This window comes from Dasypus novemcinctus, chromosome 24 (assembly GCF_030445035.2).
Source record: "Dasypus novemcinctus isolate mDasNov1 chromosome 24, mDasNov1.1.hap2, whole genome shotgun sequence".
Lineage (NCBI taxonomy): Eukaryota > Metazoa > Chordata > Mammalia > Cingulata > Dasypodidae > Dasypus > Dasypus novemcinctus.
Genome location: NC_080696.1, coordinates 8,837,371 through 8,981,549, shown reverse-complemented (window position 1 = coordinate 8,981,549; position 144,179 = coordinate 8,837,371). Strand labels below are relative to the sequence as shown.

Below are 144,179 nucleotides of genomic sequence, written 5' to 3'. Positions count from 1 at the left end.
GAGTTGTCCATGCCATCTAAATTATGGTAAGTGCCAAATGATTTAATTCCAAGTTCCTGAGGCTTCTTGAGCATTTATATTCTTCTGAAATGTTCAGTATGATCATGTAGCTTTTTAGGGATATTTTTCACCTTAGGATTAGGGTTATTAGAATACATTATTTTTCACCAAAGCTAATTTATCCATACCAGTTGGTTTTCCAGGCTTCTTTCTATCTGCAGTTCTTTGGTTCTGGGTGTTTATTTCATGTTGACTGCAATAAGCTGCTTCTTCATAAAGTGGAAGTACAAAAGACTACATAAACTACTGATCATCTATATAAATCTTTATGTTTCTGCTTTACCATGAAATAAATATCACTAACTTGGAATCCAAAGGCCTTTCCAACAAACATTAAATAGTTCATTTCTAAGTTTTGTGAAATCTATTTAAATGACTCAAATGGAAATCTGGTGGAAATAATAAAAAAGGATCAAATATTTAGGATGATGTCTATGATTAAGATGTAGGCTTCCCCTCTCCACGCTTTCTCCTACTATTTTTTAATGGGATGGTGCTGTTAAGGTGATGGTGGCCAGGATCTGGTAACTGGGAGGAGACTGTGATGCTTTTCACAATATCCTAAGGAGGTAAGTATGATTACCTTCATTTTATTGAAGATAAAACTAAGTCCCAGTGCTCATTCATCAACATCATCACCACATGGTTAGTAAGCAGCAGTGAAGATTCAAACATACCTCCTCATCCTAGAGCTGCTCCATTACAAAGCCAGTTGACCACAAAAGACTCCTGAGGATTTATGGCAACGAGCCCTGTACTGGCTTTTGAATCTTACAGAACCCCAGAACATTTCAAAATCTGCTCCTTCACATAGCAATTTCATACCGTGTATCCCTCTGCAGAACCTCTGCCCATAACCATTGTTTTTATTGATTAGGTCTTCCCATTGTCTGGGAAGAGGAGTTGTGTTGTAATAAACTAGAAATGAGAAATGAACTCTTGATCAAAGCAAAATGAAACACTTGAGGGAATGAACAGTACATTGGGCTTCCTGAGAGACCAAATGGGCCCCTTTGCTCAAGCCTTAAATGTACTAAGCACAGGGAAGCGCATGTGGCTCAAGCAGCTGGGCTCCCACCTACCATACAGGAGGTCCAGGGTTCGACGGCCAGGGCCTCTTGGTGAAGGCAAGCTGGGCTGTGTGGCAAGCTGGTCCATGCGGAGTGCCACCCTGCACAGGAGAGCTGCTGCAGCAAGATGACGCAACAAAAAGAGACACAGAGGAGAGGCAATAAGAGACTTAGCAGACCAGGGAGCTGAGGTGGCACAAGAGAATGATGGCCTCTCACCCACTCCGGAAGGTCCCAGGATCCTGGGGCCACCTAATGAGAATACAAGCAGACACTGAAGAACACACAGCGAATGGACACCGAGAAGACAATGGGCGGAGGGGGATAAATAAATACATCTTTTTAAAAAAGTGCTAGGTACAGAAGAGAGACCCACGAAGTTGTACAATGGGAACTACTCATGGACAAGATAGAAGAATGTTGCTCCCCAAAGTCGACATCGCTTCTTGTAGACCATCTGTGCGGGTCTGTCTTAGAAGAAAGGTGACTTATTAATATGGTTGAATCTTTCTGGAGCTCGGCTTTCTCATTTGTAGATTAGGAGTGATAATGCATATCTCATCCCTCGGGGTTGTGAAGGTCAAAGGAAATGCAGCCGCTGCCGTAGACTGACTCACTATTCCCTCTACCATGTGGGCAGATCCATAATGCCCTCCCAAGGTGCTTCTCGGAGCCTCCCCTGCGGCTGCACACTGTGACCGCACCAGCCTAATTATCATTTCCCTCCTCCGGGTAGGTTTTTTCTCGTCAGCAGATGGGGGACGGCAGGTCCTCACCAAGGTCACCCCAAGAGGGTAAGTGTCCGTCTCCTGGGACTCCCCGCCCCGTTTGGTCCAACTGCGTTCTGGCTCAAGTCACGTTAGTGGTTTCAAGAATGTATATAATTTGCACTTTTCTCCTCCTTAGTTTATCTATTTCTCGGCAAGTTCCTGGTGACCTGAATCCATTCCCCTGAATTCATTGACTCCATTCATTTCATTTCCACAACTGACCTCAGTATCTTTCCCACCCTTGACACAATAAACTCCCAAACAGATCGACAGTCCCTTCCAAGTGAAAGGCCACGAATAAACATGAGCCCCTTCTCAGCACGCTTTTGCTATTGTTAGCCCTGCGTGCTCATTTCAGACTTCGAACACAGCAAGGGCGATCTGCTCTTCCTGAGACCACTCTTTACCGTTCTTGGCTTTCTTGTCTCCAGGGTTTTGCTCCTGTGCTACCTACCCCCCTTCCCACTGAAATTAAATCCCAACAACCCCGATGCTGACGCTGCTCAGTAAACACTGCCTTAATCTCTCAAAGCTGGAGTCATTAGTCACTGGCATTTAATGTTTGTAGAAATCATTTATTCATTTATTCAGGAGCTGCTTTGCAATAGTACTCCGCTTGCCCTCTTGATAACTTATTTATTTTTCATACTGTTGGGTTTCATGTTAATGCCATTTCTTTCAGCCTGGAATTTTAACTCTTGGAGAACAAGAACTGTCGATTGTCTTTTTCAGCAATCACAACCCACTCAGTCTAATGTGTTAAGTGTTAATTTAGGAGGACCTCACTAAATGATTTCTTTGTTGCTGTAGTTTGAAACACCTGTACTAAAATGCTTCCTCCATTTTGCCTAAAGAAATTAAATTGAGCTGGTACTTCTTTAACTGTTTCCAACTCTTTCACTCCAATCATTTTGAAAAGAATTAATTTTTATCGTTTTAATTGAAAAGGAGACTTAACAGAGCAGGATTATTATGGGGGTAGCAGTGATTTTAGAGGTACATTGCAGAACTTCTCTAAGTGGAGAAGAATAATCTCCAGTGTGCCAGGCACGCTTCCCGTGTGTCATGCCCTGTGCTAACTATTTCCTGTGTATCATTTACTTCATCCTTACAATAAACCCATTAGGTAAGTGTGGTTATCATTATCTACTTGTAGAAATTGGGAGAGTGGAACACACAGTGAGTGGCTTGTTCAAGGTCAGAGACCTGGTTTCTTGATTCCAAAGCCCAGTGCCCTTACTTATTTTGTCCTGTTCCATCCACGGTCTGTGAAGCCTCATAAGCTAAGCCTAACCCGCTTGGCATGGGCCAGCGTGGGAAGGGAAAGTTACCAGACACCTCTTAGGTTCATCTGCGAATCACCTTGGCGCTACCTCTTACCCCATCCACTGCTAGCGACCAGCTCAGAACACACCTTGACCAGCTGTGGGCAGGTGCAGCTCACTTGGACCAGCGATGGCCCTGTTGTGGAAATTCTCTTGAGCACTGCTCAGTACCTACCCATGTGCTTCCCTGATGTGGGGGCTGAGGTGGTGGTGGACCCGTAACCCACCGGGGATGGAAGCTGATGGGTGGGTAGATACTTCCCTCCAGTAAGGCTCTGCAGAAAGCCTTGCTGCCTGGCAGAGGCTCACTCAGGAAAGCCTTCCTGTTGAGTCTGCTGCCCTTTCTTCACTCCTGCTCCTTGGGATTACTTCCCAAACAAACTGCCTGCATTATTCCAGGCTTGGCTGTCAGAGGAAACCAGGCTAAGACAAAATATTATTAACCTCAACCAGGGGACAATGTCACAATGAGAGCATGGCACAAGAGTAAATGGGGTTCTAATGGAATTTAGTGCTCTTGCACAATGCTGATTTGTATTGAAACAAATCAAAATTGTTTCGCATCATAGAGTTGTTTGAAGGGAATGACCTTAAACTAATAACATCCAAAATGAAGAATGGCACTCAAGTGGACAACTTTACATCAGTGGAGAGTGTTCATTAGAATATATAGAAAAATTAGCATGAAGAGATTTCAGAGTAGATTAGATACCATTTTATGTGTGTTTAAAAGTGTATTTTATCTTATTACTTGGGGATTTAGAATAAAATTCTTTGATTAGGGATTATCTGTCTAAAGAGGTAAGTGGCCCATCATAGCGATGTTTACATCTCCACCACTTGGGGTGTGTGCGTTGAATGAAAAGAATCTTTTTAAAAACATTTTTATAATTTTTTTTAAATTAGAGAGGTTAGGGAAGCGGCTGTGGCTCAATCAGTTGGGCTCCCGTCTACCAAATGGGAGGCCCTGGGTTCACGTCCCGGGGCCTCCTTGAGAAAGCAGGCTCGCCCACACGCCGCAGAGAGCTGCCCAGCCTGCAAGCGCTGTGGAGAGCTCACCGAGCAAGGTAACGCAACAACAACAAAAAGAGGGAGACAAGTAAGGGGAAAAAAAAGAGCACAGCGGCTTGGTCACAGTTTTAACTGTGTAATCACTCCTGAAATTCATGGCACGTAGCCGGCATCGTGGCTTATTAATGGAAACCATCTTTAGTCACAAAGCAAATTCCTGTTTTCTACTCCTGAGCAAGTACCTGCTTTTTGCTCCCTAATGAGCTCCTGATTTTCTTCTCCCCCTTATCTAAAACTAATGAAACACACACCAGTGGCGAGGCTGGGACCAAGGATACTCCACGGAGCACAATTACAGTGGGCAAAGGGCAGAGCAGCAGGTCTGAGCGCCCCCTCCTCCCCTGCTCTGAAGCCCTCGTGGCAGACCCCAGCCTGCAGCTGGACTCGGCCAGGTGTCCCTGTCCCCCAGTAGAAGCCCTGCCCCCTTTGTTCGGAGAGGCAGATTTGAGACTGGTCTTCTGACTTTCCCTCGCTCAATCAATTTTTTTCCCTGGTGGGATCAGTCTTGGGGTGGACTTCAATTCTCTGTGCTGGGGGAGTGGGTGTAGCTCAGTTGGTTGAGGGCCTGTTTCCCGTGTAAAGGGTCCCGGGTTCAATTCCCGGTGCCTCAAAAAAAAAAAAAATTCTCTGTGCTGGCGAAGACACCAGAAAAACCACAGCCTTCCCCTTCACTATCACAGATGACTCTATCCTTAACTGATAATATCTTCAAAGGCCTGTGTAGGGATCACGCCTGCAGGAATGCGGATAAAGACGTGAACATGCCTTTAGTGGGTGACAGGATTCTCCCAGCACTCTCCACGGAGGACATGAGCTCTAGGTTTCCAGGTAGCAGCTCTTCTTCTTTTAATCTGGATAATGAAGGTAGACATGCAGGATTGTGTCCTTCCGCTGCCTCGCTGGCTCATTCATAGATTGTGATCGTCCCCTGGGCTGCGGTGGAATGCCCGTCTGTGAGCAAAGGAGTTCTGGTCAATGAAACAAACTTCCTGTTTGGGAAAAAAATACACGAAAGGGATTTTTCTCAAACTTGCTTCCTATATTATCTTTTTTTAATATTTCATTTTCTTGAATGTTTATTAGGAGCTATCGATTATCTTCCAGGGAGTACACCTGGCAACTAGACAAATGAGCAGAAAGCAATAATAAGAGCGCATTTTGTAAAACAGTTTATTCGGGAGTGATGTGGCTCGAGCAGCTGAGTGTCCACCTCCCACATGGGAGTTCCTGGGTTGGGTCTCCTGTGCCTCCTGAATAAACGAAAAAAGCAAACAAGCAAAAACAAATGATAAGGGAAGCGGATTTGGCTCAATTGATAGAGCATCTGCCTACCATATGGGACATGCAGGGTTCAAACCCAGGGCCTCCTGACCCATGTGGTGAGCTGGCCCACGTGCAGTGCTGATGCGAGTAGGGGAGCCCCATGCAAAAGGAGTGCACCCTGTAAGGAAAGCCGCCCCACATGAAAAAAGTGCAGCCCACCCAGGAGTGGCGCTGCACACATGGAGAGCTGATGCAACAAGATGATGCAACAAAAAGAGACAAAGATGCCTGGTGCTGCTGACAAGAATGCAAGCGGACATAGAAGAACACACAGTGAATGGACACAGAGAGCAGACAACAATGGGGGGGGGGAGGAGGGGAGGAGGGGAGAGGAAAAAAAGATTACATCTTTATTCAAAAAAATGATAAAACCAACTCAGGGTAGCCAATGGGCTCAGTGGTTGAGTGCCAGCTTCCCACATATGAGGTCCTGGGTTCAATCCCAAGCCCCCCGATGCCTCAAGGAAAAAAAATTATTCATTTGTGTACATTTGTTTTTATGGATTTGAATTTGTATACTTTTTATTGTAATATTCTTTGGTTTTTTGAACTGTATAAATTCCCTATCAATATAAACTTAAAATAACCAAACATATAATTTTGTGCTAAACTATTGTTTGCATGGTATAAATAAAATCTATCAGTATTTAATGATATTCTGCAAAAAGCATTTTGGCTTCCAGGTATTCTGTCACTAGAAAAATCTGAGGCCTATTGGGTTAGTAGCAATCAGCAAGCAGAGAGAAGCTCTGAAATGCCAGAAAAAGCATAAAGTGAGAAATCAAATCCTATATATCTGATAATTTGATGCTTATAGATGAATCAGAAAACATCTGTACATTTCAACATGTCAGTATTGAATCACAGGTGTATTTAACTTGGAAAATAGAGATAAACAGACCGACAGACCGACAGGAGGGAAAACAACCGCTAAAGTATGAGGGTGAGCCCACGGTCGGCGTGGATCTTTGCTCACTCAACCTCCTCTGTTCCTGGATGCCTCGTGTGTGTGTGTGTGTGTGTGTGTGTATCTATGGGGTAGCTGATTTGGATATAATTCTTGTGTTTAAAGATACACAGTTATTCATGCAACATGTTCCCTGATACCAAGCCAACGACTCACACTGCCCTTTAACCAGGCAGAGTTCCAACTCTGGAGGAAAAATTGGTTGTGTTACCCTGGAAAAAGATACAGACCTTCTTTTAGGGGTAATTGCAGGGGTTTTTCAGAAGCAAATTGACTCTGAAATTTCTGTCTCATATAGAGACTAAATTTAAAAAGGAGAAGAGAGAAAGAGAGACTATGAAAAATGCTAAAGCTCCAATGTAGAGAAGCAATTCCCAAGGAACTAATACCATTAATAACATCTGCCCCCCAAATTAATGGAGTTACCATAGCAACATAACATAAAACAAAAAGACAAGTTAAATAACACAAACATTGGAAGAGAAAGATAAATATTCATTCATTAGTCTATTAATTACCCAAATATTTATTCAGTACCACGTGTGTTCCAAGCACTGCAATAGGTGGGGTGCCCCGCCTCCAAGAATAGCTCTCAATGATATTCCCATCCTTGTGTCGCCCCTCCCACATGGTACCAGGGTGCATCTTTGTGACCAGTAGAATATGGAAGAGGTGGTCTGTCATTTTGAAGATTACAAGAAATATATAAATATCTATCTATATATATATCACAAAAACGCTATTTCCAAAGAAAGATCTGTATAATTTAATATTATATATTTATACCAATGTCTACCTTCTGCTAATGTCTATCAATATACAGTAAATTAGAAAATTGTGCTTATATTGACATTTCTATTCTACACTAACCAGTTCATGTAATTAATGTAATTAACTGACTTCTTTAAGTGTTTTTACAAATTTACAAGAAAATGCCCTTGGGGCATAAATAGGTTTTGTGTCTTTTTCAGGAACAGCAAACACCATCTTTGATGCCTGAGCAGCTTTAGCGGGAGCCCCCACTTCAATAAAGAACCTGCCAGGGAAAGAAGTGTCACTGGAGACAGAAGCTGGCGCATCTGGACGACTGCTGGGAATTGAATCCTGTCCCCCACAAAGGACAGTTTGAATCTCATTGCGGTGGCTGTGAACCCATTTGTCGATAGGATCTTTTGTTACTGTTAGTGGAAGGGGGGCCCAGTTGAGTCGGGGGGGCCTTAATCAGTGAGCCTGGAGGCCCTATGGAGAGGGGAAATGCAGCTGCAGTCAGTGAGGCCACAAGCCAGGGAGCGCCACGGGAAGGAGTCAGGCTGGAAGCGGGAGAGCAGACGGAGCAAGAGAGAGGCTGCGTGAAAGGCCCCGCCGTTGCCAGGACGTGCCCACCCGGGACGAACTCGACCCGCCAACACCCGCCGCGGCCGCTCCCCCGGCCTCCAGGACGCGAGACAGCACGCGTGCGCTGCTCCAGGCCACCTGCCGTGTGGCTTCTGCACAGCAGCCTCGGCAACCCAAGGCAGTGACTCCCAAGCGATCGAAGGGTCCTTAGCTTGAGCAGAAAACCCCTCCTGATCTCACCCCCAAAGCACCATGCCGCAGCGCTGCTTCTAAGGCAGCGCGCCCACGGCCGCACGGCCTCCCAGGTCCACAGGCTGGAGGAACAGAGTGTGGACTAGACTGGACTTACTGGTGTTCTGCTGGGGAACTACTGCGATTAGTAAGGGAAGAAACTGTAGTAGTGATGTGGAGAGGGTGGCCACGGTGGCTGCTGAGGGTCGGGAGAGGGAAGAAGAGATATGGTGTGGGGGCATTTTCAGGATTTGGAGTTGTCCTGCGTGGTGCTGCAGGGACGGATGCTGGACGTTGTGTGTCCTGCCGTGGCCCACTGGGGGGACTGGGGGAGAGTGTGGACTACACTGTGGACCACTGTCCATGTGCTGCAGCGGTGCTCCAGAATGTATTCACCAGGTGCAGTGGATGTGCCGCGATGACCGAAGAGGTTGTCGATGTGGGAGGGGTGGGGTATATGGGGACCTCATATTTTTTTTATGTAACATTTAAAAGAAAAGAAAAAAGAAAAAAAGTTTTTAAAAAAGTTTAAATTTTGTGTATTATATACTATATATGGTGCTGCCTTCAAACTGATTTTAAAATAGTTCCACATGGTCCCCTACCCCCTGGCAGCCCCTCCAACCTGTTCTCTTCATCTCATTTTGATTCACCTTTTATCACATGGGTTTTAGAAAATGCAGTTTGGGGATAATGGCATGCTGTACAGGTATGTTACACCTCTTTGCGGCCTAATAATATTAAGTGTTATTCTCTTTTTTCCTTCTAAAAATAGCTGCCTAATGTCATGAAGGGCTAGAGTTGGGGAAAATACCCTGAATCCGGCTTTTCTGCTTTTTCAATCAGTTGAACAAAATTCTGCTTTTCCTGCGTTTTCACAAAATAAATCTTTTTGATCAACTGAAAGACTTTCCCCCTCTTGCACCAATGGCATTTGTTGTTTATATTTGCACAAGTTTGCATATGTAGTGGATCATTACCTAAATTATCATAAGTTAGCCATCTGTTTAGGTCAATGTAGAGACCACAGACTGACTCCCTCCTGAATGAATCAGCTGCTTGCTTTCCCCATGTCAGAAATTCTGCCACTGAAAATATACTGCTTTAGATTTGAATATCTTTAGTCTACGAGAAAGGCATAACACAAATGTCCCTGCAAAGGGCAACACCATCTTTTATGATTACCTAATACCTTAATGGGGATTAATTAAAATCTAGCTTTAAAAATAATATTATGGGGGAAGAGGCTGTGGTTCAATCAGTTGGACTCCCCTCTACAACATGGGAGGCCTTGGGTTCGTGTCCCGGGGCCTCCCTGTGAAGGCAGGTTTGCCCACAAGAGCTGTGGAGTGCCAGCTCAGCAAGGTGACACAACAAAAAGGGAGACAAGCAAAAACACAGAGGAGTGCACAGCAAATGGCCACAGAGAGCAGACAACAAGCAAGCCACAAGGGGAGAGGATAATATTATGGGAAGCAGATGTGGTTCAAGCAGTTGGGTGCCTGCCTACCACATGGGAAGTCCCAGGTTCTGTTCAGTGCCTCCTAAAGAAGATGAGCAAGACGGTGAGCTGATGCAATGGGCTAGTGCAGCAAGCTGATGCAATGAAGAGACACAATGAGAACACACAATGAGAGATGCAACAAACAGGGAGTGGAGGTGGCTCAAGCGATTGGGCACTTCCCTCCTATATCGGAGGTCCTGGGGTTAAGTTCCCAATACCTCCTAAAAAGAAGACAAGCACACAACAAACAGACACAGAGCAAATAGCGAGTGCAAACAACGAGGGGGTCGGGGAAGAAATAAATAAATAAACTAAATCTAAAAAGAAAAAGTACTATTATAAGATTGGGACCACAGAAAGTAGGAAAGAAAACAAAGGAATTCTGGAAAAGGAAGAGAGGAGGTATGCTGGTTTGAACTATGTTCCAAAGGATGGACAGACACACCCACACCCACACACACGCACACTGATACTTCTTTCCTGAGTGCCCTTGGCCTTTAGTATGTTTCAGTTTCCAGGGCAACAGCCCTGCTTCCCAGCCCCAACAGATGGGGGGATGATCTATCAGTGGACAGTGTGAGTCCCTGAAACCTCCCCACAAAGCCCATCCTAGGCTTCCTGGCAGCATGTAGCCCAGGCACTGTCTGGTTTTACTCTCTTTCAAGTGGAAGGAGGTTATACCCAGCACAACTGTCCCAACCAGTCAACAGCTAGATAGGCGGACAGGGCCTATTTGGGGATGTCACCTACAGACTTGCAGAAAGTATAAAAACTAAACAATGGCAAGCAAAGATGGAGACTTTGGGTTGGAGATCATTTCCAGTGCCACCCTGCCAGCAGGGACAATCCATAGGGGTATGAAAAAAATAAAATTCCAGGACCTCATGTCTTTGAAGTTGGGCAGGAGTTTAGAGATGAAGCTTTAGGTTTTGAGTTGGGATACCTCAGGATGTAAAGGGGAAGGGACAAAGAGAAGGATGGAGAGATACATGGAGACAAACGTCATTTGCTTTGCAATTTTGCTCATGACCAGCTTTGAGGTCATAGTTACAAAGCTTTCTCCATTGAAAACAATTGGCTTATAACTAAGTTTCTGTGTGTCCTGTGCTTCTTTTTTTAGAACTCTGTAAGGCTCTACATGTTCCCAGCTTATGTCCTTGGAAGAAGCTGAGTGCTGTAAGCACCTTAGGCGACATCATCGTTCTAGACTCAACAGGGCCAGACCTAATTCTCAGCCAGATGTGTGGCTGCTAATCAGGAAACGTTCCTGAATGAAGTGGCCTGATCATAAAGAAGAAGAGAATCTAGAGGACCAGGCTCCCATAACTTGTTCTTATGCTAGGAGGGGTGTTGCTGAAAGTCGAGTGCAAATCTTTAACAAGAAACCTGGATTGGTTTTTGTGGTGGTTTGTTTTTAAAATTTTTACAGAAACTATCAGTGTATAAAGTACATTTCCCCACCCCTCATACTTTACCTGATTTATCTCTTTTCTGAGTTTGGAATTCTTTATGAGGTTCCATGGCATTGAAGGTAAGCCTATAACATGGGATAATTTTTAAGCTCCTTATATTAGCAGAACAAACATAAATAAACATTCTTGTACATTTAATTTTTCTTTAGTTTTGCCACACATTTAAAATAGAATTAAGACTAGGCTGAAAGTCATATTCTATGGCTTATAATTCAGAATAGAAACCTGAATTTTCTTATTAGTCAGTCACCATCAGTGTTTGGAAAATATTACAGAAATGAGTAGGGATTGAAAATGAATCAAAGTAACCTAACTGGTAGGTTTTCTTCTCTTCAGTTCCCAAACATTTTGGACAAATGATACTTTACAATTTATTTTACTTTTCCAAAGTACTATAAGTGGAAATGGTTCACCTGCCATTTTTACCTTAAGAGTTATAATTATGTCCAAATTTGTAAAACCCCTTGAGTAATTAAGAATAAGCATAAGACATTTCTTTTCCACTAAAAAATACTATTGGCTGAAATTTCATTAAGAATATAAACTTCAGCATGCATTTTATTGCTAATGATCTATAATTCTGTGAATTAGACTTGTAAAACTGAGCAGAATGAAAATGGTTATTGACAGATGAGGAATGGTTAGCAGTTCAGGCAGATATTTTGCTGTATTAGTCAGCCAAAGGGGTGCTGATGCAAAATACCAGAAATCTGTTGGCTTTTATAAAGGGTATTTATTTGGGGTAGAAGGCCACAGTTCCCAGGCCATGAAGCGTAAGTTACTTCCCTCACTAAAGTCTGTTGCCATGTGTTGGAGCAAGATGGCTGCTGACGTCTGCCAGGGTCCAGGCTTCCTGGGCTCCTCTCTTCCTGGGGCTCATTTCTCTCCAGGCTCAGCTCTCTGCTCTCTCCACAAAGCCAGCTGTAGACTATCAGGCAGCTGGCTCATCTCCCTTCCCAGGGCCTCTGCTGTGTCCAGTTGAGCCAAGAGATAGGACAAGTGAAAACAATCTGAGCATAATAAAGAAACCATGCATGCCTTGGACAGAGAAACATTGACTCTAAATGCTACGGTGTAGCTTAACTTCTGGGATAATAGAGAGCACACAGCATGTGTTTCTAATTCTGATAAGATGTGTGCAGGATAACACTCTTGCATCATCGAATGCTCTCTGGCAACATCTGTCTCAAGACGCAGGTGTTTAACCCACTGGGAGTTGTCAGCACATTTCTCTGATGTTACTTTTACTTTCATACCTGGAAAGGAAACAGAATTAAATCAGTGTAAGCTAAGTCCATTCATTAAATATACTTTCCCCAAAGCAATGCTCAGGGGAATTTGGGCCAGCCAACTCTTCTGTCCCCCTTTGGCTCACATCCACGACTGCACGTGCTTTCAGGACATATTTTTGAATGACCGACAACTTAGTTCATGCCAAAAAGAAATGGAGTTTCTTTCATATTAGACTAGACGACGTCATGCCAAGCTGAAATATATTTAGTTTCATTTTGGATTCATGGGTATTTTTTTTTCCTACTGTGTGATACTTGAAAGTCAAACTGAATGTCAGAGTTGAAAACATCATGCAGCTCATAAGTAGGTCCCTTGGGTGTCCTTGGAGATGTACACGGTAGAGCTTCTCGACTGAGGTAGGGAGCGGGGAATTCAGGCAGGCTGCTTCCAGCTGCCCGCTGCTAGTCACACTCCAATGGCGTCATTCACTTTCTCGTGTCCTGTCAAACTCAAGTAAGACTAACTTCCAGGGAGCTCCTAGAAGCTTAACTATAGTCAATGTATAAAAGTATTAAAGGAGACTTTTTTTTAGAAAACATAAACTCATGACTCTCATGCAAATATAAAATGGACACACAGCAATGATTTTAACTCATTAATTACTAAGGGAACCAATAAGATGTTACAATAGTTCCAAGGAGACTCCAAAGAGCAGACCCATGTATATAGGCTACTAGGAATGCTGATATGAATTTGAATTTGCATAATTGGTATAAAAATGACTTCTTTCACAGAGGAAGAGGAAAATCGATTAAACCCCCACCAAATGCGTTGGCAGGTTTATGGGTGAGAATAATTTGCATTCCTAGCAATTATCTACAATTTACAGAGCTATGTAGCTCAGACAAAATGAAAGGTGTAGAGGTCCCCATAGAATTTGATAATTTGGAAGGATGTGCTAGATAATGCCTAGTTTTCCACTGAAAACACCCAGTAATTTTTTGGTGTATTTTAGTCTTCCACAGTTTTTCCCTATAAAAGAAAACCAGACCAAAACAACATTTGTATCTCTAGGGTTAAGCAAAGCAAAGCAGTCAATAGCATTCTCCTCCTACATCTGTTTACCAAACACTATTGAAATAGAATAACAGATGGACTGAGCAGAAAACGTTTGAAAACTGGAGAAGTCAAATGAAGGAAAAGTAAGCTTTAAAATACTCTTTGCTAAATCGTTGCCTTTGCTGCATATTACTTTGTGTTCTACATTTTGGAAAATTTTACGAGAAAAATACTGTTTTTGTGACTTGGATAGACTGAGCTGTCTTAAGTTATCCTGTGTTCACTTTTCAGCTCTTTGAACGTGGATCTTGGAACCTTGAATCACACGCTTTCAAGAATTAATATGAAATTCTTGTGGCAAGGTTGAGGAAACATGCTAAAAGAAACCTATGCAGTGCTTTTATTTGCTCACTTTTTATTTTAAAGATATCAATGATGGACATGTGCCAACCTTATAAATGTGCTTCCGAGTGCTCAGGTGAGCTCTTTCCATAGTTGGTCTAAATATTTATGCAAACGCATCACAGGTATTCTTGGTTTGTGAGCAGCTTTATTGAAGCATAGTTGACATACGATAAAGTTCAACCATTTAAAGTGTATAATCACAAGTATTTGTGTGCACACAAATATGTGGGGAGCTGCCCAGTACTTTTTTTTAAAAAGATTTATTTTTTATTTATCCTCACTGCCGCACCTCCCCACCCCCGCATTCCCCCCACTGTCTACTCCGTGTCCATTCGCTGTATGATCTTCTGTGTCTGCTTGTATTCTCATCAGGCGGTGCTGGGAACCAATACTGGGACCCTCCAGAGTAGGAGAGAGGTGATTACTCTCTTGCGCCACTTCAGCTACGTCTTCTTATTTTCTCTCCTCTGTGTGTCTTGTTGCGTCATCTTGCTGTCCCAGCTCTCCACGTTAGCTGGCACTCCTGCATGGGGCAGCTCTCCCATGCAGGGCGGCATTCCCACATGGGGCGGCACTCCTGCATGGGGGTGGTATATGTGCAGGGTGGCATTTCCACGTGGGCTTGCATTTCCGTGTGGGCCGGCACTCCATTTGGGCCAGCTTGCTTTGTGGGCCAGCTTGGCCTCACCAGGAGACCCTGGGCATCGAACCCTGGACCTCCTATATGGTAGATGGGAGCCCAATTTGTTGAGCCACATCCGTTTCCCCAGTACTTTAAATAGAGATTAATTATAATCTCTATGATAATGCTACAAGATTTATGTCACTGGCACTTACAGGTGAGGCACTGAGGTGCAGAAATGATAAATAACTTTCTCTCCAGGAGGGAAAAAAAAACCTATAAAAATGAAACACATTTAACTTCAACAGGCACGCACGTGCAAGAAAATCGACCACAAAATAGCTAAAAGGCTAAAATAATAATAATAAGTACAAAGGAGGTGCTGATTTACAGTCTGAAGATTTGGGTTTGCTGCAGGTGACATTATGCTTCCAGGGTGTCCTGGCTCACTAGTTCCAGGCTAGGAAATCAGAAATACAAAGGTCTGGGAAGATTTCCGTCTCTGTCATTCTTTCATAATTTCATAGTAGGAGAGTTTCCAGGGAGGGAATTGAGGGTGGGGCTGGGAAGTCAGGAGGAAGTAATGCAAGGCACCAAGAGAACTGCTCCAGTGACGTGTCTTTATTTATAACAGCCTTTTAGGCAAGTCACATGTGCTAAGCCCTGCAGAAGCACCAGCTATTTGTTGGGGAAAAGTCCTCTGGGAATGCGCCCTTTGTTGGGAGAAAATGGCTCTATAAAGTAATGATGAAAACCCTGTCCTTTGCTCTGCCACCCACTTCTCTCTCTTTGCAACTGCAGAATAAAGTATCTCCTCCACCAAAGCCTCAGCCTGCAGCAAAAAGAGATGAGATGGAGCAGCGGCCCCAACGTCTTCGATTCTGCAGCCTTGCAAAGCACCAGGAGAGCCTCCGTTGACCTGAGGGAGGGCAGAAGGCTAATGGAACATTCTCCCTTTGCAACTTATTTCCTTCAAGGACTCAAGCCAGAGCCAGATAAGTTTGCATTCAGTTTTTGGAGGGGAAACCAAAAATTAATTAATTAAGCTCATCTGACAGTCTGTAAAGAGTGTACTCTTGGCTTTTGGAATGCTTGCTTTGATTTCTCTGGGAGGAATTGGATTGGAACTGCAGAGCAGAAAGAAGTGCTTTGCTTTCCCACCCATGCACTCAAACCAGTGATTTAAATTCTGGTCTCTAGAGAGAGCAGACCTCACAAAGGGAAATTGTGTCCAGGTCGTCTAGCCAATGAAAATGTTACCTTGATCCTGCTAAACCCAGCCGCTACCCCTGTTTCTCTTTCCCTGTGTCACCAAATTTCATGAAAGCAAAATTGTTGTACTACATCACCACGTAAAACAGAACACTTGAATGATGCTACTCTTCTGAAGGTCACCAAGGATGTCAAAATCCAACAAGAACTTTTCAGTCATGATGGTTGGCACCACAAGGCACCACCTACTGGCCTCTCCTTCCACTCTGGACCCTTGTATTTCCTTGCCTTTGTGGACAAGGTGCTGGACTTTCCTTTCTCTTTCCTGTGTGTCCAGGCCCTTCCTGCAGGGGGTTCCCCAACCTTCTTTCTTCCGACCTCCCACGCTCTATATTCTTTCTCTCAACCAGCAGCCATTTCCATGGTTTCACCCATCAGCCCTCTTGTGGCTGGCATTTCAGCTGCAGTTCTGAATGAAGAGTTGACCTTGAGGCTTCACCAGTGGAGGAAGCAGAAGTAGAAACTGAGAAGGAGCTTGCTTTCTGACGGCTGGTGGAGCTGCCCCATGGGTTCTGCCCTGCCTCCCTCCTCTTACTTCTTACATAGGCTAAACCCCATGTGCTTAAGCCATTGCTATTTTGGATTTTCTGTTACATGCAGTGGAACCTAATTTCAAATGTTAACAGTGTGCATAATAATGCCTAGTTGATGAAGTCAGTTGATAACACTTACATGACTTGATATATGTCATCTGCTTAGCTCACTGCCAGACATAGCCTATGTGGTCAAAATATTATAGATATTAGTATAAAATTCATTCCTGCATGCCCAATTTCATGATACACAGCCTCAACCATGTTCAAAACAAATCTCCCCCCAAAACAGCTCTTCCTCCTAATTTTCTTATTCTTTGATTTGTGAGTAATCTATTATTAATCAAAGCTTTGATCTTCTTAACATTGAGTTACTTGCTAAATCCTATTGATCTAATCCTTCAAAGATTTTTGAAGGTCTCTCCTTGTTTTTATTTCCCCCCTTTAAACCTCCTAGTTGAAACTTTCATGACCACCTACCGTAATTGTTAACTCAGTTGTTTCCCTGCATTCTATCTTCCTACACTAAGTCATTCTATGGAAACCTTAAGATGAGTCTTCCAAAAGTACTGTGCTGATCTTGTTGCTCATCTACTTAAAGGTAGATAACACACTCCGTAGCCTGGAAATGTCACCTGATCTTCGGATCTTTGTCTCCATCTCCCTCTATCCTATTCAGCCTAGATACTTTGATTTGTCTTTTGGTGTCCTGATTCTGCTGCTTGGCTCACGCTGTTCCACTCACCCAGAATGTCCTCTCTCTGCTCTCCTTCCTACCTTTCAATATCTTATTTAACTTTCAAAGCTTCATAGACATACTATCACTCCAGGAAGTCCCCCTCCTAAAACAGCCACTCTTTCCCCTTTCCTCATCTCTCTCTTATGGAACCCATGCTCTACCATTTGCTATAGCAGGGATTCTCAAATTTGAGCCAGCATCAGACTCGCCTGGAAGGACTGTTAGAATGCAGATTGCTGGGTCCCTCTCCCGGAGATTTGATTCAGAAGGTCTAGGGTGGGGGCTGAGAATCTGCATTTTCAACAGGGTACCAGGTGATGCTGATGCTGCAGGTGTGACTTCGCACTTTGAGAACTGCTTTATGGTCATTTGGATCTTCTTCTCCTTTTCCACTGTAAACTTCTTGAGATCAGACAATATGGTTAATTTTAATCTTTATATTCCCTGTAGCTTCTGGCACACAGTAGATAATTAATAAGTATTTGTGCACATTTCTGACAACAAGAGGCCAAATTTCTGCCTTCAAACTTGGCACTAATCCTTGGGAGCTATGTTCAATTATTGGTTTCCATCAACCAGAAGAAACACATTAAACACTTTTGCTAAAGACGTAGCCAAATGCTTCCTGGTCTTTGCTGTGGCTCTTGAGCTGGGGAAGCAAGGCCACAGCATATACACAAAGGAATATTAGGGCATGAATTCAGGTTAAACAGTTGTTGAATGGTTCTACCAAATGAACTGGAAAATTAAGTATGAAGGCTGCCATGGTAAGGCTACAGATTTCAGATCTGTGATTGTACCTGGAGAGAAGCATGCTTGAATTCCTCCCTCTTGTGCTTTTACTGCTTCAGAGGCAAGTCATTCTGAACCCAAGTTGTGCTTATAATTACCCTTATTATTATTCTCAGAATGTTCCCTAGAACCAACACGATTTTTAGGAGAGAAATTGAGTTGCAGCTTTTCTTGGTTAGGAAATGTGGACAACTGGGTATTCTGGCAAATACATGTCCTGTTTTCCTCCTGTGAGCAGAAGACAGACTGGTGGTTTTGGTCCACCTAAGCATCCAGTCATCAATACGGTGTATTTCTTCCAGGTATTGTGTGGTGGTTTGGAGCTGTAGGTACCCCCAACACACATGTGAAGAGGTTACTCAGTTAAGTGTGGCCTACCTCGATCAGGATGGGTCTTAATCCTATTGCCTTTATTAGTGGTATGAAATTCAGACACAGAGAGAAAATGCCAGAAAAGGAGCAGCCAGAGGCTGAAATCAATGAAACGGGGAGGAGAAGGGCAAGGCCAGGAGAGGCAGCCATATGCATTGCCATGGGCTAAGCCAAGGACCAAGGGCACCGGCAGGCAGCCCCAGGAGGCCAAGTCTTCAGGGAGTGAGCATCACCTTGAAGGTGACTCGGTTTGGACTTTCTCTTAGCCTCAAAACCATGAGCTAATAAATTCCCACTGTTTAAGTTGACCCATTATATGGTATTTATTTGAACAGGAAAGCCAACAGGGTGAGAGGAAAACTTGCACCTGGAAAGTATTTTGGAAATTACAAGAAATAAAGAACGAGTCTGCCAAAGAAACGAGAACACCATAGCCATCTGCCCGAAGAACTTTGCCCTTAGTTGTTAACTATTTCATGGCATACTTCTCATGAAATAAATTCTCTCTTTTTCAAAAAGATTTATTTATTTTTAGAATTCATTTCTCTTCCCTTCCCCCCTGCCCCCATTGTCTGCTTTCTGTGTCCATTCGCTGTGTGTTCTTCTGTGTCCGCTTGCATTCCTGTCAGTGGCACCAGGAATCTGTGTCTCTTTTTGTTGCGTCATCTTGCTGCATCAGCTCTCCGTGTGTGCGGTGCCACTCCTGGGCAGGCTGCACTTTTTTCATGTGGGGTGGCTCTCCTTGCAGGGCATACTATTTGTGCATGGGGCTCCCCTACGTGGGGAACACCCCTGCGTGGCACACCCCTGCATGGCACAGCATCAGTACTGCGCATGGGCCAGCTCATCACATGGGTCAGGAGGCCCTGGGTTTGAACCCTAGACCTCCCATATGGTAGGCGGACACCCTATCTGTTGGGCCAAATTCTCTTCCCTAATGAAATAAATGCTGCAGAAATAAGGAAGGCTATAAGGGCTATATGAGCATTTTTTTTTTTTTAGGGAGGCAATTCATTTTACCCAGATGGGACATTTAAAAAGTCATATCCATGCATCGCCATTTTTCAGCAGTGGCACAGATGGTAGCTTTTCATACACAGCACTGTCAGTGTAGACAGTGCGTCCAGCTGTCTGCCACCCCAACCCCCATTACAATTCCAAGCTTACATGTAAGAGGAAATGTTGGTTGAGTTATTGCAGAGAACTTTGGGAACCTGTGCTGCCTGGGGCCCTGACATTACTATTTTAATAATGTTGCCTTCTTGAAGGAAGCAGATGGGATTGCCAGACCATGACTTTTATCTACCGTTCTTGAGTAAAGAGCCCCAAGGCTTCCAGCCCCTTCCCAGAAAAAGGCCACAGATCTGTAGTGATGGAGAGAAGCCTGAAACATCTGCAGGCCTTATGGCAAAAGCCCTTGCTTGTTTAAACATCCTGTTTCCTTGCTTTTATATTTCTAGAAATTAGAGATGCTTGTCTCTTCTTGTTCCAAAAAACTTAAAATTATGATTGGATATCATCAAGGACTTGCATTTTCTGTCCTGAGTAAAACAATAAAAATTTAAAAAAACCCAAAACCCCACAAAAAAGGGCAGAAACTCTACCAGCACCCCTTGCCCTGCCCCTGCCTCTCGGCTTCCCTGGTGACAGTAGCAGAAGCTCTGCTTCCTCTTGGGCATTTCCTCTGTCACCTTCTAGGTAGCCTACCAGCTCCAGTTGGGGACTCCCACTCAGGCAAAATTCCAGGCAATTAATAATTTATAATTTCATTTGAGGGGAACTAAAGGGCGAGTGAACTCATTGGCCAATCTGCCTCATGTTGGCCTGCCATTTCTTTTTCACTGAGATAAAACAAATCAGAACATTGGTCGGAGCAGAGAAGACCTACTTTTGGCAGCCCTAAGACATTTCAGGATCTAATATTTATTTATTACTTTAATTCTTGGCTTTCTGAGTTGACTGGTTTAGCTGATGGCGACAGGCCCTTGTCATTTTCAACATTCCACCAGCAGGTTCCCTCTGTGACTTCCTGTCCCTGACTGTTGATATAGGGCTTCCAGTCCTTCAGAAAGCCCTGGGCTCCCAATTCCTCAGGCTGCCTTGAATCCAGACCCTTTGCCGTGTGACTCTGCTGCTTCCCCCACCAAGAAGTGGAATCTAGTTCCCTCCCCTTTGATCCTGATTTCACCCATGCTCCGTGCGGCTTGCTTGTTGGCAGTTGTGATTCACGCGGAAGCTTGAAGAAGCGCTAACTCTCTCTGTGTGTGCTTTGTGTCTCGGTCCTTGACATGAGCATGTGCCCAGGTTATCCTGCTGGGGAAGAGGCCCACGGGGCATGGCTGAACTGCTCCATTTGTCCTAGGTAAGGACAGTCTATGTCAATCGACAGCCAACGGACGGGTGCCCAGGCCAAATCTTCACCTTCCTATCCATTGCCAGATTCTGGTTTTTCTTCCCATGTGATTCTCAAAATTGTCCACTTTTCTGCACCTGCCTGGCACCACCCTTGTCCAAACACACCAAATTTCACTTGGATTTCTGTGGTGGTCCCAGATGGCGTGCCTGGCTTCCCTCACCCCTGCTTGTAAACCCCGTCTCGCACAGCAGCCAGATCAGACAAATCAGATCCTGCTGAAGTTAATTCCCTGGATAAACCCTTGGTGGGCTCTCTTGGCTCATAGGATAAAATCCAAAGGCGTCAGTTCTCATCTTGCACACCAGGTTCCCTCACCTCAAGTAAGATGGCTTCCCTTCCTCTTACAAGATTCTTTTCTAGTTTTTCTAGTTTTCACTGGCTTCCTCTTTGTTCTCCAACAAGTCCCCTTCCCCTCTTACAGTCTTGGTCAATGCTGTCACCTCTGCCCCTTCCGCAGCTCAGCAACTCACTGGCTCTTTGCCCTTCCATCGCTGCTTACACCTCACCTCCTTGGAAGACCTCCTGTGACTTCACTTAATAGGCCCCTCCCCAGTTACAGTCCTACCATCTAGTTGATTTCTTTTATAACATTAATCACATTCAGTAATTACCCTATTTACTTATTAATTCACTTCTTTTTGGGCTGCCTTCCTACTAGAATTTAAGCTTCTCCTAGAAAAGATCTTGAAATTTTTTTACAGCTATTTCCAGAATCTGGCCTGAGCGTAGTATATGTTCAATGCTGTGTATGTGTAGATGTGTGCAGCTGTAACTAGAGGACTCATTACATATACACAATGTATATAAAATATATAATATGCATATATCATATTGATAAACATGTCCTAAGTACTTACATATATATGCTAATGCATCCTTCATTTTTAGCCTCACACACAAATGTAATGTGTATGTGGGACACACACACATAATATATATGTAATATATGTGTGTAAAAAGAATCCTTCATTTTAACCTGATTCACACATACATATATACAGTTTACTCTTTAGAATCTTGCATTATATAAAAACATAAACTGAACATCTTTTTATAACACGTCTACGTACAAACCTACTTTCTTCTTAAGGTTGCGTAGCATTCCTTTGTAAGCATACATCACTGCTTATTTACTGACAAGAAAACTGAGTCTGAGGAAGATTAAGTATCATTAATAATAGTTTGCCCAAGTCAGCCAATACCAGACTTGATGTCTGAGCCCCAGCAGTGGGGGCAGCTGAGTCTAACCCGTCTCTCACGACATTGATGGGTCAGGAAATTCATTTGTCACTGCTGGGTTCAGTTTCTTTTGCACTGTGTTGTATTTCTTTGCCTGCAGCTTGCTGTGGGAGATCCTCTCTCCAATCAACCAATCTCCCAACAAGCTGAAAAAGGTCGTCTATAGCAGTGCCAGTGAAAATCCCTCGGGGGGCTTGCTAAACCAGCGCGGCCACACCGCCCGGGGTTCTGATTTGGCAGCTCTGGGCAGGGCCTGAGATTCTGCATTTCCCACAAGTTCTCAGCTGATGCCACCGGTCCACAGAGCACCCTTGGAATATGTGAAGTGCACTGTAAATGCTAACTCCGGAGAGTGTACGTTTTGAGTCTTTATTGAGTCCTTACTGTATACCAGCTATGGGGATGGGCATCACTGAGGCAACTAAGAAGCACAACATGGGGCCCTACCATAAAAACTTGAGAATTTAGTCGGTGAAAAAACAAGTGTCACAAAAACATTAAGTGCAAGGAAGAGTGAGGTAAGCGTGAAAGGAATACTCTTTAATTAGAAATCAGTTCTGGAGAAATGAACACTCTTAAGAACAGACTATCTAGTTTTGGGGATCTACTTATTAAAAATCGATTTTGTTGATAAAACCTTTTTCTCTCCTTTTAGACTGTGCAGAACTAGAGTTCTCCCGGCACTGATTGGCTCCTGGTTGGAAACTCTACTTGCTGATCTAGTTTCTGAGCTAAGACTGTCCCAAGAGCCACATCCCCAGAAAGCAAGTCTCCCTGGGGCAGAACCTGAGAGGGGGCTTCTCATGGCAGGTGTTTATTCAAGCAGAGCTTCTTAACCAGGGGTCCATGAACTTGAACTGAAATTCTAAAAAAAGCATTATTCTTGTGGAGATATGTTGGTCCAGGTGTGGTGTACCTATTATATAACACACCGCACAGTATGGACTTAGTAAGGGGCCTGTGGTTTTCACCTGATTGGCAAAGGAGTCCTTGGAACACAAAAAGGCTAAGAAACCCTGCTTTAGGAAGTACTCACAGAAGAGATCTGAAATGGAGTGGGGGAACTGGGGGGCTGAGGAAGGCACTGGACGAGGGGGTGGTCTCAGCATGACCGCCAGGAACTCAGGAGCTTGAGAAGCATCTAGGGTTGCCCCACCTTGAGGCAAGGGACTAGCATTGAGGACCCAACACCTTCAGTCATGGATGAGGGGCTTGCCCTGGGATAGGGCAGCAAACCCTCCTGGGCTAGGGTCCCCACTAGCCCTGGGGTTGTCGTGATTTCACCAGCCACAGGGCGCCTCTGCTCTTGAAGGAAGCAGACTTCCTCCACTTCCACCCTGATTCCCACAAGCTCTGTTAGACTTGCCCCTCTTGTTTCTCTTTCATTTGGCAGGCATTTCTCGCACACATTTGCCGAGCACTGTTTGTGAGGTCGTTTCAGGGCCTCCATCTCTGTTTCAAAGCCCACAGCTAAGTCCTCTGATGACGGTCTGAACCGGTGGCTCCAGGGAGCGCGCGCTTCGTTTTCTCCTGCCCTCTGCACTGCAGCCGTGGGATGGCCCGGCAGTGGAAGTCTGACCACATCACTGCCCCCTAAAGCCCCCCCAGGGTGCCCTACTGCCCTCAGAGCAAAGCCCCAGTTCCCTGCCCTGGCCCGTAAGCCACCCCTGTCAGCCTACCTCGTCCCGCACCCTTAAGAAGGAGGATCGCCGACAGGGGAGCTCGCCGGGCCGTTCGCGTGTCTAGGTCTTAGGTGGCTGTGGTGGGCTGAAGAGGGGCCACTAGGCCCCAATTCCTGGGACCCGTTAAAGAAAAGAGTCCTTTGCCGATGTGAGCAGGTTAAGCTCTTGAGATGGGCAGTGGATTAGTCAGTCAAAGGGGTGCCGATGCAAAATGCCAGACATCGATTGGCTTTTATAAAGGGTCTTTATTTGGGGTAGGAGCTTACACCAGGCCATAAAGTGTAAGTTACTTCCCTCACCAAAGTCATTGCCACGTGCTGGAGCAAGACGGCTGCCGACGTCTGCCAGGGCTCAGGCTTCCTGGGCTCCTCTCTTACCAGGGCTTGTGTCTCTCCAGGCTCAGCTGCTCTGCTCTCTCCACAAGGCCAGCTGTGAACTATCGGGCAAACAGCTCATCTCCTTCCCAGGGCCTCTGCCGTGTCTAATGGAGCCTTCTCTCCTTCCTCGCATTCCTGCTTCTCTGTGTGTTTGCTTTCTGGGGCTCCAGGATCAAAACTCTAACTCTGCGGCTGTTTAGTTATCACTGAGGTGGCCCAATCCAAGTCCTGATCACAACTCAGCCAAGCAAAGGTGAAACCTCTGCATCCAATACAATCTAATACGCCCAGAGGAACACACCAGTTCAGACTGATCCAAAACCTATTCTGGAATTTGTAAATAATATCAAACTGCTACACCTGGGCCACCCCCTCTTCTCTTAACATGGAACACACACTTCCTGTTTCTCCAGTTCACATGCCGCCTCTTCCAGGTAGTGCCTGGATTGCCTCTCCCACCACCTGCAGGATCTGGGCTGGGTGGACAAGCCCTCCTCCCCCGCTTCCGCCTCCCATAAGTCTTGAACAAACCTCTATCATTTTTGCTCCATTCTGTGCATGTGACTGTTCCTAGGGCAATCTTGTTAAATTGTAGATCCCCAAGTGTCTTGTTCATTTTGGTATTTTCTGGGCTTGACATAGTCCTGGGCACAAAGTGGCACCTCAGGATAAAAAATAAATAAATAAATAAAAAATAAATAAATAAAAAGATTTATTTTTTATTTATTTCTCCCCCCCCCCTTTGTCTGTCTGCTCTCTGAGTACATTCACTGTGTGATCTTCTGTGTCCGCTTCTATTCTTGGCAGTGGCACCCACAATCTGTGTCTCTCTTTGTTGCATCATCTTGCTGCGTCAGCTCTGTGTGTGTGCGGTGCCACTCCTGGGTAGGCTGCACTTTTTTCGTGCTGGGTGGCTCTCCTTGCAGGGCGCACTCCTTGCGCGTGGGGCTCCCCTACACAGGGGACACCCCTGCGTGGCACGGCACTCCTTGCGTGCATCAGCACTGTGAATGGGCCAGCTCATCACATAGGTCAGAAGGCCCGGGGTTTGAATCTTGGACCTCCCCTGTGGTAGGCGGATGCCCTATCCGTTGGGCCACATCTGCTTCCCGGTATTTGTTTCTTGCCATGAAGGGGAGGTAGCTGTTGCAGCTCAGTGGCTAAAGCAGAGATTTGAGGGCCAGCAAGGCCTCATGTCACCAGCCACAAACAGCTGCACACATGTGCGTGGCAACTCCCCTGGCTGGCCCAGCTGTGTGCTGGCTGGCTCCCGTTGGCTGGCCCTGGCTGCCCCCCTTGACCCTGGCTGTCCCCCTTGACCCTGGCTGCCCCCCATTGACCTTGGCTGTCCCCCTTGACTCTGGCTGCCCCCCTTGACCCTGGCTGTCAAGCCTCCAGCCCAACCTCCTCTAAGCACTGGAAGGCTGAGGCCTGGGGCTCTCCATCTGCCTGTGGGTTTGCAGAGCCCGCATTTATTTTCTGATCCGCTCTTTTAATATTCTGTTCCTCTCTGCACTCCTCCTGGCTCCCAAACAACAGTGACTCACAACCTCCAGTACTGTTCCTCTGTTTTCATTATTTTTAGGAGCCGCATGATTCCCCTCATTATCGCTTGTGGGCTAGACCAGGAGTGGGCCAGCAATGTTCTCCTTCTCAGGGCTGAGCTGGGGCGCAGATCATGGGACATTCCAGTAAACTGGGGTCACAGTTGTGCTCTAGTAATTTAGGTTCTCTGAGGATGTGTCAGGTGAACACGGAACATGAAAATTAAGGGTCGGGCTGCAGTCAAGGGCTGGTGCTAGAGTCTTTTTAATCCTTCCTCTACAAGTTAGCCCTCCAACCCAGGCTTCCTGGCCAACATTTGCACTCAAATTCAGTAGCCCTTCCTAAGACCTGGCAGCTTTCTGTTAGTCTGAAAGGAAGATCATTATTTTGTCTTCTTTTTAAAAAAATACTAACCTTTGTCTTTAGGGCAGTGTCCATTTTATAGAAACATTACACAGAAAATTATATAGAGTTCCCATATACTAGCCCTCCCCCCTCCCCACACATAGTTTCCCGTTACTAACGTCTTGCATTAGCGTGGTGCATGTCCAGCAATTGAAGAGCCTACACTGATCTAATATTAGTAACTTGAAGTCCACGGTTGACTGTCAGAAAGACACAACCTTGAGGGTTGGAGTTCCACCCCGTGGACGGTGCCCAGAGCATGTGTGCCACCCAGCAGGCCCCCCGGCCTGGGGAGACACACCCACTCCGTGGTTTGCGGGAGTCAGGGTTGCCAGCAGAGGCACAGCTCGCTCAGCACCGGTGGAACGAGGCACCACGTCCTGCTCACGTAGAGAAGAGGCCCAGGAAAGCCTCATGGTGACCTCGGCTCCCAGGGTCTCATGAGGGCCTGTGCTGTAGTGGGACCCGCTCCCGCCCTGCCAGGGACAGCTCCACCACTGGGGTGCGATCCGGATGCCAGAAGACATGCCCACCAGAGCGGACACCTTCACGAATGCTGGGCCAGGAAGAGAAGGCGCGCACTGGCAGGCCCCATCTCCTAGGACTCTGTGCTTGGATCTCACACCTGGTCCTGAGTGCAGGATGTACTTGTGGGTCCCTGGGAAAGATGGCAGGCTGGGTGAGGACTGTACCCACCACGTTGCCACTAGGGTTCACTCTGTGTACACGGTTCTAAGGGTTTTGTCTTTCTTTTTCAACAATAATTGCAAGATGGATATACATCTACACACACACACATACACATACATACATAACATATTTTCTACCCTTTATGCTATTTAGAAGCCACTGTGGTATTCACACCATGGGACCCAGACTTGGGAGGATTTAGTCATTCATTCGCAAAGTGGCTGAATCCCGAATGGCTGAGGGGCAGGGGAGCAGCAGCTGAGCTTCTCCAGCCAGCCCAGGCTAGACAGAAGCCCCGTTCACCCCCAGACGCCCCTGCGAGCGCAGGGGAGGCCAGAAGAACAGTTCAGCTGGGTCTGGCCAAGAATGGCTGGCCCCAGCAGACGTGTGAGGTGGTCATTTTTTTTTTTTTTTTAAAGATTTATTTATTTATTTAATTCCCCCCCCCCTCCCCTGGTTGTCTGTTTTTCTGTGTCTTTTTTTTTTTTTGCTGCGTCTTGTTTCTTTGTCCGCTTCTGTTGTCGTCAGCGGCACGGGAAGTGTGGGCGGCGCCATTCCTGGGCAGGCTGCTCTTTCTTTTCATGCTGGGCGGCTTTCCTCACGGGCGCACTCCTTGCACGTGGGGCTCCCCCACGCGGGGGACACCCTTGCGTGGCACAGCACTCCTTGCGCGCATCAGCACTGCGCATGGCCAGCTCCACACGGGTCAAGGAGGCCCGGGGTTTGAACTGCGGACCTCCCATATGGTAGACGGACGCCCTAACCACTGGGCCAAAGTCCATTTCCCTGAGGTGGTCATTTTTATCGCTCTGTGTCACTGAGCTTGTGTGGTTGTTATGCAGCAGCTGGAACTGATAAAACTTAACTGTCATGGAAGAGACAAATAGGAAGGCAAGTTTTTTGAAGCCACATGATAAGTTTCCCACTTGGGGAATGTGCAGGGGCTCTGGGCAGGGAAAGAAGGGAGGGCTGAGCTCTGCCGTGGAGGTCAGGGAAGGTGAAGACTTGGCGATGTTGGAATAAAGTCCCAGGCAGATGTCTGCCAGGGCGGGTAGGAGGCCTGGGCGGGGAACTGCAGGCACCCTCGTAAACCAGGGGGCAGCAGGTGGTGGACCTGCATCGTTGGCGGTCACTGGATCACGTGTCCTGGTAAGGAATTTAGACTTTACGTTAAAGGTAGGCGTTGAAGGATTTTAAGAAGACCCATCAGACTGGAGCTTTAAAAGCTCACCCTGGGAGAGATGTGGAGGACGGGGCGGCTCCAAGGCAGGAACTGGGAGGCCAGGCCCAAGTCTGTGTTTTTCTAGTTATGGGTGTGGGAAAGGTGGGGCCGAGAGAGAGATCTTAGGAGGTGGTGTGGACAAGACTGATTCATTGAGGGGCTGACACCTGGCCTCAGGGCCCCCCCATTGAGGAGACCGGTAGGGGGCGATGGTGAAAAGTTCTTCGAGGGTGGCGATGAGTTTGGGTTCCCCTGGGCCAGCTAGATGGAGGTGTTTAGTAGGCAGCTGAAATTTGTTTGGGGCTTCCAGAGAGGAGCCTGCAGCAGACAGCGTGTTTTGTATCATCCACATGGAAGTACCAGCTGAGGCTTATGGACAAGCAAATCCAACTGAGAACCTTAGGAAAACACCAAAACCCAAAACGTGGGCAGAGGAAGAGAAAACTAAAGGAGAGTGAGAAGAAGCAATGAGAGTCAAAGACAGGAGAAGGTGGCTCCACAAAACCAAAGAGGGAGCGCTGGAGTTAAACACGAGCAGAATCAAATATCCCAGGGGCCAGTGGGCTGAGGAGCTGAGGCGTTAAAGGAGTTAAAAGTTTTGGGGTTTTTTTGTACCCAGGAATCATGAGGAATTTCTTGGTGACCAAAAAATTATGGGATCAGGAGGTAAGAGGGGTGAGAGATGCGTTGCCGGCTGTAGATGAGAACATCGAGGTTGAGGAAGTAGAGGTGAGCAATGGTCATCACTGGGTGGTAGTGCCGTCCATGTGCTCTTGGCTTACCTCTGACTTTACCCTTTGCTTCAGCTCACTTCTTGCAGGCAGCATCTTGCCTCCAGCAAGTGTTTTGGATTTCCATTTCTGTTCCAGGGCTCTCCAGTGGTGTGGGCTCCAGTGAACGCTTGCTGAACAATGGTGCATGCAAGCGTGGGATTAACATGCCTCAGAGCAGCCCTCCACCTCTGGGCATGCTGGGGGGGTGACAGTTCTGAGAGGCTCTATAAGCTTCTCATGGCACCCACAGAATCGAGCCTCATTGCGCCCAGGGGTGACCTAGACAGCACAGGCTTAGAGTGGCTTCTCTTCCTTCCCAGACCCCGCAGGCCTGCTCCTGGGATCATATCCCAGGCAAGGGCTTGACCCACGTCCATAACTTAGGCTTTGCTTTAAGGAGAATCTAAGCTAAGAAGTGTCTGCAGACATAGGAGACTGAGGATGGCTATATGGACGGCAATAGTTAGCACTGCACCCTCTTCCCAGCTTTGGTGGCCGTGTTTATGTCACATGACCTAGCCCTCTTTGTCCACAGATAATTGAACAGGTGACAGAACCCAGCCAGTCCAAACAGCCTGGTCAGCCCCCTCTGCCGCTGCCTGTGGTGAAAACGGGAGAGAAGCTAACTGGGAATTCGACTACGTAATACCTAGAGAAGGAGGTGGTCAGCAGGAAGAGTGGACGCTGAGCGAGGCGGACGCGGGAGTGGGGAAAGCACGTTGGTCACATGCGAGCCAAGGCTGTGGGGGAGGGAAACAGGGAGCCCACCAGAGAAGGGTGAACACAAAGACAGATGAGAGTGGAGCTGGCACGTAGCCCGTGAGCGAGAGAAGAGCTCCTTTCCCCCACGACCCCCTGCTGCCAGTTCCAGTCGGAGGACAGGCCCTCCTGAGCCCCGAGTGCCTCACCACGGCCGCCTCTGGAGGGCCAGCGCCACCTGAGGAAAAGGCCTGTGGGGAGCGAGGGGGCGGAGGGGGGCCAAAGGAGGACCCCACCTCAAGGCCTGCCTTGATGTCTGGTCAGATGCGGAGGGCCTCACACGTGCCAACCCCGGGTTCTCCTTGCGCTCTGCTCTGCGGGCCAGACTCCCCCGGCCGCCTCACGGAAGGGCCGAGGCGCGGGGCCTCCTCACGCAGGAGGGCGGCCTCCACGCCCCTGCCAGCCCGCGGACTCGTTCACCTGCGCCAGTCACGCCCTCCCCGGCCCCTCATCTGCCCCCACAGCCCCTCCCTGTCACTCTTTATTTTTTTAAATACAAGAATGCTTTTTAAAAAAAATTATTTATTCCCTTCCACCTTGTTTTGCACTGGCTGCATCCATTCGCTGTGCTCTCTGGGCCTCTGCTTGTCTTCTCGTCTTCTCTTCAGGAGGCACCGGGAACCGATCCTGGGACCTCCAATGTGGGAGAGAGGCGCTCAATCGCTTGAGCCACCTCAGCTCCCTGGTTGTGTCTCTCATTGTCTCCCCTCTTTGTCTCTTTTTTGTGGCACCAGCTCTCCCCGTGGGCCAGCTCGCCTTCACCAGGAGGCCCCAGGAAACGAACCCGGGACCTCCCCTAAGGGAGACGGGAGCCCAATCGTTTGAGCCACACCCGCTTCACCTGCTCCTGCTCGGCCCAGGAACGGCTGCCTGGGCCGCGGGGCGTGTGGGGTCCTCCTTGCCCCTGGCCTGTGAGTGTGTGGGACTAAGAAATGGCCGCCTGGTACCGGGGGTCATGTGTCCAGCCATCCCCAAACCCCAGGGCGGCCCCCTCCCTCACCCACGGTGAAGAGGGGAAAGGGGGTATCGACACTGTGGCTCATTCCAAGCCAGGGCTCTGCCTCTTCCACCCTCTTCTGGGTGCTGGCAGGTCGACCTGTGGGGCCATGCCCTCGTGTCCGGCTCCCCTCCCCAGCTCCTGGTTGGGTTCAACAAAGGGGAGCCAGAGGCAAGGCAGGAGATGCGAGGGCAGCTCCTCAGCTCCTCTCTGCTCCATCCCCCCACAGGCCCTGCCCCTTAGGCGGCCTCTCCCTGTGATGTAACTACCCTCGCTGGGTTCAGGGGCTGGCCCCTTCCCATGCCTCTTTGGGACTAGAGACGGGAAAGCTTCTGCCCTCTCTGCTTTGCTAGTCCCAGTGTGCTGCACTCTCCCCCTTGGTGTCCCTAACTTATGTGCGCCTTCACAAGTAGCCGGTTATGCTGTTCTTCTTGCACAACTCAGTCTCTCCAGGAACCTGACTGGTGTTGGAAGGCAGTTCAACACAGGAGGGGAGGGACAGTTTTGAAACTGGAAGGACAGGCGAAGGAAGGAATGCTTGTCTGATCTTTGCAGGCATTGCTCTATTACGAGAGGCACCGTTCACGTTGGGATGGAATTGTGCAACGGATGCCCTGGCTATAACTTCAATTTTTCTCTTAAAGCACAAGGTGAATTGCTGAGAGAGAAGGGAAAGGGTGGGGCAGGAGGCTAGTGAGAGGGGTATGTGTGCAGAGAGAAGCGGAGAGGTTCCTTGAACTTCTTGTCGAGGTATAACGTATGTACAAAAAAGTGCATGCATACCATTTTATATAGCTCAGTGAATTTTCACACACTGAACACACCATGCAAATGGCACCCGGATCAAGAATGGTAGGGATGTCTAGACAGAAGAACTGCTAGTAACCCTCGCAGGTGGGCAGGCTCCTTGAATATTAAGGTTCCTAAATGGAAGTTCAGAAGGCCATTGTCATGATCAGATCCACAGGCCTTTTAGTGGAGAGGTACGAAAGCTCCAGCCCCTAGGCAAGTCCATTTGGCCTACTTTGGAGTTTTGCCTCTAATAACAGAGGAGAGTTTGGATTTAGGCCTCTAGGGCTTTTTATCTCCACAGCCCCTGAAAGTTTAAAAACACACACCATTAGCGCTTGCCTCATCTTTCCTAAACTGGCGGTTGTCATGGTTCCTTTAAAGAAGTAAGACAGCGCGTGGGAAACCAGCAGTCACCTCCCATCCCCTCCTCCCCCGGCTCCAGGCTACATCCTGTGTATACTTAGGCTGTCTCTGACATGCATAATTTCTGTTTCATCTCTGAGTAATCAGTCTTTTTTATTCCCTTAGCAAAGAGAACACTATATTTTAGTACAGAAAAGACTGGGCAGAAGGGAAAAGTAAAAGACCCACCCCTCCAAAACATTTTTTTCCCCCAATGTAAATTCCCACAGAATAACAGCAAATAAAAGATGGGAGGGGAAAACCTCAGGAAGTTCCCAGAATAAAGGTATTTGCCGAGTGCTGGCTGGAGTGCTGGCTGAAGATCCGGTTCTATTTTGTCCCTGTTTTCTTTCAGGTTCTGGGTACTTAGGGGTTAATGATGGTGGTTGAAACCTATTGCTCTGAAGAGAGGGATTTGTTTAGTTATCTCAGGAAAAAGGCTGCCCGGTCCTGTCAGCTGCCCCTAGCCCTGCAGTCTCTCTGCTCACGGTTCTCCAGCCCTCCCTTTGGCAGCTGGCCCACCAAGTCCGGCAATTGTTCTTCTACATATCACTAAAGGGAAGACTATCAACCCGCGTCCACTCTGAGACATTCAGCAGGTGCACCCCAACCTTTTTTCCCCCATAAGAACTGTCAGGACATTCCCCAGGCTTCTTTGCGGTTGTGGCAGATCGACTGCAAAGACAGCCATAATTATCCACCCGTCTGTGTCCATACCCTTTGCGATATGACTTGGAGGCATTTTCCAGCAAGAGGTGGGGTCTACTTCTCTAGTTCTTGACTCTGAACTGGGCTTGTGACTTGCTTTGGCCAATGGAATGCGGTAGAAGTGATGAGCCTCGGCGTTAGGACACCTTGCGTGCTTCTGCTCCTTTTCTGGGACCCTGGACACCGGTCTGAGAACAAACCCTGGTTGGACTGTTGGAGAATGAGAGCTCATGTGGTGGAAAGACAAGGAGCCTTGATCCACAGCTGGCCAGCTCTCAGAAGCTGAGCTGCCAGGCTGCCTGCAGTTGACCACAGTCACGTGAGGGGTCTATCCCAGGCCAGGCCAGAAGAACTGCCAGCTGAGCCTAGTCCAAAATGTCAACCTGCAGAATCGCAAGCTAATGCAATATTTATTTTGGGAGCCGTTTGTTATGCAGAGATAGCTGTTACAGAGGCTCATAGCCTCCACCACAGTCTTTGGATCCTTTGCCCGGGTTCCCCCACTTTCCTTAATGTATTGGTAATCATGATAATAACACATAATATCAGGATAGCCCTGCAGGGTGTACACACTCTTTGATGTGTACAACTCATTCGGTTCACACATCTAGGAATGATTCCCGTTTTGGACATGTACAATGGTGTACTCATTGGAACTCATCTTAGGTTTTCAGTAACACACAGCTCCTAGGCAGGGCATTTCAGGGTTCTTCACTGAAAGAACACCTTCTGTGAGTCGAGGTGAGAGCCTCAGGATGTGACACAGCACCAGCAGCTAGATGGATCAAGGGCCAAATCTTTCCGATTTCCTTGTGGAAAGAGGTTTTTGAACTCAAGGCAGCAAAGCCTTCTCTGAATTGAATGGCCTTGAAGCTGTGATATTGAAAGAGGCTGAAAGGTCCAGTAATTGTGTACTGGTGGATGGTGAGCATAAGCTGGTGGGACCCTGCCTGGGACAGGTATTCTAGAATAGACACCTGGGATGTTTTAGCAACTCACGCAGGAGATAGCTGTGGGCGCATCAGTGAAATCATTTCTTAATGGTTTACTTTTCCTAAATTTCCTTGTTCCCAAAGGCTTCCTACATTCTAGGGGATGGATTTAAGTTTCTAGAACCTAGATGGAGAACCCGAGGTAGGAACATGACTAACTGGCTGGAAGGTAAACCAATAAATTGACTGTACAAAGATCCTTAAAATGAGATTTGTAAATCGTGGCCCAAGAAGTCAACACCTTCCACTCTCTAACAAAATTTGACTTGATGCTCAACCTTTTCCCACGTTTGTTTTACCCTCTGACCTCCTTGTTTACTGGGCCAAAGATTTTACAAGTTTCTTCTGCACAATTATGCAGGGAACACTTCAAACCAGTATACACTGAGTTGTAGAGGAAGTACTTCAGTATTACTAAATGAAGACATGTATATAGTTTGGATATTTGCTTTACCACTCTTAGCCCCTACTTCTCAAAAAACTTCACTCTGAACATACCACTTTAGTTGCTCTAAACCTTACAGACTTCCCTGCTCAAACCTCACCTTATCAGTAAGGTCTTCCCTGACTGCTCTATTTTTAAACAACCCCACCTCCACCTCCACCCCCACCTCCCCACTCCCTATCTCCTTCTTGCTTTGCCTTTTCTCTGAGACTTACAATCTGGTGTATTTTATTGTGCTGATCCACCCCCTGCCCCCACCCTACATGACTGTAATTTAAATTGATGCAGGGCATTTTATCTGCAGTCGTAGAGTTTTTTTCCACTGTGGTATGAGCAATCCTCAAAAACAGTGACTGGCACATAATAGTAGCTCAATACTCTTGAGTAAATTAGTGAAAGAATGAACTAATGAAAGGTGAGTTCACCAAGATGTGCTGCTAAGAAGTCCAGGATTATCAGTCTTTGCTGCTGCTTGTGGGACCACATGTCTGCTCGAGTCTCCTGGCTGGCTGACTTGAGAGGCACAGTTCTGGAACGTATTTCCAAGCCTTCCTATACCTTTGGAGTCACACACATCTGGTTTGAATCATACTGATGTTACTTTCTAGCTGAGAGATCTTGTTTAAATAAACTGTCGGCTTCAATTTCTTCCTCTGCATAGGGAGGTTGATCACGCTAATTTTGGCAATTTTGGGGAATTTTAATTTAATGTGCTTAATGCCGGGCCTGCTGTGTACTAGAAGATCACAAAATGTTGCTTTTCTTCCTTTCCTCTTAACTTACTGGAGGAAAATCAGGGCAATTGTCAATTTGCTGATGAACCAGTGACGTCAAGCAGATGTTGAGGGAGGACACAGAAAGAAGGTAACAGAAGCTAGAGAAGGTGAGGCAGACGAGAGGACAGGACTGTTTCTAGGACATGGCCAGTCCTGTGTAAATGGGCTCTTTTGTCAGCACCACAAAAGCATCAGGGAGACGAAGCTTTGGCCTTTACAATCATCCACCTTGTGCCAGTCATTACATCTCTAGCGTTGTACCTCCTGGGTTGGTGCCTTACCCAGAGCTGATTCATCCTTGGAGAATATATTCTCCTTTAGCCAAAATGAGCTTACTTGCTGCCTAAGAACTGAGGCAGGAAAAACTCAATTATCATAGAAAATATGCCTCAGAATGAATTATGTAAGGAACCTTAACAGTAAAGAGCTGCATCTTATTTCTCATGCATGCAATGTGGGGTTTTAATCACTCAAACAATGTGGAAACAGTCACTTACCTGGCTGAGAACAGATGGAGTTTGGAGCAGATTTTTCTAACACGGTCCCTTAGCAGCTTTAACATATGCAGCACATTTATTCACTTTCTCTGTCTTAGCATTTTCCCATATACTCTAATTCTAAGGAAGAAATATGTTGCTACTATTGATTTTCCTTAGAATAACTTCCCTGAGCATCTGGGTACCTACAGGACCTGCTCTGAAGGCTTGGTAAGAGCAGTTAAAGAACTGTGAACATTTGCTGAGAAGGACAGGTTTGTCCCCACTGTTTGTACTTCCTAAGTGCGCTCACCAAACCTCCGCAGCTGTTTTCACGATACAATGATCTGGCAGGCAACTAATGCACTCAGGGTAAATCTTTCTGCATTGCTGTCAAGGGACAGTAAGGGAGAGAGAAGACATAGCAGGCGTGATGAAGGTGATGGCACTGATGGAGGTGGTGGCGTGGTGGTGGTGGAGGTGTGTGACAGTGACAGTGGTGATGGCGGTATTTGTCGGGGTGGTGGTGGTGACTTGGTGGAGGCCCTGCAAGTGCTAGCGAAGACGGTGGAAGGTGGGAGAGGCAGCGGTAAGGTGAAGGGGGTGGTAGTTGAGGCGGTGGTGCTGGAAGTCGTTGTGGTCCAGGTGTGGTTGTGGAGATGGAGTTGGTGGGGGTGCTGGAGGCAGTGATGGTGGTGAAAGTGGTGATGGCAAGAGACTGAAAACGTACGTCTATGCAAAAGCTTGTAAGTGGATGTTCCAAACTGTGTTACTCACCTAAAATGTCAATCAACTGATGAATGTATAATCAAAACGGGGCACGTCCACACAATGGAGTATGGTTCAGCCATTATGAGGGATGAAATGCCGATACATACTACAACGTAGCGAAAGCAGCCAGTCACCAAAGACCACATGCGTATGATTCCACTTTCAATTTTGTGGTGGGGATTTTGGGGAGAAGAAGGAAGGTAAGAGTTGACTGGACACCTGATACACCTGATCCTATGTAGGGCCATGTCTGGATACCACAGAGTTCTATGCAGTCTGTATGTTTTCTATGTCAGCTCTAAAGCTACATTTCCTCCCAAGCCAACAATGAATTCACAAACAAGTGTTTCTAAAACAGATCTTGGAAATCAAGCCAAGTAGCCAACTACCATTAGAAGCATGTCTAAAAGAGATTTTTAATTTTTGATTTTTCCACACAGTGTCCTCAGCACACAGAACTGGCTTCATAAGAGCATCAGGATGTGGCTTCTTGTTTCGTGCGAGTGCAATATCAGACGGGTCCGTGAAAAAAATTAAAGCAGACATCTGGGGGCTATAATTTTTAATAATTTAAACTAGCTACAAAATGTCAATCACTTCACAAATCAACAGAGGAGACAGGAGGAATTTAATCTTACATGCTGTAATGCTATTTTCTCACAGTTTATCTATATTTCATTCATTTATATTATTTTTTAAAGATTTCTTTATCAGCTACTAAACATCTCAGCAATTTGGTGTGCATAGCTCTAGATTAAGCAACAGAGAATTGTACTGATAACAAACCACAGGGGAAATGGTGATTAATAAGAGTCAGCCTTATAAAATTTACATCTCCACAGTTTTACAGCAAGATTGCTTTCTCCAAAACATAGCCTTCAAAAGCAGCAAACAAACCCTATATTACATCCATTTGACATAGTTTCAGCCAAATGTATATTTTGCTGGAAATGATAAAATGGTGAGTGGGTCGAATCCATCTTTTTTTAAAATTCTTTTTTTAAAAAAGGATGATTATGATTAATAAGTCTATATATTGACAGAAAGAAAGTGACACTACTGCAGTTTTGCTGGTATAACTTAACCTTGACAGTGTCTCAATACTGAGCATGCTCTGTTGTTTCATTGTCGCTGTTGTGCATGTGTGTTTTCTCATCAGTATTCTACTGTCATGGAAACTTTTTGTTTAAGTAGGAATCTAAAAATCTATTTAGTTTTCATGCATAAATGCATAAATCACATCACTTTTAGTGCAATGCCTGTTATGTAATTCCACGTTGTCTAATCATGAAATCATAAAGACAGATGACAGCCATGAAGAACCAAGGGCAGCAAATTTTAAGAATTTCAGAGCCTGACACCCAAAGAAGGAACCATGGCAGTAGCTCTGTGGAATGTCACAGTTTTTACAAGAACAATACTGTGTATTGAAAGAATCAACAGCACATTGAGCATTCCTAAATTGTTGTCATTCAGCAAACGCCACTGAGGAAAGAAAAGGAAAAATGAAACCAAAGACAACTTTTGTAGCGAGTGAAAGCTACCAAATGACCACTATATACAACCTTTGGAAAGAAAGAGACCTAGAAAGAACAAAAGACACATAGTAGTGTTTGGGAAGCTGACGGCTGACACAGGACAACATTCACGATGGAGGTGGACTGATGCGTGTGTGTGTGTGCAGACCTACTAGGTAATACCATGAGAAAAGCGTGAAGGTGCGATCCTGCCCGACAGCCTTGGGAAGAGAACACAGGTGGGCACATTTAACCACTCCCCAGCATCTTTGTTGCACGTTGGTTGGCCTCATCAATTCTGGTTTTGTTGGAATCAGCCTGAAAAAGAGAATAAAAGTCAAGTTACCCCTTAACATGGTATTCCTCTTTCTGGGGACAGCCCAAACGCCACTCAGTGGAACCATTCTGAAAATTCCCCAGTCATAATTGACCTTACCTTCTTTTGTGCTCCCTAAACTGTTGCTATGGCTCTACCTGGACGTGACTATAGAAGTGTGATGGTTGGGCTCATGTATCAACTTCGCCAGGCTGTTTGGTCAAGCAAGCACTGCCTAATAGTTGCTGTGAGGACATTTCACACACTTAAATCTTCAGTCAGTTGATTGCCTCTGTGGCTAATTACATCTACAATCAACTGAAGAGACTGCCTTCAGCAATGAGAGCTGTCTCATCCAGTCCCTTAAAGGTCTTAAAAGGAGAAGTGATGGTTTCAGCAGTCGGAAGAGAGAATTCCCTTCTCAACCTCAGCCAGCCAGCTTCCCCTGAAGAATTCATTTAAAACCTTCAGAGGAGTTTCCAGCTTGCATCCTGCCCTATGGAATTTGGACTTGTGCATTCCCACAGTCATGTGAGACAATTATATAAAATCTCATAATATTTACAGATCTCTCTTGTTTCTTTTTCCAAATCATGGCTAACTTATTATCAGTGTCACTTGGAGCAAATTAACATCTTGGGACCTCAGTTTTCTTGTCTATAAGCTGAGGACTATAAAGACTAATGCTAATGAGCATGATCATCCACTATGTTCTACTCATTTAATTTTTTTTCAAAAGAATTTATGGGAAAGGGGGGAAAGAACAGAGTTTGCTGAGAAATGGGAGAGAAAGGCGGGCATACACCGAGATTTTGTGAGGGCTCTTCTAGGCAGAGAGAGCCCTCATTTAATTTTGACAATTAAGATTGATAGCATCAATTATCAAGTGTACAGGTCCTTTGTTCAAGTTAGGAAACCCGGAAGAAAGATTTTATGCAATTTGTCTAAAGTCATTGCATTAGGAAGTGGGGAAGGCAGGTCAGGAGACAAGGAGCCTGGAGTCAGATTTCACACTGCTAATCACTATGTTAATCACTATCTCATTTAAGTTCGCTGCAAGGATTAAGTGGCTTTATACAAATAATGTACTTACAATAATGTATTTGTTAATTTGCAATTTCTGTTACTGGGTAAAAACTTGGCTTTGCTTCCAGGATATTTAAGAGATTTTAAGCTTGGTTTCTGAAAATGCAGTTCTATGGTTTTGGTAATTGCCTCATCTTTAACAGGGTCACATTTACCATAATTCTGTGATTTTCTCATGTAGTCTCTTGGTTGATCTCCTCACCACTTGTGTCAACCTAAGTTTGCTACCAGATTATACTTTTAAAGCCCAGAAAATTAATTATTCCCATTACCACTGAGAAAGATATGAGTCAGCAAGTAGAGATGAAGACAAAGATTATGTTGAGGCTATTGTTTTACCCTATTTTGATTAGATTGTTGTCCCTCTCCAATCTTGGAAGAGGAAGAGGAAGTTGACAAGCAGTATAGGGAAACTGAAAAGTTTTTTAAACAACTGACTTGGTACCAACTATCACACAATTGGTGCTTTCCAATTTCTATGAGTTGGCTCTGTTTTATTCACCTGGAATTGTTAATTTCTAGGAGACCAGAGTTATTCATATTTAAATAGAAACTTGCAAAGTTAAAATAAAGATATTTCCAAATTATTCATAACTCTGACTTATCTGACAATGTTTCTCCATATCAATTTGGATATTGAAATTGGCCTTCAAATGAGTGTTTATTTCCTAGAGAGAGAGCACTAATTGTCTTTGAATGTTTTGATCTACAGACCCATATTTTTACCTTAGGTGCTGCATTTAGAAAATGGGTAATCCCTTCAATTTTCCTTGACACTTAAACCTTCCCTGTCCTCTATAAAGCCTACCAGCAATAATGAAGCTTTGGTGCAAAGGAAAATTAAAAGCTCAGAACAATATGAAATGATCCTGCAGACGGACATTTTCTGAATATTTTTCCACATGAACTGTGAGAAAAATCATCCATTTAGGATGATTCTTCTCAACAAGAAGGTATAACAATTATAAATATATGTACACTTAATGGCAGAGCCCCAAAATTTAGGAAACAAATATTTACTTATACAATGGGAGAAATATAGACAGTTGTATACTAACAGTAAGAGATTTCAATATACCACTTTCAATAATGGATAGAACGTTTAGACAAAAGCTCAATAAGGAAATAGAATACTTGAATGATATTATAAACCAACTAGACCTAACAGACATATATAGAACACTTTACTCAACAGCAGCAGAATACACATTCTTCTCTAGTGCACTTGTGTCACTCTCCAGGATAGATCACAAAATAAGACTTGATAAATTAAAAAATACAGAAATCATAAAATTTCTCTTCTCTAACCACAATGGAATGAAGCTAGAAATAAACAGCAGAGGGAGAACTGGAAAATTCACAAACATATGGAAATTAAACAACACACTTTTAAACAATCAATGGGTCAAATGAGAAATCATAAGGTAAATTAGCAATTATCTTGAGGTAAATGGAAATGAAAACACAACATACAAAAATGTACTGGATGCAGCAAAGGCAGTGCTGAGAGGGAAATTTATAGCTCTGAATGTTTACATTTAAAAAGAAGAAAGAGCTTAAATCAGAGACCTACTCTCACAACTGGAGGATCTAGGGAAAGCCAACAAATAAAACCCAAAGTGAGTAGAAGGAAGGAAATAAAGATTAGAGTGGAAGTAAAAGATTAGAGTGGAAGAAATAAAAAATAATAGAGAATTAAAAAATAAATATTGGTTCTTTGAAAAGATCAATACAATCTACAAAACTTCAGCTAAACTGACAGAGGAAAAAAAGACAATATAAAAACTAAAATCATAAATGAAAGGGGGAACATTATCACCCACCCCACATAAATAAAAGGATCATAAGAGGATATTATGGAAAACTGTATGCCAACAAATTAGATAATATAGATGAAATGGACAAACTCCTAGAAACACACAAACTACCTACACTGACTCATGAAGAAATAGAAGAGCTCAACAGACCAAGAACAAGTAAGGAGATTGAATTCGTAATAAAAAGCCTACCAACAAAGGAATGCCCAGGACCAGATGGCTTCACTGGTAAATTTTACCAAGCATTCCAAGAAGATTTAATACTCAAAGTCCAAAAAAAACTGAAGAGGAGGGAACATTTCAACAAGGCCAACATTACCTTAATACGAAAGCCAGATAAAGAAACCCTAAGAAAAGAAAAATACAGAACAGTACCCCTTATGGAAAAAAACGCAAAAATCCTCAATAAAATACTACCAAACTGAAACCAATGGCACAATAAAAGAATTATACACCATGATCAAGTGGGACTTATCCCAGGTATGCAAGTGTAGTTCCACATTAGAAAATCAATTAATGTAATTTACCACATTAATAGAACAGAGAAAAAAATCCATCTAATCATTTCAATTGACACAGAAAAGGCATTTGACAAAATCCAGGACTGTTTCTTGGGAAAAAAAAACAACACTCAGAAAACTAGGGTTAGAAACTTCTTCAACATAATACAGAGCATTTACAGAAACCCCAGAGCTAACAAACTTAATAGTGAAAAGACTGAACTCTTTCCCTCTAGGGCTGGGAACAAGACAAGGATGCTCACTGTCACCACTGTCATTCAACATAGTACTGGAAGTTCTAGCCAGAGCAATTAGGCAGGAAAAAGAAAGGGCATCCATTTGCTAAAGGAAGAAGTATAACTTTCCCTATTTGCAGATGACATAATCCTATACATAGAAAATCCTGAAGGAGGCGGCAGACTTGGCCCAGTGATTAGGGCTTCCGACTACCACATGGGAGGTCCACGGTTCAAACCCCGGGCCTCCTTGACCCGTGTGTAGCTGGCCCATGTGCAGTGTGCGCAAGGAGTGCCCTGCCATACAGGGGTGTCCCCCGCATAGGGGAGCCACATGCGCAAGGAGAGCGCCCTGTAAGGAGAGCCGCCCTGCGCGAAAAAAATGCAGCCTGACCAGGAATGGTGCCGCACACATGGAGAACTGACGCAACAAAAAGAAACACAGATTCCCGTGCTGCTGACAACAACAGAAGCAGACAAAGAAGTCACAGCAAATACACACAGAGAACAGACAACCGGGGTGCGGGGGGAAGGGGAGAGAAATAAATAAATAAATAAATCTTAAAAAAAAAAAAAAAAGAAAATCCTGAAAAATACACAACAAAACTGCTAGAGCTATTAAATGAATTCAGCAATGGGGCAGGGTACCAGATCAACATGCAAAATTCAGCAGTGTTTCTATATCCTAGTAATGAACAATCTGAAGAGGAAATCAAGAAAAAATTCCAATTGCAGTAACAATGAAAAGAATCAAATGTCTAGGAACATATTTATCAATGGACGTAGAAGATTTCTACATGAACAACAATAAAACGCTGCTAAAAGAGATCAAAGAAGACCTAAATAAATGGAAGGATATGTCATGTTCATGAATTTGAAGCCTAACTATTTTTAGTATGTCAGTTCTACCCAAGTAATTTAGAGATTCAATGCAATCCCAATAAAAATTTCAACAGCCTTCTTTGCAGAAATGGAAAAGTCAATCATTCAGTTATATACAGGATTAAGGGACCCCCAAATAGCCTACGCCATCTTGAAAAAAACAAAGTTGGAGGATGCACATGTCCCTACTTTAAACTTATTACAAAGCTGCAGTAATCAAAACAGATGGTTCTGCCACTAGGACAGACAAACAGACAACTGAAATTGGATTGATAGTTCAGAAATAAATCTTTCCATCTACAGCCAATTGATTTTTGACAAGGCTGCCAAGTCTATTCAATGGAGAAAGAATAGTCTCTTCAACATACAGTGCTGGGAATTTGGATATCCATATGCAAAAGAAGGTGGACCCCTCGTTCACACAATAAACAAAAATTAACTCAAAATGGATCAAAGTCCTAAATATAAGAACCCAAACCATAAAACTCCCAGAAGAAAACATTGGGAGAAATCTTTAGGACCTTGTGTTAGGCAATGGTTTTCTTAAATTTTACACAAAAATCATGAGCAACAAAAGGACAGAGAAATGGGACTTCATCAAAATTAAAAATTTTTGTGCATCAAAGGACTTCAACATGAAAGTAAAAAGACAGAATGAGAGAAGATATTTGGAAACCACATATCTGATAAAGCTTTAATAACCAAATACATAAAGAAATCCTACAACTACTCAAGAACAAAAGGACAAGGAACCTAACTTAAAAAAGGGCAAAAACTTTAAAGATTTGAACAGACATTTCTCAAAAGAAGGTATACAAATGGTTAAAGAGCACATGAAAAAATGCTTAACATTATTAGCCATTAGGGAAATGCAAATCAAAATCACAATGAGATACCATTTCATACCTACTAGAATGGCTACTATTAAAAACATGGAGGAAAGCAGATGTGGCTTAGGCAGTTGGGTACCTGCCTCCCACATTGGAGGTCCGGGGTTTGGTTCCCAGTGCCTCCTAAAGAAATCAGACAAACAACAAGCAGGCTTCAAGCAAAAACAATGAGCAGACATTGAGCAAAAACAAAACCCAAAACAACGAACAGAAAATGAGCAAAAACAGGGAGCAGATGTGGCTCAAGTAGCCGGGTGTCCACCTCCTACATGGGAGGTTCTGGGTTCAGTTCCCGGTGCCTCCTAAGAAGAAACAGACAACAAGCAGACAATGAGGAAAAAACAAGCAAGAGCAATGAGTAGACAGTGAGCAAAAACAGCAAGCAAACAGATGAGGGAGTCATCTCAGGGCAGAGCAGGGGGACATGGAAAATAAAAAGTATTCATTGTTGGTGTGAATGTAAAATGGTGCAGTCACTGTGGATAATAATTTGACAGTTCCTCCAAAAGTTAAGTACAGAATTATCATATGACCTGTCAGTCCCACTTCTAGGTATATATCCAAAATAATTGAAGGTAGGGACTTGAACACATATTTGCACACTGATATCCATAGCAGATTATTCAGAATTGCCAAAAGATGGAAGCAACTCAAGTGTCCATCAACAGATGAATGGATAAAAAAAAAATGTGATACAAACATACAATGGAAGATTATTCAGCTGTAAAAAGGAATGAAGTTTGGGCACATGTGACAAAAAGGATGACTCTGAAGACATCATGTTGAGTGAAATAAGCCAGACACAAATGGACAAATATCATATCTCACTGACACGAAATAATTAGAATAAGCAAATTCACAGAGTCAGAAATTAGAACACAGCTTACCAGGGGCCAGGATGGAAGTCGAGAATAGGGCATTAAAGCTTAATTGGTACAGAATTTTTTTTGGGCAGTGATGGAAAGTTTTAGTAATGGATAGTGGTAATGGTAGCACAACATGGTGAATGTAATTCACAACTGAATTATAAATTTGAATGTTGTTAAAAGGAGAAGTTTAAGTTTGTATATATGTACTAAATAAAAAAAAAAGGACTGGAAAACACAAACAGTGAATTCTAAGGAAACTATGGACTATAGTTAATAGTTTAATATCATAATATTGTTTTATCTATTGTAACAAAGGTATTACAGTAATGCAATGTGTTAGTAACAGGGAAAACTGCATGTGTATGTGGAGCGGGTGTATATGGGAACTCTATTTTCTGCATGACTTTTCTGTCAACTTACAACTTCTTGAATAAAAAAAAAACTGAAAACACTGGATGACATTTCTGCAGACAAGAGTTCTAGGTCCTGTTGCATAAGAAATGCACTGCTTAGCCTTCCCACAGTGGTGCAAGGGGAATTTTGAAGTCAAGCATAAAGCCACTCTTCAGATATGTGCAAAGGACCTGGAAGGAGCCTAGAATAGCTCTGCATTCACTAAGCATCTGCAATTCAACCTGGCATCTTTCTGAAACACTTCAAAATTCCAGCCCATACAATAGCCACTACAAAAGACACCGCATCTGTATCATGTTCTATAAAAAGTAGCACTTTTTAGGAAAAAAAAATCCTGAGAGCTGCTTTTTAGTTGTGTTTCTGGTAATTGGAGAATGCCTCTGTGTTCATCTTATTTACATGCTTTAGGACTTTACTTATGGATGGTTTCCCCTCACAGTTTCCATATTTTGAGAATACTAAATTCGCTGATCTACCCAACATACAATACGTGTCTGCCCTTGTAGGAAAACCAGAATGCCCACTAGAGAGCAGTAAGAGAGCAGTAAGAAGGAGCTGTTCAAGCCACACTGCTGAACACTTTGGGAATCTCGTGACAGGTGGGTGGGAAGACCCAGCACAGATTTCCATAAACGATGCCCACTACCCCACACCGCAGCCCATTCCGACCCCAGCTTTGAACTGTTCGCTTATTATCCCCAACTTTCAGATGAAGCGGCCAGATTCCAGAGCTGGTGAGCAGGAGGACCTGCTAGAACCCAGGTCTTGGTGCTCCAGCCCAGTCTCCTCATCCAAGGAAGAATCAGAGCTGCTTCTGCCTGACTGCGTTTTTTGCCACGTGCATAACATCTACCACTGACAACTTTGAAATCCAGTCTGAACACCAGAAAGCCATTTCCCATCAAGGATCTGATATAAACTTGTCTCCGATTTGGTAGTTTCCTGAAAGAATCGAATATTTTAAATTTAGAAGATTGAATATATATGTGTGTGTATATATATGTATAAATATATATACCCTTAAACAGAGAGTAAGGTTTAAAAATTTTTGAAGGTTATTTCTTGATAGTCCATGGGACATATTGCAGATCACATTGTTTTCAACAGTCAGAACTTCACTATTTATCCAAGAGATGGGAAAAGATCGTAACTGATAGAGTTGGGTGGAGGCTGGTGTTAGGATCATGAGAGAATACGGGAGAAATATCGCAAGATTCTCCTTCCCTTTACAGTGTGATTTTATATCTTAGGTGTGCAGGAGAATTTCACACACCTGTTCCTGTTATCAGAAGTAAGAGATTCTATGAGAAGGTGGAAGTCTATTAATAATTCTGTAGCTCATGTACATGTATCATTTGGGGCAATACTGAGTTGAAATGGGCTCTAACTCATGTATGGATTACGATTTTTGAAAACTATGTAAAGTTTTGACTGGAATGAACTACTTGTTTAAAGACAACTAGACTCTTACTCCACTTCTTAAATGGTTGAGCAGCCGAGCCTCTAGCAATGACATAAACCAGAATGGCCATTTCCCTTCCACTGGCCTGACTTTTGATTATGCCTTAGAGCAGTATATGTCTTTGACTTTGCATTAAATTGGGCCCAGATTGAAAGTTAACCCTAAAGAGCAGAAATTGAAATGTAAAGTGGTAGAATTAACATGGCCTTAGCCTTCCAGGAACTCTTGTTCATGCTTAAAGTCAGGCTATAATCAGGAAAGGTTTGACTGCTCTCTTAGTAAAACCTCTGCTTTAGGAATTCTAACCGGCTTTGATGCGTTATCTACCCAAATCTGCAAATAAATTGGGTCCATTGATAGAAAATGAGTACTTCCTGTTTTCCGTTTTTTTTGTTTGTTTGTTTTTTTAAAATATCATTTTCCTATTGAAAGACAGTTCAACAATTGTTTTAGTTATTTTTCTGGGCATAATGGGTCAGATTGTGCTGGCTGGAGTACTTTTGGAAACGCTCAATATTGTTCTACAACCATTGACTTGCACAGCTTTAAAAGCTTTAGCATATCAAAGGCCTCTTAACAATAATGAGCATGTTATGACTTGCAAAAGTAAACAAAGATCAGGCTTTTGCCTACCAACACTGACATTTGTGTCGCTCAATATTGATCGGGCAAAATATTATGCGATCAGATGTTCTTAATGTGGAGTGCAGAGAGCAAAGTGTTCCCTCTATGTCTACTCATTCCTTTCTCAAGTCAGTCGATGCTGCGTGGATACCAAAAAAAAAAAAAAAAAAGGACTATTTAGATGTATGATTCAAGAAATATCAGAAACATCCTTCTCAGCTCTCCAAAGTGGAATGGATTGTTAAAAAGAAACTCAGGGTCTCAATCTCAAAGGTCAATATCTCCCAGGGAATAAATTCACACACATAAGATTGGCCAAATAGAGTCAATGCACTGATGCACAATTTCCACTAGGCCTATACTATGGCTACTTCTTCATTGACATTTGGACATTTTAAGAGATTATAAGCAAAACTTGAGATCCTACTGATTGAAGAGGGGTGGAATACAAGGACATAGAAGCCATGTCAGATTGTACAGTGTAGAATATCAGATTTCAGTGCCCCCAATCTCTTAAATGGATACTTTCTAGTGCTACCCTCTGTTCCTTTCCAATCGCAAGTCCCCAAACACACCCCTTCCCATTCTCTCTTCAGTCTTCCTCATGTCCTGGTTGACACTGGGAGTCTTAGTCAGAGAGCCCCGTCTGTCGTCCTTGCGTGAGCTCACCTTCATCGAGGTCCCCACTGGAGATCTGGAGACATGAACTGTCAGATTGGGAATGGAACCTGGGTCTTTCTGAACTCTCATTAAAGCTTTGGTGAGTATGGATTAGAGTGGACTTACTGATATTCTATTCATCAACTATTGTGATTAGTATTCGAAGAAAATGTGGCATTGGTGTGGAGAAAGTGGCCATGGTGGCTGCTGGGGGTAGGGAGTGGAAGGAAGAGATGAGATGTGGGGGTGTTTTCGGGACTTGGAGTTGTCCTGGGTGGTGCTGCAGGGACAGTTACCAGACATTGTGTGTCCTCCCATGGCCCACTGGGTGGACTGTGGGAGAGTGTGGGCTATGGTGTGGACCATTGACCATGAGGTGCAGCGGTGCTCAGAGATATATTCACCAAATGCAATGAATGTCTCACAATGATGGAGGAGGTTGTTGTTATGGGGGGAGGAGTGGGGTGAGGGGGGTGGGGGGTATATGCAGACCTCATATTTTTTGAATGTAATATTAAAAAAATAAAGACCAAAAAAAAAATCACTTTCAGACTAAACTAACAGTCTTTCTCCCTCATTTCCTCTTTCCATTCCTTCATAAACTCCTAACCCTTGTTGAAGTCTCAATTCAAATTCAACCTTTTCTGAGATTTTCCCACTCCTGTCCCTTGCAATATTCCTTTCTCTAACCCTATTGAGCATTACATGTGTAACTCTTTCGGGGAATGAGAGTCTGCCTGGTAGTAAATTTGCCTTGGGACTCACTGCCTCCTGTAGACTGAGCTTCTCGGCAGCCAGGAGGCTGTCTCTCTCCTCTTCATCTGTCCCACAGTGCCTAGCACAAGGCTTGGCGTGGAGGAGCCTCTGGGGACTAGCTACTGGGCTAAATTCTACCAGCAAATCTTCAGTCCAGTTCTTTTGCTGTTGTTCTTGTCACAGAAAATGAAGGGAAGCATGTCTAGCTACGAACACCCCTAACGTAATGCCACGGTTCATGGCTCTTGTTATGCCCCTCATGCTTCCTGAGTGGTTCTGCCAGAAGAAGCCACGAGCAGTCAAAACCTGGAGACCGCCGTGTGCTCACCTTCTCCATGATCCTGTCGATCTGGCGGTTCTGTGTGTCGATCTCATTGCCCATGTCCAGGGCCATGTGACGGAGGTTCCCGATGATGCCGCTCACCTGTTCCAGGTTTTCATCCATTTCATTTTCTCGGGCATCATTTGTTACCCTGGGAGCCAAAGGGCAATTTTTAGGAGACAGACCACGGGAAGAAAACCTTGGATACCGAGGACCGGAGGCCTCGGGGAAATCCACAGCCTCTCTAGGCACCTTCAGTCCCATCCGCCCTTGACCTCCACAAACACATTTAGCTTTTGTACATTTGAAAATAATCAAGACCTTTGAATTTCTGAACTCTTGAATTTCCATTTTAAAAGAAGGCATACTAAATATATGAATTAATCTCCTTTTCTCACTTCCACCAGCACTTCCACCTTTCTATGTTTATACCGATTTTTATTTTTTCAAGGATAAAGTCATTTTAGTTGTAAGTACTAGAGGATAGAGAATGAAGATGGGATTAGGTAGAAATTGTATTTTTTTCTTTCTGGAATGTCAGCCAAAGTCTCCTAGGCTCAAATTCAGAATGAAAGAAATACCTTATTGCACTAGGTCAGAGAATCCCTCTTCTCATGTCTTCTCCCATTTGGGACCAGCACCAATGGGAAGATAATGCTAATTACAGTCTACCCTTTAATCCTGCCTTCTCCAGGAACTCCAAAGGGAGCTACCTGTTCAAATGATTTCATTTGCTCATATTTTAGTGCCATGGGATGTTTAGTGACATTGTGAATGGGTGATTTCAGAGGAGAAACGGTGATAGAAGATTTTAGTTCCAGTTTGGGTAAGGATGACAATAGGGAGAAGGGGGTTGGCTCTCAAAGTGCCTTAACCATTTTGCCATTTTTATCCCCCCACAGATCTGTGAAAGTTAAGAAGGCACTAACTCTTTATTGAAAACATAGGTGCTTATTCCAGAATATTTTGGCTAAGGAATATTTTCTCAGTACAGCTTGAGATGAGCTGAAAAATATTCAGAGAGGTTAAAATCCTTTCCTCATAATAACACCCAATGCAGACTGGCCTGTTAAGGTTTTAACAGTCCAGGCCAGAGAAAATTAAAAAAAATAAAAAATAAAAAATTAAAGGAACTACCCACCTTTCTCATATAAAAAAGAAGTTTATATAAAGGATCATGGAAGCTAAGTCTGACCTCCGCTTTAATAGTTCTCAATCCTGGTTGCATATTAGAAGACTTGAGGAGCTTTAAAAAATCTCATGTGCCTGGGCCCCACGTCTAGAGATTCTGATTCAGCTGGTCTGGATTGGACCTAGGCACTAGTGTTTTAAAAACATTCCCAGGTGGTTTTACTCTGCAGCCAGGGTGGAGAACCATTGGTTTAGTTTCACTTGGAACAGATGGAAGCAGGAATAGAATTGTTATCCATGGAGCACCAGGTAGCTACCTAGACTTTACACCCATGTAACCATAACCTTTCTATGGGTCCAGGGTCATCAGTCAGCACACAACAGCAACAAGGGCCTGGGGAGCTGTACGAAGGGACAGTTTTATTTTTTGTTTTTTTTTTAGCAACCGGAATATTTACTTTTTATTATTGTTCTATTTTCTCATCTCCTCAGAGCTAAGCTCTGAATTGGCTGATATGTATAATTTGAGATGTCTTCATAGATATTTAAGTTAGTTTATTTTGTTATGTTGAGAATAACAAATCTCAAAAGAAATGTTTAGTAAAAACCCAGTTTTGGGGGAGTGGATGTAGCTCAGTGGTTGAGCACCTGCTTCCCATATATGAGGTCCCAGGCTCAATCCACGGTACTTTCTAAAAAAAGAAAAAAGCCAGTTTTTTTTCACAGTTCTGTTTGTACCCCCAAATCCACTGTCTGGCCTTCTCTGCTCTATGCCCTCTTACGACCACATCACCCAGGTTCTCTCTCCCTCTGGCTTCTAGTAGGTCTGACCAGTGAGAGATTAGAGGGTAAAGGAAAGAGGGGTTGGATATTCAATTTTTCACTCCCTGCTAGTGTTGGCAGTGGCTGCATTTCGCTTCCTTCCAGCCCTTTGGCCGTGACTATTGCCAGGATTTGATAACAGTTCACTCTCCTGTCCCCTCCGGACAACAGTGGAAATAGCTATGGGCAATCGCTAGTCCCTAAGTGCTTCACCTTTCTTTGTTACCAACCCTGCCCTCACCTCTGTAAACGGTCTCTTTAACAATAAGCTCTATTCCATGGCAGGTGATCGCTGTTTCCTGTCACGCTAATCCTGGGCATGGCCCCATGACTTGCTTTGTCCAATGGAACTTGAGTAAACATGGCACACACAGAAGCTTGATAAGTGCTTGTGTACGAGGGCTTTGCCCTTTGGAACGTTGGCATGATCATGGAAGAAAAACGAACCACCCTGCTGGAGAAACCACGTGGAGAACAGCGGCACCGGCTTAGCCCAGCCAACCACCAGACAAGAGAACAAGGCCATCTTGGATCATCCTGCCCCCAGCCGCAAGCAGCCCCAAGGGTGAGCCCAGGCTAGGCTAGCGGAAGAATCGCCCAGCCAACATCTAGATTCATAAGGAATAAAGTAGTTGTTGTTTTGAGTCGCTCAGTTTTGGAGAGGTTTGCTACTTGGCAAAAGATAACAGCTATGGCGCTGGCTCCATGAGGCTCACCTGCGGATGAAGCCACCACTGATGGCCATCTGCTCCCGTTCGTCCACCACACGCGCAGGCTGGCTGGCTACGACTCCATCCTGATTATTGCCCCAGGCTTTTTTGTAAGCATCACTTGATTTAAGCCTATGCAAAAAAGAGGGTGAGTGACAGGGCACGGGGTGGAGCTTCAAGCTCACAGCTGTTACCTCTTCAAGTGAAGGACTGAACCAAGCAAATGAGTTTTACGTCAGGGCATCAGAGAATACCGATATATCATAGACGGGACCCAAACAGTTGGCCACCACCACGCCTCAGCTACTCAGAGTCTCCTTTCCAAAGGAGTCAATTGCAATTGTCAAGACTGCAAACTTTGCAAAGTTGCTCTTGTGATAGTTTGTTTTTGTGGTTTAGTTGGATTTAAGGCAAGGATTAAAGTAGCTGGAGGACATTCCGTTTTAGTTCGGTGACATGGTTATATTTGGAGACACAAAAACACAGCAAAACACACTGGCAGACAGACACAAGACTGCCAAGTAGAGTGTGTACATCACACCACAGCAACACACTGTCATCAGGAAGAAACATACTTGACCAAATTTGTACACACCATCATGCAAAGACTGCCTGTTTAAATGTTGGATTTTTTCCAACGCATGTGTGGAATGAACATTTCCAACTCTGCATGAAGGACATAAAGGATTAGTGGTTGGCCAAGGGTAATGGTCGTTGAGCTGCTTCTAGGGTGATTTGAATTAGATGATATATCGGTACTTCCAAACAGTCACCATACATCCAGAGTTGATGTACAAACCTTTGTCCACAGAGACAAAAAGTAAAAGAGGTGTGGTGAAATGAATGCAGGAAAATAGAAGAGAGAACAAGCCATCTAGCACCGGAAAGGGAAATCCCTCTACGTCTTCTTCATGCACCAGCTACAGGCATGAGTAGAAAGTGAAGCATTCTCATTTAAGCCAAACTACTCCAGAAGTTGACCATTCTCGAAAGGCACTAGCAAGACAGTAATAGCCTTCATGAGGATTTGAAACGCAGGTTAAAGGGCTTCTTTGTCAGGCAGAGGGGCAGGGTGGGAATGTTTACGACTTCCTACTTTGAACTATCCTGGGGTTGTGGCAGCGGGGAGAGAGTGGTTTGGAGCTGGTTTGGTCTCCGTGGGCCATATTTTGCTGAGCTGCCTTGGAGAGGAACTTAAAATCCAGGCATACCTCTTGTGCCCAGTAGAAACATGTGCAGCATATTTTGGTGGGTGTGTTGGAATCTAAAGCAATCAAAGATGTTTTTCTAGGTTCTTTGCATAGTAGAAACCACACACTTTTTAGTCCAAAAGAAACAGAACATCCTTTTGGTCCCATGATCACATTTTCTATTGTCTTCTAGACATGAGAATTTGACGTTTTTTTTTTTCTTTCAATAGGGACCATCGTTATCTATTAAAACTGGTTTTAATTCTGAAAGTTGGGGGCCAAGTAAACCTGGAAACAAATTTGAAAATTCGTACAAGTGTAATATTAGCGACTCCCACAATCTGGTGTGTAATTCCACATGCCTTAAAGCAGTCAGAATTTACTGCTTTCAGGGACCATGGGCCCACTCAGTGGGACAGGATCCCAAAACTAGTTTAACAGAGCTTCAAGTCTGATTTTTTTTCTTTCCCAATTCCCCATCCCCTCCTTCCTTGAATTAAAAGAAGTTATATGGACTTTGTGATGTTTTCTGCTATGTAAAATGTCTTGTATACCATCTTTGGCGAATTGAAGGGAGCGGAAAAGTATGCGTTTCTAAAAGAAGGCAAATCACTGCACCCGCAATGCTGCACAGAGACTCACATCACTGAGGAACATCTACCATAGTCCTTTGAAACATGCCGAGCCAGGGCGAAGCCCCCTGCTGGTCCAGGGTACCACCAGCCACTGCGTTGTGACACATGGTTTTCAAAGCATTATTTGGGGACCACTTCAGTCAAGCTTTGAAGCTCAGTTAGGGTCTCCTGTGCATTAAGAACTTAGAGCCAACTAATTTGTGGATTTGCAGGGGCCATCATTTCACCAGAAGGTCAGAATCCATCCCAGGGCAATCTCCACCCTTTCTCCACACACACCTGATGAATGGGGTGGGGTGGGGGGTGTATCTGTTGGAATTCACCACAAAGCCGATGAAAATCTCACCTGGGGCCAAGATGCCACTCAAAGGGATATACAGTCAAATCGTGACTAACTGGAATGTTGGCGGATGGGTCATTTTGATGAGTTGTATTACTTTCTTAGTTACTAGTGGGTCATGGGAGAAAATTTTGTTTTCAAGGGAGATTCTTGAATAGTTTTGTTGGACTCAGGGGACATAATCGAATCTTTCCTTGGTTATGTTTTTTTGTTTTTGTTTTTAGGAGATACTGGGGAGCGAACCCAGGACCTCATACATGGCAGCAGGTGCTTAACAACTGAACTACACCTGCTCCCCTGTGGTTTCTTTCAGTGGCCGGGTGGCCTTCCGCTGAAGATCAACTTGTACTGTTCACTCCTCTTAGAAGTGGAAGTTTTAGAAGGATGGAGACCGAGTGGGAGGATATATACTAACTAGTGTGTGCTGGAAGTAAAATTTTAAATTCCTAATTTGATTATTTTTCTTTGTTCATTTGTCTTTTTGCTAAAAATAGAGAAGGGAGCAAAAGTATAAATACAGTAGCTAACTGGAACAGTTAGCTAGATTCCAGTTATTCAGGCTTTACTGTAAATCATTAAAAAAAACAAAGTTTATTTGTAAATTGAGCCCCTCCCCCTCCTAAACAGGAAGTGGGATATTTTAAATCAGCCTCAAAGTTTAAAGGATGTGAATGGTCATACAACAAGCTAGAAATGACACTGATTTCTATTCTAAAAGCTGGGGTCAGGAAAGCTTTAGGAAAAAGGCTTCTTTTGAAAGTGGGCCGTGGGAGGGGTGAGGGAGTTTGCATATAGGATTTAATTTTCCAAATGCATGTTGGACAATCCGCTCATGCATTTTGTTTTCCCTGCTAGTCAAATGAGACTACTTTCCAGAACCCTCAGTTTCAGGTTCCTTCTGTTGCAAACCTTTATAACCACATGTCACAGTTTCTGCTACATTCCAAAAAAAGCGTTGCAGAACCTTGAGAACAGTTGAATGTTTTGTGATGTTGGGCATGCAAAATCTACACATTTCAACATTTCGGCCAGTGTACGGGTAGGTCTTCCAAGAGGAAGTATTTGCAAAGGAGGGGTTCAATTTGGGTAAAGCTAGAGCACTTCTTGCCTAAGGGCTCATCACCCCTGCCTTGTGGCATCTGCAGACAAATCGCTGCCCAGATTTGGCGATTGGCTCACAGAAGACAGGAAGAATCCATGTCATACTCTCTAGCTTATGGAAACGTTTGCTTGGGCCAAATTACCTCTCTTACTTTTGAAAAATCAAACCCTGATGTATACATTTCTTGTCTTCCAAACTTAGCCCCAGCCTTTTCTAAACGTGCAATTTTGGCTCTTGGGGTTGGGGAAAGTCAAGTTCCCTGGGTGCCTCTTTCTTGAGGCTGGGCTCTGTCTTGAGGTACACTTTCTGGGAAATGTTGAAATGTTCAATAAAAGTTGCTGACAGTGAAGCTTTCACTGTAGTATGCCTGATTTATAATGCATCGCCAGGAACTCCCGCTAATATCGTCTAGGCTATGAGATGAATGCACTGGAGACGTACTGATCTCTTCCGCATGCCACATGCCCATCCTGCCTATGTGCCCGGCAGGGATGAGCTTGTCAAGGCTTGGAGAGACGGGCCTTGGGAACCCAAAGCTTCAGGCAGGCAGGCAGCACCTACTTGTTACAGGGACACACACAAAGCCCGCAGAATTTTCCTAGGTCCGTCAAATTCTTTTCTGCTTCTTTCATGTCCTTATTGATTTGGTCCATCCCTTCCTCAATGCGCTCCAGTTGTTCTGATTAAACACAAGTATTTTATCCCCACAGAATGAAGCAGATGGAAAAGGACAAAGAAAAAAAAGACAAAACTTCAGACATTCACTTTGACATTAAAAAAGAAAAAAAAAAAAGAAAGAAAGAAAACTGGACGCCACAGATTAGAGCTGGTCCCCAGTACCTACTTGTTACAAGGACATATGAAAAGGCCACAGCATTTCCCTAAATCTTTTAAATTTTTCTCGGCCTCCTTCATGTCTTGGTTGATATGGTTCATGCCTTCTTCGACACGATCGAGTTGTTCTGGTTAGGACAAAGGGATGACAGTGTGGAATGAATTTTTGGGGGGTTTCCAACAGAGCATGAGAAATGACTACGTGACACAGGATTGAAAGAGAAAGCGAGATATTACAATGCACTGTCCATGAGAATGCCTGGCTGCAGACTGCTGCCTCTGCCCTGCACTGCAGGGGTGGAAGGAAATGGATGAGAGCGATGCTCAAGAGAGTTTGTAATTTGCACACGATGGGATGGGGTGGGTAGGCCTGTTTGATTCTGAGTGTCCAGGAAAGCAGCACAGCATATCCACTTACTCAGACACAGTGAAACCCAAGAGAAAGCCAAACAGGGGGTTTGTCTATGTTTTTTAGGCATTTGGGTTTCATGCAACCAGAGCAAGCATCTGCTTCAACTTTAACATATCTTTATCATTTGGAATTTTAAGATCTTCAACCAGGTAAGGGTAGAAAAATAGGATCTGTTTTCTTCTTTGGGGAAAACAACAGCAACAGCCACAATAATCAGCAAGCGGTACCAGATCTCTTTTCTGGCAGTGATGTCTAGCCAAAAGTAGGCCATGATCAGTTCTCGCTGAGAATACTCAATCCATAGAAGCTGTGAATAAAGCCATATTAATACAGCAATATTATATGTACTGGAACATTTTCATTCCCTTCTCATCCTGTGACTTACTCGCCATGAGAACTTTGGAAAGCATTTCACTTCTCTATAATGGGGGGGCATGCTAGACGCCAGCCTCAGTGGCCCGACTCCCGGAGGACAGGTGATGGATTGGATCCCGGGAATGGACGGTGCCATCGCTGCCAGCAGAGCTGGCCTTAGCCGATCTCCGAAATAGGGCTACGGTCATAAAAGCAGACCTGACTTCCAGGTTGCCAGGGTTAACTCGATTAATTTTTCAAAAGTTGGGTCACCAAATGAAGGTAACTGCAAGTTCATTGAAGGGATTTTAAAAATAGCTATTGGATCTGTTAAAGGAAAGCAACAATGTGGTATCTTGGCTGTCTAATTACAAAACCTAATTACATTTCCTGTGCTCCTTTCATTTGTGTTTCCATGCATGCCTGCCCAGGCCTCCAGGGAGAAAGGCTTGATTAGAATAAAACTGATAAATAAGTTTCCAGCCTACAGGAGGCATAAATAATCACTTAAAAGCAATTTCACATTTAACTGCACAGTGGAAACTGTCATTCTGAAAAACTATGATGGATTCCAGTGACCCAAATTGGGGAGACTGTCAATTTAGAATATAAGAACTTACGGGTGTCCACTTGTATGGGGCTGAAGAAATAGAATTCTGCTTATTAGGAATCTGCTCCTCAAATGACAGGTGAAAATAAAATTTTCAGAGTGTTTATCCAACATTAGCTAACGAGCAGAAATAACTCTGTAATGTGGGTGAACTTCTGCTGAGTGACACAGGTACAGTCATGTCTGTAAGAAAATCCTTAAAAGGGCTTTAAAAAAAAAGGATGGCAATTCTTTTTTTACTTTTCTGACAACTTCACTTCAACGACCTTTTAAGAATGTAATAAGTTAGTTTGTAGAAAATAAATTAACCACTCAAGTGAAAGGATTGGTGGGGGAACTGGAACTCAACATCATCAAATGAAGAACCACTCTAAGTCCAGCCAGGAACAGGGGTGCCAAATCCCAATCAAGGAATAGCTAACGGCTTTCTGGAGTGCTAGGCTGAGATGGGTTTCGAGGAAGTGACTGCGCTCAGAGGAAAAACCTGCTACCCTCAACTAAGAAAAATCGATAAAAGCCCAGGTATGGAGTGAGGAGGTATATTCAAGTATTTGTCCTTTCTGAGGAGTTTCTCTTGAGATACAAAACAAGTTAGTCCCATTTCGGCCAAAATGTTCACTCCAGGCACATTTCAGGGGTCATCCACTGTGCTGCAAGGCATTAGACCCTAACGTATATGCCAAACGGTCCACGAGTTTGGATCTCTGGACTAGAGAATTCAAATTAAGAGCTGAGAATAAGCAGGCAGGCCTGAACCCTTATTCCATGGGTCGCCAGCCTGTCGGGCACAGATCATAGCTAAAGGAGAATATTCTGAAGCCCTTCCGAAAAGTGGATTCTGAAAACTGTTTTAAACCTACCACTAGTGGTTGAGTGCTTTATACACAATTACTGATCACATGATTCATTGCAAGAATATCCTGGAACCCCTTTGTTATGGATATTCTAACAATAATATTAATCCTGAGAGTGTGCGGAGTGACATTTGTGGCCCTGTTTGGCACACTGGGATTTCTCAGCACTTCAGGGACATCTGTTGAGACGTTTCTCAGGGAATGCCTGAAGGGCACCGATTCTCCTGCTTCCATTCTGAGGAGGCCGAGTCTGGGAGGCTCTCCAGGCCACCCTCCCTGGCTGACTGCTTCTAGGCGCTAAGCTTGCTCTCTCCCTGCTCTCTGTTTATTCTTGGAGACTGGGAGGACAGTGACATTTTGGGCCAGAAGAGTTCCTCCAAGTAGACAGCCCTGCACATTGGCCAGGAGCTCAAACTTTCTCTTGCCCTAGCTGGATGACTGGTTATTTGTGATAGAACCACCCATGGCAGGATGAGCTGCGATCTAAGTTTAGACATTCCTTCTCCCACTCTTACTAAATAAGTCAGCACGAGGCCCTAAGAATCCTCAACCTGGTTTTAAAAAATACAAAACAATAGAAGATAGCAAGACACCAGTGCAAGTGACGCAGCGCGCCAGCCTTCACGAGCATATCCAGGCACTGGATGCTGCCTGCACAGCTTCTTTTTTTCTTAACATTGATGAGCACATAGAAATTCTCTTAAATAAACTTAAAAACAGCACACATGGCAAGTGGCTACTCTTACGGGCCTTGTAGCCATAGACATTCCAAACAAATATTGGTAAGCAGACTTTAGCAAAAGGTTTGTTCCCTCACATGCCTCCCTGTGTGCCATGTGCTTCTTAAGAAAGTCAACTAGCCCTCTGGATGGGCCTGACTTGGCCTTCATTCTGCCACGCAGGAATTACTGTTTAGTTTGGGAGTGGATTTTTTCCCCCCAAGAACTACATCTTCAGCATCAAGGCAAATATATAACCAGTAAAAACCAACAAAAGGAACAAGGGACACGGAGGAGAAAGGTTAACCCTTTCCATATTAGTGCCAAGATCATTTCAGGGGATTTCTCTTAGAGACAAGTTGTCTAGGGGAATAAAGACTCAGGACTCTGTATTTCCAGGGCCATCTCAGGCTCAGTGCTCCTTTGTGTCTTCTGGTACCTGGGTATAAAACAAGCATCCCATAAGGAATTTTTTAGTGCAGCTGTTGTTTAGCTGGACAACCTGGAATGGTCTGCCCTGAGCCACATGGTTGAAATGGTTCTTTGGAAAGATGGTTATTTCTTGAGACTCCTGTGCACCTGTGGGGTAGTAAGGTCAGTATTTTGGGTGTTCAGGCATAATCCAATTTAGTAGCACATAACTGAAGAGAAAGCCTGAAGCAGTTACTGATCTCAACAACTGAACATGGCATAGCAGAATTAAAATGCATTTATGATGGCATTGCAAGGTAGCTGCTGACTTGTATTCAGCTGTCATTTTAAAAGGCCCTAATCTCTTATTATAGATAAATGGAGTGTGTATCACTTAAGTCCAGGCAGAAACCACCCACCTGGGGAGGTTGTACAGTGGCATGTGTCTTGCCAGTATCAATCTGGTACCTGGTACCATGGACCTGGTACAACCTTAGGAAAAATGGTTTACTGAGGAACTCCACATTTACTGTGGTGTTGCCACAACTGAGAGGCTTTAGCTGAGAATATTAGCTATGAAGTGGGGAAATGTGGCAAACAGACATTCTATTGTGCATTGTTTCTCAGGGCATAATAGATGTAGGGTCCTGAGAATCATTTGTTCTTAAGAATAATATTTTGCATTTGTATGACATTTTAGCCAAGTTATATCTCTAGGTTTCCTTTGGAGAAATACACTTAAATTTGCAACCCAGGTAAACGTGCTATTCACTATCTCTCTTTTTGATTCTAGGTACTGCTATTTTATTAAAATAAAATGAAATTTTATTAATAAGTTAAATAATTTCAATCAAATTGAATAAAACTTAATCACTCTGACAAAGCTTCTATTTTTAAAATTGGGTTTATGTTCACTTGTTTCTTAAAAACTTTTTTCTTGCTTTTTAAAAATTGATTGATTGGTATATATTTATTGAAAGGTTTCAGTACAAATAAATAATGTAAAAATAAAAGCCCTCCCGTGACAGACGGGAGGTGTGCCCCTCAGGTGTCCTGTCAAGTGGGAACGCGCTGTGAGGAGCCAAGCGCTGGGGCACCTCTAGCTGCTCCATCTTTGGGAGGCGCCATGTCTTGCTCTCCCCGGGGGGGCTCCTCTGAGCACCATGGGGTGCTGGAGCCAGGCGTGCAGGGGGCTTCCCACAGCCTGGCTGAGACTCTCAGCGCTGTCCTGCAGCCTGCAGCCCTTCCCAGCTGTCTTCCTTCCTCCCGGAAGGCTCTCCCTGCCCACTCCTGCACTATCTCCCCTTGGTCCATCACAGATACCTCCCCCCACAAATCCCCTGCACTTTTGGTTCCTTCTTGGCATTTGACTCCCAGAGGACCCAAACAGACACATCTTTCTCAGTCTCTTCTTGCCCCCTCTTCAACTTCCCAGAAGTCAATAAAGATTTACCTCATTGATTGTAACTATTGCAGAATATTCCTTGTATGGCCATCCCATAATTAATTTGGTCTACCTGCTGACAGACATTAAGGTAGTTTCCAGTTTTACTCTATTAACCTAAAAGGTAAGGCATGTACATTTTTCTTCCTACAATTGCAAATGTATATCTTCACTGGAAAAATTCTATAAGTAGCATGTCTTGGTCAAAGATATGTGCTCTTCAAAATTTGAAGATATTATCAAATTACTCATTAAAACATTTGTATGAGTCTACAACGCTTATCTGTAGAATGAGAGTTCCTGTTTACTACATACTTGACAGCACTGGTTATTTTCAATTTTTAAACATTTCTTCCAGTCTGCTAGGTAAAGAATGACATTGAAGCATGATTTCATATGTTTATTTGCAAACTGACAATTATACCCCATGCCCATTTTTCTTTTTTTTTGGGGGGGGGGTCCCATTTTTCCTTGATAATAGGTAAAGGTGCTCTGTATTTTCAAGAACAGTGCCTTCTGTCTGTTATCTGTATGGAAATCCTGCCCCGCCCCCCATTTTTGGGTTAATTTTGGACTTGTTTATGCTGTGAATAAGCTTTACATTTTTATCTTGGACATTAAAAACCCCTCATAGTTCTGAAGAATTTTCTCATGTTTTTACAAAAGTATGAATATAGAGAAAATGTTTCTCGAAAGTTGTTTGTTCTGATAAGAATGAATCAGGAAATAATTTGAGTCTAGATTTATGTAAAATATGACCAAATGGGTAGATATGTTGAGGCAAAGAAAAATAAGGATACTACCCCTCTAGAGTTCCACTTCAGAGTGAGGTGTGCCATACTAAAATGCTGGCTCTTTTCATTTTCATTGTTTCTAGTATTTCTACAAGAATTTTTAAAAGACAGAAATATTTCAGTTGGTTCAATTTTCAATTTTCCTAATGATCCCTCCCTGCTCATATCCTGTTAACCTTCCAGTTATTTAAAGGATACCTATAATAAGATGGAAATCTAAACTGCTGAGTAGTAACTTCGGATGGCCAAAAGAAAGGGACAACATGATATATTATTCTTCCATTCTACCTAGGAATTATTAGAAGGAAACCAAAGCTATGGGGAGGATTGGGGGTAAGGGAAATAAGAGAATTCTCGCAGATCAAGATACTATTTTTTTTAAAATTACAAACAAGTGGCTGTGGCTTTCAAAAACACATAATAGGGATAGTAGTACCTTACATTCAACCATGAAGGCTTCAGCATTTCTGTGCATTTACCAGTCTTTGCAAGAGAGGAAGAAAAAAATCAAGATGTTGAAAATTCTAGAAATCTCACACTTACACAAGTAACACATGTCCAGATGACCACCTGTGTAGGCACAAATCATAAAAAATGCACTTCATTCGGATGAGGAATTGTTCTTACTTGAAGAAATCCGAACTTACCTCCTTGTTCATCCAACATAACCAAAGTCCTGATACCAGCATCTTTACTCTACATTCCAATATTGGTAGCAAAGTTGAAAAGGAGTTAGAGAGAGAAAACAGAGAAAGAGATATCAGTAAGGGGACAATTCGCCCTAGAAATGGAAAATGAGGAAGGACTAAAGGAAAAAAATAGGGAAGAAATCTGACAAAAGCATTTTGGGGCTGGGGAGGGACTGGGAGGAATGGGGGCTGGTAGATGCTCTGTCACTGGTTCTCACAGGTGGGAGGGAGGAGGGAGTCGAAGAACAATCTCCATGGAGAAGGGCTGGGAATGCAGCTTGGCGTAGAATTTGGATATGCTTAATATGCTTGATTTTGCATTTGAACTAAAAATGCCTATTGTCTTATAACAACAATCACAGAAAGCAAATCTTTTAAAATCTTCTAGACAATTAAATCATCTTCCCTGGCACAAGATATCAGAAATTCTCCATCAGTGAAGAGGGGATGCCTGACTGGGAAAAGATGTAGGAATCTTGGCAGGGGGTGGGGATGAGATGTTCAGGTTTATCGAAGGGGAGCGTGGAGAAACACACAACTCCCATTTTCTCTCCGTGGAAGCAAGTTCTATAAGATTTAGAAAACGGGTTGACAGAGGAGAAGGAAGTTTCCTTATATTGAAATTTTAAATTCTGCACAATGATATAGTGTAAGAAAATAATTCCTTCAAAAGGTTTAATTTAATTCTTTGTGCAGGAGAAGGGTTTAAAAGGCATTCTCCATGTCACTTCTTATAATTTACAATAAACCCAATCTACCAAACACCTCCAGAGTTATTTGGGAAAGTTATGGAGTGAGCAGTGGTGGGAGAAGGAGCAAGAGATTTTCATCCTCATACTTAGGAATCATCAAATCTCAGCATTTTAGCCAGTTAAATAAAGACCTTCCGTTTTACTAAGTGATTGTTAAGAAGTACAAAAATGGCACTGCTTATAGTTCAGATTAATTAGGTTTCCATGTAAAGCTCATGGTGGACCCCAGAATAAATTGTAAAATAAGACATCTTCCATAGCTCCATTTATTTTTCACTGACCTTGAAGAAAGAGAAAAACGTGTTAGTGGAGGTCAACAGCGTTTTTTTTAAATGTATTTATTTCGTTTTGTTTTAATGGAACAGCAGGTGAACAATTAAATTCCCATAGTGCTTCTAAAAAGTAAAATGAAGACTGAGAATGATTACAGTGAGCGTTTACAAATTCCCTTCTTCAGCGAATGGATACAGTTAACTCTCCTAGACACAAAAGTCGTTCTGCTTTTGAGCACACTGGGAGAGGCTTCTTTGCCGAGGTAGGATGCAGTCTGCAGAGAGGTGGCACAGAATGACCTCAGGAGTCACTGGACAGCACAGACTCTGGGGCCCAGTGGCCACAATCCTCGTGATTTCATTTCCTAACTGTAGGACCTTGTGTCTTCATTGCTCTGTGCCTCAGTTCTCTAATGTGTGAAAGAGGGCTAAGACTGGTTTGCATCTCATTGGGTTGTTCTGTGAATTAGCTGAATTAATATGTGTACTGTGCTAGAATAGTGCCAGGCCTTTGGTAAGCATTCCAGAAGTGCTTATAAAATAAGTATATTCTGAAAATGCATTGATAGCAGGATATGCAGGCAAACTTAAAAATATTGGCTTTCCCAACCACCATCAGAAGCTTCTAGACCACTACTTCTCAAACTTTAATGTGCATACCCTCCCTTGGGGATCTTGTTAAAAGTCAGATTCTGTTTCAGTAGGACTGGGACAGAGGCTGAGATTCTGCAGTTCTGCCAAGCTCCCCGGTGAGGATGCTGCTGGTGCAAGAACACATCATGAGCAGGAAGATTCCAGACCACAAAAGCCACTTAAATTTTTTTTTCTTGATAAGCCATAGCTTATTAAAAGGAAGTTAAGAAAGGCAGATGGCACATGATGTGACAATGCACCTTCTGATGAGGACAGGTGTATCTCAGAGAGCGTGTTCTCCTCTGAGGTCTCAACTTGAGACCAAACATAGGATCCTTGTTGAATTTTATTAAGGCAGGTCATGGGCAGAAGGTTAGCGATTTCCTTTTGGTCTGTCCAGCTCTCCTTTGTCTATACTTCCTTGCTCTCCTCTGTTAAGTTCATTTATTGTCTCTGAAGCCCTGCCAGGAAAATTTCATGGTGGTCCAATTTTGTGCTGGATGTTTCGGCACTGGGATGATTCACAAGACCTAGCTGGAAGGAGCAAGAGTTTTTTAGGTTGCCCCAACTAGGAAGAACAGAAGAAGAGAGCACTGATCTGGAGTCAGGAATGGTGGGCTATGCCAATAACTGTGAAACCTGGGATGGGTCCCCTGGCTCTCTGAGGTGGTTTCCCCACATTTAAAAGGAGGGTTGAGATGCTAAATAAGGTTGGGTGGTTGGGAGGTTGATTCATTCACTCACTTGCTTGCACACTCATTCATTTATTATTTAATTCATTCTTTCATTCAACAAACAGTTATTGTGCCTCTACTCTGCCCCAAGCACTAAGGATAAGAGAAATGCATGGCTTCTCACTGTCTTTCAGTATGAGAGGCAACTTGGTTGAGAGGACAAAGACCTGGGATTCTGAATTCCAAATTCTAGACCCATCTTTGTAGTCCATAGCTCTAGAGGCACCTGCTCTGTGCCTTAGTTTCCCCATCTGCAGCCCCTTTACTCACCAGAGTAGATATAAGGCTGAAATGAGCTACAGGATGTCAAGACTTAAAAAGCTCAACTCTAGGTGCAGCTGTGCTAAGTTCAGGAAAGACCACCTTAAAATGCAAGGGTCAAAGTGAGTGGAATCTCGAGCTGTTTAGAATGAGCTGCTCTGTTTCCTTAGATCATTTTGCTTTTCGGGGCGATCTCAAAGAAAAAAATGAAGATTGTAGAAACTGCCAGTGGAAGGGAAGTTAAGCACTGTGCATTAAAAAAAAAGAAAAAAGAAAAAGTAATTCACTGTCTGGAACCAGGATACACCCGGGTTTCAGTTCTCCCTGTCGTTTAGTAGCTGTGTGTTCCCAGTCAGCCACTCAGTTTCCTTCTTGGTAAAATGGAGAGCAAAGTAGTAGTAAAAGACACATGTAAGAGGTCCAAAGATTAAATTAAAGAGAGTTGATAATGCTGATGGTGACTGCTCTGAGCGCAGTGCAAGGCAGACAGTAGGTTATCAATTAACTGTTGGAACTGATATTAGGTTCCACTGACAGCTTTTGCGGACAGCTTCGACCCAAATAACTGCATTTTTGTCTGGGGGCTCTAGAAGCGCAGGGGAGCAGGACAGGGATGGGGATGCAATTTCAGGGGTGGCAGCACACTTCCTCTCAGTTCTTCGAGAATTCTGGGTTTCAATAGCTGAGAGTGAAAGCAGGTGGTTCTATTTTTAGCTTAGCTCCTTTCTTGGTTTCTCTTTGAGATGTGAAAATGGTCTGTCTCAAAACAGAGGAGTTGGAGATGTAAGGAATTTTTTTTCTTTCTCTCCTTTTATTTGCAGAGGAACTAAGACAATGTTTATAGAGTATTTTTTTCTTTCTTTTCCCATTCTGAGATGCTTTCCCCAAAGTCCAAAGCATTTGAGTTAAAAATAGAACACTCCAGGCACTCTCTTAATTGTCTGAATTCCAAAAGATCTCAAATATGCATATCTGAAAAGAACTGAATTTTCCATTTTTAGCTGAGGGTTTGGCATAACACAGGCTTAGCTTTAGAACTTATTCTATTCTCACGGTCAAAGTATCTCTTGAAAGTTAAGCTGTCATTAAAAGAAAAGATGCTAAAATCTCCATAAAATGTTAGGGAATCCTCAGTAGCCACTCTTTAAAGCTCGGTGGGGTGCTTTCCAATCAACCTGCCCTAAACCTGTATAGCCCAAGGCATAAATGTGTAGACTGCACTTGCTGAATTTAACATGAGCAAAATTCACTTGTCTTTGCCTGGCACCAAATATTCCCTCCTTGAGGATATCCTCACGATTCTTCTGTCAGAATTAATTGTTCCCTCCTCTGAGTTCTTGAGGCCTCGAATTTGGAGAGCTATTTACACATCTGCTTCTCTGCATAAGATCAGTTTCTGTCTTCTTTCCTACCCCGGAGCTAGGCATTGCATACATATTTGTTGAAATGCATCCATCAAAAGAGATAGTTCCCAAGTACCTGGTGGGAACCAATTTTTACCTGCCGTCAGTGCCCAGCCTGTCTGAACTTTCCTCATCGACCTCTGTGTATGTTTACTTGGCCTGAGAAATGCGGAGGCATTTCTGCTACTAAGCCACCCTCCCGGGCTGCCCGGCTGTTCCACTCTGGAATGGGAAGGGCGTGACAGCCAACGGAGTTTTATATTCCACTGAAAGTAGACTCCCTTGCTTAGGGAGTCTTGGCAAGTTTAGTAACCTTTCGTCTTTGAGACTGAATTTCAATAAGAAATCAGCTCAATTCAAATTATACGCCACTGATGCGCTCTGGGATCATGGGGCAAGATCCTGGTATTTCAATGCTCCGGTTTTCAAAATGATTTCTGCCCGTCATGAATATTTAACACTGATTCTCTTTAAAGAGACTTTCCTTTCTGATTGGAAAGCAGACTATCATCTGAATAGGCAATGCCCTAGACAGAAGGGGGTGTTCGACCATAAATATAAAATACCCCAAGGGGAAGCAGGAGCAAATCAATCCACTCTAACAATGCCTTGCTCATCATTTCCTGAGGATGGCAAGTCTAATAGCCTCCTCTCATTTATTAGAGAGGAGAGAGCTTCCATCTGTCTCGCTCTTTGTTCTAAGATGCAACTTCATCCTCGATCGAGAAGCACTTTAGGAGAAACAAATGTAAGATTCGCGAATCCAACTTTAATCAATAGAGCTTTTGAGATTCTTCCCAGAATAAATTAATGCAGACACTCATTTTCCAAGGCTGGCTGACACTGCTGGTGGTTTAATAAGACACACAGCAAAGTCCGTGGTCCCAGGCCTCCAGGTGGAGGGGCCAGCTCCCGGCTGGGCATTCCGAGCCATCGGCACCCTTGCCTTCCACATTCTAGGCAGTATTTCAACACTGTACATCAGTGATTGTTCTGGCATTTTAGAAATTTACTTCTTATGTGCATATGTGTCAAGTAAAATGAAAAACGAGATTGGAAGTTCATATGGTTGAAGGTCACAAGAACATGTCAAGATACCAGTTGACTTCTGGACCCCCTTCTGCTTCACATCCGAGCTCACAGCGGGATGGTACTGAGATCCAGTCCTTCCGTGTGTTCTCGTGACAAGCTGAGGGAGGCTCAGTCCACTCTGAAGGCTTGCCAGAGCTCCTCGATTTAGAATATCGGCCTCCTTCTTGACTTCTAATATTTCTGCATGAGCCGTGTTCCCAGGACCGAGCAAAGAAGATACTTCTCTTCATTTGGAGAGGGGAGGCTGCTTTCCTGTGCTGTTGAGAGAAACCTCACTGGGCCTGCCTTCCTGTGGGGGCCAATTTGTGCCAAGTCCCAGCTTGGAATGGTCATTTTTCGTGCTAGGAGAGTTCGTTAGCTGCACCCCCGTCCCAGGCCCCCCATGGCGCTCACAGTTGGAGTCTTCTCCCACTCCTCCTGGGGCACTTCACATTTAGCCATATTTCATTCCTAGGGAAGAAGCTGAAGCTACAGAAATTAGGGAAGATGTTGGCTCCCATAGGGTGAGAGGTGGCCACCTTTCCTTTTAACCTTCGTAAAATTTATTTTTTCCCCTTTCTTGTCATTGCACAAGCAATTTACAGGAGCATGAGGTGAGCAGGCTTATTAAATCCTTCTGTGAAAGTACACCCAAGATCTCTAAAACCCGTAACTACGCAAGAACTTACACCCTGACAAGTGGTTTCAAAGCTTAGCTAAAACAGCATCTCACAGAATAAAAACCAGGAGGCTTGTTTTATTAGGTTTAAGAAAATAAAGCCCACCCCAGTCTTTTTCCACTTCACCTCTCCCAATGGACAAGAAGGTCAATTCATCCTTTATTCTCCCTGGTTGACTGCTAGTACATCAAATTGGAATGAGCAAGGTTTAGTGCCAACGCCCTTTTGATTCCATTCTTGCTCTCTGTCCCATTTTACTCACTTAAAATGAGTTTGGGATTCATTCACCATGCCTCACGACGGGTGTTGGAAATAAACTCAAGAGTATGAAAGGGCTCTTGTAGTTTATATGTTTGGGCTTGACATTTCTTCTTGTTGAAGAATTTTCTTATTATTTTATAAATTTGAGTACCTGACTGTAAATAAAACAATTTCTGCAAATGATGTACCTATGTGGATAGTTTTACAAGCCATCTATGTGGCTCTGGTCAGAACAAAACGTCAAGGTAAGCTGTGCCTTACAGGTATCAAAATCATTACAAATTCAGTTTTTATGTAGATCATACCTTTGTATATTAAAAATCATTCTGATTTGCTTAAAGTGAGTCAGCCCTGCCACTTCTTGGGAGCACTTACTTGGAGATACTACCCTTCTTGGCTTCCCAAACTGTAAAGCTGGTGTTGGGCTAGGAGACAGAGTGAAGAGCCCTTGGTGGTTGCTTGGCAACCTAAACACAGCATCTCCCTCATTATGTGGCTTTCGGGTTGGCAAAATTAACCCTGGAGTCATTGGGGTACGGCTCAGGGAAGGAAAGTAGGGTCTAGGAAAAGATTATGTCAGCATAAGGTATCAACTTCTTTATCTTAAAATATAGTCACTCCTTACCTCTTCGACTAGTTGCAGCATCCGACGGGTGCTTTCCAGTGACTAAAAGAAAAACAAAAATATTGTAAGTGCAGAGAAGATTCACAAAGTTACAGAAATCCTTCCTGCCCTGGCAAAACACAAAGGGTCACTATCACTTGTTCTTTTAGGTTTGCAGCTAACACACAAAAAGACACCTTTCCATGTTCAATCTCTTTGCTGTCAGGCTTTCTACATGATAAGATTCTCTAAAGCCATTACATTACAGCTTATCTTCAGAAGATCAAAACTATAGGAAACTGATTTTTTTATTAGGAAAGACACTGGAAAAGCAAATCTTCCATGTGCAGGATGCATGAAAATTATCTCAAATATACAGAAGACTAATTTGGTGGGAAAATTGAATTCTGAACACAAAGCATAATTTTTCATGACTTGGGATGAATATAATAACATCAAGTTTCTCATAAAGCTCCTAGAAATACAATTGGAAGTTCTTATCAATAATATTAATATGTTGCTTTAGGGTGGAAAAAATCCAGAAATTAGAAATAAATAGCCTATGGGAGATAGTGATAATAATTATCTTCAACCTTAGATAAGAAAAAAGGAGATGGAAGTTTCATCTCAGTACTGGTCCCTGGGGCGCAGTGCTGTCACTTTTTTCATGGTTCCTTTGAAACTACTTGAATCCAACAACCAGTGTTATTTCTAAAGGCAAATGACAAACTTATTTTGGACCTGAGTTTACAGGAACCTGAAGAATGTTAACCTCCCTTCTGGTGAGCGCCATCAGTAAGTTGCTTTCTGGAATGGATTGGATGTAAGCCATGGCTTGCCAGTAAATGTTTAGCAGCCAGCTCTCCAGAAAAAAATATACAAATACCTCTATGCATTTAATTAAGTTCATTATTTTACTGATCTAAAGGATGGGTAGTACACAACTTACGAATAATAATAAAATATGTGCTATTTTTTAATGTAAGTTCCCTATAGCCGATTCTTGCAGAATGCTTCTGCTGATTTTTACTGAACTCTTATGTCTCCAGCCAACCATGTGATGAGCAAATACTGTTCAGACATGAGTGTTGGTTGATATTTTCATTTATGTCAATGAGTAAGATGACGAAATAAGGAATACATATGTTGGAACTTTACTAGTTCATTAATGATGACTATTTCCTTAACTATTCTGGATTATTTCTAATGTAATGCCTGCAGATGAGACACACTTTTAAGATTAATCTGCATTATTCGCATTTTCTCCATCATGTTCTAAAGTCCAGATGACACACAAAACAACATCAAGCCCTGGTTTGTAGTATTTGCCATTTCCATGATATGAATACTCCCACCAGGTCTAGTTTTTAACTACCAAAGTGACATCACTGAAAGTGACGTTGATAAAAGATGCACAGTAATCCAGGTATCTTCTGCAGTATTCTCACTGTGGAGATACAGTGGATGCAAATAACCTCGAGTATAGAGAGTAGCAAAATGTAGCAAAAACAATTAGTAAGTAGTAAGTCTTGAGTATTTATTTACCTGTGCTTTGAATGTAATTTAGCTAATCATCAGCTTTAAAAATTTAATTTTTAGTAATGGCTGTGTTTGGCAGTCAGCTTATAAAATTTCCCAAAATGTAAGAATCAGCTCTTAGAATCGAACCAGCTCCAGCACACCACTGGCTGTAAAACATCCAAAGACGATGCTTTTCCTGGGCCCCCTTGACTTATTTAGATTTCTAAAACTTGGGAGTTTGGGCCAGACATTAATTTGGATACAGGGTTGTCAGCAGCCCATTCCTGTCCTAAGAGGACTTCAGGCATATACGAAGTCCAAGTCACACTACTTTTTATTTCTGAGACCTCACAGGATACCCCTTTCCCACCTGAACCTGCATAGACAAGCCACCCGCTCCCCGCCATCCGCCTTCCTTGCCTCGCTCGCCTCACCTCGTCGGCCAGCTGGTCAGCCCTTCGCTGCATCTCCTCCAGCTCATTGCGCATGTCCGCATCTTCAGCCATCTTGGTGGTGGGGGGGGTGGCTGGGTGCCTGGGAAGGGGGCTCAGTGATGGGTTTGGTCACAGAACCTGGGAAGAAGGAGATCAGAAGGAGAATGGGAGAGGTTAGGGATGTGCCTGAAGCTATGTCCAGGGGCCTCCCAAAGAGAGGGAAGTCTGAGCCGGCCACTCTCTGCCCTGCGGCCTAGCTGCCTCCTGGGCTCAGACGGGGGTCAACAGAATTATGATATTTTTCCAAAGGTCACCTTGAACATACACGTGCCACCTTTAACATGGAGATAGATACCTGTCTATCCATGAAGTATTTTTTATTTTTTTAAAAAAATATATGAAGTATTTTTAAGACACAAATTACCAAATGATTGGGACGATGAGATGGAGGGACATGGTTATGGGTTTGCATACTTTTAGTCCAGCATTTATTTTTTATTTTAACACCTTTATTGAGGTATAATTGACATAAAATAAACTGCATATATTTAAAGCATACACTTTGATATTTTGCCATCTGGATATACCTGCGTAACCATCACCACCATCAAGGTAATGAATATACCCTTCATCCCCAAAAGTTTCACACGGCTTTGTAATTCCACCCAATCACTGCTCCCCACCCCATCCCACTCCAGTCCCCGCCCTGGCAACTGTTTGCTGTCACGATAAATTTAGTTTGCATTTTCTAGAGTCATAGAGCATGAACTATTTTTTGTCTGGTTTCTCTCACGTGGCATAATTATCTTAAGATCCACCCATGTTGAAGCATGTATTAACATTTCATTCCTTGTTATTGCCAAATAGTATTCTATGATATTTAAAGGCATTTTGAGGCAAAAGGCAGAGGGCTTGTGTGGGGGTGTGCAGTTATCTCTCCAAAGAGGGATGGGTCCTTGGCTCCTAAATTTGACCAGCTCACTTCTTGACTACTCTACCACGGGGTGAAAATTACTGGTGGCAGGACTGAGCTTCCTCCAGAACCAACCAACCAACCAACCAACCAATCAACCTTCCTCCTTCCCTCCCTCCCTCCCTTCCTCCCTCCCTCTTTCCCTTCCTCCCCCCTCTTTCCCTCCCTCTCTCCCAAATGCTTTTGAGCACTGTATGATTCCAGGACAGAGTCAGGCATTAGGGATAAACCGTGAACAAGAGGCGCGGTGCCTGCCCTGGCAGGACTACAGTCTAGTGGGGAGATGGGTGTGGCATAAGGAGATTATTCAGCGTGCCAGGAATTGTACTAGGGGACTTGCCTGGCGCTGTGGGCACTTGCCGGTCAGAATAGGCTCCCCTGAGAAAGTCTGTCCTCAGGAATGGACCTCAGAGGGAAGGGGGCAAAGTCCTGAGGAAAGGTTGGAGAGGATGAGTATTCGATGTGATTAAAAGGCATGGGCTCCTGTCTTGCATCTGAGACAGCCAACCATGCACTGAAATGTACCCTCCCTCTTCCAAGATGGACTGTCGTCTCCAGGAAATGACTGCGCGGCCAGGAGTTACATTTCCCACCCCCCACTGCAAGGAGAGAGCACCACGAGGCTAGAGCTGGTCTGTGAACTTGGCCATGATAGGCAGCCCTGCCAGCCCAAGGCAGTTCAGACGCAGGCATTCCTTCTATACCCTCTCTTTCCCCTTCTGCCCCCAAAAGCAGGGCCCTAGAGGACGCCTGACCCATTAAGGAGCAGAAACCTGGCTCCCCTGAATCCTTGAATGGAGGAAAGGGGACTCCTGCCCAGAGAACCTGCGCTGAACTTTTACATAAGAGAAAAAAATATTCTTCTATTGTTGGTTGAGCAGTTACATTACTAAAAATGTAAGGCTTCTGTAGCAGTTTGATATTACTGATGAATTCTATAAAAAAATGTTGGATTATGTTTGTAAACTGATCTTCTCCTCTGGGCATATTAGATTATATTGAATTCAGAGGTTTGCTTGATTAAGTAATCATGTAAATCTCTTGTGCCAGTAGGGCACCAAGGGGTGGGGACTCACAGATAAAAGACATGGTAAAGGACAGAGTTGGGGGCTTTTAATGTTGGAGTTTTGATGTTGGGAGTTTGATGCTGAAGCTGGAGCCCCAGGGAAAGAGGTAGAGCTGTTCGCCTGATAGTCTACAGCTGACCCTGTGGGAGAGGCAAAGCCTAGAGAGCCTCATAGTCTACAGCTGACCTTGTGGAGGAAACAGAGGAGCTGAGCCCTGAGGAGCCCAGGAAGCCTGAACCCTGGCAGACGTCGGCAGCCATCTTGCTCCAACATGTGGTAACAGACTTTGGTGAGGGAAGTAACTTATGCTTTATGGCCTGGTAACTGTAAACTTCTACCCCAAATAAATACCCTTTATAAAAACCAACCAATTTCTGGTGTTTTGCATCAGCACCCCCTTGGTTGACTAATACAGTTTCTTCACTGCAGTAGCTGGTGTTACGCTGAAGAATGAAGGCCTGAGGAGACTGAAAATGGAATTGAACATTGCCTATGAGCATGATTTCTCAACAGAGAAAATTGAAGCTGGGAAAGGAAATGAGATGCAGTGCGATGAGGCAATAACAAGCCTTATTTCACCTCATATATGAGAATCACTTTTTGCAAAAACTCTTCATTGAAAAAAAAAAAAAAAAGTTCAGGGATATCCTCAGTGGGAAGCAAAGTTCCCAGAGGCAGGCCGTGGACTTGAACCTGTTCTGTGACCCCTCCTCCTCCCAGACCACTGCTGCACAGCCTTCTCGACAGGTAAGATCAGATTCCTCTGGGGGTTTAATTTAGCCCACACTATTTGACTCACATTTATCACTCCTGTGAAATAACTCATACTACTCAGGGCTCCTTGAGGAGGAATCCTAAAGCAAAACTTCTTCGGTGATAGTAGATTTCTTGGTTTCTTTGTTACCCAGTGATTCTTGGGCAAAGCAACAAATACAAAATCATCATTGAAAGAGAAGTAAAAAAAAAGCATCAGGGCCGCCTCCTATTACAAGCATCAAAATACAGTAGTAAGCTACAGTTTGGTTAGTTTCATGGGCAGTCATTTAAAAAATCACAGGGCATCATACCTAGAGACTGCTAATTTGGGGACACATATTCTGACCACCAGAATATTAATTTAAAGTGGAGCTTTAAATTAAATCCAGGTCTGTGTGTTATTCTGGTATAACAGTTAATAGCAGAATCTTCATTTCAGAAATTAGGAATCTAGGAAATGGAAGCTGGCAGGAATTTGCACCAAGTCATTCCTGAATCTGTAGATGAGTAGAAACAAAATTCCAATGTTTGCCTTAGTGAGTGGGGAGCTGCCCCGCAGAGCACGGGGTGGACTCATGGGAAGGCCTGGGGGGTGAGCGTGCTGGGTGGCCCGGCGTGGGTCAGGGCTTTAACGTCAGAATGACCTGTTTGGAGTCTTGGCTCTGGCTCTCAGGAGCTGAGTGACTACGGGCTAGTTCATTACCACCTCCAGCCTCAGTTTTCTCAACAAGGCAAATATAACAATATCAATCTCATTGCTTGTTGAAGAAAATAAATTCTAGAACATTCCAACCAACATTGTTTGTAAAGATGGGGAGGTTTACCATGCAGAAAGCCTTGCTCCTTCAGGATAGTCTGCCCTCTCTGCTACGCGTGAAACAAACCCAGCGTTTGTTAATTAGCCCGCCTTTAACAACGGGCCCAGGCCCGTTGCTGTGCGCCCGTCGCCCAGGGCAGCCTGGGTCCCCGGAAACCAGCAGACGGCTGCGCCTCCCGAGGCGGCTGCTCTCACAGGATTGCCACATGGAGACAAACAAGAGCGCCTTCGCCCTAGCCCCCATCTATGGCCTGCGCTTCCCGCGTTACTTAGGGGTAACTTCTGCCATCAGGCTAAGCGGGCAACCGACCCCTCCTTTGGGTGGGCCAGTTTATTAGGAGGCAGGGGTCACTTTCAGCTGCAGACTGCTGCCTTCTCCTGCCACCCCAGGTCTAGGTGCTGAAGGAGGTGCCTCCCTCGTTTCCTTGGCAATCTCCTCTCGCACTTGCTCTTCTCTGCATCTGAAGAACAGCCGTAAGGCTCCCTGGCTCCAGGGTCAGGGTCTGGCTGGTGGGCAGCTGGTACGACGGCAGAAGAGCCACGGGGCAGGCACCCTGGTTGTGATCAGTTTTGCGGTCCCCCAGGAGCCCCCACACCCTCCGATGGCCTTTGTGCTGCTCTAAAATGCTTGGATGTGTGTGATTTGGGTTGTGGGTGATGAATCCAAAGGCTGCCAACACGTGGCCTATGGAAGCTGAAAAAGCAGTGCCTGCTGTTGGGGACTGAGTCGTGTCCCCCCACAAAAGCCAGGTCCAAGCTCTAAACCCTGGTGCTGTGGGTGTGAGCCCAGTTGTAAACAGGCCCTTTGGAGATGTTATTAATTAAGGCGTGGCCAGACTGCACGAGGGTGGGCCTTGACCCAATAAGGCTGAAGTCCTTATAAGCGAGGAAATTCGGGCGCAGTCAGTTAGGAGACGCTAGAGAAGGAGAGCGAGGTCGCCACATGACGGGGAGAAATGCACCTGCCAGCCAAGGAAGCCCTAGGATCACCAAGCCAGCACCAGCGTGCCCAGACTCAGGGGGAAAGCACAGCCTGTCCCTCACTCTCTCGATGTTGGACTTCAGGCCTCTAAATTGTGCACCAATAAATTCCTGTTGTTTAAGCCAACCAGAATGTGGTACTTGTCATAGCTGTCCTGGCAAACTGAGACACTCCCCTAATAACGCCTCTGGAACTTCAGTTGGCGTGCTTATTGCTAGTGCTTGATAAACTGTCCCCTGAGCCCCAACCCTGTGTGCATTAGCCCTTTAAGACAGCAACCCAAGAGGCATGGCTAACAGCCATCTGAGCAGCTAGAAGGATGTGAAATGGTGTTTGTTATCTAGGCGGCATGGGGCATTCACTCACACCAGCTCGTTTAACCATGGTTCTGTGTGTTGCCTGAGTGGTAGCATGGCCCCAGCCAGCGTGACCTGCTTAGCAGGGGAGGAAATCAGGAGGTGGAGCCACTCAAAGCTACTCCCCGGGGCTCTCGGGTAAGACAATCTCCCAGTCCTCTCAGGGCCAGTGGAGGTCTTTTCATGTTCTTGAAGCACCTGCCCATCTGAGGGCCTGGCCCCCAGAGGTGCTCAATTCACGCTTGCTGAGTTGTCGAATGAATGAACTATTGGCGGAAGCAGGAAGCTAGAGGCAAGGAAGCCTGGAGCTAGGGGATGCCGCCTGTGCCTGGCCATGTGTCAGAGGAGTCTAGGATTGCCCGCAGCCGGTCTGCAGGGAGAAAGCTTCGCCTGATGATGCCTTGCTGGGGAGAGAGTTTTCTCAGCCCCAGGACTGTAAGCTTGCAAGCCCAGAGAGCCCCGTGGTAAAAGTCAGTCCATTTCTGGTATATTGCTTTCAGCAGCCTATAAACTAAAGCAACGTCAGTACCGAGAGGTTGAACTATCACAGAGTGTGTAATCTGACATTTTGATGTCTCCCCACACTGCTAATCATTCAACTGGTGTTTCCACAGGGTAGCTCTCTCTCCTTCTATAGACCCTGCACATTCAAATTCAACCAAAATTTACTAAAGGCTCATTATACTCAAGGTGCAGACAGCCAGGGAAGACAGAAGCAGAACAAAGGGACTTTATAACCCAAGTCAGATGACTCTTTTTGATTATTAATAAAAATCACATTAGCAAACACTTACTCTTTGCCAGGCACTGTTTAAGAGCTTATCGTATAAACCTTTTGACGACCCTGTGGTTTGTGTGCCACTTACTGTCCTGGCCTGGTAGATGGGGGACCTGAAGTCTGGCTGTAATGCTCTCACTGACACAGCTGAGTGTCAGAGCAGAAGTCTGAATCATTTACAGAAATCTATTTTCAAAGCATATTTATTCTCAAGGCAAGTTGCATGGATATTTTGAGTTTTAATTAAAAATTGGATACCTTTTATTAAAAAAATTTTTTTTTAATTTTTAAAGATTTATTTTACTTATTTATCCCACCCCTTGCTGCTTGCTTGCTGTCTGCTCTCTGTGTCCATTCACTATGTGTTCCTCTGTGCTTTTCTCTCTTTGTTGCATCATCTTGCTGCACCAGCTCTCCTCGGGCACAGGACGTCAGCTCTCCCCAGGTGTGGGTGAGTCTGCCTTCACAAGAAAGCCCTGGGACATGAACCCAGGGCTTCCCATATGGTAGATCAGAGCCCAATCCCTGTTGAGCCACATCCACTTCCCACCTTTCATTTTTAGTTTCTTTGCATATTGGAAAATAATATAGGCTGCTTTTTTAATATTAGTTATCATCTTTACTATGCTTTTATCTACTTCTTTTTTTTCTGCCTTTATTCTTATTTTATTTCTCCTATCTTCTTAAGATGTGTTACTTTGTTGTTCATTTTCTATTTCTTGAATTGCCAGGCGATTCATTTATTTCACACTTTTCTTGGTTTGGGTTCAGTATACTTACCACTGTAAACTTCTCTCTTGTTTCTGTGGTTTTAGAATATAATATATCCTTTGTTATGCATTGCTAAATAGCTTTATTTTTTTAAAGATTTATTTTTTATTTATTTCTCTCCCCTTCACATTCCCCACCCCCATTGTCTGCTATCTGTGTTCTTGTGTGTCCACTTGCATTCTTGTCAGTGGCACCAGGAATCTGTGTCTCTTTTTGTTGCATCATCTTGCTGCATCGGCTCTCCGTGTGTGCGGCACCACTCCTGGGCAGGCTGCGCGTTTGTCATGTGGGGCAGCTCTCCTTGTGGGGGCACACTCCTTGTGCATGGGGCTCCCCTATGCAGGGGGCATCCCTGTGTGGCATGGCACTCCTTGCACGCATCAGCACTGCATGTGGGCCAGCTCCACATGGGTCAGGAGGCCTGGGGTTTGAACACTGGGCCCCCCATATGGTAGGCGGATGCTCTATCAGTTGAGCCAAATCCAAGTTTAAATAGCTTTAAACTTCACTTTTAATTTCCTCTCTAACTCAAGGGCTATTTGAAAGTGTTATTTTAAAATTTAAACACTAGAGTTTTAAAAAAATAACTCTTAATTTCATTTTCATTATGGTCAGTGAATGTGACACATGATTTTTACCTTCTGGAATTTGTTGAGATTTCCTTTTGTATGCTAACACATGGCCAATTTATGAGAATGTTTAATTTGTGTTTGAAGAGAAAGTCAAGTGTGTCTTTGACTCTCCCTGCCTACTTATATCCAATCAAGATGAAAAGGAAGGCACAATATGTTATTTGAATACGTGGATATCCTTAGTGAGCTTGCTCGATTGGCTTCTGAAAGGGAACTGTTCAACTTTTCCATGGGGACAGCAGCCTGATCAATTTCTTATATTTCAGTGCATTCTTGCTTTTCACATTTTGCACTTGTGTTCTTGTAGTGCATATAGAGGTCCACAACAGTTACCTCTTTATGGTGGGCTGGAGCTTTCGCCAGGATTAAAGATTAGTATTGCTACACAACATCTCTTTTTACTATTTTATTTATGTTGCACATTTCTGGTCAAACACAAAGGTCCAGAATGTTAACCATATCCCTTTCACCTTCAGAAAACAAAGCCAACAAAGGAAAAACAACAACGACAGCAAACCCTTACTGAGCACCTGTGCTGCAGAGAGCTCCATCTGGCTGGGTGGGGAGGCCCGTGTTTCTCTGAGCCTGTGGGCTCAGCTCCCAGAAGGTGCCATTTTGTCCTCACAGGACACACTTGGATCCGTTTGGAGGCGGAAGCTATCTCCGTCTTGCCCCAGCTGTGCTGGCATGAGGATGTGCTCACAGAAGGGACTAGCACTCCTCTTCTCACGGGATGTTTCTCCTTGACGTTAATGCACCCGTAAGACCCATCGTGCCCATTTGAAGGGAAGCGTCGCCGAGACAACCCCCTAAGACCTCGAGCAGGTGAGCAAGACTGGTGAGGAGGCAGTTTTCCTTTGCTTTTCTAAACACTCAGAATTCACCCCAGGTTTGAAGTGGCCTTTTCTTATTAAGCAAAATCAGCTGTTTATTCCAACATTCTGTGTCACATTAACGCTAATCTTTTTTTTTCAGGAGGTACTGGGATTAAACCCAGGACCTTATACACGCAAGGTAGGCGATCAACCACTGAGCTACATCCGCTCTCCAATGAGAGTTGGTTTTTTCCATTGGTTTCCAGGAGGTACCAGAGATGGAACCCAGGACCTTGTACATGGGAAGCAGGTGCTCATCCACTTGAGCTACATCCGCTCCCTGTCACATTAACTCTTAATTGTCGAATATTATTGATAATAAGAGTCATTTATTGAGAACCAGCTATGGGATAGGAATTAAGCAGGGACTTTATCTCATTTATCTCATGTCATGTCTTAAACCTTTGCTACTCCGCTCCTGGTCCCTGGGCCAGCAGCAGCCACCTCACCTGGAACTGCGTTAGGAATGCAGAATGGGAAGCAGATTTGGCCCAGTGGTTAGGGCGTCCGTCTACCACATGGGAGGTCCGTGGTTCAAACCCCGGGCCTCCCTGACCCGTGTGCAGCTGGCCCATGCGCAGTGCTGATGCGCGCAAGGAGTGCCCTGCCACACAGGGGTGTCCCCCACGTAGGGGAGCCCCACGCGCAAGGAGTGCACCCATAAGGAGAGCCGCGAAAGAAAGTGCAGCCTGTCCAGGAATGGCGCCGCCCACATGGAGAGCTGACACAACAAGATGACGCAACAAAAAGAAACACAGATTCCCGTGCCGCTGACAGCAATCGAAGCGGACAAAGAAGATGCAGCAAATGGACACAGAGAACAGACACCCAGTGTGGGGGGGGTTGGGAGAGAAATAAAAAAAAAAAGAAATACAGAATCTCAGCCTCCAGGCCCACCTACTGAGCAAGAAGTGCATCCCAAACCACATCACTTCCACAGTGAGCATGAAAAGAATGACATCCAGATCGAGGCCACGACCTACGCAAGGCCACGCAGCAGGTGAGGGCCACGCAGCAGGTGAGGACCACACAGCACGTGAGCGCCACACAGCACGTGAGCGCCACACAGCACGTGAGCGCCACGCAGCAGGTGAGGGCCACGCAGCAGGTGAGCGCCACGCAGCAGGTGAGGGCCACGCAGCAGGTGAGGGCCACGCAGCACGTGAGCGCCACACAGCACGTGAGCGCCACGCAGCACGTGAGCGCCACGCAGCAGGTGAGGGCCACGCAGCACGTGAGCGCCACGCAGCAGGTGAGGGCCACGCAGCAGGTGAGCGCCACGCAGCAGGTGAGGGCCACGCAGCAGGTGAGGGCCACGCAGCACGTGAGCGCCACGCAGCACGTGAGCGCCACGCAGCACGTGAGCGCCACGCAGCAGGTGAGGGCCACGCAGCACGTGAGCGCCACGCAGCAGGTGAGGGCCACGCAGCAGGTGAGGGCCACACAGCACGTGAGCGCCACGCAGCAGGTGAGGGCCACGCAGCAGGCGAGCGGAAGCAGGCCCACCTAAGGGGCCTGAGTCTCCTTGCCCCCAAACCTCTGGAGTCGCCTGTTAAAATGCAGATTCCTCCCCATGCCACCTGCTGAGGCAGCTCTCTGGAAGCAGGGCTGGAGTTTGAATTTTCAGAACAGCCTCGGGTCTTTCTTATGTTCCCCAGAGTGAGATGTCCATGTGTGCTTAGGGCTGGATGGCTGTGCAGGATCTCGCGGGAAACTGGTAGCCCCTAAACAAAACCATCTGGAAACACTGCATGCGGCTCCCAGCATTCCAGGAGCCGTCCTGAGCTGAGGTGTTCTTTTCCATATCTGCCGAGAAAAGCACCGCGAATGCCTTCCTTACAGCTGAATTCGGCTTCCACACCTTCTCAGTGACAGATGTTTAAAAAGGCGCACAGAAGTCTCACCTTCTCCCTCACTTCCTCTGAGAGCCACTGGGCACCATGAGAAACCCACTTCCCTGAAGCTCGGCTTATTTTCCAGAGCACCCTCCCACCCTCAACGGGACTCTGAGTCTGCGTATCGGGATAGAAGCAGATCAAGCCACGCTCCGGGATCTCCTGAGAAGGGCACGCTGGCTCCCCGAGGCGCCCCTTTCCCGGGCTGGTGCTGCCCAGCGCCTTCAGCTGGGCTTCTTTCTTAGGGTCCTGGGTCGGGGGTGGTCTGGCATCTAAACGCCACCAGCGTTGGCATCTCTTAATTGTGATGGGGCAGCCAGCCACAACCAGCACTGATTATGCCGAAATCCCCGTTTTCACCCGTGTTTCCTTTGTCTGTTTTGCAAACGAGTCCAAATGGGTACTTAGAGCGGGGTTTGCATTTTGCAGCAGTTCCTAATTGTTTCCTTGGGAGCTGAAGTGCTGAGTACTCACTGACCAGGGGGGAAGGAGGGCAGAACGCAGCCCCGTCTCATTTACCCTGATCATATGTCACAGCAAACCACAGTAATTGGTTCGTCACTTAACCAATATTTACTAACTGCTGCTGCTGGGGCAGAAGCATCCAGAAAGCAGCTGGGGTGGAGCAGTGGCCTCTAAGCGATGACTCCAGGCGCTCTAGCAAGAAACCTTTTGCTTTCTAGCTGCTCCTCCAGCTTGCCCAGCAGGAGGACTGAGGAAGAGGCTTGTACTCCCAGGTCCATGTCTTGGTTCCTGGGGTGCGGGCCCCATCCTTGTGGGACTAACATTTGGCCACACTCATAAGCGACTCTCATGACACCCTAAATAAAACGACTCCGCTCAGGAGTGTGTGAACAGACAGAATCCTGTGATCAGGCAGAGAGACTCCCATTCTCACCAAAATGAAAACTCGTTATGTGGTGACCTGGCCAGCCCGGCGGTCAGAGGCATGCTGCTCTCGTTCAGGCTCACCGGGGGGTTGCCCCCGTCAGTGCGGATGCCCTCCTCCCTGGCTCTGTGCAGGCATAGCGGGCTTTCTGCACCCCCACCCGGGCTCACCCCCGGGACCCCGTAAGGCCAGATTCAGGCTGCTGTGCCAGGGCCCCTGAGAGCTGCCAGTGCTTGGGAGTAAGGACCAGCGGGTGCAATGTACAAAAGCCCAGCTCTTTGCCTTGAGGCAGGGCTTCTTACCCAGGGGCTTGTAAGCTTGAATTGAAATTCAAAAAACATGATTCTTGTGGGGAAGTGCTGGTGTGGGTGAGATCTATTTCTTAAAAATAGTATTGGGAAGCAGATGTGGTTCAAGCATCTGGGTGCCCGCCTACCACATGGGAGGTCCCAGGTTCAGTTTCCTGTGCCTCCTGGAGAAGACGAGCAAGACAGCGAGCTGTCGCGACAGGCTGGCACGGCGAGCTGATGCAACAAGGAGACACAAAGAGGAACACAATGAGAAATGCAACAAGGCAGGGAGCAGAGGTGGCTCAAGCGATTGCATGCCTCCCTCTCACATGGGAGATTCCAGGTTTGATTCCCAGTGCCTCCTAAAGAGAAGACCATCAGACAAAGAGAGCAGACAGCAAATGGACACAGAGAGCAGATAGCAAGGAGGGGAAGAAATAAATTTTTAAAAACTACAACACACAGTATAGTGTGGACTTAGTAAGGGGTCTGTGGTTTTCACCTGACTGGCAGAGGGGTCCGTGGAACACAAAGGGTTAAGAACCCCTGTCCTAAGGTGAGGCAAACTCTAAGGCACAACATATACCCCAAAGCACTGCTCAGGATCAGGCCAAAGCTGGACCTTGCCTGAAGTTCTTCTCAGCTTTGGTTTCCTCCATTTCACTGTCCTCCAATCCCTTCTGGTTTTTCCGGGGAGCACATCCTTAATAAACCATTTGCACATGAATCCTTGCCTAAGGGTCTGCTTCTGAGGAACCCTACCTAATGCAACTTCCATTTTTTTAGCAAACTTTTTAAAAAAACATGCTCTCCACCTTTCCCTCCTCCCCAGGAACCTTGAATCTACGTTCTGTCTCTGTAAATTTGTTATTTCAAGACTTCTACTTTAAGCGACATCAGGCAGTGTTTGTCCTGATGTGTCTTGCTTATTTTACTGAGCATAATGTCTTCAAGGTTCTTCCATGTTACAGCATGTCTCAGAACTTTGTTCTTTCTTATGGCCAAATAGTATTCCATGTGTGCACACCAGGGAAGACCTAGTCATCAGTCTTCGGGGTCTTAATTCATGTCTTCCATTCTGTAAGGATATGATTACACGCTTTCTCCATGGGTGAGTATTCCATTGTATATAGGGACATTTTGTCCATCCATTCATTTGTTGATGGGCACTTGGGTTGTTTCCACCTTTTGGCTATTGTGAATAATGCTGCCATACTCCATTTGTTTTTGAGCTATATATATATATATATATGTATAACTATAAACCAAATTCTTAAAGGAATCAACATATCCTTGCATCAGGGAAAAGGAAAAAAAATAGAGCAAAATTTCTCTATTCTCCCAGCCGTGTGGTGGCCAAAGAACAAGACGCGTCCTGGCTGGACTTAACTGGTCTTGAAGGCACCACGTGCAAACCATCACAGAAGGGCTAGAACTTGAGGGTCATTGAACCACCATCCTCTGGGCAGGAAGGGACTCCTGCTGGAGTGGGACTGAAACTGCAGGGATCTGGAACCTTCTCTTCACCCCCAGTCGAGGGCTCTTCTAAGGAATCCTTGAAATGGCAAAACATCAGCAAACTTGGGAGGAAAGAGAGACTTGCCTGTGCTCACTGGACATGGTTTCAGAGTGAATTTTTTAAAAATAACATAACAAAGGCCCATGTGACTTGTGCTTTTTTTCCTACTGTTAATTTGAGGTGATCGCTATTTTTATATGTTATATCATCCCTCCATTAGTAAAACTAAAACTCTAGTTGCTACTGGCTGAGCTCTTTCCTGGGGGCTGTCAGCTTTGGTGTGGAGGGTTCTCCGAGGCCCTAAAAAGAGCCCCGGAGCCTCCCTGAAAGGTGATGTCTGTGTTGCTGTGTTAATCTGAGTTTGGGCATTTCCTGCTATTTTCAACTTCCTTCTGGAGACACGATGAACAGCGTGGCAGGTAAATGATTAACTTGCTTGCGGTTTTACTAGGAACAATCCTGGTGGTGAAGTTATCCCCGGCCGGGACCCCGAATCCTGAACCAGTTATCCTGGTGGACAGGGCTTCTAAAGCCTTGAGCTTCTTGTTCCTGTTTCACCACTAAGGCATAACTGATACTCTTGAAAAAACTGATCTTAAAGGATACACATTTCAAATTTGGCCTCATTCCAAGTACTAAAATCTATAAAGTCAGCAATTTAAGTGCAAATTATTTTCTTAATGTACAGAAAAACAGTTTTTCTAGGTTCTTGGCTAAGCTATGAGAAATGAATTTCAAGAGCAACCCGGGTAGTTAGGCCAGTAATTTATTAAGGAATGGTGAGAAGAGACATGGGAGAAGATAACAGACCATGGATCCTAGGTAGAGAGGAAGGGGCTGAAGAGTGATAAAGCAGCTGATTCACAGACTCCCCATTGTGGATGATAAATGCCCAGGTTTCACTTGTCTGGTCATCATGGCGGGGGAAGAAAGGTGAGGGCAGGGCGCGGAGGGCAGGACAGGCACCGGGTCAGGGCCAGTTTGCATTCCCGCTCGCCTTTTAAACCATTAATTCTTCGCTCGTTTGCCAGTGGCAGGGGAGGAGTGCCAGCTGTTTGCTGTTTGATTGATCACCCCACCCATCAATCCCCCGGGAGGGCTCAGTAATAAGGTCCCTGGAGAACACCTGGGGCTTCTCCTGGCTTGCGGGGGACATCTCATTCCGACTGGGAGAATCTCGCTGGCTCTTCCAGCAGCATCGTGGGGGTACCGAAGAACATGTGTTTAATTGCTTCCGTTTTCCTGCCAGTTCCAGATATGTCTATTGATTCCCTATCTCGCTGCTTCACAACTTTAAAATTAAAAAACAACCTTGACCTTCCATCCTCCTAAGCCAATTTGGTGAACCATCAGTGGTGTGTGTGCCACACTCAGGGGTTCTTCGCTTACAGATGTGGGGTACGGTCAGCACTCCTCATTCTAGTCTACGTTGCCACATGTCTGATCCACGTATGGAGAGCAAGGCAGGGCACATGAAGCTTGGCAAAGAAGGGCTCTGCATTTGACCAGAACACAGAGCAGCTAAGCGAACCGTGCACACCTGCACACATACACCTGGGATGAGGGAAGCCACCGGGCACCGTGCATACCTAGGGCCATGCACACGTGGGATGAGGGAAGCCACAGAACAAGGGATTCCCATCAAATGGCCCTACTCTTTAATTTGTGGTTAACTCAAAGCCGCGGGAGGAGAACGGGGTAGTGAGAGCTTTCAATCACATTATACTAAGGATGATTGAAGTTAGGAGGATGCTCAGGTGGGAGAAAAGAAAAGACAAAGACTCAATAGTTACCATGGCGAGGAATAGGTAATAGATGTTTTCTAAATTCTTTGTGAGGTAACTTGCAATTCTTTGGCATGGACAAGTGTTGGTTGCAATCGGTACCCTAGAGAGGTTTGGTAATCATTTTGGATGCCCCCATCAGGACTTTTGGACTGGATACTTAGCGTTTGAAAGATTCTGATCAGAAGCCAACATTCCTGAAGCTATTGCTTCTACTCGCTTCAACTGTGATCTACTAATGGACTGCACGTTTTGCTAATTAGCATAAAGGATGCCGGGATGCTTTTTCATTGGTGAGATGAGTGTTAAAGAGATGTGCGTTAGCTAGAAGCTAACACCGCGGCTGGGTCAGGAGCTGTAGAAAGCGAGCCAGGAGGGGTGCCTCTGGCTTAAATTCTGTTCTTGGTTCAGCCACCGGTAGGGGACCCTCCTGCCCACTGACTCTCACCTGGAGGGTTTGTTAAAAGACAGGTTGCTGACTCACTACGTGGTTCTAGGGTGGGGCGTAATAATTTGCATGTCTAAGAAGTTTCCAGGTGACTCAGACTGCTAGTTCAGGGTCACACTGTCACGTGATCTGAGTACGAGGGTCCCAGATTCCTGCCACGAGAACATCACTGCATCTTCAATGGTCATCCTTTTTTTTAGCAACTTTATTTAAAATTCACAAAAATAAAAGAACAAAAAAGGCAGCTCAACGAGTTACGGAAAAACATTACCCCTAAAAAGTTCTTTTCAGGCACTTTTATCTCATCTAATTCCAACTACTAACTCAGTTATTCCTCTAGTGTTCAGAAAGATCAACACAGTTTAGTTAAATGATATAGGCAAGGTCTCATTAATGAAAAAAATGATCACACGATTATTTCAATTGATACAGTAAAGGCATTTGACAAAATACAGCACCTTTTCTTGATGAAAACACTCTGAAAGATAGGAATAGAAGGAAACATTCTCAATATGATAAAGTGAATATAAAAAACCCACAGCTAACAGTGTAGTCAATGCAGAAAGACAGAGGAATCCTTTCATGCAAGGTGCTTGTGAGAGCACCCAAAAGAAATAGAAAGATGGGACTTCACTGTATTCACAGAGTAGATTGTTCAACTAGCATTGTGCCTGCTCTTTAATAAATATATTTGAATGGAGGGAGGAATTCCTAAGTAACACAATACTTACATCATAGGGAAAACCTATAAAGTTAACATACTCTACCCACAAGTGGCTGCAGAAATCTACTAAAATGATCACCATGAATTATCAAATTGGCAGAAGACAATTTGCAACCAACTCCAAGGAGCAAAACTCATCATTGGGAGGAAGTTACAGGAAAGCAGAGTTGGGCCCAATAAAGAACTTTCTAAGAGGTATGTCCAATGTCTGGGCTAGGGCTTACAAGAAGTAAGTTCCCCACGCCTTGTGGTATTCAAGCAAAGGTTGGCTCGTTGGTGGGTGGCATGTGGAGGACAAGATTCACTGATGAGATGGGACATTAGATCAGGCAATGTGTGAATTCCCTGACTCCATGAAGAAAGGCAAGGCGCATTTATGGTGTTTATGCCATAAGCCCAGGTTCCCACCCGAAAGTGAGTTCTTTGCAGCAGTGGGAATTGGGATGGGCTAACCAGCTAGAGCATCTCATTTAACGTGGCTCCTGAGCACCGCCCTTCCACAGGGTGGGCACAGAGATGACACTTGGTTGGGTCTCATTGTACTCTCCCACTGCTTTTGGGAAAGGTTTGCCATACCAGAAGCAACACCATCTGCTCCTCAGTGTTAACATGATTCATTGTGCTTGGAAGACATTTCCCACCTGGGCACACTCCCAGGAAGCAGCTGACGCGCAGAGGAGGTAAGAACCAAAAATGCCAAGCTCATTGCTATTTCGTGGATTAATCTGGTAACATATTAGACAACATAGAGCATTATCCCTGGACACTATCATTTTTATGTTTGATGCAGATACTTTTTTTTCCCCTTAGATAACCGTTCTGCTATGTACCTCCTTGAAGCAACCAGGACCTACAAACACAATCCCACTCCAAATAAACCTGTTATACCCTAGTCTATCAAGTGGTTACATTAAGAGACTCACAGAAAAATTATTTGCTCTAGAAATGAATTCACTGCAGGGTTGCTTTAAACAGCAAAGCCCCTAACTTATATTCTAACGTTTTACAGATCATTAAGTATTTGACGCAAAGAGTGGGAACAAAAACTGAAAAATGTCCAGCCAAAGTGTCAGGAGTTCCAGCTGATGGCAGAATTGCTCCAAATGATGATAAAGTGTCTCTGAAGTGATTGTGGAAGTCAGTGGGAATGGAAGACAGATTAGTAAAATCAGATTTACCCGAATCTCCATCTGTGTAAGATAAGTAACTGATGCGGCCCTAACTACTACTTCAGTTACTCAGTTTGGCATTTGCGATCATTAAGCAAGTGTATTTAAAAAGCACTTTGGACTAGACCTCGTGGGCAGAGGGCTTGGGGACTTCTGCAAACCACGTGGAGAGCAGGTGCTGACCGCCTGCTGCGGCTGAGCTGGAGAAGGAAGCGAGGACATCTTGCTCTGAGATGGCTGGTCTCAAAAGGGGGCTGCGTCTGGTTTGGGGGAGTTCCCGAGGCTCCAGACCCCGGGGGTGTGGCCACTGCCACGCCCGGCCTCGCGGGCCCCGGGCTACTTCCCCGCAGGATTGAGAACAGTGGTCATCTCCATCTGCAGCAAGCCCGGGGCTTCCTCTCTGGTTTCTCCTCCAGCGCCAAAGTGTGCACAAGCAAGTATACAAATCCTCGGCTTTCCAGGGACCTCAGTACAGGATGGCTCTTTGGGGTTTCACAGGCTCTTGGCCGAGAGGCTCTTCCCTACCAGAGGAGGGACTGGGAGTGCGGGGAGCGGAGGGTGTGCTGGGCCGCCTTCTCCCAGAAGCCAACCCTGAGCCTGCAATCTGTGTGCACGGGGTTGATTAAGGGAATGCCTGGGCAGACCAGGAAGGGAATAGAGGAAGTAGGTCAAGAAAGGGGGAGAAGCTAAGCAATGTGGGGTGGGTGGAGTCGGGGCTTTGGCCTCAGCTTAGCCTGCAGGGCTAGTTGCACCCCTGAGTGCACCCACCTCCAGGCTTGGGAGCTGGGCTTCTACGCACCCACACTAGTCAATCATTGGCTAAAGCCACAGGTGGGGGGGTAGAAACCCTCCCCAGCCTTTATGGGGGAGGCAGTCTCTGTATGGGTAAAGTCACTGGCTGCCTTTAGCAGCAAATCGTGCAGAAGATGAGCGACGGGCAGGTAAAAGGGGCCCACAGGGATCTCCAGGGGCACCAGTGCCCGCTTTAGGAACCCCTGGAGAGAAATTCTCTTGCAGCTCTGGGCTAGAACTAGGAAAGAGCCATCTTCCCGAGGCAGGTGGAAGCCATCTGCAGGCTCTGTGGGGGCACGAGGGCACATCCTGCTCGGGGAAGCCTGCCAGGCAGCAGGCTGGAAGGCCTGGCCGAGTCACCCTGGAGAACGCCTGGCCGGCCCCTCCGCAGGTGTCTGGTCCCAGAGCATGGCAAGCAGATCACAGAAGGCTTCTGTGCCATCCAGCTGTATATGCAACTTGTTTAAATACCCCAAACACAGCTTGGGGATTCTTCCTGAATGATGCCCCCCCAAAGGGGAATTGTCTGGCATATAGAAATGTTCCCCTTTCATCCCTCTGAGCAGTCCTTCAGTACTCCTTGGCCTTGCCCAATCGCTGGAGCTGTTGGCTGCTCAGCCCCTCATCAAAGGCCCCTGTGCTAAGGGGAGCTGTGCGAAGCCCTTGGTGCCTGCCCTGCACTGCTCAGACCACATAAACATCCCAACAACTCCCTGCCAGGTGGATGCTCTGTGATCTCCATTTCACAGAAAGGAAACCACGGCACAGAGGGGACAGTGAATGGCCTAGAGTGACCCAGTTAGCAAGTGCCAGGCCTGGGATTTAAGCCTAGACAGGCTGAATCCAGCGTCCTCACCACGCACCACTGAGCTACAGTTCTGTGGATAAACATCCCTAAATGCTTATGAATAGAGTCTGGATGTGAAGAAGCCAGAGTTCCATCAGGATGTGGCCCAAGGCCTGGTGAGTGAATGCTACTCTAAAAGCTAGAAACCTCTCTGGCCCTCATCTCACTGACAGTTGAGGAATCAGAGATAAACAAAGGGACGTGTCTTGGTCAAGGTCACACAAGCGTCCGCGTCCTCAGAGCCTCGTTGTTGGTCTAGGTCTTTCTATCGGACATCTTGCCTCACTCTGGCCCCACAACCACGTTCTTGCTTAGAAACAATCACTAGGGGCAGTTAACATTTTCTAGGCTCTTTGTACGTTTCAGGTGCTTGCTAAGCACATGCAGTGTTTCATTTAATCTTAATAACAGGCCATTGGCAGAGGGGTCCATCATTATCTCCACTTTTCACAGGGAGAATCTGAGACTTTATAGTTAAAAAAAATAGTTTTTACCATTTGCACCTAATGAGAGATCAGACTGTCAAGTTAGATGTTACTTTATAGAAGATTGAGCAAATGACTTCTGCCCAGTAGAGATGCAAATGATTTCTGTCTGGTAGAAAAGATAATTGCAAGGGTTATAGTTGTCTTCCCTGTGGGACATTAATCAGTTTGGTGTCTAACTGAAAAAAATTATTTTAACATTCCTTCCTGACTGATGATATAAACCATTGTTCCTGAAATGCTCTGTGAACAAGTCTCTTAGTTTGCTTGCTAATAAAGTAAATAAGTCTTTGATTCATACTCTGTGTTCACACAAGAGTCATGTTTTAAACCTTTGGAAAAGACACTTGGCTGCTACCGAGTTTGCATGCATGTATCTTGGTCTGTGCAGATGTATAAAATGTCTCCAGGCCCTTCCAGAGAGCAAATCAAGGCATATCTTGTCCTGTCCACCTATGGCTGCTAGCGCTCTAGATGGTTCTAGAAAGTCATGGCAGCCATGTAAAAGAGCAAGCTTGTACTAGTAGAGTGACCTGGCAAACTGTGCACAGAGAATTTGCCTTCTGAATCTCTCCAGGTACCTGTTCTCCTTTTTCCTGCAGACTTGGGATTTCCTGTTTTGTAGATGCACAAATACCTAAAATTTCCATAAATTCAATTTCTAGAAGGGATGCAGGATAGGCAAATATGCTTTTCTAAGCCTGAAGTTCCTTTAGCTAGAACATCCAGGGCCGTGATGAAAATGAAAGATTTCATGAATAACCAAAGGGAAAAAGAAAAGCCACCCAGAAAAGGTTAGTCTACTTTAATCACAAATGCAAACACAGCTCCTTCAAACAGATTCATGTATTTTTTGGGGGGTAGTGGCAAATTTGCTGAACGTTTTCCAAGAGATCAGCTCTCATGCTTATTACTCATTGCTCCCTGGGGAGCAAACCTGATGAAAACTGCTTACCTACTTACTTTCCTGTAATCCTCCAAATCTTTCTTCCATTTGCCTTAATATTACCCCTCAACCGTGCCCTGCCTTCTTTACCTGGCTGGCTTCCACCAGGCCTTCAAAACTCAGCCACTGACATCTCCTGGGGGGCCAGCAGCCCGGGTCAAGCCTCCCTGGTCTCAGGGGCACTCCTGGGTCTGAGCTAGGGTTTCTCACCTCGTGCTCCGCTGGCTCGTTGTGTACCCTCTATCCCCAGGACATGGGGTAGGTCCTCCAAGGGCACCCTTTTGGCTTCAGTACCTAGCACCTAGAAAGCATCAAGTAAAGATTTCTGAGGACAAGGATTCTATCTCCCACTTCTTCAGGACATTCTTTACCTGACACGATGCTGGGCTCTCACATCTCAGGAGGCGCTCACATAAATGTTTCTGAATCAGTCCAGGAAGCTTCCTTGGACCACTTAGGATAACACATTCTCAAAAAGTTGAGCATATTAATATCTACTGGCGAGTCTAATAAGTAATTTAAGAAATGACACACATGAACGCTTCAGTTTCATAGAACATGGAGGCAATGAGGACTTAGGAGTAGAGGTAAATTTGGGAGCAATACTTCACGTTTCCTCTCCAGAAGAGTTGGAGACTACTCTCAGCCATTTGGGTGTCACTTTTGAGGGTCTGACTAATGTATCCAGAAAATGAAGCCCCAAGCAGTGCTGATGGCAGGTGATCAAAGTCTCCCTTAATGTAAGATGATGAAGCTTTACTACTCTTATAAATACTCTTAATTTTGACTCAGTCAGCCCAGCTATTTCAGAAAAGCCCCAGATAGCCAGAACCAGCACTATTCCAAAAAAAGTTTGTGGATGTTGGTCAAAAGATAAATTTTTTTAAAAAAGAAGTGGCTTTCTGAAGAGAGTTCCTAATTTAAAAAATATAACTTTGTTTGGAATTTTAGAATTGGAGATCTTGAAAGGTCTTAAAGTCTCAAGCCAATTTTTTTCCTTGAAGGACCTCCCCAATAGGCCACTGTCAAACTGTGGTCCACAACTGGCCACATCAGCATGGCCAAGGAACTTGCTAGAAATACAAACTTATAAACCTACCCTGACGTGCTAAATTCAAATCTCTGAGGGGGTGGCCCAGAATTTATGTTTTTGTTTTTTTTTTGGTTTTTGTTTTGTCTTTATTTTTTTAATATTCAAAAAATATGAGGTCCCCATATACCCTCCACCCCCCTCACACCACTCCTCCCCCCATAACAACAACCTCCTCCATCATCATGAGACATTCACTGCATTTGGTGAATACATCTCTGAGCACCGCTGTACCTCATGGTCAATGGTCCACATCATAGCCCACACTCTCCCACAGTCCACCCAGTGGGCCATGGGAGGACATACAATGTCTGGAAACTGTCCCTGCAGCACCACCTAGTACAACTCCAAGTCCTGAAAACAACCCCACATCTCATCTCTTCCTCCCACTCCCTAGCCCCAGCAGCCACCATGGCCACTTTGTTTTAACGAGCTCTCCATCGATGATCCCGATGCTTCCTAAAGTTTGAAAAGCAGAGGTTGAGAAATGAAGACATGAAACTTTCTGCAGAGTCAGCTGTCCTCCTTGGGAAGTAAAAATTAAAAACTGGTTTTGAAGGGTTCTCAGTAGATCAGGGCTTCTAAGAACTTAGCTGCAGGAAATCACCTGGGAAGCTTGTTAAAACACAGATTCCAACCCTAGATTTTAGTTCAGTAGGTATAGGGTGGGGCTTATGAATTGGTATTTCTATCAGGTTCCCTCTGATGCCAAAGCTGCTGGGCCATGGCCATAGCTACAGGCTGGTCCTAGGTGGCCACAAAAGCTAAATCATCCAGGCAGAGCATCATGAAAGCTTGGAGATCACAAAGACACTTTTTTTTTTCCCTTGTAAGAAACCTGGTAAAATAGGAGAAGGCTCTGTGCTATTTAAAAATAGCACAGGGGCCTTTGGAAGAGGTTCCTTTCTGCATCTTCAAAGGGCAGCGTCCTTGTGCATTTTTCCCTTGCTCAGCCCACTCTCTTGAGGACTGCTGCTCCTCCAGTCACTTAAATGTCAGTGCGTGGAGGCTGCCGAGGGCAGAATCCTAACACTGCCCATCCCACAGCTTCACAGGAAGAGCTCTTCACCAAAGAGAAGGAAGAACGAAGGAATGAATTGCAATTGATGCAAGTCACGGCAATGCGTGGCTCTCAGCGAGGCTACATCTAAGACCCGAACTGTCTCCTAGAGCACAATATCCTCACCTGAAGAAAGGCAGGGCCACAAAATGAGGTTAGAGTTGCCCGTGTCCACTGCTTTCCATGACATGCAACTTGTAAAAGGGATATGTCTTAGTTTGCCAAAGCTGCTGTGACAAATGTTGCCCAGTGGCTTAGACAGCAAGCATATTTGCCTCACCGTTTTGAAGGCTGGAAGTCCGAAACCAAGGCGCCGGCCATGCTTTCTCCCAGGTCGGGTAGCACTCTGGTGATGGCAGGGCTTGTCTCAGAGCCACCTCTGTCTCCTCTTGGCTTCTGGCTTCTGGGTTTTCCTGCTCAATAGTCTGAATTTCCCTCTTGATAAGGCCTCGAGTTATATGTATTAAGGCCCACCCTGCTTCAGTTTGGCCACACCTAAACAGGACCTTCCAAGGTCCCATTCACAAACGAATCCACACTCCAATTCACCTTAACATATTCAAAGACACTATTGACAAACGGGCTGACATCCACAGGCTCTTGGATTAAGATGTGAGCATCCTTTCTGTAGGGGGCATGATTCAATCCCCAACAGCCCTAACGTAAAGTTGACCAGCTGTATGCCCATGGCTGATTGCCTGCACCTCTCTGAGCTTCTGTTTTTCCGTCTGTGAGGTGGAATTAATAGCCTGTACCTTAGTGCTGTGGTGAATAGCTGCATCACCTGGAAGTCTACTAAAATGCTAATTCTTTGGCCCTAACCCAGACCAACTGAATCATAATATGTTCAGGTTTTTTTTTAACTGCTCTTCAGGTGATTTTTTTGTGTACTGAAGTTTGAGTAGCACTGGATATGAGAACGTGCAGTAGATTCTGAAGGTCAAGAATAGTCTGAGGAGCAAGGCTACACTGCTTCAAATTCTGGCACTGCTTCTCACTTGCTGTGTGATTTCAGGCAAGGAAGTTGGCCTCTCTGTGCCTCATTTTCCTCATCTCAAAAATAGGATTTCTATGAAGATTAAATGAGTTAATACAAATAAAGCTTTAGCTAAAGACCTGACTCATAGAGCTCAACAAATGATATTTTGGATATTTAAATATCGATAGAAACAAAGTCAATGTTATACCATAAATGTCATATTATAATTATATATAATTATTGCTCCTGGGTCATGAGATCATGGCTGATCATTTTCTTTCCTTTTTATACTTCTCTTTATCTTACTGTTTTTCTGCAATTAACACAAACTCTTTTATGTGGAAACACCATAAAAGGAGGGAAAATGCTAACAATTGAATTAGATGAAGTACTGGGATTTCCTACAGAAGGTTTTGTGGGTTTCCCTAGTCTGCCTGCAACCGGTGTCCTCAACTTTAAAGCCTCATCTTTTGTTGACTCCCAGGCATACATGCCCGAGTTTGTTCATTCCTACGCAATCCAATCAGGAACCCTCTAAGGCCTCAAAGATTGAAGTTTGGGAGATTGCAAAAACGGCTACAGTTTTCTATTTCTCCCTGTCACCTCCATCCATGGCACCACCAGGCGAACCTTGTGGGTCACAAGATAGACTATGTGGGACAAAACTGTCTTAGCTGAGGCCATGTTAGACAAACCAGCTTCCAGCTGACCCAGCAACTAACCATAGAGTGAGCTCACCCAGGACCAGAACCACCACCCAGCTGAACACAGCCCCAATGGCTGACTGGTAGACTCCTGTGCTAAGTGGTTGTTGTTTGAAGCCACTGAGTTTTGGGGCCATTTGTTACACAGCAAAAGCTGATAAACTGGGTAAACCACAAGAGTTGGCTATAATGCCAACACCTCTCTCCCTATTCTGCCCTCCAGACCAGCAGTCAAATTTTTTTTCACTCTCTGATGTAAGAAGTTTTATAGACAGTTGGGCTATCAGAATGAGTGAGCAGGCGGCAGCAAGTAGAGCAGAAATAGAGCTCTTGGAAGGCACGTCAGTAATGGAAGGTGCTGTTTTCACATCCCTCAGTAAAAGAAAATAGGCCAAGTGGAAAAAAAAGAAGCCCGGCAATCTAAATTTTTCATATGCCATCTCAGGAACAACCAGCGGTTCTATTCTTAGCCCTTTCCTTTATTGAAGCTGAAATTTATTTTCTGTTTAATGTCGATCTTGGTCTAAAAGAGAATTGAGGTTGTGGGCCGTAGCATGTAGTTGGTAAAAGAAAGTTTGGTCATCTCATTTCAATTCAGGAGCCTGAAAAAAAAATCCCAGTAGGGCTGCACCCGAATGGCCACCCACCTTGGCCAGCCCAAGGGATTAGTGGTGGCACCTCTTTACCTAATCTGCCGATGGCCTTCAATTGGCACAGGCTTGGGCATAACATTAAGGGAAGAGCTACAGCATTCTTTGCAGCTTCAACCCCTTAAGGAGGCAGGGGAGAGCCTGCCCGGAGTGGCTGAGAAATTGCCTATTCCTTTCTAATGTTGGGAGTCATATGATCTTCATGAGGTGAATTAGGCCCCTTTGAGCACCTAGAAATACCAAAGTTGGGGCTGATTAACCACTTTCTGTATGCCAGGCAGTGTTCTAAGCTCTTCATGTGCTCATGACAACCCGGTATTGTCACCCTCATTTTACAGATGAAGAAATTGAGAATCAGAAAGGTTAAATCTTTTCTCCAGACTCAAGGCCAGAGTACCTGCCCCTAACCCTTAGGTTACATCACTACCAGCTGCCAGGGCAGTACATGGGACATGGCTGGCACTCAATAAATATTCTGCTTGTTGGATAAGGTAAGTCCCCATTTCACTCACAGTGCCTGGGGCCAGGATGAATGAATTCTAGAGAGTGAATATTAAGTAATGGGGGCATTTATTCATTTTCTCTCTACTTAAAGGCCCATACCTGACATATCTGTTCTTTCTGGATTTTAAGAGAACCATGAAATTCCTTTCAGGCTTAAAAGATGATGGTTTGGTTGGAAGGTTTAGGGGACTTTTCTGGAAAGAGAGGTTTTCCAGCAAGCCCATCTTTCTCTCTTCGTTTGTGTGTGCACTGTGGTGAGGGGTGGGGGAACTGATGGATGATGGAGACTCTGCAGCAGCGTGGGGGGCAAGAGCACCCTCTTGGGGATCACTTTTGGGGCCACCACTGTCAGGGTATCTTGCCTGTTCTACTTCTCTCTAAGGTGTTTTATGCAAACATCAAACATGTCCTAGAGTCAGCAGATCATTCTGTCTTCATTGATGAAACAAGAGAAGAACCTCAAACGGGCAATTTGCTCTTCCTTCCAATAAAGAGGTCAGCCCCTTTTATCTCTTTCTTTCCATCTTCCTTCCCAACCCCACATAAAGGCACAGATGTGCATAAGGCACACACAGTCACCATCCTCTCTTCTGTTCTAAATCAAGAAAATTCAGAGTCAGTCTCTGAAACATAAAAGCTTGGAATCAGGTCAGAATTAATATGTCCCCAGCAATGGCACTGGAATTCCGAGTTTTCCCAGCAAACTTCAGACAGAAGTGGAGTTGACATATTCAAGTATGAAATGAATTCCAATGAGTTCCACTAACTGGTGCCAATCCTTGAGGGCACTTGATACCTGGGTTGAAGGGCTCGAGGCTTTGAAGTCTCAGACTTTGGAAAAAGTATGTTTAGAATTTCAGTCATGACGTGATTTAGCATATTTTTATTCCTTGCCAATTTTGGAAGCAGAGAGATGATATATATGATAATAATATGGGGAGAAAAGGGGGCAAAAAAAAAGGACATAGTGTATGATTTACATGTGTTCTGGGGGTTTCAGATATGGATGCAGCAATAAAGAAGCAAGTCACAGCACCTTACCATGAGTCTACTTAAACAGAAGTTCATTTATAAACAACTATTGAGCACGTACTGAGCGGGGACTGTCAGTGTGTGTTCCTGTGTGTGATTCACCGCTGAATGAGCATCCCCATCACCAAGAAGTCTTTCGTTGAGGCCCGGGGCAAGCATGTGGATCTGCGGACATGCCCAGAGTGAAGACCTAAATGCAATACTTTGAGACCCACACGGCCTGGAAATAGTCCTCTCCTTAGGCTCCCAGATTCAAATGAACGTACCATTCTTCCGAGACACGATTTGACAGCTAATCTAAATTCTCATGATTGGAAACTTCATTTGCACCACCGAACTCCTGACATAAAAATTAAGGAGGGTGGGTTGATCTTCTTAAATGTGGAAGACAAAGCGTGAGGATGTATTTTGAATGGCCCAGGTTTTTTTTTATAGGACCATCAGTTCCAGTTAGTGTCCTATCTCTAAAAGTGCACATTCAGAAACAGAGTAAGAGGAGAGAGAAAGAGAGGAAGAGAGAGTCTTCCATGGGAAGGATTTTCACCATCAGCTGTGCTTGGGGAGGGCACTGCACTTGACAGGAGGTTCCCTAATGGCCTTTTCACCCCCACACCCCCGTCACTAGCTCACACAGGCCAACCTGAGACTTCAGTTCAAAGGTCACGTCTTCCCAGCCAGTTTCCCTGCCTGGGCTCGCTCCCCTTCTAAACACTCCCGAAGCACTCTGCACTTGTTGGCGGCACTTGGAGCAGTGTGGTGGCGACAAGCACGTGCTGTGCAGTCAGACCCCTGAGTGTCAATCTTGCCTCTGCCACTCACTGGTTGTGGGACTTCTGGCAAGCTGAATGGTTTCGCTGTGCCTCAGTTTCCTTAATGGTTAAATGGGGATAGTAATATTTCCTACCTCACAGGCTTTTTATGAAGGCTAAATGAGTAATTATTTATAAAAATGGTTAGAACAGTGCTTGGCATATGTAAGTGCTAAACAGGTGTTTGTTTAATAAACATGTAGAACAAATAAGCCTTGCGTTTAGTGTGTCTCTCTCTCTCACGAAGGTCCTCAGGGCAGGGCCTGGGTCTCCTTTTCACTGTGGTACTAGACCCAGTTCCTGGCACTAGTAGGTCCTTAATAAGTACTCGATAACTGAATCAATCACATTGCAGAAAGTGAAAACCCCAGGTGCCATAATGATGGTGCAGAAATGAAACCCCATGTGATCCTGAATAACTTTCAGCCCCAAGGCCAAATGTAGCTGAGCGCAGAGCCAATGGCCCTCAGGTGGGAAGGTTAGGTTTTAAACTGGTTCTGCTTGTAGCTTTGGGCAAGTTCCTACCTCTTTGGAGCTCCACTAATTTAGCCATAAAGAGAGGGTTAGATACAAGAGACCAGCCCTGCTCTCTGGGTGAGAGCTCAGGCTAGAAGCCTTGGGGTGAGGTGGGTGTTTGGGGAAGGTGTGGCTCTAAGTCCAGGGATGACTGCTGGGGCCTGAGGCCAGCAAGAGCATGCCAGCAGGAGCAGAGTGCAGAAAAGGCCCCAGCTCTTCCCTCTATCCTGCAGCCACCCCTCACCAGGTAACTCTGTAATGCCTGTCCACTCTGACTGTAGCCTTGGGCAGATGGATTAGCTTTGATCAAGGGGATGTCAGCAAACATGACCCAAGCAAGGGTTTGAAAACTGCTTGTGGACTGGGTCGTGCTGGCTGTGGGGCTTCTGCCATCTCCATCGGGACGTCGTTGGGCTAGCCTTCCATGTAGACTTTCAGATCGGATCTGCCACCCAGCCAAGGCCATGGGAGATCATCACAGCCAGCTGATCCACAGACGTGCGGACAAGCCCAGCCAAGATCAGCAGACGACACTCCACCCCCCAGTGCAAAGGCAAGCTTAGCGTTTCCTGTCATTGAGGTGCCTCGATGTGGCAACAGATACCTGATAGACAAGGTCAGAATAAGGAAGGCATTGTAACTACTACTCTCATTACTATAACAGGTAGTTAGCATTTATTGAACGTCTGCTCTGTGCCCAGCACTGTGGTAAAAGCCTTTTAGGCATTATCCCCCTCAATCTTTGCAATAAGTCTGGAGCATAGATACACTATTGACACCCATTTCTCAGATGAGGCACCTGGAGTTTAGAAGGGATCAAATAACCTGCCCAGGGTGTGCCGCTTCAGTCCCAGGGGATCTGAGAAGTGTGCTGAGTCTAGGTCAGTTGAGAAAGTTTGCACCATACGATTTGGGAACTAAGGCACAGAGAGGGGGACAGCAGGGTGGCTGTGAAAATGTGCCTTTCAGATTCCTGACTGTGAGGAGGGAAACTGGCAGAGGACCCCAGCTGCTACACTCAAAACCACTGGAGGCCGTCTTCCCGTGGGCTACTCCAGCCATTGGCTGAAGGCGGCAGCCCCCGTGGGGGGCATAAGGAGCTCCTCTGATGGGAAACTTGGGCTTGGGGACACCCGGAGGCCTTGCCCAATGTGCTGAAGAACGAGGTGCCAGTCTGTGGGGATTCTGCCCAATGGTTCATCCTCTCTAACCTCTCGCCTTCATGCTAGCCAGACCCGCGCTGCAGTCGGAGGGTGTCCCCAGCTTCTTACTACTCTCTCCCCATTTTCTCTCCCAGGCCGTTCTCCTAATACATTCTGGAACATTTAACCCCATTTTGGCATCTATTTCTCAAAGGGCCTAGACTAACACAGAAAACCATCCATATTTTTATTCTCTGCATTTCAAAGGGTGGTCCTTGAACCACGGGTATCATTATTATCTGGGAGAGGACCAGAAATGCACATTCAGCTACTAAATTAGAATTGTAGGGGTAGGACCAAGCAAGCTGGGTTTTAGCAAGCTCTGCAGGGGCTTCTTATGGACGTTAACCTTGAGCTGGGGTAAGGTTATCTTGGGCTAAGGTAAGCCCAGCCAGTGTAGGTAAGTGGGAACACTGGAGAGACTGTAAGCCTCTGATACTGCTGGTCCCATCGATGGCGTTACAGAAACACAGAATTTAGGGGCACTGGACATCAGGAAACATTTAGTCCACACCCCTAACTTTACAGAGGCGGCTAATGCCTTGGCTTTGAGATGACAGCTGTCAATCTGTCCTACACAATGTCCTTGGCACTATCGAGAGAAGAGACAAAGCTCTGGGTTGGATGTAGGAAATTTTGGTCCTCCTATATGAGATTTTTTTTCATATTCTGAAATTCCTCATAACGTACTAGAGGAACAAAGTTTAACATCTTCAGTAAGCTGAAATCACAGCCTCAAAATAGAACGATAGATAAAACCAGCCTGATGCTATATTAGCAAATACCTCAGCAGCGACAAACATATCCTACATTTGGTTTCTAAGTGCCATTCTCCAGTAAAAGGAATCAGGGTTCCTTGGAGAAATGGCTGATTCCAGGAACAGAGGAGGGAAAATGCAAGATGGCCTGAAGTATCTTGTGGACCCAGAAAGTAAGGAAGGCACAGAAAACTAAAGGATGTGATTATCAAAGGACACAGAAGCCAACCTGCAAGAGTTCCCAATGGCCAAAATGGGAACAACTTGAGCAAGAAAAGAAACATGTAATATTAGATTATAATGCACAGTCTAAAATAAATATGCATAAGTCCATACGGATATAAGTAAGAGATTAAATACACAAATGAATGGGTGTGAGGAGATAAATTTTAAGAAGGAATTCCAAGTAACACGTGTAGATACTGCCCCCTCCAGGAGGTGGAGCTTAGTTTCTACCCCGATACCCTTGAGGGTGGGCTCTACTCCAAAGATGAGAGTAGGGAGAGGGAAAAATATAAGCAATAATAACCCACCCTTAACCAAGCGATGGAGGGTCACCCACCAGTGCTGTCACGAGGACGTGCTGCACCGTCTCCTGTGACGGGAAGACGTGGGTACTTCACCTCTGCTGTGTTCTTTCCTAAAACCCCTAACTCCAGTCCCATCACGAGAAAAATAACGGTCGGACCCTGTAGGGGGACATTTTGCAGGGTACCTGACCAGTTCCTCTCAAGACTGTCAAGGTCACGGAAAGCAAAGGGAGACGGAGAAACTGTCACAGACCAAAGGCGACGGGGACACAGGACAAGTCAACGTGATGTGGTACCGGAAGAGATCCTGGACCACGAGGAGGACATTAATGGAAAAGCCAGCGGCACCCGAAGTCTGGGGTCTAGTTAGCAGTAATGTTCTCATGTCGGTGTCTTAGTTGTGACCAATGCACCTGGTAATTAAGGTGGTAACAATGGGGGGAATTGGGCGACAGGTATATGGAACTCTTTCTACTGTCTCTGCAACTCTTCTGCCGATCTCAAATGATTCCATAACACAAAGTTTACTTAAATATTATCCCCAGAGACAGTGATTGGATTGATTTCAGATATGTCCTGGGCTTTGGGATTTTTACAAAATCCCAGACAAATTTTGGGAAGACCTGATCTGCATTCTAAAGAGCTATGCAAAAAAAAAAAAAAAAAAAAAAGGCGCTATGCAGTTGAGGGGCAGAGCTGGCTTCATTAAATAAAGCTCTGGCAGTCACAGGGGCAGCTGAGTTAAGTGACCCTAACACCCCAGCGACTCACTCCTCTTCGGCAGCTGCATGCCAGTGGTCAGCCCAGGAGCAGCACTCCTTCTTAGTAGGGCCTATTTGCTCTCATCATCAGAAAGAGAGCAGACCTCTGGCTAGAAGGCTCTAATGTACTGTTTAACTGCCCCTAATCCTAATCTCCCTTAACACTGGCTAGAAGGATATTCACATGTAACCTTCCAGCCCGCAATGAATTTATTTCTGAGAAGCGGGGTGCATGCAACACCCATAAATCAATGTCTGTTTAAGAGCACAGTGGGAGCTGACTATTGAAAGGTATTCTGAAGAGAATCTGCAGGTAATTATGAGAGCTTCCTCTTGTAACAGAACCCCTATGTTTAACTCATCAATTTTTTAAAAAATTGGATGCTATGGGGTTTTTTTTCCTTAAACTTTTTATTTTGAAATAATTTCAAATGTACAGGCCCAGATGATGCTCACCCACAGGCCACACCTATCTAGCTGGGAGGCCCTGGTCAGTCACGTCACCACCCTGTGCCCGCCCTGTAGCCCTCGGCTACTGCCCTGGCTTCCCAGTGGGCTCCTCGTTTCCCCCATTGCTCTGCAGTTGTCCAGAGAGAGCCTGGGAAGGGCAAATCCCATCATGCCCTAAGACCCTCCAGAGGCTTCCCAGGACTCTTCCCGCACAAGCAGCTGCTGCAGCCCCAGGCCCGGCTGATCCGGGCCCTTCCTAAGTCTCCTGACACCCCCCCACCACGGGTCTTCTGCTGCTCCCCCAGCACGCCAACAGTGCTCCCGCCTTAGGGGCTGTCACCCACCGCCTGGACAATTCCCCCCATCATCTCTTTGTCCTCAGGCCTCAGCTTCAATGTCATCTCCTCAGAGGGGTCCTGCCTGGCCCCTAGTCCCCTGTGGTCACCTCATCCTATTTTAATTTTCCACTAGCACCCGTGTCCAGCTGATGTTTTCTGGTCTGGCTCATGTCTGTCTACCCCCACGGCAGCGTTAACTCTGTGAGAGGAGCTCTTGCTCGATGTTTGCACCCTGTGTTCCCAGCGCTAGTGATGGGACAGATGCTCGGTAAATACTGGGTGAACAGAAAGGAGAACCGGTGGGTGCCACAGGCTCCAAGCCCACATGACCAGGACCCGTGGCTCTGGGCCCACCTGATGCCTTCTGAGGCCCAGGAGATTTTGCCACACGCCGGGCACCACAGAACGAAGGGGCGGCCCTCGGCCCCCGAACGCACCCCCTCTGCCAGCCTGTCCCCTCGAGGTCTGCCCTGGGTCCCCACCTGTCCTACCGCGGCCTCTGCTGCCTCATTCTCCAGAGCCCAGCGCTGAGTGGCTCCGAGCGCCAAGGGCAGCCGCGCCCCCTCCAGCAGGCCAGGCTGCCCCAGACCTCCTGCTGGGCCCAAGGAAGCCCCGTGGGCCTGGCCTGCCTGCAGCAGCTGCCCACAGCGGCGCTTCTCTGGCTGGCATTGGGGACCCGCCAAGGCCACTGTCACTGCTGCCTCCATGGGCAGCTGAAGCCATTCACATCACTCCCCTTGTGTTGATGCCAGCACTGAGGGGCCGCGTTCCAGGCCCCCACCTGCTCTGCTGGACCCCCGCAGGCTCTGGTCCGAATGATGGTCGTGGATGGAAGCAATCCAGGTCAGGAGGGTGCACTCGGGCCCAGGCAGGTAGACTCCTAACCTAAGAAGCACTCGCTCAGGACAGGCCTGCAGCTGTCAAGTGCTCATTTGGGGGGCCAGGGCTCTCCCGAGGTGGGGCACAGGCAGCCTGCAGCAGCGGCCGAAGGAAGCATAATCTGCCTTGCCCCAGTGTGGGGGCACAAGTCTAAGATCGCCCCAAGATTGCAGTCCCTTGGTGGCCATGCTCTGCATTATTGCCTTCCCCTGAGTGTGGATGGGGCCTGTAAATGTGACAGAATGTCACTCTGGAATTAGGTGATGTTTGAAGGCAAAGGTAGAGGGATTTTGCAGGTGGAAGTAAGACCCCAAATAAGAGATTGTCCTGGGTGGGCCTGACCTAGTCAGGTGAAAGTCTTTAAAAAGGGGGGCTGGGCATGGCTGACTGCAGCCACTAATTAGGTGGCTCATTGCTAGAGTCCAGGAAAAGACCAGACTTCAGCTAGCTGGTCTCCAAGACAAAACAATGTCTGCACGAGTCCCTGACCACCCATCTCTACACACTACCTTCCAATAGATCTTTCTGCAAGAATGGAAACATTCTATGCCCGTGTTGCTCAGATGGCCATCACCAGCACTTGAAATGAGGCTAGTGCCAACTGAAGAAGTGATCTTTAAATTTAGATTTTAAATTTAAATAGCCTCACGTGGCTCTCATATTGAACTGTGCAACTCTTACACTTGCTCCTGCTTTATTTTTCTTCATTGTGCTTACATCTGCCTGACTTACATTTCTATTGACTGTTTGGCTCATCCTAGAACATAAGCTTTAGGAAGGCAAGATTTCTGTTTTGTTCCTACTATATCCACAGACCACAGTGTCACACTTGTCACACGGCAGATGTTTAATCAGCGCAAGAGCAGATAAACCAAGCATGAGACAGAAAGAATAGAACAGCTAGAAGTTGATAGCTGTAGAAAAAAGATGCCTGAGAAAGCACTGTAAGACCTGAGCTTTGAACTTGACCTTGGCAAAATTCGGCTGTGTCACCTTAGGCAAGGTGGTTGAACGCTCTGGGCGCTGGCGTCAGGGCTTGTGACATGAGGGGTTGGGCTGGGGGCTCCCCAGTGTGCCTTCAGCTCTGTGCTCCACTCTGCACTGTAACCCACGTAGCGGAACACAGAAGTGGCCCAGCATGCTGAGTGTTCAGAATATCCTCGAGTGGGACTCTAAGACACGACGCAGGCCTGGACCCTCCTCTTCCTTCTACATTATAACACTTTGGATTTTGTCACTTCAACTTCCCATTTTGACCTAGGGTATAATCTGTACACTCACTGATCTGTTCCAGGGCATTTTCCATCAAAGACCTTTGCCACATTCATTGCATTCTTTTAGTTATGACTTTCTTTTCTGGTTTTTGGCCCATGAGGGATGTACATAATCTGGCAATCACCAACCCTGGCAGTGGAGCACCAGAGATAATACTGGTGCTGATGCGTGATTGATACTGTTTTAAAAAACCATAGTATGACTCTGGTGAAGACAGACGTGGTAGCTCTGAAACGGAGCCATGCACTGCCCTTCGTACCCTGCCCTTTACGCTTTTATTTTTGCCACCTGGAAACTGAAGTTCAGGGCTTCTACTGCGGTGTCCTCCCTGAGATGGCGAGGGGCTGGCCCCTGCCCTTACGCCCCTGCCAGCAGCCGGATTAATTATTTCCTCTCTGGCCCTCACCCATGCCACCTGATGTTTTAAATATTAACAACAGAGCTGGGCTGACATTTTGGCCTGATGCTTAAAGACAAATCAGTGGGTTCAATTTGCTGGGGGCCCAAGCCACAAGATGACACAATGAGATGGTTCTCTGTTTCCTTCTCCACAAGGATGCTGGAGCCAGCAGGACCTGCCCAGGTCCCGACAGGGGCTGGACAGTGGTTAAGGACTCCGAGATTGAGACTACTGAGCTTGGGGAAAACGGTCCCAATGCCCAGAGGCAGGAGGCCTGGAGGGTGGAGGCACAGCTGACTGCCCATGGGAAAGGTCTGAAATAAGAAGGGACCGGAATTCAAATTTAAGGGGCAATTTGAGAATAAGAGACGAGAAAGAGCAGGCGAGACAAAGAAGGAGAGAGGGATTCTGGAGAGACGGTGATGGTAGGGGCTGGCCATGGTTGGTTTTGTCTTAAATCAGCAGGCAGGATGGACTTCCCACCTTTTTGGAGTGGGTGTCACAGTGGACCCATCTCGGGCTTTGAAGGTGGATCTGGATGTGACTCTCAGCTCTGTCATTTTAAAGGGAGGGATGAATTTACTTAATCTCGTTTTAGGGTGAGGCTAATCCCAGTGCCTCTCATTTTCCCAGCTACATAAGGTAACTAAAACACCTTGCAGGTTGTCATGAAAAGTGAATGAGATGATATATGCAAAAACCTTAGCTCAGTGCCCAGCACATGGGTGCTGAATAAATGGCACTCAGTAGGAGCCCAAAGAACAAGCTGAATAAATGAATGAATGAATGAATGAAGCATTGAAATATCAATGCACCAAAGCTGCGGCAGCTGGTTGTTGTGATACTTGAGGTGTCAATTGCAGTAGCCCCTCTTGAGGCTCCACCCATTTTCTGAGAGTCACTTCTGCAAGCACCTGTGACTCACTGCTACAGGGACTTCCCCAGTCTCAGGAGGGAACTTGGCCCCCAACAGGGCTGGTTGCAAGTGCTTAAATACTTAACATCCCTGGGAATAACCCTTAGCCTTGAAGGATGGCAGTTGGGGGATAAACACCCCATCTTCTTTGTCCTTCAGGGAGGCAATTTGGGAATGTTCTACTCTCTATCTAAGACGTTCTCAGTGGGGCTGAGCCCAGTAGCCCACAGAGGATGGGTGCTTGCCGATGCCCCCTTTGTTGTCTCCCTGCCCATCCCTGTCTAGCGTCCCCTCTCACCTACCAGTGCTTCCTGGGTCACTCCCCAAATAAAAGCTGTGCTTGTCTCAGGGTCTGCTTCTAAGATGGCATTCTAGAACCCTTTCAGGTCTTTTCTTTGGAGGCTCAGGAGACTGGAGCTGGGGTAGGGTCTGAAAAGGTCCACTGTTCTCCAGCCCAGGTCCTGATCTTCAGGACTCTGCTATCTGATATCTGAAGAGAGTTGAGAAAATGCACCAGCCAGGACTCAGAATGCTCTTGGGCAGTGCCTGATTAGAAGCCAGGTGAGTCAGATGTCCCCTGCTAATCTATGGAATAATTAAGATGAAGGCTCAGTTGGGCCTGCTGTGAGGCCCTGATGCAGTTGCCTGGCTTGTTTTCCATGACGCAGCAGCACAGTTAAAAAGCCTGCAGGGTTTTTTCCACTGCCTCCTCCCTTCAGTTCCCATTTCCAAAGCACTGGATGGGCAGAGGGTTGGCTGAGAATTGCTTTTACCTTTATGGTTAGCTCTGTCAATGGCTTAAATGCGAGCACTCCTGGAGGGACAGAGAAAGATTTTTTCATACAATTGCCCCCACTAAGACAGGCCCAAGAGAAGTTTCAGATACAGAAATGTCATCACAAAACAAGAAAAGGCTGGTGTTAACTTTTTTTTCCTATTTAAATCCAGAAAGGCTTACTCATCCTCAATGTTCAGAGGAGAAATTTCTCCCTTCTGCTGCCTGAACTGACCAGACACCTGGTCTGTATTTGCTTAGCTACCTTGGAGAGATGCAGCTAGATGTTCCAGGGGCCCCTGGACTCAAGGAGCCCCCAAACTTACACTGGAGGGCCCCAAAAGTTATCTGGGGAGGGAACTGGAAGAATTATGGTAGCCAAAGGATAATAGCACATGTCTAAGTTCCTTGTTTTGGCAATCAGGGCAAGTTGGCCAGGCTCAGCCTGTGAAAGATGAAGGAGCTTTTTTTGACTTAGGCTCCCAAGATAGGTAGGGGCTGCGGTAGAGTTTCGCCAAATGGCTGCAATAACTCTCCTCTAGGCGACCGTGTTCTCAGTTGGTCCCCTCCCACACTACTCTGGGCTTGGCCATGTGCCTGGCTTTGCTCAATAAGGCAACAGAAAATGTGACTTAAACAGAAACTTGAAAAGTGCTTGCACATTGGGGTGCACCCTCATGCTCTTTTTGTAACTCCATAACTGCCACCATGGGATGGTGTCCAAGCTAGCCTGTTGGATGATGGGGGGACACGTGGCCACAGCATTCCTGTTTCCTCAGCCAAGACCAGACACCCACCACCAGGTGTGGGACTGACGTCCTCTGAGACCAGCCAGCTGAATGAAGAACCAAGCAGTTAATCCGCAGATCCATGAGCAATACGACACGGTTGCTGTGTTAAGCTGTGTTAAATTTGGGGGTGGTTTGTTACACATGAAAAGATTACTTCTTCAGGATCTCCTAGCTATGACTGAATCTACTCCTCCTTCCACTCGACTACTGGCCTCCTCCCACCTGACCACCCAAAGGGTGGAGGGGGACTCAAACATTGATTTGTCACCAGTAGGAACTGCAGACATTTTCATATCACTTTAAAGTTGTGTGGATATCTCAGAATATCATACATTCTCCTCATCACTTTGAAATTATGGTCATTATAGAGTTAGCACTAAACTTATTTAATGCTTTAATTTTAAAATGACCATATATCATTATATCACAAGAGTTTAAAAATATTTTGATAACTGTATTTCAATATAATTGACTTTCCATGTAATCCTATGTATCTTACTTTATATAATTAAAAGCATTAACCTGTAACAGGATCCATAGACTTCACCAAACTGCAAGTAGGGTCCATGGGGGGAAAAAAACCAAAGATCTCCCCAATTCTGTTCAGATAAAAAAAACTTGGTTCGTCTATTTAGTGCAACATATTTGCCCAACCTGGTATCCAAAATAGTAACATCACTTATGAAAACTCCACAAGAAAAAGTTAACGGCAAAAACTTAACAACTTCTAGTCATATCTGATTCTGCAGGCATACAACCAGTTTTTCCTGGCAGATCAGAGAAAGCAAGAATGCCATACCTTCAGTATGCAGAGGAAACAAATTCAAATGCCTACAAGAGCTGGAAGAAAATAAAAATATGAGGGTTGGATGAGGAATATAATGACAAGAAGCATTAGAATTTGTGGCAAATTGAAGAAGAAATATCCTGCCTTTGGGCATTCAAATTAAAGATCTTTACAACTTTTATATTGGTCAAATAAAATAAGTTTATGGATAGGATTAAACCTGTGGGCTACTAACTTTCCATCCATGAATTAAGGACAAGATTGGAAACTGGATGTCTTGTCAACCTTCACCCCAGAGTTGGCTCAGGGCAGTCAAATTAATTGTGACCACATTTTTGTATCTGAAAAAATGGTGGTGTGACAGTTTGAAGTTATTTTATGAATCCCAGAAAGAAAATGATTGTGTTTTTGAACGAATCCATTCCTGTGGGTGTGAGACCCTTTGGATTGGATTATGTCAGTGAGGCTGAGTCAGCTTGGGTCTCCGCCATCTTGCTGGATCGGATATAAATGGAGACACAGAGAGAAAAAAGAAGCTGCCACTTTTGATCCTACCATGTGAGAGAGGACTCCAGGTTTGCCGATAGCAGCAGAAAGGCAGAGAAGCCCTGAGAGACTGAGAGAGGAGGCCTAGAAATAGACAAGCCCTATGCCTGGCTGCCCACAGCTGAGCTTCAGGAGATGGTAGCTTCTGGATGGGAAGGCAGGGAACTTGGCAGAAATCAGTGGTCATCTTGCTTCGTCACGTGGCAGGATCCTGAGAGTATCTCTGCTGATGCCTTGATTTGGACATTTCATGGCCTCAGAACTGTAATCTTTTAACTTAAATAAAATCCCCATTATAAAAACCAACCTTCGGTACTTTGCATCAGTAGCCCTGTGACAAACTAAGAAGGTAGCTTCTTTATACTTTACCTTCTGAGAGCTAGCATGAAGTTAAAAATTAGATCAGAGTGGTGAAACTATGTGGAAAAAAGAAAAAGGCTACTAAACAGATGCAATTGTTTGGTGGGTGACCTGGTAAAACTTTAGTCTATGTAGGACATGGTTCTTTTAAATCATTAGCCTGTCATATCCCAAAAACGGTCAAGGGGATCCTCTCCACTTCATGGAAAGGCCAACTCTGGCAGACTGGGGGCAGAGTTGTTAGCAGAGTTGGAGAGGATAAAGTCTTATAAAAACAGATACCCTATGAGCCTCAAGTCCTCACATGGAAGAATTAACTTCTAATTTAATAATACCTGAAAAGCCTCACTGAGGAAACCAAGGTAGAAGGCAAGCTAAAATTAATAAAACCAACAAATTAGGGAAAAACCAGTGATTAGACTCTGAGAACACTACAACAAGAGGATGAGATCACGACCTTGAACCTGACTGCTGATCTAGAGACATGCTCTTGTAGCCTAGCAGCATCTTTGGGCCCAGGTCTTCCTCTCCCAGGGTCTTTGTGACCTCACATAGACCTCCTGCATCTCACCATCCAACCAGCTGGCAACCCTTGACATTTACCTTCTCTTTGGACCAGAGATGACTCGGCTTTACACTGGGCCTTTTTGCTGATTGGTGGAAAGATAGCGTCCAGTCAGTGCATGCAGAGGCAGCAGGTTCTCCCTTTGCCTCTTTCTCTTTCCCTTTCCTCATTGTGACCGAGGAAATTTGTGGCAGGGTCCCATGTTATGGTTGGCTGAGGCAAGGGCTCACACTAATTTCTTCTCCTGTTTGGGCCATGTATGTTCTCATGAAGTTCACATAGGGTACAGCCTATGTAGCTATAGAAGGAACTAGCAGTGTGAGTCTTAGGATTGAAGGAAATTTACCACCTCACTTAAAATCCTTAATAAGCCAGCACCCTTGCTTTGGCTCTAATCTTTGAGTCCTATTGCTTGTAGAAGCCACAGGTGCCCCAGCTCATCACAGTATCTATGCACATAACACGGTGATGCTTAGAGGCAGAGTGCACCAGAGGGGAAGAGTCCATAACCAGGGGACCAGTGTTATCCCTCGTTTCTGCCACTGTGAGTAGAGACTTCTATCCAGTGGCCCAGGAAGCTCTTCTCTCTTCAAGTATCCAAACTTTCAAAGGCAGAAAACAGTGGAAATAACTTGTCCTCATCAGACTCACTTGAGATGGATGTGAGCACTTTAAAAGCTACTAAGATCTCTAGGACTGGTTCTGAAAGTTGGGAGTGCATCAGTCTCTTGGAAGTGATTAAAAAAGCACACCCTTAGAGTTCTGGATTCAGAGGTCTAGGGTGGGGCCTGAAAATTGCATTTCTAACCAAGTCACAGAGGATGCGATGCTGTTGGTCCAAGTGCTAGTTTGAGAACCAATGCCCTAGAGTAACGAATCACTTATTGTGGAAGGTCAGTAGCATTGCACCTGAGATCTTAAATTCAACTCGGGTTCTTCCTCATATTAGCCGTGTGGAAAGAAGAGGAACCATTTTCTACTCACAGCCTCATCAATTCCTACCTTGTTCCATAAAATTGGAACCTCCACCATCTGAGAAGTCCAGTATTGGGTAGATAGCTTCTGCCATTCCTTCCACCCCTTGATCCACTTGCTCCCCTTCCCCAAGGGAGGAGGAGTGACTTAAGTGCTCTATGAAATGGAAAACAGACAGTGAGCAAGCCTAGTTCAGCCACCACAGGCTTTTTCTCCAGGATATGCTTGCCCACAGCAAGCTTGCATTTTCTGCTCCTCCAAGCTGCAAGCTTCTTGAGGCAAGTTCTGCCCCTTGGGAGGGGGTGTGGTGGGGTAGATAGGGCCTATGGTTTCTAGCTTTCTGCCTGACCACACAGCTCTCTGCATTCCTTTCTCTCTTCTCTGGTGGGTCTCAGTGTCTAGACTAGAACTAGGAAAAAGTAGGAAATTTACTGTAGGAAAAGTAGGAATTCTGGCTGCTGACTCTAACCTTTTTTTTTCCAAGATATTTTAATCACTAACTCCTGTCTATATATCAACTGGTCCACAGCGGGTAGAAATGAGTATCTTAGAAATCTTGGCAGGATCTTGATCAAATATTATCCTCTCTGAGTCTAGTATTGAAAATAATACCCACCACTCAGGAGGTTGCTGGAGAAACTGAATATAACACTAGCTATGATAGCCAATAATATAATAACTAGCATGCAGTAGATGCTCAAAAGATAGTATGTATTTCAAAATAATTTTCCCAATAAGCCCTCTAATTCTGCAGGAATTCTCCTAAAGCCAGACTATGAGGTTATTGCTGTATACAAGGTTGCTTGTCCAACTTTGCAGAACATTTTGTGAATGTGGCTTAAAGCATTCATTTCACAGTTCATATAAGTTGCTTATACAGGTTTCATATTTATTGGTTTATGAATAAAGCTAAAGGTTTTAACAATGAGGTAGGACACTTATACCCAAGGTTAGCTGCAAGAGTGAGGCTGTTTGGATCTCTGTCTCTATATCGTGAGACATACACAAACACCTGTATGGAGGTGTCCCGCACATGCACACACACGATATTTACTAAGGCCCCCTCAAACAAAAAACCTTAACATAAAGCTGAATAGAAAATGAAGCCAACAGATGTAGTTTCAATAATGGCTCACAGAATAGCTTGCAGCAAATTTGTTTTTCACACCTAAAGAATAGTAGGGAATTTTATATAGCATCTCTTTTAACTCTTCAAGGGCCTTAAAACCCAGTAGATTAAGCAAGAGGGGCCTAGTGTTTAGTTAAATAACAACTGAGTATCTTTGGGTCTCCAAACACTATCCTGAGACTCAGGAGGCCATTTCCCAAAATAGTCAGGTTATTCAAAGGCATCTTTCAATTCTCCCCCCAAAAGAAAAATCTAAGACTGTTGACACATTTTCCCATTTTCTCATGCATGCTGCTCAAGCTAGAAAATAATGTGATACCAAAACCTGTTGTTGTTATTGTTGTTGTTTTAAGCAAAGTCAACATTATAAAGAGGAAAAGAAGCATATGGCCTTCATGTTATCTGCAGTAAAGAATATCAGGAAATCAGGTTTGGTCAATCACAAATAACAGACCATGATACAACAATCTCTTCTTCTCACTCAGAGTGGTGGATTTGTGAGCTTACTTCACAAGCATTAGTTCCTTAAATTCTCAAGACAAATTCGTGACATATGCCTGGCAGCTATTGCTTTCCATTTACAGATGTGAAATCTGAGGTTCAGTTGAGCATGGGTAAGTTGTTCAGGGTCAGACAACTAAAGTGACAGAGCTGGGCTAAGTCTGCCTCTCAAGCCAGTGCTCCATGACCTCATCTGATCATCCATACCACCATACCCCACCTGACATTTTTCCACACAGGGATCTAAGCTATTTGGATTTTGCTGACTTAAGTTCTACATGTCAGGAGCATGGTTTCTACTACAAGATCTCAGTGGATTTTGTGAATCTCATGAGAAAAACTCATGCAGTAGTAAAGAAAAACATGGACTTTGCAGTCAGAGATCGAAGGGTCCAAACTCTTTTAAGAGTTGCCATGGAAATTAAATGAGATCACATAAGTCAAGGGTCTAGCATGGTGTATAAGAGGACTTCATTTTTGTTGGTTACTTTTCCTCTGTGGCCAAGTGCTTTCTTCCTTTGCAGCTGGAGAAAGTAGGGTGTAGAGTAACTGACTAGTGATTTTAGACTTGTTTCATGGGAAGGACTGGGGAGGAAAGAAATAGAAAATTTAGTGCTCAGTTGGTTATTCCTAAAGATAAATGGAGCTGATTTATTACCTTGTGCCCAGATTTATTTGTCTCTTTTTAGGGAAGGGGATACTTACTGTTTGAAAGGAAAAATATCTGTTAAAGGGAAGACACTTTTCAGAATGCCAAATGAAGATGGAGAGCTGGCGTACACCTTGCCAGTTAAAATGAGATAGCCACAAATCTATGGTTCTAAAGACAAAAGGTGGCTAAAGCTACCCATATGTACACTGGTGACTAATATATGTGCCAATGGATGTGTGGACATGGCATCAAAAATAAACTATTTCAGTGAACAGTAAAGAATTTTAATTTTATGTAAATTTAGATAAAATTTGCATAAACTTTATGTATTTTACATATGGTTAACAGCTTGGCTTTCTATATGAAACTGATGTAAATCATTCTTAGGCAATGATTTTTCAATTCTGAATATAAATCAGCTTTTAGCAATACTTTTCTTGAGAATTCTTCTTTAGCCTTTTAACCCCTGACTCACAGGTGATCAACAGCAGAATAATAAATTATTTGCTAAATTTTGACAAGCAAGTTGGGGTGAACCAAAAATGCCTCCTTGGGACATAATTTTATTCCAGCTTATGAGCAAATCTACCAGTCAGGACATAGAACGATTCCTGAGTTGTTATGATCACAACATTTGATAAACAAAAGGCAGGATTACTTACAGTGGTAGAATTCTTTTCTCTGCACAGGGTAGCTGGTATTCCCATTCACTCATTCATTTCCTGCATAACTGGTATGTAACGGGCACTGTTATAGGCACGGAGGATTCAAAGATGGTTAGATATTGCCCTTACTCTCAAAGACTTTCATTGTCTATTAAGGAGGAGACATGTGTAAGTAGGTAACTACAAAGCAATGCGATATGTCCTAAAGATGGGAGCACTGTTCATTAATATGAACAGGTACATTTCTAAAAGCACCGCTGGAGGTGGCAGTGGTGGGAATTCGCACTACTTCCACTTGATCCTGAATCTCTGGACCTTGTGTAAGGATTGGGAGTTTTTAGAGGAGGGAAGTTGATTGGCCTGGGAGGGACTGACATCCAAAGGACACTGAGTTTCCTCTCTGTCACCCTGCTTTTCTCTTGCTCCATGAGTTTTAGAGTTGGGACTAGGCGTTCTGGCCTCGGGGACACCGTGTTTCTTGACCTTTTCTCCCCATAAGTGGTGGAAAATGGTCTCATAGGGAGAGGTGCAGCAGACTGGAATCCTGGTGTAGAGGCGTGTTTACCCACATCCTAGATGACTGCCATGTAAATGTAGGCATACTTATACTAGGGAGGATCTTAGATATTTAACTCCTTGAACACTGAGGCTGGTTCTTAACATACACTTCTGTTTATGATGTAGCAATCTGTCTGTGAAAACTGACCCCTCAGTGGAAACCTTAAACCTACTGTATATTTTGGAGAAAGCCAGGTTCTTTTCCAAGTTTGGTTAATGTCTTAGAGTCTCTAAAGGACCTTACTCGAAACACATTTTCTAAAGGAATAATGAACCTTATTACCTCAAAAAGGGAAGCTCAATATAATGCATTGAGGACAGAGACAAGCCTATTTTATTTCAGGCTATATATTCAGTAACCTGCATACTATGCTTTCCTGGTACATGACAGATGCTCAATTAATATTTGTTGAATAAAGTAATGAATGAAGAATGCTATAGTTAATAGTTAATGCACGTTTGAGGAATACATGAACAGTCATCTTGGAATTGGGTAAAATGGGTACATTCAGCGATTTTTCCAGACATAAATCAGGAACACTATCTTAATTTTTAGTGTTATAGTGAGGTTGTTATGGAGTTTCTCATTAAAATAAAATTCACAGGACAGGACAACCGCATACTGAGATCATTTGCCAGTGTTCTTCCCAGCAGGCTTTCTGGCACTCATTTTCCTCTATTTCTGTTTGTCCATATAGAAGACACAGTGTATTTTACCTATAATAAACTAATAGAACAGACTAACCTTGGACTAACAGCAGGGAATTTCAAGAAATTCAGTGCTTTGCAATTTCTCAGTCATTATTCTTTGAAACTGCATAGAAGATGAATATGAATAATGAGGATCTGCAATTTGGTCTGAGCATCTCCATGGAGAGGGAACTCGGGCCAACTTGCAGAAGAGCTCCACTGCAAGCCTTCCCTAAAAGAGGGACGAGGCAAGAAGTGCAGGGCTGATCGCTGGCCTCAGGGGGGCACCTAAGAGACTTTCATCTTCCTCCTTGCTGTTATCAGGAAAGGACAGAATGCACTAATTCAAGCCTGCGGCCATGGAAACTCATCTCCCAAATTAAAGATCTGTGATTAGTGTCATTTGGATGTAGGAAGGGATGGGGAAACTGGGACCACAGGGTCATTTTGTAGAACCTGCCCCTTTAGCAGGAAAATACAAGTATAAAAATGGATCATCTTGGAAGGCAAGACCAAGTGATTCAGCAAAAATGAAAACAGTCTCAATCTAAGCCATGAAAATTAGCCATCAACAACAACAAAACCCAAAGGCAGAAGAAAAAAAATAAATGAATTAGTTTAATTCTTCCTTCACATGGATTAGAATCTGGCTGCTGCTTCTAGCTAAGAGGATCAAATGTATCTTCTCCATAATGAAATAAGGCTTAAACCACAAACCAAGGACAGCTGCCATTCAGTTACCAATCCAGAGCAAGCACTGGAACTCAAAATGGCTGACTTTCTGTAGAACGGTTGTTAAGCATTTCAAAGGAAACTCTAATACTTAAATTGGATTTTCCCCATCTCTTTTAGGGGTACAGATTTGTTCATATCATCAGTTAACCTCTGTGAGTCAGCAAAAGGAAAGTCAGTTACAAGTTTCTCCTGCAATGCTGTGCTTTACCTTGGTGGAAATATGCAGAAATAGAATGGAGTTGTAAGAAGGAGGTCAGGTCTTTTCTGTGACATGTGATTTTCAGTTGTGTGAGACCGTGATTTTAATGATTAAATACTGCACCATCATCTGCCAGGGGGGTACAAGTTTTTAGCCTCTGAACTTCACATTTTGTAGGCTTTAACGTCCCCTCCTCTCCTTGTTCCTTGTCCTTAGGGCATTCTTGAATGCTACTTTACCCCTCATACTCACAAGTGGATGAGCTTTTGAGCTGGCTACCAGTATCACGTGATTCAGGTCATATGGAAATGTCACTTTTTAAAGTATGTAAGAGCTCGCAGATTCTATAAAAGCTTCTGTGTTCCCTTTTCTAAGTGGCAGAGGAAGTCAGGAGTGAGGAAATCACCGCTAATATATTGTCAGAAATAGGAGATCATCAAAAAGGGGTCTAGAAAAGAATAAAAGAATAGTTAATAAGGTTGAAAAACAAATTATGCAAAGTTTAGGCAGGTTTTAAGAGACAGTCTGTGCCTCACAGCTGTAAATTGGATTGAGAAGGACAGGAGATACCCAAAGCCATGATGACTCAGTAGAGGAGGTGGAGGGAAAAGCCAGGATTTCTTAAGTCTGACCGGAAAGGCTTCAGAAAGATGATGTCAAAGCCATTACAGAGCAAAATAAGGAGCTGGTGTGGACGTAATTAACCTTAGGCTGCAGAGCGGGGTTGGTAGCTGATGCATTAGTAAAGCAGCTCTGGCTTGGCCACTGTGGTCCTAGCCCCAGACCCCCACCTGGGGGGAGTCAGCCCCGATTCCACTGACTTCTCAATGGCAGGAATATTGGACAACACCGTTCCACGCTGTCCTTCAGCCATTCTGAGTTCAGAATGTTCAGTGGTTGACTGACCAGCTCAAAGACGGTGTGATTCCCAGACAGAAAATCGTAAGCAGTTGCTGCAGGGCTAGATGCAGGTCTCCTGACCAACATCCTTGCTATCACTCCAGGCTTCTCACTGAGGGCGAGAAGGCATGGCACGAAAACATGTACGCTCTCGGTGCCTTGTTTGACCATTACAAAAAAAGATGAATCATGCTAGAGGGAGCAAAAGAGTGTGTAGTTCAGAACTTTGCCTCTGGAGTCACACTAATTGCATTTAAATCCTGGCTCTGCTCATAGTAGGTAAACTACATAGTCTTGTACTGCCTCACTTTCCTCACCTGTAATATGGAAACAATCATCATAACCTGATAATAGGGTTGGTATAAGGAATTTAACAAGCTAGTTCAGGTAAATGCTTTTGGAATAAGTGGCTCCCTCTTTGCCTCATTAATCACTGAACTGAGTATCTCTGCCTTCTAAATCAGATTTATGGCTTTTAAATGTTACCTGATACTGTATCTGAACTCATCTGGCTTATGTTTTGCACTATTCATTAAGAAATACGTGAGAAGTTGCTTGGACATTTATATTGGGCAAAACACTTTGAGAGCCTTGTGAAGAGAATTATGTAGAAAAGAGGAGCTATTTCTGTTAGGGCAATGACAGCAATTCTGAAGAGTTCTTAGTGGCAGCTGGGGGTCTCTGAAATTTCTCTTAAGTTTCTCTTTCAATTCTTTCTCCACTCACCGTGTCCTGCTTCCTCAATTCCCCATTGCATCTCCTACCTTCCTCTTACCTCACACTGAAAAGGGCCTATAGACTCAGTTCAGTAACCAGTAGCCTGATCTCCTAAGCATCAAACGTCACTGCCTCCAAATACCCCTAGTTTGAAAATCAAAGCATTACCCTATGGATGCCTCCCCTGTATGTGTTTTGGTGAAGAGCAGATAGGGATAGTCCCTTGACAGTTCCAGCCGGGACTGAAATAGCTATGAAGCCTATGTCGGCAACAGCCCTGTCTTCTTCCGCGTGATGCCATTGGCTATTTTGGTTCTGCAGTTCTGCCGGCTTTTGGAATTCTGACGCTCCCCTGAGACTACTGTAACCACAAGATTAAAAGGGAAATGGGTATAGTTCAGACCTTTAGCCAGCCTTGGAGTGAGGGCAACCTGCAGAAGTCAACTGGGTTGGTAGAAAAGACATGATATACCGCCCACCTCACCTCTCCCCAATTTTCTCAAATTTTACTACAGCATCTTTGTCTTTCATTTTTAGTCACTTGGGGCTGGTTCTATTTGTCATACTGCCCAAAGCATGCACTGAAAAAAACTGGCATCTTTTTTATCGGTCCCATCAGTGTATTTGCCCATGCAGAATACTCAGAGTTTGGAAGACAGTGTCCTGCAAGGGGCTTGTCATTCAAGTGTACCTGCTGGTGACTTCTTATTACCACATTCCTGACCTGTTTTTCAACCTCTCTGGCACAATCTCATCTTGACTAATTTGTTGTTGTCAACAGTGGAAAATTAAAAAGTAATAATTAACTTCTGGGTGGGGCTTATATATCCATGTATTTTCATGTAACCTGAAGAGGGAACTTAAAGGGTATTTAAATGAGGACTGATTTTTTTTAATGATACCAATTTGTTCTCCTCTACTTCTAGAATAACACAAATTTAATCCACTCTGTCAATAGCAAATCCTGGATATCAAAAAAAGACAAGACATGAGATATCATCATCTACGCAAAAATCAACTTTAGTTTGAGGATAAAGTATCAAAACCTCTTCTTGGCATTCAAAGCCTTCCATAGCAAGCTCCGACTCTAGGTTCTAGCATATTTCCCCACACAAGCCGTATGCTCGAACCAAATGGATGGGCATTTTCAGGGTTTGCTGAGCATAAATTGGGCTTGCCTAACTTCAGGCTTTGCTTATGTTGCAACTTTTTCTTAGCAGACCTTCCCTACCACTCTCCAACCTCCAAGAGCCGGTTTAAGTCCTGCTTCCTCTCTCAGATCATTCCAGTCCACTGTGATTTGCCCTCCCAAGAATTTACACTCCCTGTCTTTGGTCACGTTCACTTGGTAATTAATTATTTACTCCCTTATGATTTTTCTTCTACTGTTATAATGAGTTTTCATTCATTTATTAATTTTATTGTTAATTGTTCTTATTGAGATTATGAGATATTAAATTTGTTGAGGCAAAAGGCCATAGAGGCATGAGTGTTTCTATCCCCAATGGATTTCACTTATATGTCTGGTGCTCACTGACTAATCAATATCTTCCTATCAGGTTGGTCCCTAGTGACAATGGATGACACTGCAGAAACATATCTAGTGCCGAGGATGAAAAACTCAATTTTCTCACCTTTATAGAATTGTAAAGTAGTTTCTGTGATTTGAGAAAACTAGTTTATTCATAGTGCATTGTCTAAAAAGCAGATTTATCTATTTCTGCTCCATCTCTTTCTCAATCTCTTTCTCAAATTACTTCTCTCACTTCTACTAATCCTTCAAAATCTACACATTTTGCTGAAGGCCAGCTGCTACACAGCGAGGTGCTCCTGGCAGAAACATCAATCTTTTGGTTGATAACCACTACTCTAGGGCTAACATTTGGAGCTTAGGAATGTCTTTAGGAAAGCTAATTAAGCAGCAGTTTGTACCAGATGCGTGCATGTGTGGTTGTGCGTGTTTAACAAAGTAAAAATAGAATTGTGAATTCTCAAGAGGTACCACTATGGGGAGGTTAGGAAGATTGCAGATTGTTTTATAATCTGCATGCCTTGGTGGGCAATGCGGAAAATGCCAATAAGCAAATAAACAGGTACCATCCGAGGGGTTGTGTGAATGTTTCCTGTCTCATCCTTGTTTCCATCTGTTCCTGCCTCTTCTCACTGTATTGCCCCGGATTTTTAAAATTCAAAATTGAAAATAGGAACTCCCTTGATTTTTTGAAGTTCATCAACAATGCAAATGTTAAATTCATGCTTCAATTATGATTTTCTTTAATTTCTAAGGAAGCTATCCTAGAATTAACTCCATAGCTGTACACATTTCCTCTTCCTCCCAGCACTGTGCCCTTTGCCAGCGTCACTGCAGTCCTCCACCCCCCTCCTCACCCCTGTTTTCCACTAGCAAACAAACCCAGCAGTAATTACTAATATCCAAGCACGTAATTCCGGCAGCGTTAGGCTTTTCATTTGATGCAACTACGCAGAGAGCTGTCTGGACAAGCAGCATGAAGTCAAAAGCGTTTTTTAATAGTCCTGCCCATCGTTTCTCCCCTCCTCTCGTCACGAAAACACAGTTGTTTATTTATTCTGCAGATTGCAGAATTGCGAACTCCTTCCATGCAGTACCATACCCAAATAAATTTCCACCCAAATAACTTTGTATTCATGCACAATAACAGATCGACATATGCACCTATGAAATACATAATTGTCCATGAAAAGCATTAAGAAATAAATAGCTCAGGGCAAAAGTACTTTCTTTATGTGGACAGTATATTTTAGTACATCCAGTATACAGATGATTGGAATTATTACTGGCTAAACACATTTCAGGATCTTATTTAGAGCTTTTTTAGGAGATCATGATGGTACTTAATGCATTGTATATATTTTTACATATGACACAGTTACTCTTATTTACCAACTATTCAAAAAGCACAATTTTACTTGTGGTCATTTATGCCAACTTTATCTACAGCAAAAAGAAAAAATATTCTTGTGATGATTTTTGCTGGCTCAGAGGCTCCAAGCCTCATAGTAGAAAATGGTTAAAGTATTTATCACCACCTCAGCAAAATCCCGCAGTGCTGCAATACAACTTGCAGTAGATCTGTAGGCCAGAGTCCAGTTTCAGTCTAACACATGGTTCTTTCACCTGCATTACCCTGAAGGACACAACTGGATTCTCCTGAGGAAGAACAGCCCTAATGTCAAATCAGAAGCTTTTGGCTTGCGATAACCAATTTCCTTAGAAATATTTTCTTTCAGTAATTCTGAAACCATAGCCAAAGGAGTTAAATCTCTCATTTACAGATAGGACCTGTAAATATTTCTCAGAAATATAGTTTTGTGCATGTGTGCTTGTGTTCAAGCGTAATTACAAGGGTAGGGGGAGAAGGAGGAGGAAGAGGGATTCATTCTTAAAGTTGATTGTGCTTAGTTCAGTTATCTCCCAATTTTTGTCAAATAGAAATATATAAGGAGAGATATTACGCCTATTAACAGATTGTGTTGGCGTCTTCACATATATCTCACTCATGCCCACCTAAGATCTGTAGGCAGTGCAATACCTGCTCTGTGTTAAACACAAAAACAAAAACCTTGATATCTGCCTGGAGGGTAAATGTAGATTTAAGAAATGTGTTTACTTCCTACCTAAAATAAAGGGCAACAGAATGTTTCAACAAGTAGACGTTTTTTTAAAGCTATGCAGCAGGTGTGGGGGAAGCAGGCATTGCCTGCAAGAGTCCCTGCGGGCAGGATTTTTAAAAACCTACTACGTCTGCTCCATTAGGGGTCTCCGGGAGCCAGTTTGGCCTCCAGCCCTGGCCCATCTCGCCCTGGCCAGGCAGCTCTGCCGCCACCGCTGGACCGCTGTCCGTGGTGCTGAAACGACAGGGCGCCGCTGCGGGCGCTCTGGTCGCTGTCCAGGGTGCTGAGTGCGGGCAGCCGCAGTCCCTGAGACGAGCTCGCCCCGCCACCCTCCGCAGAGCCCTCCCACCAAGCACGACCCGCCCGTCTCCCGCCAGCCTGCAGTTGACGTGGAGCAGGCGGCATAAATCAAGTCCGTGGGGGCACGGAGGCCGCTGCCGCAGCTCAGCCTGCTCCAGGCGGGAACTCCCCCCTTTTTCGCCTCCCCAACGCCCACAACCTGCCTTCCCCTTAATTCTGCACTGGATAAGAGCACTTTAATGACAACAGTCGTAATAATAGGGTTAGAAGAACAGATCTTTTTTTTTTTTTGTCTACAGAAAAAAATAAAATAAAACAGCAGCCTAAACACCTCTGAAAACTGCATCGCAAAATGGAAGAGAGGGAGGGTCCCACGACAGTTTTAACAGAGTAAGTTATTCGATACGTATCCTTACGCTTCCTTCCCTTCGCTCCACCTGCCCCCATTCATCCCTTCCCTAAGCAGCTCACCTCAAAAATACTTTATAAAGCCGCAGGCGTGAGTCTAGCCAGACGCGCACACTCGGAACACCGCGCCCCGGGCGCACACATTCTTGTATTGCTCATGGCCACTTGGTCTGCCCAGCCGTGGTCCTCTCTGGGTCCGGCAGCCCCACAAAGCCAGAACCAGCACCCGGGAAGGGGGCTCCTTACCTTGGCTTCTCCGGAGGCTGGTGTTCACCGGGTCCCAGCAGGTTGCAAGAGTGAAGGAGCCGCCGAGCTGGGAGGGAAGGCGAGACAGCGCCTGACCTCCCCGAGGTTTCGTCTTCAATGCAACGTGAGCTCTGCCCTCATCAAAGATGGCCGCCTCTTTGACGTCAGCAGCTTTTAATAGCCGGCTCCTCCAGGGGCGGGGAGGAAGTTCGGGCCCGGAGGGCGGAGGGAGGCAGCGGTTGCGGGCGGGCGGGGCGAGGAGGAGCCGCGAGGTGCGGGGCGCTTGACTCAGCGGCCGGCGCGCTTCCCTGCAGCCTTTGTGTTTTGGTCTTTTATAAACTCCCGAACTGGGCGATTCTTATGACTCCATTTTAACGCACAGTCCTCTCGCGCCTGTTTTTCTAATGTTGTTTTAGGCCCACACGTGTATGCACGCGTGTTAATAAATGGGTTGCATTCTCTGTGTCTGTACATAGACGTGCGTGTGAGAGAGCGTGTACGTTATTTTCCCTGCTGAGTCGAATCTTTGGTTGAGTCACGGAAGGAGGAGGGGGAGACAGGAGGCGGAGAAGGTGACGGTGATGGCGGGGACGGATGGGGCGGGGGGGGGGGGGGGGCTAAATTTCAGCTGCGATTTGTTTTCGCCCAAGAAGAGGGTCCGAAGGTCCGAAGGGGCATCCCTGTCAACCCTCGCCAGCTCCATATACGGCCTAGCTACGTGGGTTGCTCTTTTTATGAGTGATTCCTTCCTTTGATCCAAGAGGCCTCCGGGGCTTGGAGTTCGCGTTCGTGCGGCCAGGTGGGGAGAGAGGCCCGCACGCGTTATTTTAAAGTACGTCACAGCAGTTACCAGCGAGCGGTGTCAGAAGAGTCGGGGGGCGGGGGAGGGCAGGGCCGTGCACGAGGGCTGCAGGCTGGGGGAGCGTAGTCTGCGGAGGCGAACCAGACGAAGCCGCGTTGGATTGAGGTGCAGTCGCGTCCTGAGGTTTGAGGTCGGGCATCTTCAGAACGGCCCGCGGGGGCGCGCACACGCCTTCTGGAACGTCCCGACTTCCGGGGCGGAGGGGGGGGCCGCGCGGAGAGGACGGCCCGGGAGGTGGAGTTCCAGCGCCTCGCTCCGCGCGCAAACCTGCGTACCCGTGGCGGCTGGCTTGGGGGACTCTGGTGTTCACAACAGGGCGTGGGCAAGAAAGACTAGTTGTGCGGGTCGGATGCGAGATTAAAAATAATAATCAAAAAGCAGTCATCCTCTCCGTCCTCCCTGGTGCAGTAGGCGGCCAGGGAGGGGGCGGGGGATGCCAGCGTCCCCGCGGTGGCAGCCTCGGATGATTCACAGGTGTCGGGGAGGCTCTCCACGGGGAGGGCGCGATGCTGCGGAGCGCGTGGGAGGTGGGGGACTTCGGCTGAGGCACTGTTTGTACTTTTCCAGGACGGATGCGATTAGAAGTCGTGCCTTGCAATGTGGAAACTTGATGGCCTCTTTTACACTGTGGAGAATCCTTGTCTCGTTTAGAAGAGACCATTTAGAGCTGGGTCCGGAAAACAATGCGCAATAAAGCGTCCCGCACCCCAGCGCGCGCGCGCGCGCGCGCACACACACACACACACACACACACACACACACACACACACCGCTCGCTGGCCTAAGAGCCAACCTTTCGCAGTTATAAGGCTTTTAATTACACGTGATTGGAGAGAGACAAATGGGGGGGGGGGGGAGACGAATACAGACCCCAGTAAAGAGTAGTTGTAAAGGGACTGCGTTAGAGGGAGCAGAGCTGTAAGAATTGAATTAAAAATGCCTTTAACTGAAATAAGGAGAAGTCATTGTTTCTTAAAGATTCTCTGAGCCAAAGGGTATTTAGAAATATTAATCTTTGCAATAATAACAAATGGTGTTTGCATTTTCATTAAAGCTGGCGTGTTACTGATATTTAACTTAAATAGCCATTAAACATTTAAGATTCCTATACATGAAAGAACAAGACAATCAAAATCTATATGGTCCTTAGATACTTAATCACCACTAATACTCTCTTAGTTATGACTCTTAATTTCCTTTTAAAGCAAGTAGGAATGGGGTTGGGGAAGTGTTGACAAATGCAATGATGCTGAAAAATCTTTCAGAGTCAGGATTTTTTCCCAAATTGTGACATACACAAAAAAGCCAGCATGTGGAAGTTTTGGGAGGAAAAAACCTGCAGTGAGGAGAAACAAAATATGCGTCAGGCCCTCTGTCTAGAAGTTATTCAAGCAGAAAGTTTTGTGAAGGAATGGGGGAGGTAGGGGATTTTCCAGATTGGAAAAAAAAAAAAGTAACTACGTCAGTGATGGAGACTCATCCTGCTGGCAAAAGCTGTGTGGAAGTCACTGGGGAAGGACTGGCTACGTGTTCTGAATTTTCAACTGCTGATGCCCCACACTGACATCTTTAAAAATGACAGGTAAGATGAGAGCCTGACAGATTCAGAGCATCACAGAAAATACCACCAGCCCTACAGGAATACCCCGTGGTGGTGACAGCATTTTCTACTCCCCTATGCCAATGTTGAAGATGATGCCATTTGAGAGGTACTCCATCTTGCTCTGGAAAAGATAGCAGAGAAACATAAATATTGGACATTTAGGTCCATTTGGAGCTAAAAGTTTACTAAGGATGAACAGATAGCCCAAAATGCATTTTGAATATGATCATGAGATCCCAGCCCCCTTCACAAGGTTTTCTCATTGCTTGATTAAAAAAAAAAAAAAAAAAAAAAGCCACAGTCATTCTTGCCAGTAGGACAACCAGCATATTCATTTTACTTGGGTCTATAAAGGTCTGAATCAAAGAGAAGGAAGGTGATGGAAAATTTGCTCCAAAATGATTCAGTTGCCTGTCTTTCTACAAAGAGCCAGTACATAAAGAAACTAATGCTTAGGGACTCATTCCATGAGTAATGAGAAAATTACTTGCTCTGCAGGATGGATATTTCAGTCTCTGAAAGCATTTTCCGGTACTCCAGGCCCCAAAGTATTCTGGTTTGCAATAGCTTCCTATCCAAAGTATTTAGCTTGTATTCTCTTAACCAAGGTGCAAGATTTATGGTTCACTTAAAAATTACAACCTTGTAAGGGATAATGCAATAAAAGATTTTATAAAATACGACATAAATCCGAAGTCAACTTAGGAGTAGCTTGGAACTGTCCCAACTCGGAACCAATCCCCATAAAATCCTCCTTGGGGCCCACCTGGCACCCTGCAAAAATGTTTCAGAACACTGTGGGGGGACAGGGCTAGGGCATAAGGCCATACCGTTTGACAGATCAACTGTTTGGATTCCTTGGTTGGCCTTCCATCTGATTCGTTTGTCACTTTCTCTTTACTACGCGTTCCTCTAGCTCTTACCACACTTCCTGCCCTACTTACAGCTAGTGACCTAGTAGTACCTTGGGAAAGCGTGAATGCTCCAGGCCTAAATTGCTCAGGCTCTCCTTGTTCCCAGAGCCTCTGAGGGAGGGCCGATCTTGTGAGAGGTAGAAGGAGAACCAGGAATATTGGCTTCTGTTTCTGACTTGCTAAGTTGAAGAAAAATAAGACTGCACACCCAGAATTTTAATTAACACTTTGTTCTTTACTACAAGCAGCACACTGTAGGAAGAAAGGAGAGGAGTGGTCCCGGGCCAGAGCCTGGGTGCTCCCACACTCCTGTTCTACAGTGCCATGAAATGTCAGTCAGGCTCTCAAATGGATGTGCATTACTACTGCAGAGAGGTGGGAGTGTGGCAAAGCATGGGGAAAATACAATTAATGTGACCTACGGACTACAGTTAACAGCAATGCCGTGATATTCTTGCATCGATGGCAAAGATGGACTGTGTTAATAATAGGGGGGGTATGGAAAAGGTGTGCCAAATGTACACTATGGACCGTGGTTAGTGGTAATGGTCTGGTGATATTATCTCATAATCTGGAACAAATGTTCCACGACGGTGTGGTGTATTGGTGAAGGGTGGTTATATGGGAATTCTACACGTGTGCATGATTGTTTTGTAACGCCACAACTTCTATAATAAAAACATATTAAAAGAAAAACCCAGATAAACCAAACATCAACAACAAGTGTATAATGGATTTAACTTTCCTTTGTTAGTTCAAATCAAAATCTTTCACCTTAGCATTCAAAAAAAGAATTCAAACTCTCTTTTATAGATAAATGCAACCAAGGACCCTCTCCAGCTCTGAGACATGCTTTGTGGCCATGTGGGAAGGAGAAGGCCTGTGACAGTCAGGGGCGGAAGGGAAAGAGGAGAACGGCAGTGAAAATAAGCAAACTTCCAAAAGGATATTTGAAAAAGATCACAGTATTCCTTCAGTAAACCTTTTAAGAATCTTATTTGCCTCCATCTCCTCTCTCTACCTCAGTTTTCACAGAGGTAAAATGGGGATAATAATTATACCCAACTTACACAGAAATTGTGAAGTGCTTAAAATTATGTCTGGTACTTATTGAGTTCTATGACATATTGTTTACCTAAAGTAAACCTATCAATTTGATAAAGTTTTCACTTTCTCTGGTTAATGACATATAACTGCTTTAGTCTGGAGGGACTGAGTTCTCCACTAGTTGCTACCTACTTGCATATCATTTAATGGCTCTGGATCTTCTGTTTTCATTCATTTGTTCACTATCTAAATCCCTGCCATGTGCTTGGACCTGGAATATGTTGTGACCTAGGTAAAATGAGGAGGAAATCAAGGGTTCGGGAGGTTCAGGCACTGACCAAGCACTTGGCTAATAATGGACTACTGAGATGTGAACTCCAGGGCCCGAGTTCATAATCACTCTACTGTAGGCCAGGCTCTTCTGGCCCCATCAGACTTCACTCCCTGCCTCCACAGTGCACCTCTCTGTCTCAGTATATTTTGGTTCACGCATATCTTTTCTCAGTGGCAGCATCTGGGTCCCATTTGCTAATGGAATGAGTCTATGGATCACTGGACCACAGGTTTGGTTGGGATGAATTCCAAGGGAGGGGTTTTGGGTTGGTAGTAAACAGAAGCAATATATTCACAGGAAGAGAGTGCAAGAGGACAATCAAAGAGGGACATCAGAGCTCAATGACTGAGAAACAGCCTAAGTAAGAATTGGATCAGAAGGTGCGTGCAACAAATACTTGACAGAGTCAACCAGAGGTCATAACCAAACACCAGGATGGACTGTGGGTTATGAGGGGATGATATGAGGTCTTCAACAGGAATTGATGCCAGGGGCCAGGACACTCCCTAGAACCAGCTTGACATGGGTTGAGAAAAATGATTCACGATATGCTGGGAATGGATGGAAGAGATCTGGGACCATTCTACTGATGCTGGCTGTGAGGGGCAGTACAGTTCTGTCAACTTACAGGCCCCAGGCTGGGCAAGGCACACGTCAATACCTCAGTGAAGAGCAACCACTCTTTCCAGTTCTTAAAGCTTTTTAAATTTTTAATAGCTTTTTTCTTTTTTACTCAACCCTCCCCGCCCACCCCAGCCCCGAGATAGCTCCCTCATCTGTCTGCTCATCTTCTTTAGGAGGTACTGGAAACCGAACTCGGGACTTCCCATGTGGGAGGTGAGTCCCCAACCACTTGAGCCACTTCTGCTCCCTGCTGGTTGTGGTGTCTGCTCATCTTCTTTAGGTGGCACCGGGAACTGTACCTCCTATGTGGGAGGCAGGCACCCACTTGCTTGAGCCACATCTACTCCCATTAAAGCTTTCTTGATCCGATGTCCTCACCCCTGTTTCTTCTTTCTTCTTTGTTGCCTCCTCACTGTCCATAGCAGATGGGTTGAAGCAGCAAAATCGTGGTCCCAAGCAGGTCAAGCTGAACGTTTACCTGTGCCCCAATCAAACCCCCTGGGAGCTCCATATGTCCATGGAACATGTCCTGACTCTCTCCCATGAAAGCTTTTGTACTCTAAGCCAAAAAGAAGAAAATTTAATAGCTCATGTTTATATATCCCTGTTCAAGTAACAAAGCACTGCCACATATATGATCTCATTTTATTCCTATTTTATTCTCAGCTCTTCTGAGGTATATATAATTGTTTTTTTAGTTCCAAATTAATACATGAGGATCTTACATTACATAGCCAATTAGTAATGGAGTCAGAATAGGTACTGAGAACTTTCCATTTTAAATCTCATATCAGATGGCACAGATTTCTGACTGGCCTTCCAGACTCCTGTACTGACCATGGTACAGCAAGATACCCCAGTGTCCTATTCCTTCCTTCCTGTGTTATCTTAAAAAACAGAATCCATGCTCTTGAGTTTAACCATCAAATTCATATTCCCAGTCTCATCTTGTGAACTTAAGAATCATATTTCTAGCTTTCTACTAGACACTCTCATCTGGATGTTCAAAGGAACCTCAGACTGAGCATATGCATGCATCAGTTGATTCCTCCACTCTGTGAATCAGCTTCTCTTCTTATACTCCTAATTAAACCATCTCTCCAGATGTTCTGCCATGCAAACTAGCAAACTCAGAAGAAGTATCTTAGTATTCCCCAGGAGAAACTGGCTTGCTGAAGTAGAGACAGAAATTCTTCCTTCTCCTGCTAAATTCATCAATTCTCCCTTTAAGGCCTTTGGCTGATTGGGCGAAACTTCTCTTATTGTTAAAGGCAATCTCCTTGTTGATTGTAGAAATAATCAACCATAATTGCAATCAACTTACTGATTATTTAAATCTGTGAAATATCATCACAGTAACAATTAGGCCAAGGCTTGCTTGATCAAAGATTTGGACACCATAGCCTGGCCAAGTCAACACATGAACTTAACCATCACAACCAGTAATGGTAAGTACATTGGTAGATAAAAAAGAGAGTATATATGTAATTCCTTGCTTATCATTCTTTTCTTCTGTTACCTGATTAATGATCAAAAAGCACGTGGAAAGATGTTCCACATCATTAGCCATTAGGGAAATGCAAATCAAAACCACAATGAGATACCATTTCACACCCACCAGCAAGGCTATAATTAAAAACTGAAAATTACACGTGTTGGAGAAGATGTGGAGAAACATAAACACTTTTTCATTGTTGCTAGGAATGTAAAATGGTGCTGTCTCTTTGGAAAACAGTTTGGTGGTTCCTCTGCAAGTCAGTATAGAACATGACCCAGCAATCTGACTTCTAGAATGCAGGGACTTGCACAGATATTTGCACATCAATTTTATGGTGGCATTATTCACAATTGCAAAAAGATGGAAGCAATTCAAGCATCACCAAGAGATGACTAGATCAACAAAATGTGATATATACAGAGACTTTTATGTAGCCATAAAAAGGAATGAAGTTTTCATACATGCAACAGCATAGATGAACCTCAAAAATATCATGTTAAGTAAAATAAACCAGACACAAATGGACAAATATTATATCATCTCACTGATATGAAATAATTAGAATAAACAAATTCATGGAATCAGAAATTAGAAAATAGGTTACCAGGGGCTGGGATGGGTGTAGGGAATGGGAAGTTAATGCTTAATGGGTACAGAGTTTCTTTTTGGTATAATGGAAACATTTTGGTAATTGATGGTGGTTATGGTAGCAAAACATTGCAAATGCAATTAACACTACCGAATTGTACACTTGAATATTGTCAAAAGAGGAAATTTTAGTTTGTATGTATGCTCTAGAATAAAAATTTTAAAAATATAGAACTGTACAACATAGTGAACTCTAATGCAAACTATGGACTACATTTAATAGTATAATTATACTAACATTGTTCCATCAATTGTGACAAAGAAACCACACTAATGCAAAGTATTAGTAATAGAAAAAACTGGGAGTGTGAGGGGTGGGATATGAGAACTACATTTTCTGCATGATTTTTCTGTAAACCTACAACTCATTTAATTAAAAAAGTAACTAAACAGCAAGAAAGACTGAGGAACTGTTCCAAATTCATAACTACTCAGGACAGTTTGGTTCTGGATTTATCCTGTAGGGATGTTAGAGGAACACTAGGCAAAACTTGAATAAGGTCCTTAGATTAGATAATAGCATTTTATCAATATTAATTTTCTGTTTTTTATAATTTGACTGTGGTTATATAAAACATTGACATTTAGGGAATCTGGGAATTCTTTGTACTATTTTTACAACTTCATTGTAAATCTGAAATTATTTCAAAATGGAAAGTTAAACAGATAAAAAAAATTTGAAAACTTACTATAAAGCTGGACTAATCAAGACAATATGGTAGTGGAATAAGAATAGACATAAAGATCAATGGAATCAAACTCAATATCCAAAAATAAATTCTTACACTTTGCCAAGGTAATTTAATGGGAAAAGAACAGTCTTTTCAACAAAAGGTGCAGCGTCAACTGGATAGCCAAATGAAAAGAGTAAAATTGGACCCCTTCCTCACACCATACACAAAAACAAATTCAAAATGGACAAAAGACTGACATGTAAGAGGTAAACCTATAGAACTCTTGGAAGAAAACATGGGCATAAATATTCAGAACAGGAAATTGTTTCTTAGGTATGACACCAAAACACATGTGATCAAAAACTAAGAAAAGAAAAAATATCTTACACCTTCATTTTCATATCTATAGGCCAGTGATTTTCAACCTTGGCTGCACAGCTATGGATAACCCACAGATAAACTGATGAGCAGGAGCTGCCATGCTCACTTCCTCTCTAGTCTTCCCATCTAGCCAACATTTTTTATCCAATTTCCTTCTTTCTTCAAGAAGCCCTAGTGGAGCTAAACTGCCACCTCAGGTACCTTCTACTAAAAATAGAATATCAGGTAACCAGTTCATATTAAGGATTTAGTGACTTTTCACCATGTGAAAAAATCAGAGAAATTGAAAAATGAACTGAATAAGGTGGGATTTCAGATACCTTGTGGTTAAAGAAATCTCTGGGGAGAGTGGGCGCATTCCTGGCTCAGGAGAGCTGAAGGAGACAATGAAAAACACTGCACAGAGAGTCCAGATTCATTTTTATTTAACACATACATAGAATGTGATATGTTGCTGGCGTAGTTCTAAACACTTCACAGACTTAAATCCCTGCAATTTCAGAAAGTTTGTACTATTATAATGCCCACTGAACAGAGAAGTAAACTGAGGCACAGAGCTGTTAAGTACATTGCCCAAGCTCACCCTACTGGTAAGTGCCAGGACTCAGGCAGCCTGGCCCCAGAGTACATACCCAATTCTCTCGTATCTTTTCAGCTCTGATGAGCAGCTTCTTTTTGTGCTCTGCTGTGCTTATAAGGCATGGCTTTTTGCAAAACACTTAACCTCTCTGAGCTTGTTTTCTCATCTTTAAACAAGAAATTGTCTCTAGTTGGAGGTGGATGTCATGGCACACACAGGGTCCAACCAATTGATTTTTTTTAAAGATTTATTTTATTTTATTTATTTCTCCCCACCCACTTGTTGTTTGCACTTGCTGTGTGCTGTGTCTTTAGGAGGCACCAGGAACTGAACCCAGAACCTCCGATGTGAGCCACCTCCTTTCCTGCTTTATTGTGTCTCTCATGTTTTTTCTTCTTGTGGCTCTTGTTGCATCATGTTGTTGGGTAACCTTGCCACGCCTGCCCATTGTGTTGGCTCACTATCTTGCTCATTTTTCTTTAGGAGGCATTGGGAACCTCTGCTTCCTGCTTAGTTGTTTCTCTCATTATGTTTTTCTTCTTGTGTGTCCTGTTGTGTCTTCTTAGCATTAACTTGCCGCTCCCTCTTTTAGTTGTGTCTCTTGTTGTGTCAGCTTGCTGCACCTGCCTGTCATGCCAGCTCACTGTCTTCTTTAGGAGGCACCAGGAACTGAACCATGGACCTCCATGGGGTAGGCGGGAGCTCAGTTGCCTGAGCCACATCTGCTGCCCTCAATTGCTTTCTGACTGACGCTTTTCTTTCTCCACCTCCTACCTTTCTTGTTAACCTAGTTTTCTAGGCTGTCACAATCTATTTGAATGAAGGACCCCAAAATATGAGTACCTTAGAAAGACTGGGCTGTCATAAATCTCTAAACTAGTCTAGTCTGCTCATTTCACAGTGAAGAAGCTGAGACAGAAGGAGACCAACAGGACCAATCTCCTAAGTAAGGGATTTCCCCTTACTATATGATGTATATTAGATCAGCGCTTCTTCAACTGGTTGAATGAGTCACCTCGGGATCATATTAAGCTGCAGATTGGGATTCAGAAGGTCGGGGGTGGAGCCTGAGATTCTGCTGCTCTAACAAGATCTCAGGTGCTGCCAATACTGCTCATCTGCTCTTTGGGTAGCAAGTTTCTGGATAGAACCCCACAATTAAGGTCCATAGTTACACTTGGGAAGAATTATGGCCCCTCCAAATCTCTCAAGGGCATGCCCATTATTATTTCTTGAGACCAGTTAGGCTTGTGACGATGGCAGCAAATATAATTTAAAACATTCGGATTTTGGAAGTTGGAAAATGACCTTGTCACATGTTTTGGGGAACAGCAGAGAGACTGGTGGCTGAGCCAAAGATTTGTGTGGCATGGGAAAATTGGAATATTGCGTAGCTCTGTATTTCAGGATTCTTTTGCTTGCAAGTTGCAGGAATAGCTAAGGTATAAGAAGAAACATTTTTGCTCATATAATTAAAAAGTCTGGGGTCTAAGTGCTGACTTCAAGCAAGGCTGGATCTAAGTGCTCAAACAATGTCAAGAGGAATTTATCTTGTCATCAATGTGTTGACTTCATTCTCAGACAGATTCATCCAACTATGGTTATCAGCAGAAAAGAGCATGCCACTTTCCCAACAGTTCCACCAAAAATTCCTGACTATTCCTTTCATTGGCCATGCCTGGGTCAAAACCTCCTTCCAGAAACAATCACTGTGGCTGGAAGGGGTCTAACCTCTAATTAGCTAGCCTGGTCACATATCTGTCCCTGGAATTCTTCTAAGTCTCACTCAGAACACATGGAGGGGATCCAGTGTAGCTCAGCAGTTGAGCACCGGCTTCTCACACACGAGGTCCTGTGTTCAATCCTCAAGCAAACAAACAACACATGGACTAGTAGTGTCCTCAGAAAGAAAAACAAGAGTGAGCTAAGCCAGAATGGCAAATGTGTGCTAAACAAGCAAAAATAATAGACACCCGCCTGGAGAGCAGGGCCACTTGAGGAATGAAGGTGTTGAGTGACCGGGTGGGAAGATAGAAGCTCAACAAGGTGCCGGGGCTTTGGAGGGTTAACTCATCCACTCCAGCAAATCTGGCTGCAAATAGTAGTCCAGTGGTGTGACCCCACTCTGATTCTAGCTAAAGCTCCTTCTTCAATTCTGATTCAGGGGTTCTAGGGTGGAGTCCAAGAGTTGCATTTCTAGCCACCTCCCAGGTGATGCTGCTGGTTCATGGACACATTTTGGAGTAGTGCTGGGAAAAATGAGCTAGCTCACTGATCTTCAGCTGTGGCTAATTTCCCACCTTGATTGCCCTCACCTTGAGTTGGTGGGAGATTAGAAGCACTGTATGTCCTGCCTAGCTGCCCCTGGGAGTCTGTGTCATACTTTCAGTCATCTCTCTCAGGGGCTGGGAGGCAGCCTTCCTCACTCCCCTTCTTCCTCTGTAAGGACTTAAAGCATTGGTCGAAAGGAGATCTCTGGTTTAGGCTCCAGAAGAGTTAATTAGCTGCCCCGTGATTGGCATTTTATTCAGTAAATAAGCCAGTGGCTACTCCCTTTTTAACAGCGCACTTATTGCTCTCCCTATTTTGCCAATCCCAGACGACTACATTTGCATGGGTGGGTGCTGCCAAGCCCAACTCCAGTCAGCAGAACCGTCCAGTTGACCCGCAGGTTGAGGAGACATACCAAATGGTTGTAATGGCGAACCGTTGGGTTTTGGGGTGATTAGATATATTGCAATATTATGGCAGCAGATGACCAAATGACGATAGGTGTGAACTTGGGCAAAAATTCTATTCCCTCTGAGCCTGTTTCTTCTGTAAAATGGTGATAAATTTACATAGAATTATTGTGACTATTTAATAAGATAAGGAAGGTGTAACTTGATCCAATATTCTAACAGAAGGGCAGAATTAGAACCACACGGTGCCCTCAAGGAGCTTCATGGAGAAAAGTTTACTGATCTCCTGCTTGGTGATCTACTTGGTGCTGACACCAAGCACTTTCTAGGTTCTTTGATACATGTTACAGCATTCTATCCTACCTACTAACTTAAGTGAAGAGTTTTATTTTTCCTTTTCTATAGAAGAGTAACTGTGACTCAGAGCCGTGATTTGACTTTGTCAAAGCAGGATGGCTAGTAGTGGAGGGTACTGGAATAAAAAATTTAGTTCTTTTCATTCTAATTATCTTGTTCTTTTCTCTGTTAAAACTCAATCCATACCTCGATCAGATTACATTTTTTATTTAAATACTGTATTTAGGGCTCCTCCTTTGGTGTAAGAAAATAGATCTTAGCCCAACTTTCCAAGGATTATTTTTGCTTTATCCATTTGAATTGATAAATTTTCCTTCTTTTTTTCTAGAACCAGCCTCTCTCTCCTCCTACTCCTTTCCTCCTTCCCTCCTTCATCTCTCTTTCCGTCTCTTTCACCTTCTCTTTCCCTCCCAATACAGACGGACTTCAGATCCCTGTTGTTAAAATTCAAGTGCAAGACGAGTGACTCAGCAAGCTAGATGTTGAGCTCAATGGTTTATTTGTTTTTGAGGAAAAAAATTCTCTTGGCATATCTATAAAGAGGGCAGTAAAAATTTTAATGTCCTCATAGGAAAAGCAGTTTTATATATACATAGTCTCTATGTAATTTTTTTGTCTTCAACCAGCCAGGAAAAGAGGCCCAGCCTCATTGCCAAATATAATTAAACCTCTGCATACTATTTCTGTTCACATGAATTAACCATTTTTTTCTTCCTATGTTTAATGTCTGTAGGAAATCAGGCCTAGAATTGGCTTTGTCAAAATGATCCTTCACCATATCTAATTCTTGATTAGGTATAATCTAATCCAGATTTGCATTCATAGAAGCAAAGGATCAGAGCTCCTGGTTTTCATTTGGTGCCATAGTAATTGGATTTTGATAATGTATTGGTGAGGATAGGCAGGTAATACTGCAGTAACAAACATCCTCATGTTTCTAATGACTTGATGCAAATTTATTCTTCCACTCACTATTGTTTAATGTGGATTAGCATGGCCTTTGTTCATCATAATCACTAATGGATCTATGCCAATGGAAACTATAGCATGGGCTACTGTGATTGTCAAGGCAGGAAGAGAGGGTGAATGAGTCAAGCACGGGCATTTCCACTGGAAGAGACAAGCATCATTCTTGCTCCTAATAACTATGCAAACCAAGTAAAATGATTTCTTCCTTTAGGGAGTGGAGAATTACAGTTCTCTCATATTACTGGAAAAGATTAGTCATACTTTTATGAACAACTGTAACTACTACCCTGGGTGGTCTCCCTGGTGATCAGGTCATGTCGCCCCCTCTCCTGAACCAATGACCTAATGGGATCTTGGCTAGCTCACTTTCTCCTTGGATAGTCTTTATTCCCTTGGGAAAAAAATCTGTCATATCTAATTATGTAGCTTAGGTGTTAAGATATATATAAGGAATTTCAGTGCATTGTGTAAGGCAACATGGAATGCTATTCTTTAAAATATGTGCCTGGCTGCATTGGTTTGAGTCTTTTATGGACCCCAGAAAATTAGGTTATTAAATTGGTCCATTCCTGTGGGTATGGGACCCTTTGACTGGATTGAATTCAGTTGGGAGCCTTTGATTGGAGTCCTTCAGTGCGGCGTGACCCAGGGTGGGGTTCGGCCCTCTCGCTGAAGTCTTATATAAAAGGGAGAAACATGCAGAGACACTCAGGGAAAGAGGGCACCATTTTTACCCTGCCATGTGGGAGAGGACACCAGGATTGCCTGCAGCTGCAGAAAGACAGGGGAACCCCGAGAGGCTGAGAGAGGCGGAGGCTGGACTCAGGGGAGCAGCTGAAGCTGAGGCAAGGAGGCCTGGAGGACAGGGGAGAGAAGAACCATCTGCCTGACCCCCCACAACTGAGCTCTGGAACAAAGTGAGCCTGGAGCAGAAGGCAGAGAATGGCTGTCCTTTTGCCTTGCCACTTGGCAGGAGTCCAGGGTGGCCAGCAGCTGGCTTTCAGTGAGACAGCATCTCTGAGGATGCCTCGATCGGGACATTTTCAGAGCCTCAGAACTGTAAGTTTTTAACTTAATAATTCCTGTTGTAAAAGCTAACCCATTTCTGGTATTTTGCATTTGGTAGCCTTTCACAAACTAAAACACTGGGAACGATATCCTTAAAAATAGCCCAGGTTCTTTTCCAGGTCTTTCTTGCTTCTATTGTTTCCTGGAAAGGGACTCACATGCTTTTTCTCTCCCTATCTGGAGGATATCAGGAGTCATTAATTTTATGTTTTCAAACCTTTAATCCATTCTGATTCCTGAGCTCCATGCAGTTAAAATTTTATTCATATTAAAGATGGGAAATTTAGCTTTCCAAGGTGGACCTATCCTTCAAATATGTAAAATTTATTTTAATAAATTACATGAATATGTTTAAATGTCATCAAAATAAAGCTCTTGTTTTATTTACTTAAAAGGAGTTTCTCAGATTTTTTTTTTACCAAGTAGGGCTGAGGATAACTTGATTTAGAAGGCTGCACATACTAATATTATGCAAGCAGCTTCTAGAAGTGTTATCCAATAAACTTTCTGTGATAATAGAAAATGTTCTATAGCTGCATTGTCCAATAAGGCAACCACCAGCCATCTATGACTATTTAGCACTTGACATGTGTCTTGTGCAATTGAGAAACTGAACTTTTTATTTCGTTTAGTTTTAATTAAATTTAATTCTAAATAGTCATGAGTGGCTAGTGGCTACTGTGTCAGCACAGTTATACAAGTTGAGTTTTAAACAAACTTTTATTACTGTTTCAATTACAAAAATTAAAATGCATTCTTTACTTGAAAACAAGAAAACTCTTGTGGGCAGCTCTGTCCTGTCTGCTGAGCTCCCAACTCTACCACATGAAAGTTTCCTAATTCTTGGTTATGGGCATCTTGGAAGTCTAGGAACCTGCCGAGTTGCTGAATTAGTGGGACATTCTGTGGGTGAGGCCATGCTGGGAGTGAGCTTGGAACCATGGGATGGGGCCAGGCCAAGTTGGAGATTGCCCAGAAGGAGAACTATTATATCCATCAGTGTGGGGACCTGGTACCTTCTAGCTTGAGGCGGTCAAAGAAAGACCCTGCACATGCTGAGAAAGAGGTGGGGTTCACAGACATACAACATCCCATTACTGCCACTATCACCATCTGCCATCACTGGGAGAAAACCAAGGTTGACAGTTTCCCATCCCATCCCTAAAACATCTCAGTAAACCCCATCATCCTGAGCAATGAAAACTGCTGTTTCCTTCTACTTTTCTGAAGTATCAAACAAACATAGTTTTACCTCCTTGCCCAAATACACACACACAAACTGCCCCTTCCCATCAGGAGTGGGCACTGACCACCACCATTCCTGGGATGAGGAAGTTGAGAATATCTCTTCTTTTATCAGTTATTGTCTTCCTTAGCCTGTGCCAAGAAAGTCCTTAGGGCATGGAGATGGTTTATAAGGGGTCCCTCTTTCAAGGAGCTCTTGGCCGACAGTGAGAGATAAATATAGATATCATTAATTCATGATAAAATAATAGTAGTATTTGGTACTTGGGAACACCACACACGGAGTGACACAATAGTAATATTTGGGATGAGATTAATATTCTCACTATTTTAAATTCAGAGAAAGAGACAGTTCAAAAAATGTTCGTGGCGAAGGCTGGCTTGATGATCACCAATCCTGTGGCTTCTTTGTTATTTCACAGACTACATTACCCAGCCTCACTTTTATTTAAACTGAATCATGTTTCAGGGTTCTGGCCATTTCATCTGGCCCAATTAACCTGTCACTTTTATATCTCCCATAAAGCCACCAACTTTATTCTTCATGCTCTCTCTTCTCTTACAGGGTCCATGGAAGCTAAATGAAGAGAATGGCTTTATAGCAAGATAAATACAGCTGGGTCTTTGAAACACTGCTTGAAGGAAAGACACTAGGAATGCCTCCTGAGTTCAACTGAACTTTATGTGAGAAACAAATAAACTTTTATTGTGTTTAGCCATTTTAATTTGGGAGCTGTTTGTCATAGCTACTAGCATCAAATACCCTAACTAATATATTGTTCAGTTGGCTTCAACTTGGATATCCTTCATAGTCACAGATGTATAGAACTTAGGAAGCCCTCAGTCTACTTAATCTCTTCATTTAACAGAAGAAGAAATGAAGTGACTGCCGAAATTCACACAGCCAGTTTTGGAAGTCCCAGGACTAGAACCCAGTCTCCCATTTCCCAGTCAAAGACAGCCTCCACCAGGAAACACTTTCCTCTATTGTATATAAACAGTTCTCAGCCACTCTCCTATTACTGCCAATGAAACAGAAACATATCGATTGAATTCTATGGGGAAAAAAATAGTCTTTTTGAGGAAGGGGATATTAAGGTTTAGCCAGTATATTAGTCAGCCAAAGGCATGCTGATGCAAAATACCAGAATTCTGTTGAATTTTATAAAGGGTATTTATTTGGGGTAGAAGCTTACAGTTACCAAGCCATAAAGTGTAAGTTAATTCCCTCACCCAAGACTATTGCCACTTGTAGGAGCAATTTCTGGCCCATAGTAGCTGCTCAGTAAATATTAGACAAATAAAACAAATTAATACAACCCTCCCAATGATGCTCTCAGGTAGATTTTTATATTTATTAAAGTTTTACAAATAAGAAACTTGAGGGCAGACATTATCTTTAACAACCTTTTTTCATAGCAGAGAGACAGATGGGAAGATTGTGACCAGGCCAATTTTTCAGAGAAGATGGAGAAGGCTAGAAACTTATCTTTCCTATATAGGACCTAATCCCTAATTACAGTGACTTGAGAAACAAACAACCATGCATTTGTTGGAAGGGGATGTTGCAAAGGGATGTGAGGAACAAAATGTCCCAACTCGCTCTAGGTATTTCCCACCCTTGGGCTGCTGCAGCTCCAAGAGTCACACCCTCACAGAACTGAATCCTGATACAGGTAGGAAGGGGCAGACCAAGGGTGGGAAATATTTACTGAGCAGCTACTATAGGCCTGAAATTATAGCAAGTACTGATGCTACTAAGTGAACAAAACAGACATAGTCTCCTGCTCTGATCTGATGGAGAAGATGGACAAGAAAAAGTAAATTATTAAGTAAATACATCAAGAATCAGAAATTGTAATAATTTTAATGAACCTAGGATACAATGATGGAGAAAAAAGTTGTTTTCTTGTCTGCATGTGTGTGTCAGGAATACCATTTTAGACAGTTCAGACAGGGTGGCCAGAGAGGACATCTGAAAGTGGTGAGATTTCATCTACTTTTGTGTGAAAAGGGGTTAGAAGATTTCAGAGTGGGGAGATCACATAGGAAACTTCTATAGTGTTAAGGCAAGGAATGGCAGAGGCTTAGACTGGGAGAAGTGATGTTAGTGGAGTTGGAAAGAAGAAAATAGATTCAAGGCAAATTTAAAACATAGAATCAACAGGACTAGCTAATGGGTTAGATGTCAGGGATGAGGGAAGGAGGAATTTAATGGTATCTTCCATAATCTGACTTGAAGACTATGGGGCCATTTTCTGAGAAGAGGAAGACTAAAGAGAAGTTTGGGGCTAGGGAAGGAAATCTACAGTTCAGTGTAGATGTTTTTTTCAAGATGTTTATAAGCCATCTACATGGAGGTATCAGGTTGGTAGTTGAACATATAAGTCAAAGATGTATCAATTAATTATTGCTGTGTAACAAACAATGCCAAAAGTCAGTGGCTTAAAACAATTGCTATTTTATCTTATGGTTCTGAAGATGGGTGATTGAGCCTGGTTTAGGTTGGGTATCCCATTTGGTCTTGCCTGAGTTCTCCCATGCATTAGTAGTCAGTTGCATGTTGGCTAGTTGGTTGCTTCTGGAGGTTGGTTGACTGTCAGCTGTAGGTCTGCAAGGCCTTTCATCTTCTAATGGGCTACCTTGGGCCTGTTCATATGCTAGAGGCAGGATTCCCAGAGTAAGCAAGGCTTTAGCTCACTATTAGTACATTGTCACTTCTCCAACATTGCATTGAGCAAAGAAAGTTACAAGGCCAGCTGAGATTCAATGGAGGGGAGGTGGGGGAAGGAAGAGACCCTACCTCTTTTTTTTTTTTAATTTCTCTTCCCATTCCAACCTCCCCCACTCCATTTGTCTGTTCTCTGTGTCTATTTGCTGCTTCATCTTCTTTGTCCACTTCTGTTGTTGTCAGCGGCAAGGGAATCTGTGTTTCTTTTTGTTGCATCATCTTGTTGTGTCAGCTCTGTGTGTGTGTGGCACCATTCCTGGGCAGGTTGCACTTTCTTTCACACTGGGCGGCTCTCCTTATGGGGTGCACTCCTTGCGCGTGGGGCTCCTTGCGCGTGGGGACACCTCCCTGTGTGGCATGGCAGTCCTTGCGCACATCAGTACTGTGCATGGGCCAGCTCCACATGGGTCAAGGAGGCCCGGGGTTTGAACTGCGGACCTCCCACGTGGTAGACGGACGCCCTAACCACTGGGCCAGGTCTGCTTCCCAAGACCCTACCCCTTGATGGGAGCTGCTTTAACATCACATCACAAGGAGTATGGCTTCTGAGACACCATTAATCAGGGCCCTTGATGCAATTAATTGGCTATTGTAGAGGTTATAACTTGAGACTCGTCAGCATACAGATGGCATTTAAAGCCATGAGAACAATTGAACTTAATGATAGAGAGTATAGATGAAGAGTTCTTGAAACCCCATCCTTCAGCCAGTGAGGTTGGGCCCAGCTAAAAGATTTAGAAGGAAAGGTCATTGATGGAGAAGGTGAATCAGATAATGGAAGCATGTAGAACAGAAACTGGCACATATTAATATTTAATAAAGTGAGTCTGAATATAGTTCATATTCATTTATTTAGGGTGCTCTCAGTTCAAGGAACTTAGCTTAGCTCTTTGGTAGAAAAAAGTGAGATAAACTATGGTCAGACTGTCAAAGAATGTCTAAGTTAGTTGGAGAGACAGACCTCATGTTTACGTAATGTTAAACAACAATGTAAGACAACTGTACAGGTGCTTCTCAAGACTCCATCACTGAGAAACATTCACTTAACCTTCTGACTGGTTATGTAAATGTTTTGAGTTTGTGAAAACTAATCAAATCATATAGTTACTTGTCTATTCTTCCAGTAGAAAGTTTTTTTTTCCCAAAAAAACCCCACAAAACTCAACCCTCTGGGTATAGATGCCCAAGAATGTATTAGTTTGATAAAAATACTAAATGTCTTTTTCATAAGAACTTACTTTTATTATATTCATTTAAATGTATGTAATATATTTATATATATATTTGGACAATAATTTAGAAAAGGAAGCATGGGAATAAATACAATAGATCTCTTCTCCTTATAAACAATTTAATTATGATGGATTTTATGACCTTTTTCAAAATAGTTTTGAGGAACGTATATCACCTTTGCCTTCTACCCCAGCTTAAATGAATCCACAGTACGTAAATGGGATTTAGTTCTCTGCCACAGCAGGTATTCTTCCTTTAACACGGAGCAAAAGAAAATTCAGATAGAAGAGAAATTGCATTTTGTTATAAATTTATACTAACAAAGGGTATAGAGGACAACTGAAGAAGAAAAAAATTGGAAGAGTTAGAAAGAATAGAAGACCTTGCAGGAATAAAAAAAGGCCGAATCACATATAGGAATTTGCTTGGAAAACTGGAATGGGGACAAATTGGCTGGGTCAAAAAGGGAAAGTAGCTTTTAGAAATTGTCTATGGCAACAGTCATTGTATCTAAAGTTGGTTTAGATTTGGTTTAATCTGCTATTGCTGGGGAGGACGGATGGCAAGATGGCTCAAAATCTCAGGAGATTTGTATCATGTTCTTTGAAAAGCCAAAATCAATGCAGGTTTCTTATAACTAAAGCTTAAACAATTATTGTTATCTGTATATCCATGGGCTATGAGCATGTTCAAGTGGCTGAATTCCCATAGACTTGGCTGGAGTGCAAGCCACTTGGAGATGAGATGTAAGGACCTTTAATTCAGGTGAGGTAACTGAGGCCCAGAGATATTAAATGAATTGCTCAAGGTCATCTAATAAGTGACTGAACCAGAGCTAACAATGAAGAGATAAATAGTGCTGGATTGAGTTAACCACCCTAAAGTCTAAACAGGCTTGCCATGTTTCTGTAGATAAGTCATGCAAAATTGAGTTTGTGGGGAATGCAGTTTGTACGCATTTTTTTCTAAATTGGTCAGGGCTCATGACCAGAAGCAGTGGAAATGCCAACGGGAGTGATTCACAATGGGTGCCAATTTCTGCAAGCATGCATGTGGCATTTTTTAAAAAATGGCCACAAGCACTTTGATGCTCCTTTCATTGAGAGATTGGAGATCGATGTCCCTTCTCATGGGATCTCGGTGGGCTCATGTTGCTAGCTGGGGGGCATGCACAGACACCAGGACACAGTTCAGAGGCTGTGGCTGTCCTATCTGTTGATAGCAGCAGCTTGAACTGGGGTCATGGCTTGAGCAATTAGATGGTGCTAATTTCCCTAGATGGGAAAAGCTAGGCATAAAAACCAAAAGTTCTATTTCAGACAAGTTTTATTTGAAGTGTCCATGAGATATTCAAATATCTATCGGTGGTCGGCTGTCAAGCTGGCAAATTAGATCAGGGGAGAGGTCTGAGCCAGATGTATACTTTTTCATATTGAACAAAAAATCATTTTAAACTTGAATTAGCCTTTTGACACAGCTACACTGGCTGTTCTCCAAACCTGTGGATTTCAATGTCCTCTTGGGCTTCCCAATGACATCAGCTCCAAGGGTTCGTCACCCAACACCTACATCATTTTCTCTATCTCTGACTTATCTATAAAGATTGTCTTTGGCTCTCTTCTCTTGTGGAGTAAAGCAAAGGCTAAGCAGATTTTGGGGTTCTAGCAGCAGCAAAATAAATAATAAAATTAAATACAATAAAAATAAAATAAAAACCCAAATAAATCCTGTAGCTTAAATGGTGCCATACTATGTATTTCTAGTTTCACAGCAGCCTCTAGGACTTCAGGAAAAACCATGGAGACCCAATATCTGAGAAAAAGTTGGTACCCCCGTGTCTGTCCCACTTGTGATACTCTGTACCCAGTGTGGCAGGTTATGTCCATTTTTCAATCTATAAAACCTCAAGGATGGCTGCGCCTCCCAATCTAATAAGTCCCTGTGGGGTCGTGTCGCTGGCCGGTCCCCTGCTCCAGAATCCGCCACGTCCCTATCTCAGAATTGCCTTGATTTCCCCATTAGGTAATTTCTGTTCCCTCAGGCTTTTAAGTCTGACCCCATTAAGTCATGGCTTTGGAAAGATACACCTATTTAACTCCTTTCACAGTTCCTCAGAAATCATTTCCATCATTTCCTTGTTCCATGATTTCTTTTTAGGAGGTATTGGGGATCGAACTCAGGACCTTGTACATGGGAAGCTGGTGCTCAACCTCTTGAACTACATCCACTCTCCTGATTTTTGCTCTGCATCTTTGCATTTGGTCCTGTTAGATTTAACATCTTAAATCAAGATGTTAAAAATAGTAGAAAATATTTTTTCCACCACAATATGCCACACACCTGCATGTAAAGCATGTCATCCTGTTCTTAGGTAAATAAAAATTTAATTGGAAACAATAAAAATAAATTTAAAAATAAAAAATTTAACTTGGAAAATGCCTCACGAATATACTGCGGTATGTTCCACATGATAGGGGCAAGGGTGGGCAGTTAGCGTCAACTGTTTTCTCCCTTTAGAAGACATGGGCAATATTATCAGAGGGGAAATTAGCATCTCTCATGAATGGCTAAGACCAGAGTCTCTGGGAGCAGACTATCCTGAGTATATATATAGTTCTGGTCTGACCTTGGGAAAAATCATCGAACAATCCTTTAAATACTCCTCTCCTAGAGATTGTTGTACTTCTAGAACATCTTGACCCTTCAAGTCTTATTTCAAATGCCCCTCCTCTGCCTGCCTCCCATTTAAAAATCCCACCCTCATCCCACCCCATCTCTGACCAATTATTCTTTCATTCATTACCCTATATATTTCCTTCCTTGTATTTACTACGATTAACTGTAATTGTCCTATTTACATGTTTGCTTATGCTTTTGTTTCTGATTCAATCACTATTTTATCTTTAGCTCAGTGTAGATATTCAATTAATTAATAAAATGTCTTAGCAAGGCCAAAATGGCTAGCCAATCAATCTAATTGATTATTTGCTATTCTCTGCTCAGTGTTGTCCAATAGAAACATAATGCAAACTATTTAATGCAACTAAAATTCTAGTGGTCACATTAAAAAGGCAAAAAGAAAAGTGAAATTGATTTTATACTGTTTCTATTTTACCCAAAAGATCCAATTTATCATTTTTTCAACATGTAATCAATATAAAAGTTATTAATGAGATAGCTTACATTCTCTTTTCTGTAGTAAGTCTGACTTCTGGTAAGTATTTGATACTTACAGTACATGTTAATTTGAGTGTTAAATTAATCAGAAATATTTGATCTTTATTTACATTTCATAAAATTTATGACTGAAAAAGGGTAGATTCACATACCTAATCTGTTCAAAATATATTTTAAAAATTTCCAATAAAAATTGGTTTAAATACATTAAACTTAAGTAAAATAAAAAATTTGATTCCTCCATTACATTAGTCACATTTCAAGTGCTCAGCAGCCACAGGTGATGAGTGGCTACCATTTGTAACTCTAAACATGCTGTCAAACTTTTCTCATCATGCTCTCTTGTGGAAACAGGGCCTTGAAGTTAGATTATGTTATTCCAAAGGGAAGAAGAGAGAAGAACTTACATGCACTAAGTGCAACTGTATGCCAGCCACTTTGGCAAGTTTTTTCCAAACAACCCCTATAATAACCCTATGAGACTGGTTTCATTGACCCTGATTTATAGATATGGAAACCTAAAACTGAGAGAACATGCTGCCTGCATATAAGACCCTCTTCTCTCTCCAGTTGTTTCCAGAATGATAAGAGTGGGCAAAAGATAGCTCACCCTCAACTTTCTCCACCATCCCACCCCATGTCTTCCTATGAGCTACTCCCTCCTCCCCCACAATCTGAGTGCACCTACCTTCTTCTGTACAGGTGTCAGCAAGACAGGGCTTTCTGCTTCCCTCTCCTGGCAGAGCCTGGCTTAACTGGTCACAGGTGGGGCCCTTCGCCCATGGTAGAACTAAGTCCCCTCCACCCCCTTGAAGGGCTGGGAAAGCATCTTCCTCCTGCTTTGCCTCAAAGCCAACGATTTCCCCAGACAAGAACTGTTCTATGGAGAAAGGCTCTTTGGGTTGGGATAGCCACCTGCTGATGTAAATTGGGCTGCAATCTTTAATCTCTGCATTCTGTAACTCGAACCAAGTTCCTACCCTTCTACTTCAGGAAAATCAAGTAATATATCCAAAACCAGTTTGTGGGGCTCAGTCATTTTCTCTGTTTACGTACTTAGTTTCTCAAAAGGGTTTTGTGGGGAAAAAAAGAGTTTTGATGA

General features: G+C 44.4%; 1 protein-coding gene and 1 long non-coding RNA gene across 5 annotated transcripts; one reads left to right on the top strand and one right to left on the bottom strand.

The window, feature by feature from the left end:
* Window positions 1–36,167: 36,167 nt before the first annotated feature.
* Window positions 36,168–121,783, bottom strand: SNAP25 (synaptosome associated protein 25). Of its 4 annotated transcripts, none has more exons than XM_004461832.5 (8): window positions 120,452–121,783; window positions 69,651–69,788; window positions 67,717–67,758; window positions 60,983–61,031; window positions 54,465–54,582; window positions 50,643–50,768; window positions 47,980–48,124; window positions 36,168–37,457 (listed from the first exon to the last, which is right to left on the bottom strand). In XM_004461832.5, the coding sequence occupies exons 2-8, from the start codon at window positions 69,720–69,722 to the stop codon at window positions 37,389–37,391; spliced, it is 621 nt and encodes a 206-aa protein (XP_004461889.1). In that variant the 5' UTR covers window positions 69,723–69,788; window positions 120,452–121,783; the 3' UTR covers window positions 36,168–37,388. The 4 variants fall into 4 exon arrangements, with proteins under 4 accessions (XP_004461889.1, XP_004461891.1, XP_058143541.1 ...); XM_004461834.4 differs by lacking the exon at window positions 54,465–54,582 and adding an exon at window positions 54,748–54,865 and having other exon boundaries at window positions 120,452–121,478; XM_058287558.2 differs by lacking the exon at window positions 54,465–54,582 and adding an exon at window positions 54,748–54,865 and having other exon boundaries at window positions 120,269–120,599.
* Window positions 84,153–86,372, top strand: LOC131275892 (uncharacterized). Its single transcript, XR_009183362.2, has 3 exons — window positions 84,153–84,327; window positions 85,221–85,401; window positions 86,216–86,372. It is a non-coding gene; the product is annotated as an uncharacterized lncRNA (long non-coding RNA).
* Window positions 121,784–144,179: the final 22,396 nt, after the last annotated feature.

Excerpts from the sequence above, each read along its gene's own strand:
- SNAP25 (XM_004461832.5), bottom strand. The coding sequence starts at position 69,722 with ATGGCTGAAGATGCGGACATGCGCAATGAGCTGGAGGAGATGCAGCGA. Across the intron at positions 61,032-67,716 it reads TGCTGCAACTAGTCGAAGAG|AGTAAAGATGCTGGTATCAG; the intron begins GTAAGGAGTGAC and ends ATTGGAATGTAG. Across the intron at positions 54,583-60,982 it reads TATGTTGGATGAACAAGGAG|AACAACTGGAGCGCATTGAG; the intron begins GTAAGTTCGGAT and ends GTGTTTAATCAG.